Below are 110,231 nucleotides of genomic sequence, written 5' to 3'. Positions count from 1 at the left end.
ATAACCAAGAGGATAAAAGTTAACAACTTAATATTGGAACAGAAAAGAATAATTTGCTTTGGTTTTGGCCTAATCCCTCTAATCACATATGGCAGCTTGCCATTTCTTTCACAGGGCTTGGATATTGGCAGCACTACCTAAGTATGTAAATCTCTATACCTGTTATGGTGTAAAACCATTAGGCCAGAGGTATTAAGAGGATGTGGTCTCTGGAGAAAGAGGCTCATAAATTAAAAAGAAGAATTAGAAAAGCACACTTAAACATTCCTTCTCCCTGTGACCACTGTCAGACTAACTGTGGAAGCCATGCCATTTATTTCATATTGCGGTAAGTATAAATGTACTAAAAATATATAATTTGAAGAATCTTCAAAATTACAGAAATTCCAAGTTATTGATACTAACATCAGCATATTTTCAAATCTAGTTATATTTCCTTGCACATTGCACCATTTGTACTTGGCTGTGGTTTAATCCCAGTAGGCACACCGCTTGAATTAGTAACAGCTCGTTTGAAAGAACTTAATTCTTCTAGCTAATTCTATTCATCAAGAATTACAGAACAAAGAATATCTTCTCAGCATAATGGACTTGAAATATAATAATGAAGGTGACTCAGTCCTGTAGATCTCTGAAGGTAGAGCACTGTCAGTTGTGTAACAATTACTCTCATCTCCATTTAGACAGCAGAAGTGTGAGGCTCACAGAACTCAAGCTCCCATTGCCACTTTCTCACTCTTCATGTCAACATTGGCATTAAACTCAGATAGGCTCCAGACTGAGGGACTGTTTTTTACATCTTATTTGAAAATAGATTTAAGCAATATATTAAAAGCTTTAGAGGGATCAGAAGCAAACCAATTACTTGGTGGGAAGCATCTCCTGACCCTACATATCTGATACATTTCTGTATGTAATGGCTAGCTATTTCTGAATGTTTTCCCAACATAAATACAAAACAGATTCAAATTCTAGCAAGGAAGTTATACAAGAAAAGCCAAAACATTGCCTCACCTCTCCCTTCCAAAAAAATCCCAGCAACAAGCAGCCCTGAAACTCATAATGCAACTTAAGTGATTAATTTCTTAAGAAGGTTTTGTTAAGAAGCCATGACCTTCCTTTCATTTTACAGGAAAGAAGTGCTTACCCTTTTCTTCTGGAGACTTGCCATCTTAAACGTGGATTCAGCATGGAAGATAACAATGAGAATAGGACAACAGGACCTCTATCCCTTCTCACAAACTTTTATTGCAGAATGGAAAACACACCTGATATTTCTCCCACTTGTACTGTCCCACAGAGGACATTCATCTATAAGCAGGAGCTGCCAAACCCCTTTCCTTTTCTTCCATTGCCCTATTCTTCCAAAAAAATATATGTATTCTAGTTTGGGATTTAGTATTACCCAAATTAGGCTAATGAACACTGCACTGATGCAAGCCAAATAAAAACATCTCTTATGTACTAGGAATTCCTAGGGAAAAAAAAGTTATCGAAAAAGCTAAAGTAGAGGCCTTGACAAGTTTACATACTGAAGACTTTAGGGGAACTATCTGACTTCTACCCTCCTTCCTTGCTCTCCAGCAAGCATTGACTACATTTTAGCAAGAATTCTGTTTTATTGTAGGGATTATACTATTAGAGAATGGAAGTGTGCAAAACAGTGTGACTAATTAACAGGTATTTCCTATCATGGCTTCCCCATGGCTACTGGGAAGTGACACACTTCCTACACTTTGTTAAGATATTCTTTCTTATGTGAAAACAAACTGAGCTGCAGTTTACAGTCACTGGGTAGTTCTGACTCTTTCCTAGAGAAGACAATATAATGAAAGGGCTTATTAAGTGGCTAGCAGCACTGATGAGAAGAACTCTATGTTACAAAAAGCAGACAAGGATTTGCATTCAAATACTTAGAGTAATGCTAAACTGAGCTGACAGTTAAGACAGTTTGTAGAGCAGTTCCAGTCCTAAACATCAACTGGAAGACTGGAGCATACAGTTTCTGAAGAAATCTTTTTATTTCAAAGTCCATGGACATGACTTCTCAGATGATTTTTATCTCATTATGGAAATCCTTTAGTGAGTATCTGCTGCATCCCTGTGACTTCAAGAGTCCCGCTCTTACTCCTCATCTGAGTTGAGGTGATGAGCTAGCTGAGCAAGGGCAGCTACCATCACTGGCAGACTGATTTTGCTCCACTACTTTTGTAAAACTTGGAACCCGTTGGTTAACAGGTTGCTCCTTCCATGTGCCACTTGGATCTTCTCTAAAGCACTGTCAACAGCCAGCTGCTCAGGTCAGTGTAAGTAGCACATTGCCTCTGCAGGAGGGTGCACAATACAGTTTGTAGTATATATTAAGCAAAAATTGCCTAGTCCAGACAGCAATATTTTACATCATCTTTGCTTTCCCTGACAGAGGCCACTGATCTCAGCTTCCTCAGAGCACCTTTGCCTGCAGCCCAACAGAAATTTGGGATTGCACAGAACATTGCAAAAGGCACTCTCCATCATTCTCAGACAATTAATTGCATAAGTAAGTACCTGTGGGAATCAAAATAATCTGTAACTCACCTGAACCACTTAATTTGTCACTGCAACCTCCAGCTTTTCAGCTACCAGCCTTGTTCTTGTAACTACAGCTCTATTTAATTGATTACTACTGTGGATAAAGAGCCAGCAAGCAGAATAAGCCCTTTGTCTGTCCTTTCTCACAGGTTGACTGACTAACCACTCACCTTAGACACTCACTTGTGCAAGTTTTGAAGGTTAAAATTACCTACCTAATAAATTACATAATCTCAAGAATACTAAAAAAGTTTGTGTCAATTAATCAGGTCCTTGCTGCTGTAACTAAAGCATACACCTACTTGAAAACAGGGCCTCACACAATTGCCAGCACAAATCAGGTGCTAGAGGAAAGAAAATATCCTTTAGGAGTCCTGCAGTCACAGAAGCAGTAAGTAAGCCAAAGAATGAGCTGAAAGAAATGCACTACATCAAAGGTCCCAGGAAAGTTAAAAATCAAAATGGTTAAAAAAAGTAGCATTCAAAATGGTCAAAAAACGTAGCATGCAGTCTGCACATAGACCAGTCAGGTCCCTTCTGAGTCACAAAATTAACTTAAACTTTGCAATGAAGTTTTTATTTCATGGTTATTTGGTTTTTTGTTTACTTGTTTTGTTGTTATCTTTTTTTTTTTTAATAGATACATTTTAAAAAACTCACGATAGCTCCCTATTTAGAGGAAAATAACTTGTCCTCCCAAGCATGATGTTTTAACAGATAGCCCTGTAACATGAAAATTTTGTATACTATTGGGGTCATTCTGGCTAAGTTGAAACCACCAGCAATGTTAGTCCTCCTTAATACTGATACTGAATTTCAATAATAACAGGAAGCCTATCAGCCATGAAAACTTCACTCATGAGATTGTTTGCACTGCTGGGCTGGGCTGTGTCACACAAAATTGTCCTCTGCCTGACTGGTACCAGTTTCCCTGAACACTTATGGCCAGATGCAAGCAGAGAACTCTGACACTGAAAAATGAGGTGTGCTATGGTGAAAGGAAGATAAAAGGCCATGACAAGAGCTAAACCAAACTGCTACTCATGAGAAGCATGAAGCAGGGAACAGTTTCTGGTGTAGCCTTCAGTTGCACTGGATGAGGTGAGGTGTCAATTTGCATTGTGTGAAAAGGATTTGCCCTACAAATGCTGCTGAATAGTACAGGAATAGGAAAGAAGGAGCAAAAGACTGTGACAGGAATTGTTTCTCATACACAGGCAGCTAAATCAGGAGTTCAGAGTCTGTGAAGCTGGGCTTTGGAGTATCAGGCCTGTCCCTGAACAGGTATTTAGTCTTGCAGGAGTGGCTCATTCTTTATGAACATAGCTATGCAAGGTGTTAGCTCACTTGCCCAATAGCTGCAGCTACATACCCAGGAAGCAGCCAAATCCAGAGCCCCCATGACCACCTAACCCAAGAAGATTCAAATGCACATCCCCTTGTTCACCAAAATACATGATAATCTCTGAAGGGTTTGCTTGGCTCTCTCTTGACCTCTCCTAGGCCTGAACTACCAAGGATTAAACCCACAAAATCATTATTAAAGTGATACCACTACCTTGCAGGGAGAAACAGGAAGCCAGGTACACTCTTAGTCAGGCCACTATAAAAAAAATCCTGATCTCTCCTAACTTCTCTCCTCATCCAGACAGACCTGCATTCCTGGCTCTAGAGCAGTCCAGTTCTAATAGAGCAGAGGGAACAGGAGAGTTACCTGAGGGTATTAATTTTTAATCCAAGTCTCTCAACCTCCAGAGAAGTAATCACTATGAAGCAAGGTAAAATTAATGACATTTACACTAACATAAGCCATCCTAGGATTAAAAAACAAGTTATGTGGGCAGGACCAGAATAGAAGGTTAAGGGCTTGCTACTTCTGCTTGTTTGACAGATTTCTGCCTAGGACTCAGATACATACCTTCTGCTTACAGTGCTTCAAGTGCAATTACAGAGGGTTTTTGGACCTCACCCTTAATTTTTCATAACAGACTCTCTATTTTTAAATGCTATTTTTAAATCACATTAGCCATTTAAATTCATTAGAGAAGAAAAGCACGGTGGCAGATCTTACAATCTACAAGCTAATGGCATAGAAACCATTTCTAACCCGGGAGTTCTCAAACACACTGATCTAGTTCTGGAGCTCTAGCGACATGGCTGAGATCACATAGTCTGACTGTAGTTCATCCAGCCTGTACACAGCAAAATCTCTGTCAGTTTATCAGTCAGCCAGAATCAGACACTGGGCAGGAAATTTTATACAGAATTTACCAATATTGTTTGATGCTTTTGTAGAACAAAAACATTTTGCAGTGAATCTAGGATATTGATCTGCTAATTACTCCACAGATAAGCATCCCCTTTCTTCTTACTTACACTCAAACACATTTAGAGAGAGATGAAATGCAAAATTTCCTTGACTGGGACAGAGAAATAGAAAAAAATTATTTTTAAAAGATTTATACTGCAGAGAAAAAGGAACATACCAAGATGTAAGGGAAAAATGGGATCATAGCATGGTTTGGGTTGGAAGAGACCTTAAAGACCACCTAGATCCAACCCCCCCTGCCATGGACAGGGACACTTTCCACTAGTCCAGGTTACTCAGAGCCACATCCAGCCTAGCCCAGAACACTTTCAGGGATGGGAGTCCCCAGCCTCTCTGGGCACTCCCAGAGATTAACAATTAACAAATTGTTAAATTGCTCATTAATTTGATGTATAGTCACAGAACATTGAGTGGGTTTCAGGTCCAAAATAGTCTGGCATTATCATCAGAAAAGGAGCTATAAAATAAACAAGGGGAAGAAGTAATCTTTTCCTTCTCCTCACACGTACATTACATCTCTTCCCTTTGCCCTCTTGATGCAATAAGCAGAGTCAAATTACATATAGCAGGGAAACCTTATAACATGAAGTAAGAATGTAGCACAGCCAGTTGCTGTACCCTAATGAATTGGAATGACTCCCTGCCACAAGAATGAATCATAAATAAGTCTGCTGAAATCAGCTGTCACTCTCAAGTTGTGCCCTTTTAAATAAGTTAAAAAATTAGAGACTGCTGATACAGCAAATGCAACATCACTGGTTGTACACATTTTGGCATAAGTGTTTTGGAATTGGAAGATCAAACTATGGATCCTCCTTAAATTGACTTCTGATCAACCTAAATAAGCTGCCTTTAAATGCAACAGGTGATGGACTTCAAGTACCAGAAAGGTACCTACTACTTTTAGCAGTCATCCATTAGTCATCCCAGGTGAAAAGCACTTTCTGTGCAGAGGAAAGAATTCTTTACTATGGTTCAAAACAAGTCACTCTTGAATAAAGAGTGAATTCCAAAGGATAGGAGCATCACTTTTAATTAAAGAAAAAGAAAATTAAACACTTTTTCCTACTGAGAGACTACAAATGATCTTTATATTTCTTTGTAAATAATGTTTTCTTATAAGATTTTTGATTTAAGTCTGTTTCATCCCTTTCTGTCATGAGCACAGGAAACAATACAGAGTAGAAAAGAAGTAATTTCTTCAACTTCATCTATTGATGAAACTATCAAAGATTTTCTCCGTATACTAAACTGAAGCAGTATTTTCACTTGGGAATCTGGCAAGCATCTCCTACACAATAACAGGGGTTTACTCCAGAGAATACCTGCACATGGTCTCCAGAGCACTCCTGGAGTGCCATCCAGTCTTCTAAAGCACTGGCTCTTAATGGAAATTACAAATTCACTTTTCTGTCATCCATTTTTGGGGGCAAGGGAATCTTGTTTATTCTGGCCTTTGTCAGAATTGGAAAACAAGAACATGAAGAACTATTTCACTGAATTTTAAAAGTCTGACAGTGAAACTGATAATACACTATTTTGGGATGCAAGAAATGCTGGAATTAAATTTGTTTAACAAAAGACAGGCACAATGACAGCTTCAAGAAATTCAAAAACATGCCTTACAACCAAAGCAGAGAATGGCTGCACATGTAAGGTAGAAGCAGACTAAGGTGTTTATTATTTCCTTGCCTTAGACCTAGACATAAACACACTAAGGTGTGTAATTGGTAGCAGTGTATAAGCATTTTGTAAGATGCCAACAGTTTTAGTAGTATTTTATAACTAACTATACATGAATAACACACAACTGCAAATGAACAGAGACTTGCAGTATACTTGCCTGAACAGGGCACAGGAAAGCATAGGCAAATAGTAAAATCTGCAAGATAAGAACAGAGAATGTAGAGTGGTCAGGAAAGATGTCAGATGAAACTAAAATAAGATTGCAGAACAAAGAGGAGATGCATCTGATGGAACCAGAATAATCCTGCAAAACAAATAAGATGCTGAACAACACTACGGTAAGTTTGTTCCCTCAAATAATATGGACTACCTCATCTGAGATCACCCCCTTTTCTTTCAGGGAGGAAGCAAGGTGAACAATACATTAACAATTAGAAAAGAAGGATGATAATTTATGAAAATCACAAGAAACCTCACTTTGATTCCAGCTTATCTTGTCAAGGAGCTCTCAAGCACTTTACTGTGACTCCTGCAACTGAAACAAACCATCAAGAAGAGTACTCATCGGTGCTAAATACAGGGCGCCAGCTCCAGGACATTGTATACTCCAGGTTTAATACCACTTATATATGCAATTGTTAAGAACCGTTTGGGAAAGAGATAATAACGACTAATGGTAATTAAGAACTAATGACCAGAAAGCTGCTTTGTTGCTGTATATGAATTTGATAAAGTGCTTTGATTCATTAGTCTTTTAAACAATCCATCACTGAGAGCTTCAATCTGTGAGGAAACACGCAAATGTTTTGGTGCAACACTTTGATCAGTTCTTTCAGCTAACAAGATCAAGTTTCTTCTCACAACATCCTGTTAAGCACATGTCGTGAATGAGCGTGGGGGGACACATCACCACAACATGTTTTAAGTCCTTTCCCCTACACTTTCTCAAAAAGTTCAAAAATACTTGTCACTGTCAAAATATCTGTCCCCAGATTTAAGTGACCTTCATCCTAGCAATCTTCTAAGCAGAGTCTTCTACTCACACAGAAAAGACACAACTGGCTGCATTAGACTTTAGGGCCAGGTCCAATCTTGCAAGTCATTTCAGAGACAGTGTGGATGATGCAACTAATTTACTGTTTTGAGATTAAAAGTGTTTACTATTTACGAAAGAGTCATTGACATCTCTCAGCTGAGATCTCAGCACCTTATTTCACTGAATCTTCTCCCATCCCAGCAGAGTCAAGAGCTCTGTGCAGCCAAGTTCGGACAGACACCCGGCGCTCACCCGGACAGACGCAGCAGCAGCGGGGATGTCCCGGCGCTCGGCTCCGCGGGCACGGGGCTCTCCAGAGCGGTTCTGAGAAAGGCGCTGACAAGCGCTGCTTCCCTGCGGCCTCAACAACCGGGGCCAGCCCGGCGAGACACCTGTGAGCGCTGCGCCGTGCTCAGGTGAGCGGGCCCTGCCAGCCCAGCCCACCCTGCGGGGCAGCCCGGCTGGCGAAGGCCGGCAGCCCGGGCTCCTCAGCGGCCAGCGGGCTCGCTCGCACGCTGTCCCCGCACTGCGAGCGCGGGTGGCTTCTACAACCCCTTTTAACTCCGAGTCACTCCATTAACAAGTCCTCCCGCTCCCCAACCCCAGAGCCCTTTCTAGGTCAGCCTCACCTCTCCTTCCGACCCCTCCGCGGCTCCCCTTTCCTTCCCTCCGGCCAGAGACAGCGCCGGCTCCCCGGTCCCGCCGGGCAGCCGCTGTCCCGCGCCTCCGCCCTGCTTGTCTGAGGGCAGGCAGACGGCGGAGCGGGGCGAGGCCGAGCCCGTCCCGCCGCCCTGGGCCAATGCCGGCGCCCGCCCCTCCGAGCAGGGCGGCTCTCCCGCCCGGGCCCGCCCTGCCGCCCGTGTCACCTGTGGCACCCCCGGGTGTGCCCGGCGGGGCCCTGACCGCGGGGGTGGTGACACTGCCCGCAGGCCCGGCCAGCTTCGGGTCGGCTGTCAGCGGGCACTGCTCTGAGGCAGCAGCTCCACAGCGGACAGTGGCTGCTTCACACAAGCCCACGCAGGGAGTGTCGGCTTGACTTGACTTGAGCTGCCTTGAGGGACAATGATCAGTATTTCACTTTACCTGGCGATAGGCAGCCCGAGAGGTGTGAACATACGCCCCTGTTTGAGTGGATACGGGCCGCGATAACAGAGGTTTCAGTCATCTATTTGTTCAGGAAGGCGCTCTAAGTGGTTTTCTGTTTAATTAGTGGCACAAAATACACATGCCGCCATTTCATGGGGTGTTCCAGCAGGACATTCCCCTCAGCAGCCAGGCACCGCGGCGATTTCTGAAGCCGGAGTGCCTCTCCGAGCAGGGTAAAAGCACCGATCGCGGCATGGGGAGAGCTGGCGTGCCGGTATTTTCCCCTTACACACGTTTTTCTCACAGTGCTTGACCTATCTGGTTCAATTCTAGTTTGGGGCAGCTGAAGGATTTCAGTCTCTGGCGTGTCCGGGAGTGGGACCGCTGTGCCCTGAGGGGCAGCCCTGTTGTCACCTGCCCACGTCTGCCGCCCGGAGCGCTGGCTCGGCTCTCCCTCGCAGCAGCTCTGGTTTAAATTGCACCCCTACTGTGCTCCCAGCCCGAGTCCATTTACACCCCAAATCCTACACCACCAGCCCAGGCTTCCTGCTAACAATAAATTATGTTTCATTTCCTTCTCAAACTTAGATATGGTGAAAAAATTTTTAGAGAAAATTTAGTGTTCCCAGCATTGGTGTAAAGTCTTGGTCAATTACATGTCTTTTCAATTTCATGCATTTGATATGTGGCTGTTCCTTTTTGGGGAAGGGACTAGAGCATGCTTTTCATGCACTATGCAGTAAAATTCTGGCTTAATAAGCCTTTAATAAGGCTTACATTCAGTTCACAAGGATCAGAGTGAATTGGAGACCTTGTGAAAGACTAAAAGTCGCTTGCTCCCCTCAATAACCTTCATTCAATCACCTCTCATCTACATATCCAGCTTATTCACCCCAATGCAGCATACTAAGCTGCATCTATTAAAACCCACATTAAAGTGCTGTTCAGTGCAGATCGAGAAACATCACTTAATTAGAAATGATGCGAAGCCCTTTTGACACTCTTCGTAGATGGAACATCCTTTTCTCGAGTGTAAAATACCTCTTTACCCCCTCTCGCAGCAGTCCCGAAGAAAAAGGAAGGTATGCGTGGAACAGCGGTTCAGGACCAGACAGGCTGTATCAGCTGGCAGCTGTGAGTGCTCTTGACCCCTGCTGGATGGACTTGGAACTGACGGGTCTGGTGTACCCACTGCCCAAAACAATTCCCCCATTCCCCCTCTAACCAAGGACTTTGGACCCAAGCTTAGGAAAAAGCAGCTCCTTGGTGCTAAAATTGTAGAGGTCTCAGCACTCTGAGAAGTGACTGCTGAGAAACTGTGTATGTGGTGTGTGCTGTGTCTGTTAAAATACCTAGGTGAGCTCTCCTGCTCAAATTTAATTTAGTGATGTGTTCTTAAAATGGATTCAGATGAAATCTGTGGGATTATGTGTCTAAGGACTGTCTCAGCTCAGACCAGTTGCCAGCTGATATCTTCATAAAGAAGAAACTGAAGATATGGACAGAACATGGAATACCTGAAGGACCCTCAGACTCATTCCTCAGTAACTGCAGATGGAAAAAGTCTGCACCCACTATCCAGCCTGTCCCCACAGCTACTCTGCAGCTGTTCAGCAGATTTGAAGAATCCACTCATTTTACGTAAGCGCAGACCAGCTGTTTTTCAAGTGAATTGCGCCTGAACACTCTCAAGGTGGCAGCAAGAGAACAAAAATTAGTCACAGAAGGGTATACTCTACCCACCCTCGTCTTTGTGTTCCCCAGACACAGTCACAGAGTTTTAAGTTCTCAGCAGAATCAAAAGATTCAAGCATGGTTTTGATTGCAGAGCAACAAAGAGTGTTACGGCATCTTCAGGAAAAAGACCCAAACCAAAGAAGTCTGCAGGTATCTTTGTACAGTAGTATTGCTATCAGATTCAGAAAGTGGGTCACCTTTCTTCCTTCACCCCCCCCATTCAGCATGTCTAACTCTCTAGTGATTTCCCAAAGTAAAAAGGAAGTCATGCCATCTTTTTCCAATAATGAAAAAATTAGTGAGTGCCTTGGTGTGGTTACAAAATGACAGGTATTAGTTGAAGAGACAGTAGCTTCCACTGAAGCAAATTGAGCTGATAATGCTTTCCTTCCTCCAGTTTCCTCCTGTCACACAACTGCCTTTGACACTGAGCTGCTCTCTGATGAACTAAAGCAAATCACAGCTAACTCCAATGTTGTTCATTTAATGGCTGTAATGACATTTCCCAGGTGGCTTTGACCACATCATTCCTTGTTTTTCATCCTTCAGTTGGTTCCTGGGCATCAAGGTAACTTTTTTTCTTCTTTTAAAATCTTCCACGCTCTTAGCTTATGCCGTTAAAAGTTCTCTACATGCACAAAGGAAGGCAGAGCAATAATGGTGAGTGCAATAGCTTGAAAAATACCCTGCCTGGCGGCCCCCAAATCCACCACAGGAGCTCTCAGCCCATCAAAGGTCCCTCTCTTCACACATGAAGGAAAGCAGATTCTTTAAAAAGTAAGCCTTCAAAAATATTTTAGAATTATTTAGAATTTATTTTAAAACATTACAAGAAAATGTATACCAGAAGTGCAAACTGTAAAAGGAAAAGTGTGGAGCCCTAATCCTTTTCAATTTAATTTATATTACTCTATACAGTGCTCTCTATGGTAAGAAAAAGACTGCCTTGATTATAATGATCATGAAAGGAATGGCTTCAAAGATCAAATGTGCATGACTAGGGCCTGATCATTTTCCTTCTCTTTCTCACAAGCAAAACAAATTTAATCCTGCTGCCAGTGACCAGGGCATCTTTAAATTTACTGTCTTATGCAGCATGGCTACAGATCTCTGCCTATAGGACTAAAAGCATTTTGTCCTCACTTTAATGAACATGTCTTAATTACAGAGACTGCTCTACTATGTCAAATAGGACTTGTCAAAGGAAAACACAAATTCCCACAGGGATGGCCAAGAATTATGAACAAAGTAAGTAAATGTGAATGTTTATCATGGAGAAAAAGCAGCTATGGAGAGACCTCACTGCAGCCTTCCAGTCCCTAGAGGGGCCTTATCAAAAAGAGGAGAGTGACTTTTTTTATACAGGCAGATAGTTATGGGACAAGGGTGAATGGTTTTTAACTAAGAGAGGAGAGCCCAGAGAGGTTCTCCTCCCTAAAAGTTTTCAAGGCCAGGATGGATGAGGCCCTGAGCAAACTGAACTAGTGATGATGTCTCTGCCCATGGCAGAGGGTGAAATAATTTTTAAGGTCCCTTCCAGCAAGCCTTTCTGTGATTCTATGTTGCCCAAGAATGCAGGCAGCAGCACTTTAGTGACTGATAATTTATTTCTGTGGTTGAGTATGGCTCCCAGGATTATGTGGCTCAGTCACTGATATTCTATATCAGGAAAGGAAAGGAAATGACCAGAGCCTATCCAAAATCTATTGCAGACCACAGGCCAGGAGGAGAGAAGAAGAAGTAGTTCAGGATGAGACTCCAACCTTCCTTTCCACCTTCTTGAGCCCTGCCCCACGCTGGCCATGGCCTTTTGCTCTGATGTGGAGCAAAGGGGACACAGTCCACAGAGTTCGGCTGTTGTTACGGCCGTACAGGAGCCACCAAGGCTCCATCGCAGCGCCTTGGACAGAGGGAGCTGGTTCCTGAGACAGCAGCTCTGCGGTGATGGGTGACCCTGCTCACATTCCGTGCGAGCAGGACTGTCCCACTACGGAGCTGGGACACAGTCTCTTTCTTGACGAGAAGCTACAACTTCAGGATTTCAGCCTGGCACCGCGTTTCGGCGAAACCCAGCCCGTCCCACAGCCTTTTTTCCCGTACTTCTCGTTTCTCGGGGCAGAGGGCGCCGGCGGCCCGCACGGCGCTCGGCCCCGTCGCGATGGCGACCGGCGGGCGGGGCGCGCGGCAGGGCCGGGCCGTGCCCTGGGGCCGCGGCAGGGCCGGGGCAGAGACAGCGCGCGGTGCGGGCCGGGTGCCGGGGCGCGGGCACGTGAGGGGGACGCGGGAAGGGGTGCGGGCAGGGCCGGGGAGTGCCTCGGGGAGCTCTCCGGCCGTGGCGGGAAGGGGTGGCGGGGGGCTGAGGCACAGGGTGACAGTGCCAGCGGGATTTGGTGCCTGCGGGCAGCGAGGCGCTGAGGGGTGGCCCAGCTTTGTCCACTGAGGTGTCTGGTGGTGAAGGGGGCTGGGGGGAATAGTGTCAGGGACATGGGGGAAGTGTTAGCCAGGGACGGATTGGGGGCAGGGGGAATTGTTAGGCTGCTTTGGAGATTGGGAAGGGGTTACAGTGTGACTGCACCATGTTGTAGCGTTGTACCTCTATTGCTGAGGTAATAGATTTTCCGTATGCTGCACCGGGGACGGTGCAACCCCCAGGTGTACGGACAGAATGGGGAGTGAGAGGATGGACAGCAGCCAGTGGAAAGGGACCTAGGGGTCTTGGTCGATGGCAAGCTGAACATGTGTCAGCAGCGCCCTGGCAGCCAGGAGAGCCAAATGGGCTCGGGTACATCAGGCACAGCATCGCCAGTCAGGCAGGGATTGTCCCTTTCTGCTCTGCACTAGGGTGGCCTCACCTTGGATATTCTGTGCAGTTTTGTGCATCAGAGGAAAGGCATTAAGCCACTGGAGAGCCTCCTAAGGAGGGCCACAACGATGGTGAAGGGTCCTAAGGGGAAGCCGTATGATGAGTGGCTGAGGTCATTAGTCTGTTCAGCCTGGAGAAAAGGAGACTTGAGGGGAGACCTCATCAAAGTCTGCAACTTCCTCATGGTGGGGCCTGGTACCAGTCTCCTCCCTAGTAAACAGTGAGAGGATCCAAGGGGATTGATGGCCTAAAGCTGAGTTCAGGGCATGTTTGGACAATGCTGTCAGGTGCGTGGTGTGATTCTTGGAATGTCCTGCATAGGGCCAGAAGTTGAACTCAATGATTCTGATAGGTCCCTTCCAACTCAGTGTATTCTGTGAGTCTATAAATGTTGGGAACTGAGGGAGTGGAGGCTTCTGGTAGTGCAGCTGCTCGATATACAGGGATTATTATGTGAGTGAAAGTGCTAGTTTGGATGGTGTTAATGATAATGATTGGGCTCATGAGAGTGGTGAGCTGCTGTACTGGTGATCTCTGTAAAGAGTGTCTGGAAAGTCACTGTAATTGGGTTGCAGTGTCAAGAAACTGCCTGCTCCTTCTAAGGGTGCAATGGTAGTGAAGTTATTGCTTGAGACAGTGCTGATGCTTATAAAGGGGGTCAGTCAAGAGCCTCACAATTTTATTTGTTTGGGAGAAGAAATAGACCTTTACTTTTGTAAATGTTCTCCTGTGCATTTCAAATGTGCAGTCAATCCTCAGTCCCCTTAAATATGTTCCTCTCTGTCTCATGTGTGAGTATTTTCTATGGCTTGCAAAATCCTTTATTGTAGCATGTGTTTTTTCACCTTTTACAACTTGGAGGCTTTCTTGTTCCTCTGTACTTGGGAACAATTTCATAAATACGTCACTGGAGCTCATCTGGGTCTGTCATCAAAAAGAAGCCAAAACCACCCATAGCCTTTGCAAAATACTTCTACTCAAAATTTTCTGGTTTGGATCCAGTTTTAAGCAGGGAATTTGATTTTCCATTTAGTGAAAGAGACAGAAACAATTTAAAGAAACCCTTAGGGAGTGCTCTAGTGATCTTCAGTTTCTGAGGAAAATCAGTAAAATAAATGCTCAAGTGGAAATTGCATCAATAGCAGTCCAGTTAATTCTGTGCTGAAGAAGTGTGATGGATTCTTTTTTACACTTCACAAGTGTATCCTGCACTTGTGCACTTGGTTTGGAAACATCAAAGGGGTCTAGGAGGAGCAAAGTACCTAACTTCCTGCCTCACTGAGGTTTTTTTCTTAATTCACGTGTTTGTTTGAGTTTCTTTTTAATCTCAGGTCTTACAATAGCCATGTCTTTAGGATTTCTGGAAATTTCATGAAAAAAATATTGTACTGAATTGGAAACTGCAAAGGTTGTATATGAAATAGGATAGAAAATTGTTTTGTTTACAGAAAGCTTACATGGCCTTGCTTCAGGGTATGGGGAGTGTGGTGAGAAGGCACAGGACAGTGTTTGGATTGCATCTGTCAACAGTGCATCTATTAATAGTTTCACTTCATTCTGTTGATTTTACAGTCTTGCTTATGTGGCTTTTTACTGATATTTTTTCCTGTTTACTTGTGCTCATTTTAATAGGAAAAAGTATCCAGCCTGCTGTATTTAGTCAGAGAACAAGTTTTAATCAATTTCACCTACTATTATAAAATTCAAAATTTAAATTCAGAGAAGCAGTTTAATGCAAAACCAGGTTATATACAATGTTTCTACTCATTCAGTAATAAAACATTCTATATTATATAAACTATTTTGGTTTATAAAATTTGATTATGTGACTGCTAAAAGCGAGGAATCTTTTTAAGTGCTCTTTTTTGTGACATTTTTTATTTTGTATAATATATGCTACCAGTTCCATTGCAGAGCTATTCATTGTCAGTTGAATTCTGAGGTTAGTGGTTGTGACAGCATGCCTGGGGAATACTGCTGACATGCATATCCCTTCAGAAAGTGCTTTTGTTCCAGCTCTGACAATGAAAACTGGTATCAGAGTTGTGGTGAAAGGGAGATATTCATAGTGCTAGGAGAACAGAAGGAGAGGGAAAGAGAGGCATGTGAACAAGTGGACTTGATAAAACAAGCATGATAAAGAAACAAAGGACTGGAAAAGGAGCATCTTCTGGTTTGATTTGCAAGATTGTAAAAGACAACCTGTAGCAAGGGATGCAGTAAGTAATGTTGCAATAAGTAATGGTGATAGAGACCACTGTATCTACCCAGGTATACATTACATATATATATGTATATATATATATACACACACATTTATGTATGTATATATATAGAGATATGAGCTTGAGTGCTACCCCTGGGCAGGATTGTTGCTGCCAAAAACCCAGTTTGTGTTTTTTTATTTCAGAGCTGTTACAAGCTTGTCACAAGTGACAAACGCCAGTGAACACACAATGTTTTGTAAATTATTCATCTCTATACTTTTTTTTTCCTTCACTTCTAGCACAAGTATTAAAAAAACAAAAAAAAAAAACCAAAAAAAATGGAAGAGAGTAAGAAAAAGAAGAAACCAGAAGAGCAAGTTCAAGAGCCTGAATCTGATTTACCAGAAGCCTTACTAGAATATCAGTAGGTTTAATATATTTTAACTTTTCACTCATATAGAATATGTGAATAAAGAAAGCAGATAAAAAAGACAACTTACACAATTTAGAGCCTGAGCTGATTGATTTGAGGTTTTGAGGCTATTTCAGAAACGTTCACTTTTTAAACTGTAGCTGTAAGAAAGCAATTCCATGGGTCAGAAATTTTATGCCATTAGGCTATAACTTGGGAAAAAATATTAAAACCAAAAACCCTGACATTTTTTCTGTTAGTAGCAAGATTTTGATCAGCATATGCTGAAGTTGCTGTATTTTTTAGGATTCATTGGTGTTCGTGGAGGTTTGTTGTCACTAGCCAGAACCTCAAGACCTTCAGTTTGCTGTCTTCCTTGGTGCAGCTGAGAGCAGAGCACAAAGTGTTTTATTTTGAAAGTAAGAGATGGATAAATGAAAGGTCTCTTAAAATCAAGCAGAGGAAAATAAGAGCCAAGGGAGAAATATCTGAAGCAGTTACAAACCTGTTCAACTTACTTACTTGATTTCTAGTCTCTTGAGTAAATGATTAAAAGGAGAAAAAATAAGCTTCACTACTTTTATGTGAGACAGAAATTGAAATGGAAATACCTCAGGAACACCCAATATCCAACAATTATCAGCATTTAGGGAGCAGGGAGTAGTGCCTCAGTGTGGAAATGACAAGTGGAGTAAGCAAACTAAAAAGTATGCTCCTATAGTTGTGACAGCTGTATGAGTTCACAGGGTTTATGTGGGATTTTCCTGTTTCATTTTACAGAGCACAGAGTACAATTTTCCATAGTGAAACAGCCTAGATTTAGCTGAATCATATCACAAACAAATACCTTCTGAAAAGTGTAAAAGTAACTAACCTATTTTGTGAAGGAATAAAGAAACTGTATTACTGGGCTGAGAAAAACACTGTACCACTTTCTGATAAAATTATTGTTATGCATATGCTAATATCCAAGCAAATGACTCATTTGTCTGGAGTCTTCCACTGAAATAGGTGCTTCATTGAAATTGAATATGTAGTTTCTACAGCAACAGAAGGGGGAAGAGGGAAGAAAAGTATTCTTCTTGCTGTTTTTATCTTTCTCCCACTCTCTTTTCTGTCCCTCTTATTCTTCCTTTCTTTCTCTTCACCTCTGTAATCTGGAACTTCTCTGTACTGCTTGACTGATCAAAGGTGGATAATCATACAAGTGAATAGCTGTCACATTCCACTTTAGGATTTATCAACTGTGTAGTATTTATTTAACTTTGATTCCTGTTTTTTATTTCCTTGCACTGAAGAATGGTCACTGTTCCTAGGGAGTTTGTTATTTTGCATTTCCATTAAAGTTCTCCATTTCAGCATTTCTTTGGAACAACAATCTTATGATGTGCTTTTGCTGTGGCCATGACCACTGTACCCTGGTCTAGTCTCTCTCTAACTAAGATCCTTCTACTTAATAGAAAACCTGAAGAATACCTTGGAGCTGACACCAATACACAATACACTGACACCAGAGGATGCAAATTTAAGTAACCTGCAATTTGCATGATTCAGTGATCCAAACTTAGCAAATTAACTAGGAAATGAATTATCTTCTTTTGAAACAGCTGAAATCAATAGAGAAGGGAAAAAACTCCCAAAACCACAAAAAAGCACTCCAAACCCTCAAACTAAAAACTGAAGGAAGAAGAACTGTTAAAAGAATAGAAGATTTTATGATAATTGCAATACTATTGCACCAAATGATGAATGAATGCTGGGAACAGAGGTACTGAGTGCTAGAGTAATATTTTTTGGAGCATGAATTACCTTGTCCTGAAAGTGACCTGTGTAAGAGGTCAGCTAAACCTCATGCAGAATGAACAAACCAGCTCCAGCCTCTCAGGAGGCTACACAGGAACAATATAACCAGGGAGTCTGCTGCTCTGTAGGGGTATGAAATCCAAACTAACATGCAAGCCCAGATCTATGTGGGAAATAATTTCTTTATGTGTAGTAAGCAGACAGTGGTATTTGCCCAAATGAGTCTAGCAATATGATATGAAAATAAACATTTTGGTAGTATTTACATCTAATCTAGCTTAAATAGCTTCCCTTTCTCTAATTTTTTTGTAAGAATGTGTCTTTCTTTACTCTCTCTTCATAGCATTGCGGCAAAAGAAGCAGCAATTGCATGGGTTTTGTTTCATCTGAAAGGATTGGAAGAAAAGATCAAAGAAGATATTAAAAAGGTAAGTGACTATGCAACAAATTTTATTTGTGGTATTCTTACTCATAGATTCAGTTTTATTCTTTCCATTTGAATACTACATACTTTAAAGTTAGTTATTGCAGTGATTTGTTACAGTCAATGAAACTAGAGTTAGTGAGTCACTTTATGTGCTGAAAGTTAAAGTGTTATCTGAATTAAATGTGACACGTAGCATACATGTCCTAAATATAACATGCTAAAAAGAAGCTGCAGGAGTAGAACATTACAGAATAGGACAGGGCATTAAGGTAAGTGAGTTCAGCGCAGGTGCTTTCCAATGCACAAGAGATCCTTATAACCACCTACATGTCTAATGGAATCACAGAATTGTTAAGGATGGGACAGACTTCTCAGTTAATCAAGCCCAACTGCCTAACCCAGCACCATTGTGTTCATCACTAAAGCAGGTCAACAAGTGCCACATCCACGTGTCTTTTGAACACTTCCAGGGATAGTGATTCCACCACTTTCCTGGGCAACCTGTTCCAATACCTCACCACCCTTTCAGTGAAGAAATTTTCCCTAATAACCTATCTAAACTTGGCACAATTTTCTTTTTCTCTTGTCCTGTTACTTGTTACATGGGAGGAGAGACCAACCTCCACCTAGCTACAAAGTCATTCCAGGTGGTTGTAGAGAGAGATAAGGTGCCACCCGAGCCTCCTTTTCTCCAGACTAAACATCCTCAGCTGCTCCACATCAGACATGTGCTTTACACCTTTTATCAACTTTGTTTCCCTTCTTTGGCATTTTTCTCTGCAGCAAGCACAGGACAGCAAGCCACCTTTCAGTAGGTACCTTTCTTGCAGTACATTCAGATATGCCTTTTAACTAGTCCTACAAATATTCTTCAATATTTAAATGCATGAAGAATAAATGGTATAAATTTAATTTTTGTTAGTAGTATTAGCAGACCTAACCAAGCACTGAGAATTGCTGAGCTTCTTTGAATCCTTCTGAAGTAATGGAATTGCACAGGTTTCTGTGAGAATCTAGTTATTGCTGCAAACGTAGTTAAAATAAAAATTGAATAAAGGAGAAAGACCATTATGCTATTTGCTAGCTGTGATTTCTAGCACTGATTGATGAAGACACACTTTCTCATGGATTAAGAATTGTTTTGGGTAATTTTTAGAACAAGGTTGTGTAACTACTGATCTTACCTGAGTGACACTTTAAAGAACTGTGCATATGAGCTGTATATAAACAGCTATAATATGGCATCTGATAACTGTGAGCAGTGAACTTTGAAAATAGATATTATAGAGTCACCTATTGAAATTAATTGAAAATGCTCAAAAAATCCTTATTCTGCATCATGTTGCAGCCTGCACTTCATAGCAGTGAAACATTGAAACAACACCTCTCTGTCTTTCCCGTGCTGATGCTTGCCCTGCTTTTATAAGCATCCATCTGTTTAACTTTCTATGGTACTTCTTGCAGTCTTGAAGCCTGGATGGTGTTTCATTTGTGCCTTGACTATCACTGGAAGTGGCAATTGCTATTCTTTCTGCAGGCATCTGAAGGCTTTTATGATTATTGTTGGGTCTTATGTCTCTTGTGGTTATACTGCTGGATTGGAGGGTGGTTCAACTGCCTTGTTCAGAGACACAGAGCAACAGCATAAGGGAGACCCCTCAGTTGGTATCCCCACTTTGTGACCCCTCAGTGGGTCTCCCCAGTTTGTTTGAATGTGTTACTGACAGCCAGTGCCCGTGAAGGGCTCACACTGACAGTTTATGGAATAATGCTCTTTATTAACATAAAGTTAGATTAAGTTTTGAGGATTTTCAGTGATAGTATCTCTCTGCAAAAGCATATCAAAGCAACACACAGACAAGCTCTAATCCAAAGTATTCAGTGCCCACAGAGCATGGCTCTAACCCAATAGGTGTCTCCCTCTACAGGGGAGAAGACAGGTTCAGCCTCACGACTGATCCCAGCAGTTACGATGGGCTTCCCAAACTTCTCCCCATTCCTAACTTTCTTTTATATTATCTTTATGTTTAGGTGGAGCTTGAGTGACTCTAGTTATTCTTCTTCTTCTCTCTCCCCTGGCTGACAGGTGTTGTGCTGTTTGTCAGCTACAGAGTGCCATTGAGTTCCCCTCCCTGCCAAGATTTCTATGCAGCCTGGCCACGGTGTCTCCACTCTGTTCCACCCTCTGTTCCATCCCCTTAGCAGGAGCTGTGGTTGCAGGTTGTAGGGCATCATCATGGAGTAGGTTTTGAGCATGCCAGCTGCATTCCATTCAGGTAGTAGCAGCTGCATTTTACTCTATGATTTCCCTACCATCCAACTTCTGTTAGGATGTGAATACAACTTCCCAGTTTCCTCTAATTTTACTCCCAGCTATCTTTCTACAGTTATTCCCCCAATTTGCTGCTAGTTCGTGGTCTTTCAAGGACTCCATATTTTAGATTGAGCAGGGTACTTTAAGGCATGGGTGAAGTGCTATTGTTTTAATTTAATCATGTTTTGACAGTGCTTTGAGCTCCATTCTTTATTTCCTGCTTAATGTTTGTGAGTGGTTTAGAGTTAATCCTAGAAGTGAGGAATGCTTGAGACTCTTTCCACTGCCTTCTCACTTGTTTGCTCCTGTGTAGTATCCTTTGGGAGCAAACATACACAATCTGTATTTCAAACAATCAGAGTGTCACTAGAGAGGGTCATGGCCAGGGGTTATGATCACAGTAATGGAATCAGGATGTATTACTAATTTCAGCTCTGACAAGACTCTTTGCTGTGGTTATATGCAAGTGACCTGATTGTCTCATGATTTTTCTATATGAAGACGGTACATTCTCATGAGGAATGTCGACACCAAGCAAATAGCTCCTACATAGAAACATTGTTATTAAATTGTCTGCAAGAACCTTTCTTTCCAGGCAATGGAGGATTATTGGTGGGCTATACCAAGTACAGCTGTCATTTGTCTCTCATTTCCTTCCAGTGGTCTGAAGTTACTGAGGAAATATCTGAGCCTTGCAAATTCTCCCTTCTGCTCTGACCTTTCAGAATATGAAGCACAGGTGTTTAGCTGGGGATTCTTGTATTTCATCTGGCACTAGGCCAGATTTTCCTTTTTTTTTTTTTTTAATTTGTCACTCTGAAAACATTTTAGTATCAGCTGTGTCTTCTTCCTTAGAATGTTGTTCTGAAAGAAGAACAGAAGGTGCTTATCAGGCGCTTAGTAAGGCAAATAGAAGAAAAGGAGAAAAAACGAGATGAGAAGGAGGTTGTAACCAGGGATGATGTGGAAGAGTCACTGAAAGCAGTTTTCCAGTTTGTGAAGGACAAAGAACAACTTCTGCAAGGTATGTTGTGTGCTGGGGAAGTGTGGTTTGCAGTTTACACACTTGGGATTAAGTACGTGTTGATGTTGTTTTGCAATTTAAGTAGAGATTCAACTTCTTTGTTATATAAAAAGTATAAAACTATTCCTCTCGCAAAATTGGGCTCTCTCAGTTTAGTATGAAATTGTGGAGGGCTTATAAATCAATCTGTCCCTTCCATGTGATGTATAGTATTGTGCAAGTACAGAGGCTTCCTCTTTTTTGAAACTCATGAAAGTCCTAAGCACTGGATCTACTGAGGATTAAAAATAAAAAATTATTGATGGAAGGAAAAAAGACCAGTTTGAGTGTTGAAAATTCCAGCTGCCATCCCTGCGATTCTCTGTGCGAGACGCGTGACCTTAGTTACAACGTTTTGGTGAGAACAGTTGACTCTCTTTGGAAGAATAAGATCAAGCTGTTTTCAGCAATGCTAGTGGCCCTTGAAACTATGTAAGGCCATCAGGTTGCAATGTACTATAGTGTGGAAGAATCCCCCTTCCTTTTCCATTCCCTATGAAAACACCTTTCTTCAAGAAGTTGACATTGTAAGAATTATCAGTTCAATAAATCAGTAATGAACTTGTCTTTTGACATTGTTATTTTAATAGATCTGCGCTCCCAAATTGAAGAAACGAAGAAAAAAATTGCAGAAAAGCAGCGTGAGAGAGATTATTGGTTGGAGTACAAAAATGTTGGAAGCAAAATACATGCTGAGAGGATTAGCAGTCTGGAAAAAGACATTGCAGATGTCAAATATGAACTTGAAAGAACTGAAGGTCAGTTTACAGCTGGTGTAATGCAAGTCTTACAGGGGCTTTGCATATTGCCTGCAGGAATGAAATGATAAAATTAATTTTAGATCAAGTTCTAGTAACTTCTATCAACTTTTCTAGTAATTTGCATGAACTTTTCTAAGTGCATCTAAGATGGGCTGCATAATCCTGAAAAATAGAAGGACTCCCTTTCTCTATTTCTCTCTCTGTAAAAGTTCCTTTATTAAAGAAATTGATAAAGTTTACAGAAATGATGACACTTCAAGAAACTGATAAGCTGGTCCTTTGATGGTTTTCTTGTAAAATACAGGCAACCCATTAAAAAAAAAAAGTTACTGAGAAGGATAGCAGTTTTTTGTAAAAATAAGTCTACACATATTTAGGTCACCTACACAGAGGGCTCCCTTAGCAGTCATACTTGAAAATGTTGACTCTGCTGCTGTTAGTTCTCGTCATCTACAAGCACTTCACATTTGAAAGCTCCTTTGACAGGAGAGTAGTATGAGCTCATTCTTGGAACGGTCTTTTCTGTGGAGCGCACTGGTTTCCACTCAGGACTAGAGGGAGCTCTTTAGCCAGTGGTCTGGGCCTTTCCTCCTATTACACAGTGTGAGGCCCTGCAAAATCACCTACAGGCACACAGACACATACTGAGAACTGTTTCAGCCCTGTCACAGCAGTGCAATTCATTTGGGAGCTTATATATTGTGGTGCTGAGTGCTTTACAAAGATTTCTTTATTACTGCATTATTTTAAAATAATTTAAATATTTTGCTGTTACATAAGCCATGCTTCCAACAGGAGAAGGATGTCCTGGTTTTCTTTCTTTATGTCCCTCTCAGTATGCGTAACTGCAGCCAAGCAGCTGGTAGTAACAGGCAGTGACACTGCTCTAAGGGTCTCTGTATATTCTGTGCCAGCCATTACCAGGCATCAGCTACTGTGAATAAGCTATTTTTTTTTGTCTCTCAAAACATATTTTACCACCATTAAGATCTGCTCTGTGATTTCTACATTTCCAGATAGCTTGTCAGATATCCACATCTGTATTCAGGAGAGGTTGGGGTTTTTTCATTTTCCGTGTTCTTAATTGATTTAAAACTTCTCTATACTGCTGCTGAAATATGAAATGAAAAAGAGAATGGGCTGTTATATAGAATGCCAGTAGGGATAGGCAGTCTGATCCCTTGCATGCCACAGGGTACAGAATGTTGCAGTTTAACAAAAATTCATGGTCCAACAGAAAAGTATTTATTGAAAGTTGTGTTATAGTGGTACATATGGAAATGCCCTACATAACATACTGGAAAATGATGCTGACAGCACTTTAGTTTAGTTTACCATACTATTTTGCTGAACTCCCTAAAACTGAACCTAGAAAGTGTGTGGGGAGTACAGCCTTCCAGCAGAAATCTATCTTTCAATCTATCAAGCAAGGCAGCAACAAATTTGGCTTGCTCACACCTTGAATGTGTAACAAGCTTAGAGAATAAGCATAGGTAAACAAGTTTCTGTCTCTATGTGTACCACTGAAGGGCTTGGAACTAGCACAGTTCATGTTTTCTGGTGGTGACATTTTAAGCAAAACAGCTGGAGAGGAGAGCAAGCAAAAGAGAGCCACACATTTAGGTGATGTGTGGGGAAAACAGTGTTGCAGTGAGGGGATTAGAGAAGATAGCCTCTTTAGGAACTGTTCAGACACACACTTTCTCCTTTTTCATTCTCCAAGTACAACTCAGGTTATTTAGCTATTTGAAATAATGGAAGAGTGAATTCATTATAGTGTGGAAGTCCTTCCTTTTCATTCTGCCAAGTCTAGATGGTGGAGTCCAGCTTCCACTGTGTTAAATTAATAATTAATGCTCTACTAATACACCTTTCATATTTGACTGCCTTTGACTCCACAGTGCATCCATTAGCAGATATTTGTTTGCAGCTAGATCAGAAATAGGCTGTCTGCAACACAAGTGCAGTGAAAGACTGAATTTCAACCCTTTGAAATAAGTGTGCTATGCCTTCCTTCACAGAAAATTACTATAGTCTCATTCATTCTTTCAGAAGGAGGAAATATCAAGCAGAAGTGAGCTATTTAGAAGAGCAAAAACAAAAGAACTAAATGGAAGGATGAAATAATTAAATAGCAAGTGACTAGAACATGAAGCCAAACCTATTCAGTTCAGTGTAAGACATATTTTCTAAATAATGACCACAAGTAATGATAGAAGAAAATCATTGTGGCAATTGCCACATTCTCCATTTTGTCCTGCTGTCAAATTAGAACCTCAGAGTCTTAAATATGTCAGAAAATTTATTAGGCACGTTATAATAACTATCTGAAAAAATGTCATGTGGAGAAGGAGATCCAGTATGCTTCTATGTAAAATAAAATTAAATTTTCTAAGCAAATCTCTCATATGGCTCCAGGAGCTCTGCAATTGATAGAGACAAAATTTAATGTTAAGATGCCAATATTTTAGCAGAGAATTGCTTAGATCACTGCTCAGTTAGCAATGAATTGCTCAGCTGTTGCAGTTGTGAACAGAAATGTGTAATTTCTGTTTCACTTCCAATTTCTAGTTTTGTAGTTAACACTACTGTTCTTTGGGTTTGGAAGGAGAATTTCTTTGGAAAAGGATATTTGAATCCTTCTCTGTGGACTATCTGCGCAGGCGACACTCATTGATAAGTTGCAGTTTAGTAATGACATGTCAGTTATCTATCTGTTATCAGGAAAAATTGATGGCAAATAATGATTTCTGACTTCTCTGGTTTTTTGTTTTGAAGAATATTACAGTGAAGCTTTGAAAGTTGTGAGAGAGGAAAATCAGAAAATGTTTGACAGGCACATGAAATTACTCAGTGAAGAAGCTCTTAAGGTATTCTTTTTGCTTTTTTAAAAAACTGCTAACTGTGTTACAGTTGGGATACATGTACTCTGCATTATTAATTATTTTAACTCATATTAAGACTTCAAACTTTTTTAATAAATTGAGAGTAAAATAACCTGCAAATCCTGGTACATCTGGATTTGGTTACTGCTATACATACATGTACCTTTTTTTCTTTCCACCAGAATAACAATGGGTAGATGTGAGGACATTTTACAAATAATGCACGGAAAACTGGGGCACCATGCACTGACAAGGCTTGTTTGAGAACATGTTGCTTTTGCCATGGCCTTGATTTTAACATTTACACAGATTTCCAAAAGCAGTAATATACAAAAAGATTGCGTGAAAATGTACATCAATTTGAAAAAAAAAGGGTTTCACTGTACTTGTAAAGTACAACATTTTTAAATGTCACAACAGTGCAGTCTCAGGAAAATATAGGTTTATTGATTCACTATGATTTGGTCATCTCTGCCAGCTCTGATTTGAAAACATGGTTTACAAATAGTTCTAGTGACAACTTCTTACTTTCACAAAATGCAAAGTGAAAGTAAGGCCCATTAGGTTTTTAAATTCCCTGACTTCAGTGCTGGAATTTCCAGTCATGTGAGAACATAATCCAGAAGACTGTGTTTATGGTGATCTATTGGGGCATCTTCCCCCTCACTTCTTCCTTTCCATTTTACTGACATCAGTAATTAAATTGTAGCCTGGGGTCATTAGCACGGACCTCTACATGCTTAGGTCACTTGTTGTAGAGCAGTACACTTGTTGTAGAGCAGTACTGCCTCATTTGGGATTTTACTTGGGATTCTTAATAGCTGAAGGTTTGATTTTCTGAAAGCAGTAAGACTAGAGCAGTAGTGGTACACAGAAGAATTTATTAGGCAACAAGGGAAATGTCCTATTTTAATATGGGAAATAAAAAAATATTGGCAAATTGCTTGACATATAATCTGCTCTAGGCAGAATGATAGTGGACAAACATCTGGCCTTGTGAAGTAAATCCCCTTGTAATCCCTCAGAGGATGCTACAGTCTGTTGTGTAGATGTGTCTTAATTATTTCCTGCTAAAGAGCAGACAGTTTTTTTTTATAGTGTGCAGGACTGTCAAAGTGTTGCTCTCCGATGAGATTATTTTAAATTGTGTTTTCTCAGAATGCTGTGGGATACTTAGACAAGAACTGCCGCAGAGAGATTGAAGAGAACGAGTGGCTAAAAGAAGAGGTAAGAGGATCGCTTGCCTGCAGTTTATCATGGCAGTTCATGTTTGAAATACTGTGGCCTATGGTCAGAACTGTTTCCAGTCATGGGCCTGGGAGACTTCTGTTGGCAAAGGAGAGCAGTTTTCCAGTAATTAATCTGTAATCCTCAGCAGAAAGCAGTGCAATGTGGTAAATAAAGGTAAGAGGTAAACATCTGCTTTCACAAATGGAGAATCCCCTTTCCTGCCCAAGCTGTTACATGAAGGACTACAATATTCCATACAATTAAGGATCTTTATCTGTGGAGACTGGGATGCTATAAAGGATCAACCAGGTAAGTAGCTGAAGAGGGGAGGTTTGAATTGCATTAAAGTTCCAGTGCTGCTGTATTGAAAGAAAATGGATATGGATGTTGGAAATATGTTCTGAGAAATGGCTTGAGACGACATGAAATGGAAGGTCATAAAGAAACCATGGGGACTCTACACTGAAGAAAGGAAAATCAAAATCATATATGGTTGTAATTAATTGCTTGATAGTTTTTATACCGACCTTTAATGACAATTTAGAGCTATATATTAGATAGCTGTAATTTTCTTGATGAGAAAATATTTTTGTGTGCCAGATTTAGGAAAATAATTTTTTCCATAGTGAAAGTTTGATTTTATTTATTCCAGTCAATATAGGTTCTTTGTTTCAATCAAATCTAAGCATGAGATTGGTGGGTGAAATGCCTTTCCTCACTTTTTACAGCCTCACAGTTGAGAACTGAGCAAAACTTTTTGGAAAGTTAATAAATGTACTTCTTACTTTTCCATGCCACATCAACAAACCTGGCAGAGGTTCTTCATTTTAGTTACTAATTTAAGGTACTTGCCAGTATGCAGGGACACAGCTTTCCTTCTTCCCCTTAATGAGCTCTGAGCATGAATCTTTAACTTTCCAGGGAGGGTGTCCAAACCACAACTTCTGAAGCAATGAGGGTAAGGAAAAGAAATGTGAAAGAATTAATGTTTTATTCTGTATAAACAAACAGGAGCTCAAATCTACACATCCCCTCACTGCATGAGTATGAATTCTTTTCCCTTCTCCCTGTCTCACTGAACACTTACAGGTTTTACACACAGTAGCAGTGCCAATAAGAGAGCACTTTGGAGTACTCTTATGTCCTGACAGGCCTTCACCTCAGAGCTGAGGGATTTGGATTTCTTTCCTCTCAAGCAGAAGTTTCCTATGTTATGAGTTACTTTCCTATGTTGCTACTTTCCTATGTTATGAATTACTGCTTTGAATTTTGGGGGAAAACAAAACTATTATCACTAACTTCTCCGGTCCTCTGAATTCACTCATTCATTTTCTCTGCTTTTCTTACATGGATGAAATATTTTCTCTCAGACTAATGTTTATGTGTAGCTGACAGACTGTTTCAGTATTTCCTTTGGGGGTGATAAACCAAAAATTTTAGTTTTGTCTCAGTTCTTTTTTTTTATTTAAGTTTGGCCACTGAACTAAAAAATGACTTACCAAAATAGCTCTAGATTAGTTACCTCCAAAATTAAAACAGATTTGGAGACTTCAGTCACATTTTTCCGTGGCTACTCTGTCACACCAAGATGGTGCAAAGCTGCATCACCTCACTGTGCCAAGCCACATCCTGTTACTAGTTAATTTCCAGTCATTTTCACCTTTTTAATCCTTGGGAGAAGTTGGAACTAGTTTTAACTGCAAATTTGGATGATTATAGCTGGGTTAATTCGGTTTTGATGAGAATGGACGCTTTCAGATCGCTTGGTACTTCTCTTGAACACGTGCATATGGCTAAGCTTTCTGGGAAGATCTTTCCCATAGTATATTCCCCACCCCAGTAAGGGGGTAAGCACTTGCTGGTACTTATGCAAAAGTGGGAGGCATTGTGGGAACTGAATAACCAGCATCCTTTGGTCAGTATATTTCCACAGTGATAAGGGGCAATTGCCAGTCTGAAAGCAAATAGTACCTGGGGCTTAGCCAATGTCACAGAGCCATAGAACATCCTGAGCTGGAAGGGGCCCACAAGGATCATTGAGTCCAACTCCTGCTCCTGAAAAGCCCCACTGAGAGCATTGTCCAAATGCTTCTTGAGCTCTGTCAGCCTTGGGGCTGTGACCCAGGAGAGCCTGTTCCAGAGCCCCACCACCACCCTCTGAAGGAAGAAATATTGCGGTAACTTGGACTGAAAACTTCACTAATTTTGGGTAAGAAGGTTTCAGGTATAGGAAGGAATTAGAAAAACAACACTTGCTGAGTAAGACCCTGACTTTACCTCTGCAAAGAAGCTTTTCCTCTCTCAAAGCTCTGATGTGAAAGCAAAAAAAGAAAAATCCAAAGCTCCTGTCTAGCAGATGTGTTTGACTGTACAAGAAGATTTTGCTGTCAGGGTTGCATAGCCCAAATGTGTGGCTGTGATTGACACACATGTGCTGTGACAGTAACAGGGTTCTAATAAATGTGTGAAAGAACTAGCGAGTCCTTCCTTTTGTCTGAAGATGTGTCACTATGTTTCCCCACCAAATATGCAATCTTGCTGATACAGCTGCATTTTTCCTAGGTATGTGCTGGTAAGGTTGTTGCTATCAAAGCTTTACAAAATTCTAAGACTTTCTTTTATTCTTTTTTTAATTGTCAAAAGGTTAAGATCTACCGAAAGGAAGAAAAGGATTTGAAAGCTTCTGTCCAGCTCCTGGAAGAAGAAAATACCAGTTTGGTGGCAAAACTGATTGATATCAAACTTCAGCATCTAAGAGTATCAGGGTAAAATAATGCTTTAATGGACTCAAAAGTGATTTTTTTTTTTTTTTAATAATGCTCCTGTCTGCCTCTAGAGCTATTTGGGCTCTCCCACATCAAAGCCAAGGTAGTTTCCTAGTTGAGGAAAGACAGGATTTGACTGAGTATACATGGGAGCAATATCTCTGAAGGATGACAATAAGATTGTGATTCCTCAAGTACTGAATTTCAGGGAAGAAACTGGCTCCTTAATTAATCTACTAAGATCTAACACTACTCACTTTATATCACTTAGGCTTGGAAATAATTTCTTTGTGTTGAAATTAATGGTCTCAGCCCCAGCTTTTCAGACTAAGTGCTGAATAATAGATTTTGTCTTTACTGTTTGCAAAATGTTTAAGGATGTGAAGATTAATTTGCAGATATATAGGAGGTTTGCAATCTTGAGTGAAACAAATGACCTGACACTGAGAGAGGAAGAGACCTTGGGAAATGTCTGTCTGCAGAGGTGTCTGTAGTATTAGCTTCTTTTGTGTTGAAATGATTCAACTTTTTCCCTGGAGAAAGATTAATTTAGCTACAAAATGTCAACACTAATGGTATCAAAAGCACAATGCAACAATGTGAGAGATCCATCTTCAGTTTCCAGTCCCAGCTCAGTGATTTTAGCCATATTGCACAAAATGTTCAAGTCTTAAGAAGTGACCATTTTTCTCTCCTTTCCAAACTTTGGATTTCTTTGAAGAGAGAGCTGCCAGCTGTGGTCTGAATCTTGGACTGACTGGAGACTATAACATTTGTTTTCTTTTAGTCTCATGGACATAGTTGAACTAAGGCACTAAGAATAAAAAAGAGCAGCTTATTAGCCACTAAGCTACCTGGCTGCCTCCATTGCATTTTTGAACCATTGCGCTATTCTGCCTCTGTGGTTAAGCAGCAGTGGCTCTCAGAAAGGGTTGCCTCCCCCTCACCCCAAATCATTGCACAGGACACATTAGAGAGAAAATTCAGACCCCTATTATGGGTTTCACCCCTATTATGGGTTTCACTTTATATTTTTTACTCCATAGGCATTTGTTTCATACAAAGGGAGCTGGCTTGCAAGAACTTCCTAAAGATGAAATGAAAAGGGAAACCAGAAAATATGCAGGTAATGCAAATGACAGCAGCTTATAAGAAATACTTAGTTACTGAACATGTACAGACTTTTTATTTCTGAAACTTTTTATTCAAACTACCTGTTTGACATGGAGAACACCTTATTTCCCTCTTGATTGCAGCCACCATAGCCATGATAGATTGTAATTTGCATTAGGAGACAAATCTATTTGTCACAATCTATTTGTAATACATTTTTAAATTTAAATTTGTTTTAGATTGTGGAATATTATTACTCATCCAGAGCTACCCTGGAATGCAGTTTACAGGATTGGCCATCTTTTATGAAGATATGAATCATATCCTAATCAGTTCTTTACTGGTCCATATCATAACTTCATTGCAGCTTGTCCCTGAGAGGACACTCTTAAACTCCATTTAGGCTTTCACTTTAAGTGTGCATGCACTTTGCAGTCATTCATCCAATACACCAGAGTTCAATTATAACTAAATCCCTAGCAAGAGGAGATGAAGCTACATGGAGCTTAACCTGAACTGAAAATTTTGGTAAGCAGTACTGAATTTTGGGCTGAATCTCCATCCCTTCTGGTAGGTGTGGCCAGGGAAAGGATATACCGTTAAGCAAGAAGGAGCGTGAGCCTGTGCTTATCTGTTTAGGACAGTCTCTGTGGATTCCTAAGTATCACAAATTTTATTTTACATTTTTGTGTGAGTAGAAGAAAGAGGATGGAAAAAAGTAGAAGATGATTCTAACATATCTCTTTAATTAAAATTAAAGAGATATGTTAGAAAAATGGAAATCATACAGTTATGGATACATGAAGAAGTTTGTTGAATTTCTGATCAGTCCCAGCCATAGGTGGGCCTTTTGAAATACCAGGCACCCGCAAACATGTTGACCAAGACTTCTGTATTAAACACATGTTTACTTTGAACACATTTGCTAGACTTTTGCAATAGTTACCTGTAGGATAAGTCTTTGTTCCAAGAAGCTGGGTCACAGTCACAGGCAAACCTGTAACTTGGCAGTCCATGTCCAGAATCCTCTATATCATCTTGAGAATGAGTTAACTGCAGATGTGATCTCTTTAGGGGAGTTATAAGTAGACTGTTTCAGGAACTTGTAGTTATGTACCTATAGATACACAAACATGGGTATAGAAGAAATTTATACTTGGTTTTGCTGCCTTTCTTATTCTTTTTAACTATTCAGGGGTCTACAGGATTTAAGCTGAACTGACAAAAGCTCAGTTTTTCCCTGCCTCCTCCTACAGATCCATTAGTTCTAACTTCCAATCAGTTTCAGTCTCTGGGTCTTGATCAGAAATTGTGAACAAAAAACACATAAAAAACCCCAATGTAAATGAGCATTTGGCTTGAATTGCCAATTAAAAATGCTACCAAGCTGTTCTTTGCATTGCAGGGGCTAAGCCATATTAAAGATTGCAGGCAATGCTCATATCAAGTACTCATTCTGACTTCCATAAGGCTTAACTATTACATACACTTCCTTTTTCTTCTCTTTAAAAAGCAAAGACAGATGGAAAGAGCCTCAGAAGTGCCTTTCCAAAGATTCGGTCTAAAACAGATTATAAGAAGCCTCCAGACAGTGATGAAAAACTGAGGAAAAAATTCTTCACTCCAGCCCTGGACAGCTTGTTGTATGAAGAAGAAGAGTTCCAGGTATGAGTCAGAGTTATCAGGTCTCCCACTACACAAACACACTTTAACACTTTCAGTGTGGAGCATGAGCTACTGTCAGGACCCTTCTATTTCCAGTGGTTATGGCATCCAATGTCCTTTACCTGCTGGGCAGTTCAGATGGACTGTAGTCTTCTGGTGATATTTGGGACAGTTAGGTCCATGCCCTTCAGATGCTGGGCCAAAAGAGCACGGGTTCTGTGTCCTAAGGACCAGTCTCACATGGAAGTTTTGGATGCCTTCAGGCATTTCTGGTACCATGAGGCATGTGTTATGCCCATTGAATGATGTCCTAAGAATCATCCCATGGAGTGTCAGGATGAAATTCCCCTAGAAAGAATTCTGAATGTCACCTAATGAGAGATTACTAGGCTTGGATGGCAATCAACAGGTTCTTTAGAATCTGTGTTGCACAGCAGCATTAAAGGATCAACATTCCTTCAACAGAAAGCCAGGATGAAGGTGTTCCTGGGTGCAAACTGCAGGGTTGAGGAAACAGTGCACATTGGTCTTTGCTGCAGGTGATGGACTCTAGCCCAGCAGAAAAGCTTTCCTTTCTTTCTCCCCCTGAATTAGTTTCTGTTGGGTTGGTCAACCGAGTAGACTCAGAGGTTTGGAGAAGACCAGAGCCAGTGCAGATGTGGCTGAAGCACATGGCTGGGCTTGGACCTCTCTCTTTTTGGAAGGAGCGAGCTGTTGCATTGGTTTAATTCTTCTCACAGAACTGAATTTGAGATTAGAATTTGCTTTATACAGAAGATGATACTGGTGAAAACACAGAGAAGAGGGCAGCAGGGCTGTAGCCTCCTAAAATGAGTTGGCTTGCAAAAGAAGCTCATTATCACTGACATTATCAAACACAACCCTAGAGCAGCACCTCTACAGTTGTTTTAAAAATAAAAGTTTTTGTTGTTTTAGTTTTTTTGTTTTGGTTTGGTTTGGTTTTTTTTTTTAATTTTTTTAAGAATTGTTGCTTTTCTATGAAATTACAAAGGAACCATATTCTTTCTTCTTAAGGCATACTCAAAACTGGGACCTCTGAAGAGAAAGCTGCTTGTGGTTGGAAAAGCTGTGCTTACTTGTAAGGAAACAGAAGAAATGCCAAGAGGGAGCCACAGAGAAGGGGGTACTGTTGGTAAATCAGATGGGCGTATCACAGCTAAGATGATCAAGGCCTTATTTAAGGAAAATGATGAAAACTAGACAAGCTCTGCTGTTTACACAGAAATGTAACATTCTCAGTTCATTAAATATTTGATCTCTTCTGTGTGGCATGGGGCTTTGAGGAAACTATTTTAGAGTGCCTGAATCATGATTATAAGTTTCATGAGAGGTATGCCTGTGTGCAGAGGCTAATTGAAAGGTTCCTTTCCTTACCACTAAGAGAGGTCTTGTGCACTCTCTGGGGTATTCAGTCCACATAACACATATATCTACTAAAAGGTCTGAGCTAATATTTAGTTTGTGTGGTCTCCACCTGCAGAATTCCTTCTTGGAATTCTGGAATTCCTTCTTGATCAGACATTGAATGGGTAAATGCAGGCTGCCATAAAACACATAATTGTTACAAAATACATCATGCTCTGCTAAAGCAGAATTAATTATTGCAAGCATAATTCAACTATTGCTATAAATGGAGTGTCTGAATGCTTTTTTATCTGTCTCTACAAGACCCCTACTTAAATACACTGAAATAAACAAAAATTAATTTAAAACCAATTTAAAACCAGCATAAAAATCCTCTAAGGTCTGAAATATTTTCTTTGTTTAGAATTGGCCAAATATATTGTGCAAGCCCTTATCCTTGGTTTGTGGCTGGTCCTTTTGAACATTTATCTCAGTGCATTGTTGCAGTGGAGGGGCTCCCTCTGGACACCCTCTCAGCAGCTCACAACAGGTCCTTCCCACATGTAGGCTCTGACCCATGCATTTCCTTATTAGAAACTTGTGACAGCATTGAATAATCAATTTAAACCCTTGAGAGGATAATCAGCTGTTTGGAATAAAGCTTTTTAAAAAACTTACTTTTTAAACAACCTGTATCTCTGTGCAGTATCTCAGTGTATCTGTACTTCAGTGCAAAGACTTTTGGTTTTCCAAGCACGCTCAGCTGTTCCTGGCCAGCAGGTGTCTCCTTGGGCTGCAGGTGAGTCCCACTGGTCTCTGGGCTCCACTGACCAAGCTCCTCTGAGGCAGGGATCACAAGCAGACAGGTAAGGGTGGCAGACTCCAGCTCACACTGACTGTCACTTCTCTGCCACGTGGTGAACAGTAAAGCGAGTTTGGACGTGCCCCTGCTGTAACCCAGTGGAGTGACTGTGAAGGCTGAGGTGATTCCTATCCCTTGAGTGTCCATGGAATGGGGATCTGCACTTGGGCTGTGTCTGCAGCCCAACAGACACCTCCCCTCGGCTCCCCTGCCTTGCTTTGAGTGCAGCACAAGCCCCATGAAATGGCTGACTTGAAAGAGAGATTAGTTCTGCTCAGTGATTAGTTTAGCTTCTCCTTTAGATGCAGAATTACAATGTGCCTTATGCTGAATGGCTTTTCTGTTAAAGAAAGGCCTCCCCTCCTTCCCACCACTCCCCAGAGGGGATTTACATTTTCTAGTGGTGTAAATGTAGGGCCCATCTCTAGACTTCTCTTGGCTTATGCCCATAATGCATAGCGCCATGTGCAGGACATATGGCAAGACAACATCAACCTGCACCTTGGAAAAAAGACCCCTTGCCTCCTCCAGTCAGTTTAGCCTTTTCCCATAACAGCCTGTGTGGGTGAGAGGGAGTTAAAAAGAAATCCCAAACATGCTAATTAGGGTTCAAGCCACAGGCAGCCTGCACAAGCCAGAAGCAACAGCCTTCAGCAAAACATATTTAGTGAAGTGTCCCAAATCCCCTTGATTTCTACAGGATTAGCATTAAGGCCACTGCAGGGTTTTCATATGGAGAAAGCTGGGTCTTCAGCCCAAGGCATCTGGATTTGATAAATTCGTTACTAGCAAAATCTCTGAGAAATAATCAGCATGTTGTAAAATGGGGCTGATCAGTCACTTTCTGGCAGCACAGCCAGTGCTTCCAAGCCCCACTTGGAGTTCACTACTCCAGTTAGGACCAAACTTAAGGGAGTCACCCTTGTATTCCCAGCATTATGAAATACCTTTTCTTTACTGTGTTACTGTTGCACAAGACAGCTCTAGGACGCAAGCAGGGGTCCCGATCTCCCCAATTATAATCCAATCTAAGCTTCAGCTGACCTGGAGTTGTGTGTTTGACTAGAACAAAGCTCAAGCAAAGTTGCAGTTTCACCAGGAAGAAAAAACCCAACAAGTATTCCTTGGAATTCAAAATTAAAGAAATATAAGCATCACTCAATTTGCATGGAAATAAAAACTACTTTAATAGAACTGAGGTCCATGAGCTGGAAGTGAGAAACATCAATCCATGGAATGTCTAAGAAGCACAATGGGGAGAGGTGTGCTGAGAGCCTGTATCCACTCCAGTGATGAAAGGAGCTGCTTACCTCAGCACTCTACTGGCTTGAACCCTCTCTGAGTGACTGGCTTGTAGTGCTTTATAGTCTGGCTGTGCTGGTATGATCTCCCCCAGCCTGAGCTGCAGGGAATGTGGGTGATTTCACTTCTGGTCTGGTTTTTACGAGGTTTGCAGCCTCCACTGCAGCGAGGTTATATAACAAGGCACTCTTTTCCACAGGTTCAGACCTGCACGTTTTGGAAAAGGAGGGTTTAAGAGACTCGTTCTGCAGCATTTGTTCTTGTTTGGCTGCTTTCTGAGAGAGAAGTTATTAAACACTCTGCTTCTGTGGGCTAAAAGGAGTTTGCCAGAATAAGGTCAAGGCAGAAGGTAATGGACTGAAAAGCTACACTATAGTGACAAGCACAAAACAGAGAATCTATTAGTGTTAGCAGCTTTAGCCACTGATGTTTTGCAGCTGGATGTTCCTCCAAAAAAAAAGGCTTTTCCTTGGATTTTGAAAGTAAGGATGTTTTTTGCAATACTACATTTCAGGGCTCATGTTCTGCAGTCTCCCACAAACACCATATTGTTTTAGGACATGACATGGCAACAAGATGCCAACAACTGTTCCCATATGTTGACAGCTGAACAGTGAGCTATGCTGAAAACTAGGATTTAACTTGGTGCTGCATCTTTGCTCACGTAGTGATTAAAGTAAAACAAGAAGCTAAAATTGTATCAAATACTGCATTTCTAAAAAACTCCAGTACTTGGGCAATTGCTGTAGCTGGCAGAGGGAAGTTCAGCAGTTACTGCCAAGAACAAAGCAGAGATCCATCCTATGAAAATAAACCCAAGACCCCTGTGCTCCTTGTGTACTGCAGCTGCCGGATATCCAAAGCACTATGCTTGCATCCAACATATTCTCTTTACCCATTATCACCTCACATAGAAATTTAAGCAAGTTGGCTCTTTGTTCCAAGGGCTTTTTGATCTTTGCTTCAGGAAATTTCATCATCAGAGAAGGACGAAAATAATTAAATGTGTTTTACTCGCTCCTAGACTGATCTGTTATCTTGGGAAGGCCATCTCACTGTATTACTCAACCTTCTGGTACAAAGAGGTGCTGAGTAGGTGGCAGCAATGTTACACCTTCAGGGAACCTGCCCAGGGTTTTCTTCTCCCCACTCATTCTCCTGATCCAGCCAGGATGCAGCTGAACAATCAGCTAAGTCCCTTTGCTCTCCAGATTGAACTTGGCAAACAGTAGCAGCTCACAGATTTTTCTTGTTGGGCAAACTCAGTGGAAGATGTCAAGCCTGTTTCTGCTCTCTCCACTGTTGTGTGAGAGCTCCAAAGGTCAAGTCAAGAGATTGACAACAGGCCAAGGAGCAAGCTCTTGTTCGGTTTACATATGCTGCCATTAGCACTGCTCTTTTGTCTGTATTCAGCACATTTTTTCACTGCCCCTCACATTATCTTGTCAATCTTCTGCTCCCATCAGCATTTACTATCCTTCCCAGAGTTTTTAGCACTTAATTCTCATTTCTCTGCCACAATCTTTATCTCAATTATGTCATGGCCTTTAAGTTACAATTCATTTATGTTGCTACAAAGTTTGTGTCAGGCTCTGCAAATGGGCACTTTTTGTCTAATGAAAGATGCAGGGTTTCACCCTGTCCCTTTTTCTTGCTGAAGGGCTGTTTGGCAGCTGGGAACGTCTGTGACTTATTCTGGCAGTTGGCTGAATGGAACATCTGATGTCAAAAAGTCATGCAAAGACAGACTTTAAACATGTCCTGAGGTACCATCTCAGTTTAGTTTGTGACTTTGAAACAAAGAAGAGAAGCAGCAAAGGAATTTAGATCTGTCTTCATATGAACACTCAACATTTGTGATGTTGGAGAACTCAGGAGCTGTTCAAGTTCTTGTTCTGGCAAAAGTAATTGTCTCAAGAGGTAAATCCAGTTGTTTTCATTATATAATTCCCTGATCTAAAAACAAACAAAAAAATATGTGGTTATTCTGACACAGCAGTTCCCTACACAAATTTTCAAGAGGAACCACATCCCACCAACAAAGCACTCCATCGTACTCTGCTCTGAAGGGCAGGCAGCTTCTCTACACAGTTCGCTCCTGTAGATTAAACAGCCTTTCAACTCAATTCTGAAGAGAACCAGGTTTTCACTACCCCCTATTATTGAAAAGTGCCAGTAATTAGAAAACAAAATACATCTGTGTGCTGTGCTTTTTAAATTAAGCTGAGTGTGCTATTTCAGTGATACTGAAAGCAAACACTTACTGGGAACAAAGCAAATGAGAACCTACTACTCAGGAAAATTCTCAAGCCAGTTTGTCTCTGAAGAGTAAACCAAAGAGCAAGGGTTTTTAGCAAAGCCTTCAGCAAGAAGGCTTGCACAGCATGCACAGCAGCTGTTTCAAGGAACACAGAGCAACAATGAGCGAGTGGTAAAGGGTAACAGGAGTTCAGCATCCCTGCAGAAGACATGGGTTTGGGTGTTCACAATTCTTTGGTACTTTCATGATTTGCAGCCTCAAGGCCACAGCCACACAAAGAGTCTAAGGGATCAAAGAGATCTAGGAACACATCTATCCTCAGCCAAAAGCCTCAAGTTAAGACTCTGCAGAGAGCAACGGAGACCTAAGAAGAAAATTAGTGTCTGTTTTATCATAACCCAGCTCATCAGGCTCTGGAGGAGGATGAAGATCTACCTTCTTCCTTCACACAAGGTCTGAACAATCTGTACCTTGGTATTTACTGAGGTAGGTAACAGGTCACAGATGTGCACCTTTTTTCCAGCTGGCCCCCAACTAAAACAATTCACCTTTTTTATATTCTGACCACAAGCAAACTGACCCACACTGAAAGCCCCAGCGGTAGGAAGGCAAAATTTTAGTAAATATGTATGAAACTCTCCAGATCTGGGTGTGTGTATTACATACTCTGTAATAGGTTCAGGGTTTTTTAAATTCATGCTTTGAGAAAGAAATTTTAAATCTACTGACCTGTACTGCTCAGTTTATGATACCTTGGCCTCCAGGACAAGCCTCAGGTCGTTGTGAGGAGGAAAGTTCCACTTCTATTAACTCTTCCTGTGTCTAATTAGAGAAGGTGGTCTCAGCAAACTGTTCATAGCTTTTCCAGCACTACCTTCTGCTGTAAGATTAGGGAAGATAATAACAATTTTTGGGGACATAGTTATGCTTCTTGGTCACTTATGAACAGTACAAGTTTATTGCCATGAATAGTTTGAAAAACTAGAAGGTGGTGAAATATCACGTTAGGTCAAGAAGGAGGAGACACCTTGTCGCTGAGGTGTCCACTGAGGCTGTCCATGACACCAGCCCAGGGAAGAGGCTGCAGGGATCACATCAGCCACAGGTTCAGAGTGCTGCACTTCCTGCAATACAATATGCACGTATGAAATACATTTGGTATTTTATTAAGTAAACAACGCAATTATCAGTGCACATTTTAAGCAGCAAAAAGAAAAGAAGCACCTCAGACTTTCATACCGTAACAAAAGTTCTGTGGAAGCTGCATTTTATTTGAAAATCCACCCATTTTTGCTAACATACATTTTAATATTTTAAACAAAAATAGAATCTGCAGAGACAATGCAGCAAGTATGCTTAATTCATGTACAGAATTGCTTTCGTATCATTGACTATCCTTCTGAAGGCCCCACTCCACCCAAAAGTTATGGTGTATTTACACAAAGCACCGATCAACAGCGCTACTTGAATTCCTCGTGAACTAAATACCCACTAGACATATGTAAGGAAGCTACTTCCCCTTTTTCACTTTTAAAAGGTACATGATCATGAATGAGCCCAATGAAAAGGCTTTCCCCCCCAACACACAACACCTCAATTTATTTTTTTTTTACAGAAAAGAAGGAAAGTCTTAAAAATGAAAGCAATTCCTCACATTCATCTTGGAAAGGCCTTATAATGTCAAATGTAAAAATAATGACATGCCAAGCACAAAGCAATAAAGTTCCTTCCCAATGCACTAATGCTGAATTAAAAATGTAGTGCTTCTTCTAGTCAGTTAACTGTTCCCTTGCAAAATCCTAGGCACAGAATTGACTATAAGGATTAATGCGTTTTACAGCTCTTCCCTAATTCCCATATATACTGAGAATTCATTAGATTCAGACCTTTAAAATATTTAGTGCTCTGTATGTCAGCTGAAAAGCATTCTGAATCAGATTCATTCTTTGTGGATAAAAATCAGACATACTGTATACATCCATACTCATTTTCATAAGGAGTTTTTTTTTGATACAATATTAATGTTAAATTGATAATCATAAATAAATACAAACAATAATACATAAGGAATGTCTACTGCAAACTGAATATATAATTTTTAAAAAAAGTTAATTTCCATTACTGCTGTGCCTACATTTGTGAGGATTGAAAAGGTAACTGCAGAATTAAGAGTTAGGATTCGACCCTCCCCTGCCCAGAGTCTTGTTTTGAGTTACGGTAAAGGACACATCTCCAATCCAGACAGCATTTCCAAACACCAATATCAATTTCCAGAATAAAGGCTTCTCTGCGTACGTTACCAATTAAGGATATTATTAGAAGCTGAGAGTATTGACGTGTTAGTCACCAGGACACAAATAAGTCCTGGTCTTAATTCATGGCAATTCTTGGCTTTGTGTTGTGTACTGATGTCTTCTTATGGAGGTGTCCCAGCTTCCTTCATTGGTCTTCATATTTCACTGCATCACTTAATGGAAGAGGAGAGTTTGAGGGACTGAAGTTCATTTTTTTCCTGGAAGTGGGAGTTTACTGCTGAGCACATCTTTTTGGAAACGTTCCTTTCTCTTCCATCTAACACAGTTACATAAACTGAATCTGGAAAGATGAAAAACCCTGGGGTTAACATGAAACAGAAGTAGGACTTCACTCTAAACCTTTTTTCTTCAAAAATTTCCATTCTTCTGATGCCCAAGCTACCCCATGATCTGAAGTTTTGAACAGAAATAAAATATTTTTAAAAAATCAGGGCCAGGAAACAACCAAAAGACATCAGGATGTTCTTCCAACGACACCAGCCTTTGGAATATCTCTGCATTAAAAATAAAACCCACCTAGTTATCCATCCAATATTGTCAACAGCGGCAGCATAACACAGACCAACACCACTATGAAGAGAACTCAGGGTCATTTTTCATGTTGAACCAGAGAAGTGCACAAAGAAAAGCAGCTGCTGTGTGCAATAAGCCTACTCTCTCTTTATACTACAAATTCTCAAATTTCTTTTTCATGTTTTCACTCATTTTACTATTTAATTCCCACCTGCCCCTGACTGGTCAAAACCAACAACTCCTCCACTGCACCTCTGTACCAAAATGGATCCCTGGCACATGTGAAACAAGCACCTCCTCCTGCATGAAGGGAACTCTGGCCAAGCCACGGGGAAGCGCACGAGCACCCTGCCAGCAGCACTCGGGGCTCTGCTGCTAACGGGGAACTCTGAACATTTTCCTGATGAGATGATAAATACCAGGTAGCACCAGTTCCTTCTCCCTAACTGCAGCAAGTACCACATGAGCTGGTTCTATTTCCAATGGACTGAGGCAAAACCACTCAATCAGCCTGTAAACTGCTGAAGTTAAACACAAAGAGTTTCCAAGTCACTTCCACAGTGCTTCCAACTCAACAAGATTTGGTTTTATTTCCTTCAGAAACAGTTCTAGCCATGTTAATAAAACTTGAATTAGAACTTTTTTGTTTCATATCACAAACACCAGCATCTCCCCAGAATAATGGACAATACCTAAGTTGTTCTACAAGAAATCCTGGAGAGAGAGCTCTGCAAAGGGATCCTTTCCTGAGGCTCTGTGAGGACTCTGACTGGAAGGGCTGGATGCTGCAGACAGCTAGTAAGAAAGACGACAGAGAAAGGGAAAGAAAAAGAAAACAAGGTCTCAGAATGACAGAATATGAAAGCTAAACGTGTAATGAAAGGACAAGGGGAGGTTAAGAGGCACACTTGGCAGAAGTCAACTATTAAAATAAGCTGTTTGGTCATATGGAAAACAAAGCCTCTTCAATGGTTGGTGTAATGTAGAAACAAGCTGGACATGACCCTCCAGAAAGGAAACACCAGTGGCATATGCCAAACGAGCAGATACACACTTTCACAGCAGTTTTCTTCAAAGGAAGATACAAAACATTCAGCCTGACTTCTGTGAAACAAGTTAGTCCTCTCCCTGCTTTACTGGGAAAACTACAGCCTGGCAGGGAGAGATGATGCTGGGGTCTGGCCAGAGCATGGCAACTTTCCAGATGGTTTCTCCAGAAGGAATAGCTCTCAGCATCTTTTCTTGTCAAAATAGGATGCATATAAAAAGAGGCTGGATAGCAGAGAATAGTTAATTCTCAATTTGGGACCTAGAAGGAGAACAAGAGATATATTCTGTGAATAGGAGAAAAAAGAAAAAAAAAAGAAAAAAAGATGAGAGTTTCAACTGCTACTGTGGCCGTTTTAGGTGAGAAGTGAAGACTGTGACTGATAGTCTGTACACTCATAAAAATTGCATCCTACAGTCACGTACCTAAAGCAGCACACCACAAACTCAGTCATATAAAGCACATAACTTAAAGGTGGGTAATATTGGCATTCCAACTGCTGCTGCTGGGAAAGACCAATAATCTGCAGACTGTACTTGCAGGAGTATCTACTATTTGTCGATTTATTTTTCCTTCTGTGTTGGCATTTTTCCTAACAAAAAAGAAAATGGTGTTTTATTAAATCCTATTTGCCTTCCCCCTGGGTAGAACATGCATGTTTCTGCACTTATAAATGAAAGTCAGCATCCTCCAATTTGGGTTCCTCACTGGAACAGTTTGTTCAGAACTGAGTCACTTGCACTCCATGCCCATGACAAAAAACATTGCATGAAGACCTTTTCCTTTGGAAATGCCAGGCACCTGCCAACCTACACATGACAGGAAATCTGCTTATGGGAATTGCTTGCACAAGTGCTCAAAGTGTAAATATTGCCATTGCACATTTAAATTTTTCACATGAACGTCTATTTTGGAAACCATATGAGAAGGAGGACTTCCTTCAGGATCAGTACATACTTAATCTGCATTGGAATCTTCATCTCCTCCTGAAACCCCACTCCCAATGGGGCATTCAGATCCAATAAAAAAATTTATTTATTCACCATAAATAAATTATGCAAAAGTCATGAGACAGAATGGGAAATGCTTGAGAAGCAATTTCAGGATGTCAGAATTTCCCCTCTTAAACTTGGTTCTTTCCTTTGGGAAGCCATAGACAGACTAGTGATATGGTCCAACAGAGTCCTAACTTCAGCAAGGAATGCCTGCTGCCACTTGATTTCAGGAAACATTCTTCCTCTTCATGGTCAAATGCCTTGAAGTCACAGAGATTTCTATCAAACTGAGCTGGCAAATCTCCAGCCCATATCAAGTCCAAAGTAACATCCCAGTTTGAAAGCAGTGTGGAAGACTGGTAGGTTTGGGCCAGTTGTGCAACATCAGCACATAACCAAACACAGGGGAAATTTCAGGAAGCCTGTTCAAGTTAAAATCTGAGGAAAAAACCTGATAATGCTATTACCTAGATGCCATAATTAAATTCAGCCAGGACTTGCAGTAAATATGCATTTTAACAAAATTCCTCTAATTATTAAAAAGGAGACCTAAAAAAAATGCATGGGAAGTATAGTTAGACAGTTTCCTACATTGCACCTCTCCAGATTACTCCAGTTTATAAATAGATCTGAAAGCAAGGACCACTCCTAACAGGTTCTAAGGAGAAGCATTTAAAACAACACTGCTGGCCATCAGTTTCTCTGGAGCTGACCTAACTGGAGCTGTGGATGTAGTGCCCCTGCTGCCCAGAGCTGGTGTGATGTGAAATGCACTGCACCACACTGCTCAGACAGCTTGGTCTCACCTCCAGCACCAGCGGCCTCCAACAAAGACAAACCTCCCTGGAGTCACACCTAAGAACCCATCCATAAGCGAGCATTGGGCTGACTGCCACCATTAGCTACATTCTGGTTACCCATGAAACGAGTCTGTCACGCTGTTTTACCATATATTTTAGGGGTAATGTGCCAAAGCAAGCATCTTTAAGGTCTACTTTCTGGCATAAGTCTGTCCTGAACTTTCTACCCTGTTCTTACAGTTTCAAACACCCCTCAAACCCCCCTCCCCTACACCCAGCCAAAAACCAACCACAAAACAGATCCACCAAACCAACTTACTCATTCACACACTTACCTATTCTCCATCACCCAGGTGATCACTCCTGCTACTTGCCATGTACAATTGGCTGTGTTACAATTTACATAGATGTTGGCAGTGGGTGGAGTGATTTCTTTATTCTTATTTAAATCTTAAATTTTGCACTACCCATCTGCTTCCCCCTCCTAAGGTTATGTCCCTCTGGGGGACATCACACCAGAACATGTGACATGTGAAGGCACACCGATTTGTCCTAATTGTACCATTTTATGGTACAACATAAAATGTGTGGCCAACACACAACACTGTTGTTGGTTTAACAGCCACTGGGATACTCAGGCCTTGTGATGGGCAGACACTCCAGCCCCTGTACATCAGTCAAATCTGGCTTGTCTGGGACATTTGGCATTTGCTGTACTGTATCACATCTGCCATCCCTCTGCTTGAAGCACTGATTGAGCCTGCCCCCTCCTCAGACACACACACACCCTTCCCCCCTCACCAGCTACAATGTCATCAAACAACTCCAACCATTCTCACTGCTCTGGGTAGCACAATGTAAGAAGTTGCAGTGGGTAATGCCCACTATTTTATCATGATGAAAACTTATTTTCTTTCTCAGGTGGGAAATACTGCAAGATAAATATTTTCAAAGAAAAATTACACACCTTTCAAAACTATAAATGCCTTCTGTGCTCAGATTTCCAAAGAAGCTACTGTTCTAGTTTCATTCTCAATTATTTCAAATTATTTTGTCTTTAAAAACCAAACTACCTTTGCTTTTGACTGCAACAATTAGGAAAAAAGTTGCGAGCATATAAAGAGAACACTTGGAAGAGAAGAAAAAGAGGTTTGTCTAGGGATAGAAAAAATTTATTAAGACTAATCCCTGAGAATATCAAGTTATGAACCACAGTTTCATTTATATGGAAACTGCATAACATTAACATGCCTATTTTCCCAGTGTGTTTTCAACTCACTACAACTTGGCAATAAAATTTTTGGCAACAACTTCATCTGTCATCATGCTTTTAAATACCTTTAGCTTTCTTTATTGTAGACAACAGCCAAGATCTATCAGAAGACCAGAGGTGATATAATCTGGTGCTTCAAATTAAATATGAAAAACAGTTTCGTTTTGGCAAGTGATGACGCCATGGACAAAACCAGTATTAGAATAATGGTGTTTACAGTGATCCATGTGGGCAGTTTCAGCTGTGTGCCTTTCAGATAACCACTATTTATTCTTTAAGATTTGTTTACTGACCCCAAGAACACATGTTTCTGTTTCTTTTACTTTCCTTTTTCTATTTCTGGCACAATGAAAGCATTAACTAAACTTAAAGTGCAAAATATGCTCTCAGACGAGCCTCAAGACTCAGCACACAGTAAATTCAGTGTGATAAAAGTGCAATTCCCCTCCGTGGCTATACATTAATAAACTCTGCTGTGTATGGGGAAGCTCTCACATGCAGCCCTTGTTTCATTTAATATGCTTAACTGACATCAGGCTTCTGAAAACTTGACACCTTCCAGCAACAAAGACTGTGTGTCTCAGGGAAAACCTTCTTGGTCACAGCAAATGCTGACTCAAAGGGTGTGTATTCAATTAAATTAATTCTCACAGGAGCCAAACATTGTCAGGTAAGAGAATAAATATAGCTCCACACACCTCACTTGTGACTAATTCCTCTTTCTCCTGTTCTGACAGCCAGCTGGGATTCAACCTAGGCCACACCCTGCAATGTCAAATGAAGCAGAAAGGGTCACTGAGCTATTCAGACCCATCTACCTGTTCATAACTGAATCAGGTGGGTAGGCAGGTTTGTTTTTTTTTTTAAGGATCATTTCAATTTTCTTTTAATGTAGAGAAAACTCCTATCCTTGAGGATCCTTTTACTTGGTCAATATTTAAAAACTGTCATAAACACTATTTGTCCTCCTGAAATGGTATAAAATCCATGTGAAAAATACCAAATCACTTATGTGACAGTGAAGGTGCAAAGCCGGTCTCAGAAGTCTAAGACAAAGCCAGTTGAGAACTGCTAAAGATTTATTTCTAGCTAAAGCAATCTAACAGCATCTCTTCCAGATAAGGCATTTAAAAGAGATATTTAGAAAAAAAAACCCTATTCATAAGGCTGTATTTTGAAGAAGACAATGGGCATACAGCCCACTGGGAGCACACAGCAGAACCCTTCTCATAAAAGGAGCAGACTGAGGCATTGGAAAATGCTTGAGGCTCTTTTTAGTTCCAGCTTGCTGCTGAATTCTCTTCCCTCCACAGTCTAGTCCCAAACACTGCAGTTACACCAACCTATACCTATGTGAAGTCATACATGAATGCTTTTAAACATTCACCTATAGAAACAGAGCTCTTTATATTAAGATCAAAATACAGGCACAATATATTTCATTTTTCTAATAGAAGGTCTGATGTGCAGAGTGAACTTTGAAAAAGAGACATGTGATAGGTGAGTAAAACTACACTCAATCCTGGAGCTTCGGTCTGCCAGTTAAACTTGGCTCTGCCTCTAACTGCAGTTCACAAATACAAAGTCTTAAAGATATCAGAATTTTCCAAAAATAGTATGAAGGTGGTCAGGGTTATCCATCCCCTCTTCCTCCTACTTTTTAAAATGTTTTTCTTACCATAAAAAAAACCCTCTCTTAAGATGCCTATTGGGTTATACAAGTGAGTTCAGACAGAAATTTCCCAGTGACAGATATTTGTAAAACAGTAAAACAAATCAATAACAGGTATGCATTTAAGTCCAGTTAGTTCAGAGTGGCCCTTTGGCACACTCATTCCAGCAGGTTAGGTAATCAATCTGGACACAACACATCCTGAGAAACAGGTAACCAGGGGATTTAAGGAACACTCCACCTAAGGTAGCACTTAATAGGGAAAGGCCAGGTAGATCAGTATTGCTATTGCGCATCTTCACTGTGCTGCAAATGCCGTTTCCTGCAAAACCATGGAGGAACACAAAGCCCACTGGAGACTACCATGGTTAAAACCAGATGGACGTGCCATGTGCCTCCCACTGAGGTGGTCAGGACCAACAATGGGGTGGTGGGTTGAGTTTTCACCAAGTTTGATGCCACAATTCTTTCAAACCCACCTAATCCAGTCATGGGCATAAAAGGCTACACACACTCTGTCTGGCCCCTACAAAATGCTGTAATACAAGCACACACCTTGCACCTTGGGTACTTTATAATCTAATACTTTCAAATGTAACAGGGAAAAGAACAGTGACACATATACTCAGGAAAAAGCTGTAATAGCCAATCTCACATAAACACACTCAGAGTAAAGCAGCACGGAATATGACTTTGGGGAAAAAGCTCATCTTCAGCAAAGGGCACAGACATCAGCTTTTGCTATTCTTTGTCATTGTCACATTCCCAGAAAAACAATGCCTGAAAAATACCTATCCTCTTTGGTTCAGTAACACAAACTTGCTGCTGTCAACATGGATACAAGCGGATAGGAAGCAAGCCTTCCATGAACTTTCCATGAACTTGTGCAGTAATTTGCCCAAGACAAATAAGAGATATTAATTAAATCTATGTATAAAATTAACATATTTAATATATTTCTAAAGAAACTGTGTAATTCATTCCCAGCACCAACAATTTGAATATACACACCTGTGCTCCTGGTACAGGGCCAAAGGGGTTTGGTGGTCTCATGACTGGCTGACTGTATATCAAAGTTGGCTGGGTCATTACTGGTATGCCTCCCATCTGTGATGGCTGAAAAAAACCAGACAGCATCAAATCACACACAGCATTAATACATTTCAAGTCTCTAAGGAGATAAAGGAAAATGGCAAATGGGTGAAAAGTCTTGGTCATATTTGAGATATGCAACCATGTGAGATCCTTCTACAATATTCTGCAAATAAAGGTTACTGGAAAGGAACATTAGAACCTTTCCAAGCAATTTTTCTCAGTAACAACTGAGCCTATTCAATCTCTTGCTGCAAAGATCTGAAGCACTAAAACACTTGTTAGACAAGTGTTTGTGCTGCTCCTTCTGCTCCCCAATGTGAGGTCTGACAGCACCTCCCTGACTGCCTCTGACAGCACAAGCACAGTTTTGGAGACAGCAGTGCAGTGCTGACAGAGCTCTGGACAAAACTGAAAACTGAGAGCTGTACATGCAATTAATGTCAAGTAATTATGCAATCAGAGTCAAAGTGTAACCAACACTCCAGCTGAGCCAAATTAGAAGTTTAATGGATATTAATGGTCTTACAAGTCAGGTTATATTTAACACAGATGCCCATCTCTGGCACTGCTTTTGGCATTCCCCTCAGGCTTGGGTTGACAGCCAGCAGCAGTCCTACTGAAGCAATCCCCACACCAAGCAGCTTTTCCCTGACTAATCCTGGTGGTGGTGGTACTCTTCCTATCATGCCTACCAGCTGTTTGGGCAATCACAGGGTGAACCCATTCAATAAACTGACCCTAATGAAAATGCCCTATAAAAAATATAGGAACAACTGAACAACTGCTGGCCCAAGATGGAGGAAACAGCAGCCAGGGAATGCCCAGGCACAGTGCTACAGCACTAAACAACCTGCCTGTCCCAGCAAGCTCGCAACAAATGGGAACATAAGGGAAAAGCCTGCACTTAGACAGGACCATCCTCAGAACTCTGGTCCTCACTATTGCTTTTATGAAAAACTAAAATGTTTAACAGCAAGGGCTGTATATTGAGTCAACATTTCAGAGATTCCTGATGGTAAATGTCCTGAGTACAGTCTGAATGAGCCAGGGCAATTTCAGGATGTGCTATGGAGCCCACTGGTCATTCTGTAATGGCCCACCTCACCCACCTGCTCGGATACTGGATATGTTTGAACAAGCAGCAGCAACTCAGGGTAATAGAGTTCTGTCTCCTTAACTCCAGTTTCTATTTCACATTGGCATTTAAACCCCACAATTAAACATAACACAACAACGTAACATAACAAGCAAGATTACTTCTCGTACATGTTGCCTTCCCCTGCTGCTGACTCAAAATAACCATGAAAATGCTGCTGGTACCATAGGAGCAAAGTTGTGTAGATCAAGTTTGAATCCATACTGATGTTAGTTTAAGCATAACAGCTTTGACCAAGAACATGGGAGTTCATGGATAGGTAATAGGGAATATGATGATATATGATACTCTCCCAAGAGGCCCTCAAAAATACAGTTGGACACTTCTGCAGTTCACTTACTGAGTGTATATAAGTTATAAATCATTAAACTAATTTGGTTATATGATGAAAGTTTTAAATTTTTTGTTTCCTTTAATCTGTGAGCATTTAATAGAATAACTGCTTGAAGGAAGTTTTCTTGCCTTTTTTCACCCAGGAAATCTGTGCTGAATCAAAATCATACTAAAAAGAGCTAAGGCATATAACTTCAGAAATATTTTAAAATTTAAGGTAAGAACAAAAATTTGCAAAGTAAAAAGCAGGAAGGTCAGGTTGATGTCAAAAGCCTTGAGGCGCTGGTGTGTCACCAAGAGATCCAACTCTCAACTGAAACCACACCATATTGCAGTGTCACAAACTTGCACTTCTGTAGCATTAATCATCACAGATTTTTGCTCCCAAACCTCAGCAGAAGGTATTTAAGGAAGGCTTCACTTCACCAAGAAAACATTTCTGTTCTGAAAGCAGATTCTTATATTGATGCAATAAACTTACTTCTATGCTAAACTTATTTCCATGCCAATAAGGACCACCAAGAACAGACACTGTGTAATTTTCATAGAATCACAGACTGGTTTGAGTTGGAAGGGACCTTAAACATGTTCTAGTTCCATTTTAAGAAGTTTATGAATAAAACAAGTGAAGTAAGGAAGGGTAGACTGAAGTTCAGACAAACAGCATGTAAGTGGTTCACAAAACCAGAAGTTAATAACTTGGTGAGGAATAAATGAATGGGAGTTGAAATTCAGTCTTCAGTAGAGTAGTTCAGGAAAACAAGAACTACCAAACTATAAGCAATCAAACAACATACAGCATGTGCCTGGTTGGAGCTGTAGGAATTCCACTCACCATCACATAGCCCATCATTCCTGTTGGCGTTGTGGCAGGATAGGCCATTACAGGGGGCGCCTGGTGTGAGAAACAGTGGTGAACTGAGAGGAGAAGGGATCAGCTGCATACTCTAACACACTGCTTTCTAAGGATCACCTGCAGCACTCAGCTTATTATGAACATAGCAAAGAATAAGTAGGATTTGCAGTCTGGTGTTAAAAGTGCATCCTAATTATTTCAGATGGAGTACAATACCTAAACTAAAGTTTATGGGCCATCTTGGCAAATCTCTAATAATGTATTTGCTTTTATCATGTTAGGATTCTGGCTGTTGAACTAAACTGCAAGTACCGCTCTCTCAACATCCTGTTTAGAGAACACAGTACAAGACTCAGAGAAGTTTGAGAGAAAATATTTATGAAACAGAAGCACATTTTTAATCCTATGTAGGATATACTTATATTTCAGTATCAACAGTAATGGTACACAAGAAGTCTTAAGAGAGAATCTGAAAAACCAAAAGACCAAATTACCATTGCTTCTGCTGACACTTAGAGGGAATTCTCTTTAGCCAGTCCCTTATGAGGATTCTCCAAGCAGGCTTTGATATAAATTAGACTCTCACAGGAATAGCCAGTTTGCATTCCCTCTCCCTCACTCACTCCATTCACTGCATTTGAACTTGCTAAAAGTCCTCTTAGTACTTGGCAGATACATTTATTACCCTGATGTGCTTACTGTAGTTTTATGAAGGTACAGCACCACTGCTGTCAAAACTGGGGTGAACTTTTGTTTTGTAAACAGCTTGGCAATATTTAGGTAGAAAACCAGCTGATAACTCTTAGAAATTTAAATAAAGATAGTTAATCTCTTAGCCATATTCTTTATTCTACAGTTTACTATCTGCTTTCTAAATTAGTATTAACTATTTTAAGGACAAAAAAGTTGGATTTTTTTTCAGACTAAACTGGTGCTTACAGGTATTTAGATAAGTTGCTGTCTATCCACTCCAGCTCCTGTTAGTCTACCCTCTTAGAATAAAAATTTTCATATTTTTGCTGTGGGGATTTCTATTCAAGACAAACACCATAAGCATCTCTTGGTACACAGACATTACTGCTACAGAAAAGAGGCAAATCATAAACCATTAATGATACTGGATTAATTAAAGCAGATAAATTGTTTCATCAGGAATAGGGCATCAGGAAAGCTGCTTCTGAATTCAGTTCTAAGGTATCAGCTGCTTTTTTTAATATAGTAGAGCCAGTGCAACTGGAATTTCAATTGTCATGAGAACAGATAGAAAATCATCTGGACAGCATATTTGCAATATATTTCACACAGCAGGCAAAGCTATCCTGAAAATTACAGGTTTTTGGTTTTTTTTTTGTTTTGCTTGTGTACACACACCTACACAAACATGCTGAATAAATTTACTGTTGAGTGCTAAAATATGGACCTACCACCCTTTAGTTACAGTTACCCTGGAATTAAAACAAAGTACAGGGAAAGACCAATATTACTGTTGACATAAAGAAAAAAGTCCTTTGAAATGAAAGCCTGCCTTCTTCAGACAGCAAGCACAGGTTAATTCTTGCCCTCTGTAAACTATCTGCATTAATTTTCTTTCTTCAGATGAGTATTCATGACATATTGGTCTCTCCCCACTTAAAAAAAAATTAAAAATCAAAATCTACCATAAATGTGGATCAAGTGCCATGTATAACAGAAGCCTGTGAGGTTTCATGCAGTTATTCAAACACAATATTTTTATCTTCATTCAGAATCCACCAAATGCATTAAAGGCAGCACAGACACACACCCCAGCTCTCTGGCAGCAGATGGTACAGTTTAAAGCAAGGAAAAATAATCTTGGTATTTCCCATGCCATCATTCGATTCAAGAGCCTGCACACCACCTATGAAGTTTGTGTATGCTAGGAAAAGCTCAATTTTTGGCACACCAAAGATTTTCAAATGAGAAATGTGTAAATAGCAAGGAGGTTATGAGATTCTGCAACAGCAGTGGTTAATATCAGCATGCCAGTCGATTGCAAAAAGGCTGTGGGTTGTTTCACTTACGTATTGTGGAAAATGCATGCCATTCTGTATTTCCCAGGGAGAACAATTACATAATGCAATAACACTGGATTAGAAGCAAATACTTACACAACAGAATATACACAGATAGCATTTTAGTTCACAAATACATTAAATGTTTACTCCAACACATTCTTGTAATTCAAGTCATTCACTGAGACAACACACCTGTGATACTGTCTTTGGTATTAGGTTTGGCATTGGTTTGCATAGTCCATTTATTTGGTATATGCCTTTTTCATCAAAGACTTTCAAAAGCATATTTATTTAGCAAGCTGCAGCAACTCCACAATAAATGGACCAGCAGAGGAAAATAAAGCTTTTTTTTTCCCCTCACATTATTTCTTTTTCAAGTTTTTTATGTTTATAGAACAGTTTCACAAGAAGTGTCTCAACAGTATCTTTCAGTAATAAAAGCTGTTAATTGTAATGACTTATCATCACAAGATGTAGATATAAGACATGAGTTATTAAACAGATTCAAGCACACAGGTAAACTCAAACCACCAGTCATTAACGCAGGTAAGTAGTTACAATTTCTTCAATATCTACACATCCTCCAGTAAGATCCACAAACATATTTCTCCCCTAAATAAATGTAGTGAGTTGATAGGGGATGCCTGGTAGGGAAGAGACAGCAGATCCAGGGAGACAAGTTCTGTCTTTCCAAATCCACAATGCTGCATTACTGCACTGTAGATTCAACCTCCCCCAGTCAGAATCAGATGCAATAAATCTGATGGGGCTGTTTGTTACCTGCTCTGTCCATGTACAGCTCTCCAGGTCATTGGTGAAAGGGTGAGTACGATTCACATGCAAAAATGTTCTGTGAATGTTGTGAAAACTACTTCTGTAAAGCCTTAACATGTAATTAAAAGCCCTCCCCCTACAGTGATACCCCAAAATCCTTGCCAATACTACCTGTTAAAATAGACATGAACTTGCTCATCAAAACTGACATGGATTAAAAGCAAGTGCACACACCAGGCCAGGAAAGCAGTAGTTATGTACATTAATAAAGCTGTAGCCACAGACACCTCTGCAAGTATCATGGGGCCAGTTCCCACCCCCAGAGCAGGCCAAGTTACAATGTAATGATGTAAGTGCATCTGTAAGTGCACCCAAAGGACACTTTCACACTTAACTTTTCTAGACTGCCAAATGCCTCCTCACTCCTTGGGATTCCAAGTTTTATGTCATAAACTCATAGAATGCTTTGCGTTGGAAAGTACTTTGATGGTGACCTAGTTTGAACCCCTCTGCTATGGACCCGGACACCTTCCACTAAACCAGGCTGCTCAAAGCCCCAGCCAGCCTGGCCTTGAACACTTCCAGGGACTGGGGCTTTCACAGCTTCTCTGGGAAACCTCTGCCAGTGCCTCAACACCTTCACAGTAAAGAATTTCTTCCTCGTATCTAATCTAAACCTGACCTCTGTCAGTTCACAGCCACTGCGCCTTGTCCTGTCTCAATAGGCACTTGAAAAGTCCATTGAGTGAAACCCAGAAAGCCCTACCTCCCAAGAGAGAGGCTGCTCAAACCCTACTGAAGTTGGTGCTAAACCTGCACATCATATCACAAACTGTTTACTAGAATCACACAGCCAGGAAAAACAAATCCCAGTAGCACACAGCTCCAGCTGACCACTTCTTCAATTTTCTATTACCCTTTTACTGCAACTATAGACCAGTTTCAAATTCATCCATTATAAATCACCCTGCAGACCTAAATTGCAGGGAACTCACTATTTTAAAATGAGCATTTGCTTACCAACGTTGGAGCGTTCCACGCAGTTGTAGGTGCAATCTTGGGTTGCCAGTTGGAACCACCTGTTAGTTTCTTTTCACCTGGCTGAGTCCAGTTTACATCACTTCAAATAAATTTTTTTAAAAATTGTTAGAAAACATTGGACTTCCTTAAAAAACAGGTAAACACCATTTCCACTTGGGAATGAGGCTTCTTTATTAATGAAGCTCATTTAGAAAAGGGGTTGATAAAAAATTTCGTGACAACATGTTTTAGCTCGGAAAAGAAAAGATGTTCAGCATGAGGCCCCTCAGCATCTCAATAAACTTGCTCAGAATAGGAAAGTTAGTATCTGACTCAGAGCAAGACATTTGAGTAAGATTTCAAGACAGCATATTAGTTTTCTGCATGATTTCAGAGTTGGCACAGATGGTCCCAATAAACTTGAAATTTGCCAATTCAATTTCATGGCTTTCCTGCTAGAGTCAATGTTCACTACCCTCAAATACACACACCCTTCTTCAGAATTCACTGGTCTAAAGGTCAGCCTCAAGACCGAGGTTGCAGTTTCATCATCTTGAAAACCGCTCTGCTCACCCTGAGGTTATACCAAGTATTTAAGGAGTGCTATGACTACCAGCAACAACTACAAAGAAACATTTTGATCGACTACTTTTTTTAATATACCTGAAGTCTGAAAGGAATCAGACAGGACACCTTGCCTGCTGCTAGCATTGTCACTGCCACTTAGTCTACAGTCACATTCCAATAGCTCTCAACAATTCATTACACCTTGTACAATCCCACGTGTGCTCTGAAGGCTAACATTATGTGTTGGTACGCACAGGTTTCAACATGCACATCCATGAAAATTTACTATAATGAAAATCCAAATGCTCAACTTCTGTTAAACATACTCACTTTTTAGTAGTTCCATTTCCAATGCCCAAATCTGTCACAAGGGAGAAAAAGAGACTACTGAAATTCTGTTTGTTTAAAAGAAATCACTAAGTATTTACATGTTAGTGGTTCCATACTTACTGCCTACAAGATTGGCTAAAGATGAATCCAGATCATCTGACACTAATTTATTAGGCGGTACTTTGGCAACTGGAAGACTCTGGTTTTGAGAGGCCACTGTTGGTTTTAGGAGACCACCTAGTTCATCAAAGCCTTGGAATGAGAAACATAAGTGATTTGAATCACAAGCCTCCCACAAATGTCACGACATTGAATTAGACAGCAAAGTCAGGACAATGGCTAAAATCCAAATTAACCTGATGATGCTACCCTATACAGGAAGGATAAAACTTATTATGCCTCTTGATAAAAAAGATATTTACTATGGAAATAAGATTTCAGTTCAGTGCTTTAACCTATGGGACAATTTTACATGGAATGGATTCATAGGGATTGTAAAGCAGTCAAAATGTAAAACAAAAAAACATAGAAAGTGTTTCAATCTTACAAAAACATCTACTTGCTTTTAGCAAATTAATGGCTTAGGAAAAAAAATATCTGATGTCAAGAATCTAATGCAAAAGATCAGAAAATACCTACTTTCCAGATACTCAAAAGAACAGAAAGAGCACTATGACTTCAATCCAAATTAACTGTATTGACTGATCATTTTCCAAAGCAATATTAATGTCAAAAGAGGAGGCAAAGCAGTGCCATAAACCATGTTGCAGATATATAAAATGAAGATGAAATTTTACCTCCTCCAACCACACTCTACAAATACAGACTTAATTTCAGCTCACAGCATATAAAAATGAAGGCTGTTCACTGTGTTAAGTTTTAATGCATAAAATATTTAAGTGAGGGAAATCAGTGTAAACATTTCAGCAGAGTGTAGAAATAACCTGTAAAGAAAAATTATTTGATTAATGCTGTTATTGACCTTTTAAAATCAGCTTTCTTTTCTTCATCTGAAACTCTGTTCCAGTAGTGTAAGTAAATACATATTAAGAGATTTATACCTCAAGACTAAAATAAATTAAGGGAAAGGAGATACGTTATTTATTTTAGCAAGTGTCTTACCACCAGAATCTGGGACAAGATTAGAAGATTTGTTTCCAAACACAGACTCAAAGTCAACATTAAGGCCAGCTGATGGCTGTGGTTGAGCAACAGGAGATGGAGTGAACCCTGTGGGAAAAAAAAGAAAGAAATTGTATGTTTTTATACAGCATTTCCCATAAATCCACCTTTATGCAAGACAAGTCAAATAAATATCTCAGCACTGCAGAAATACAAGAAATACCTCAAAAGTCCAGATTACACCCTGACACTGAGCAGTTTGTTTGGTCTTTATTCAAAGTTACTTGTCCAAAGAAAGATTTTGTTTAAAAAACTGAACAGACAGGCCATAAAAGACAGTCCTCTTGCAATTACTTCATCTCTGGACACCTTCCTTATTTTTTTACCATACAATATACCATTTACAATATAATTACTGAGGAAAAAGTCCCCATGCTTCTGCAGGAAAAGAAGCTGGCTAGTGTGGAATCTGTTTCAAGATTATTTGATTGAAGATTATTCCTCCGTGGTTTATATTAATCCAGCAAATTCTTTCAGATACAACTGGAGTAAGATCCAAACCATCCCAAGGTGCCTGAACTAGTAATGCCCTTGATTAGACACACCTAATACAAATAATTTTCATAGCTCTTAGTTACTTGTGGACACACATTTTGCAGTTGACCATGTTTTTCAGTCAAATTTCTAGAAATTATGGCAAGATATGGGGAAATACAGTCACATTTCAGCTCCTAGTGCTGTCTAAACTTACTTCCTTTGTCTTCCATGTGTCTATAGTGTTCCACATATACGCAATTATTTTTCAACACTGAAAATTTACTGCAGCATGAAGCATTGCATATCATGTCCAGCAGCATAAGTCAATAATTCAGTAATAAAGAAGGTAATGACCATTTGTTTGTAGTATTTTTTTAATGTTATATATGATCACACACAAGCCCGTGCATGTGCAACACCTTGGTATTCAGGCAATAATAGAAGTAATCATTGCTTTATATAAAAAGCACCAAAAAAAAAAAAAAAAAAAGCAATGCCACCTTGAAAATTAGCTCTTTTGGTTTCTAACAAAAAGTATGATGACATGGAGAAATGAAAGGATCACAACTACTTCAGCAGTAAAACATTGCAGTGGGTAAAAATAACTGACAAAGAAAACTTCTTGGATTCTTGGATTTCATTTTGCTTGCTGGGACAGCACGTCATTTCAATCTTATTGTTTTTCTGAAATAAGTCACATTTTGCCTACAAAAGTTAGTAACTACAGGATGTTATTCTTGAACGTAAGCTTCAGAGAAAAAAAAGCAAATTTGGATTATCCGTTTCTTTTTGTCTTAAAGGAACATAAGACTCTTAACTTCATCACTAAAATTTAGTCAATGTAATTTTCATTAAAAATAAATCAAAGTAAACTGCATACAGCAAAACATGGGAAGCAGTAATGTGGGAAAAGAGAGAGTAAATCAACAAACAAAATGAGTATCTTTATGACATGTATACCATCAAGTTGTAACAAGCCATTTCAGAGACTCTGAACTTCAGATGGGAATTCCTTTGTTGGGATGTCCTGCAACTCTTAAAACCGTGCCTGTACCAATAGAAAACTTGACTTATAATAGCTCGTATTTTGCTTTAGCAATCAGCCTCAACCAAAACAAGCTGAGTTTCCTTCTCTCACATTTTAGAAGTTTCAAGTTTTATGAAACTGAGACCATCTCCAAGACAAAACAATACACAGGACTCCTTTGAATCAGCCCCAGAGAAAAATCAAATCCTACTCTTGATATCAACCACCAACTCAGGGCAGTTTGTTTAACAAGGATATTTTGAAAGGTGCAAAGGTCAGTATTTTAATGGAGCTTCTTTGAGCATCAAGACTTGACAGAAACTAATAATCCTGCTTTTTAATAAGGAACAAAGGAAACACAGTAATTTGTGGCATTTAACTTCTGCTAAATGACACTCACTAATTTTATGCAAAGATACTAAACCAAAATGTGACTTTATGGGGCTTTTAAGAACTAAGCCTTCCACAAACCATTTACTGAAAGTATGCCTAAGCCTTGCACTGCAGCAATGTTTACACACCCTGCTCAACCTGGTTTGGACAGATTATAACCTGTCACAGCCCAGCTCTCTCTCTAGCAATTATCAGGATGGCGTTCCAGAATCAGCACCAGTATGGGGTTACTACACAGACATGACACAGCTGCACAAATGATTAGCCAGTACTTCAGTGCAGCAGAGACCTCTTTCTTCTGTTCTGTTGCAAAGTTTAAGACTAGTTTAGTGCACTGTTTAAGAGTAATATATCAACAAAATTGCCATAAGCAGCACAAACATCCCAATCCCTTTATCTTAAAAACAATGAGGTAGAGCAAGATGAGAAGCTACTTATAAACATGCATGTCTTTTGTGTGGTATGCAGCAACAAGTAAACTACGAGAGATCCTGAAATGGGGAGATACTCATTTCATGTTTAGGCTAAATAAGCCTTAGTTTGGCAGAAACTGAAATAATTCATACCATTCATGACCACACACCTAGCACAAGCACATGAATTCTAGTTGGAGCCACTACAACAAGGCACTTCTGTAGTCAGCAACATGCCTACTAGTTCTAGGCAAACAACACCTTCAAACTTCTGTGTGTGTGGTAAGGCTGTATCCCATTACCTACCTCCAAATAGACCAGCTACAGAAGAAGGCTCATTGCGGAAATGAGAAGCGTTAGGATAAGCTTGAGGACCACAAAAAGAATCTGATAAGGAGTATCACACAAGAGAGAAAGCCAGGAAAGGAGAAGAGGAAGAGTTACAGAAAGAGAACCAAGATACACTGCTATTCAAAACTTGAATTTCACATCAGTCTATAAATCCACATATAGTCTAATAACATAGAACCAATGGAATGAAATCAATACACATCAGACAGACGGTAAGAAACGAGTTTACACAATCTCTAACACAAAAGGGGAAAGCACAGTTTCCAAGGAACAGCTATATTAGGATCTTTTTTTTTTCCAATCAAATGCCATGTTTTACACCCTTGGAGGAAATGAGTGTAAAAGCTTCAAGGCATTTTTCTTATACCTGAAGTATATTCATATTTGCTTGCCACAAAGGGATTTAGTTGAGTAAATGGATTGTAATGATCTAAAGAACCAGAAAGAGTTATTTTAAATCCACATTCACATTATTGTAGCACCTTGATCATGCTACAGCTAAAACTGCATCTACATGTCCCACATGAATCTGTCAGGAGGCCACCCTCTGGTTCTAGATATATCCTGAGAGCAGAGACACTGGAAGGGAATATAATATCAACACCATCCATTTCCAGTGACTTCAGAGCAGTGATGTGATAAATACTGCAAGGACCAGCAAGCACCACCCACAAAAGCCCACCAGGGTCCTTGTTCACAGCTCCACATTGCTGCAACTTTTCAACTTTTCATGTGACTGCAGAGCAAGTTAGAGAAAACTAACCTGCCTAAATAACTATCCTATTAAAAAAAAACCAGCTGTATTTCAAATAATCATTCTATATTTACATGAACCATAACAATTTCATTGAAGCATGGAAAAGACAGATTATCACATAGCAGTACCAACTAAAGGTATTTTATATATATTTAAAGATATATTTATCTTTCCCGTTTTGTCTTTCCAATAAAGACAAACAGGCTAGGAAACTAGTTAGTTAAGTTGACAAAGTATAGGTAGTATGAATATCTTTAAAGAGATAATCCTTTTGTTTTACCTCTGTTAACAAGTAGCAGTGGTATTAAAAACCCCTCTTTGTTCTAATAGTCTGTATTTGTCTTTGACCAATTCTAGTGAGGTTCAACCAGCATAAATACAGCTTGTGACGTACAACTGTCTTTAAACTTGCTTTTTTTAACAGAACTGACATGTAATGAAGTGATTTTTTCATCTATGAAAACAAACTAAATCTTCATATTGAAAAGTAATTAAATTATTACTCTAGAGCTGCACCAAGACAAATGTTGGAAGGATTTCTAGTGAGACAGCCATGCTGAACCATCTCCAGTAAAATATGAACAGCTTTTAACAGGTGAGTTATTACTTTATTGCCCCATAGGTATTGCCCCATAGTCTGAGTAGATTATGCATCAATATGCATGACTTTAACAGCTTTGTAAATGACTACATGACTGGGGCAAAAACATCAACTATTAAAAAATCAGATTAGACTCCTTTGTTTAAAAAGAGCATTTCAACCTGAGGAAGAAAGTAACAGCATTTTCTTTTCCTTCTCAGGCATATGCAGCATTTTACCTTAAAATTCCCAAGTACAAGAGACTGTAGAACTGCACTCAAGCAACTGCTCTGTTTCTTTACATCAGGTTAGAATTCCATCTAGGCAGCCAAGAAAGGATTTTAACACCATTTTTACTATAGAGCTACTAAATCTAATTCTAACATAGCATAAAACCAGCCCCAAATGACCAGCTTTTATTTTCTGAAAGGCTGCAAAAATATATTTTAGAAACTAAAATAATGTTAAAATTTTTAGGAAATAGGAAATTAGTTTAAAATGGTACTTTACCAACAAATATTTCATGTGTGGGTGTCCTACTGGTGAAAGTAGATACATCAGAAGACACAGACAGATGAGCAGCATCGTTAGTTTTTGTAAGGAAAGGATTTAGGTTTGGAATGGCATCATCAACACTATCAACAGTAGCAGAAAAAGGATCTGTTCAATTCCAGAGAGCAAGAGAAAGAAGAAAAGGGAGACGGATTTAGTTTTCTCCTGACATCTCTAAGCTTGGGATGACCCAGCTATTGATCTCACTTTCAAGTTGTCAAGGACTGCAGATACTAGCTAATAATTTCCTCTTTTTTTAATTTTTAAATTAATAACACCACCTTATAAACTGTGTTTCTTCCTGAGTGTGTTTTAGACTGAAACTAACTATGTTATTTCTCTTTAAACACCATCACTTTTTGTTTCTCTCAGTCTTGCCCTGACATTTGCAACAAAGTCTCTGGAGCAGAGGACACCTGTCAGCACTACAGAACCCAAGGTGCTATGAGAGGATTCAATGCAATAACATCCCCAAGACAACTTAAAAAACCTGAACAAAACCAACTGAGATGAGCTTCTCTTTCTCCGAATTGTGTTCAGGGGTTTTCCTGTTACTGAGCATCACAAAATTTTCAAGAGCTATGATTATACCAAGGTAACATACAGGACATAAGCACTTTCCTTGGTAACTGGGGTATCAGGAACAGCAGCTTGTTGTGGGTATGCTGTTACCTGCAAGCAAGCAAAGGACTGCTCTGCTTTTACAGACAACAGACCCTAAGCCAGAATAAGGAAAATGTTCCTTACTAAAAAATTGTCAGACTTTATTGGAATGATGGAAACATGGATCTATATATGTGGCTTCCCAAAGCACATAGTTTCAAGGTTTCCTGAGAATGGATGCAGTTGCCAAGCTCAAGTATTCCTATAATTCAGAATCTGACATATAAACAGGATACAGAAGGCAGCTATAACACTTGTTGACTGAAGGAGCTGTGGTTTAGCTGTCTGGTTTCAGAGCCCATGAACCCTTGATAGAAAACTCAAGAACTCACTAGGTGAGATCAGCAAAGGTTGTATCTAGCCCTACTACTTATCACTGTGCCTGAAGTGCAGCTTGATCTTCTAGACAAAGCCACTAGAGAGAAATTTCTGAATAATAATTACAGTAAAGATGTGCTAAATACTTCAGTTCCTGGCCTATTTTTTTTTAACCTGGCCAGTTTATACATATATCCATAACTCTTGTAAATACTATCGTGATGCGCGAAGCAGTTTTGAAATGGAAGTTATTTTCTCTCCCTGAATCTCACTTCTTGATTCTTAGCTGTAAGTCCCACACAGCTTCATAATGTGCTCATAATGTGTAGAAAAGTCCTAATGGAAACAAAATAACTACACATTATTCTTTGCAGGCTTAAAGCATGCTTTGATTTGCTGCAAGTTCAAGGTATGTTATTAGGTAAGACCTGACTTTTCCCCAAATTGCTTGGCTATGTTGCAAGAAAAGTCAAATACCTTAAAAGACCTTTTCCTAAATCATTCAGTCAGCAAAATGACAGTGTCCAACACTGAATAAAAGATAAGTTGAAAAAACTGATATAATATTTGTAATATATAACACAAATACAAAATTACATATTGTCTCATGGAGGTTTCATATACAGGATATGCCACTCAGCCAGTTGCCTGAAGCTGAGTCCTTGTTTCAGCTACTCCTTAAAACTGCTTTCTGCTTTGAATGTCATTTTAAAAGATGTAGAACAAACATATCTGTCAATAAAAATGGGGCAGATTATCTGTTCATCAGTTCTTCCTTGCTCTTTCTGTTGCTATTTCACATTCTGCTTATTTTATTGGTTCTCTTTATATATATTATATAAGTGGAAAAAAATCAAACAGATGGGTCAAAATGTTCATTTCCACACTGATAGATCTGTTTTGCTTTTGAAGTTTAGGTACAAATTGACAGCTGGAAAATGTACCAGAAACAGCTGGAATGATCTCCAAAGAATCCCAATAAATAGTGCAGATAAAACAATATGGAAGAAATTAATAAGCACAAGTTTTTAACTGTATTTGTCTGAATCTACCATCCACTAAAATTATTTTACACATGCATTCATCCAGAAAAGAATAAAAACTACTTTCTGTTCTCAATTCCCAAGGTTGTATATGGAACTTCCTGCATTTTGACTAGTTAAGACAATACAATCCAACTTTGGATTATCAAGATTTTCTCAGAAATTTAACCCTTTCTCAGATTCTCTGCTTGTCTACCCCATTCTAACTCTAGCCAGCATGTCCAATCTTGTCCAAGTCTCAGAACTTGCAAATGCTAGTAACAAAAGTAACCAAAAATTAATTGGGTTTTATATCCTAATTTATATCCTTCTATATTCAAGCTTTAAAAATTGCTGTCAGTTCTGACAGCAACACCTCAATGTTTCTAAAGCCAATTTCATCCTTGAATACAAACGGCATTTTTTTATGTCAATGGAATCACTCTGCACCAGCATGCCATCATCAGGCATTAATGATTTAAGTGCATTTAAAAGAGTAGTTTTGAAATTTGCAAATTTCTACCTTTAAGTTATCCAATTAGACGTATTTTGTCCAAAAAAGCAGTGACAAATGATTTTCAATGGCATCTTTTACAGTCTGAAATAGGTAAACTGAAAACAATCACAGAACCCATTCCCCAGGAGTTTAGCCTTGTTAGTTTTTACATTTTTGGAAGCACAAAACTAAAGGCAGCGACCCAAAAAGAACACTTCTGTAACAATTTATTGTTTTATTACACACCTAAGAGCTTCTGCATAAAATTTTTAACAGTAACTGATTTTGGCTGATCTGATACTCTTCTCAAAGACACCATATACATCAAATACAAAGATCATCATGTCAGAAAATTACCTAAGGGAGGGATGCTGTGCAGTGGTTAGAGCACAGGACTGGAACTAGTTCAGGTTTCATTCTTGGCTCTGCCACTGACTTGCCGTATGACTTCAGACAAGTCAGTTAACTGCTCAGATTTCCCCATCTGTAAAATGTGGAAAGCACTTCTTATCTACCTCAGCTGTGTGAAGTGAGTGTTTATGTCTGTAAAGCTGAAGAGCTGGGGATTTTTTGATGAAAGGTAACACAAAAAATGGTGATCCCAGAATTTTAGCCTAAAACTTTAGCAGACAATCCAAAATCTTCACAGTTAATTAAGTCTTATAAGTATTTGGAAATGTGTCAATAGTAAGCAGAAATATCAACGACTAGTACTGAAGACTCATACCACAAGCAACACAACATTGAACAAACAGACTTTCAGGCTCAACTTTCAGGTTCATGAAGAAATGCTGAATTGTGATGTGACCTTTGAGAGGCAAATAGTTCACCCCTTTTATTTCTCACACATGAAACAAACAGGATAAGCTGAAACAGAAGGTATTGGGCAGAAAGCAATCAAGATGAGCCAAACCATTTTTCTCCATTTCTAAATTCTAAGCCTATCATAGCATTGAAATTTGTATACCTAACTCCATACACTCCTCACTACATCCTTCTCCAAAGATGCTTTGCTCAGCAGAACTAAAGAACAAGTAAACTACTGATTTATTTTAGAAGCTGCCACATATATTAGTAGTGCCTTCCTCACTCAAAATTGTGTTATTTCCCTACAAACAAATGTGAGAAGGTATAGAAAACAAAGTACACAGCAAAAAGTAAATAGGAAAGCAGAATACATACACAGTTTATTATGAAGATACATTAGATAGCTGGAAAGACGTTAAGAAGAGCTATAGCTCATAAAACTAAACAGGGAAGTAAAAATTTAGAACATTGTTGTTCTGATGCCTATGAAATCTCCTGAAGCAGCAATTCCCAATTTTTCGCATCATAAAATAAAACATTTTTACAAGCATCTAGTTTAGAAAAAAATAATCTGGAAATAGCCTCATAGTTCAGGAGTTTACTATTTTATTAAGCGTCATTTATATAGAAAAATAAACCAACACTACCTTCCTCTCCCTCTGTCATAAAGCTCTTTAATCCTCCACCAGTATAACCAACAGTTATATTGGCAATATAATACTGTATCTGAATTATTCTGGAACACTGCAAAGCAGCCAAGAACTTTGAGTAAACATCAAAATGCTCCAGCACTCAAACCAATCTTGAAGGAAAATTCATGACTTTCTAGAACTCTCTTTCTTGACCCCTTGGTTTGAGGACTTGACTGTACCGATAAGATCATTTCAACTTATTCAGTCCATCCTAGAAACTGGGCAGAATGAAAATTTGGATGTTCCGGAACACATTTCAGAGGGAAGAATATAAATTTTGTCTCTTCACTTAAGAGATCCAACCACAGCTTTTTGCTGATTTGCTGTTGCAGTTAAATGAAATATAGCAGAGAATTTAATAAGGCAGAGAAACCCTATTATTATTTTGATAACTAACTCTTGCCTTTCTTTCTATGCACAGTTGTCACAAGTGCCTCCTTTCAGGCTTCATCCAAGTTCTGCATTATCATCGCCAGCAAATTTGATTTAATATTAGACAAAATTTAGAATATGTATTAAAACAATTTTGCATTCAGGTTTCTATGTTTGCAGCACAGTCTACCGCTTAGACATCTTTACTGAACTGACTTCTAAACAGCTACGTTTCTGCAGCTGGCTATGTGAATCTTGAAGAGAGCAGTTATGAGGCTGGCAGATCTCATCAACAATTAAAGTAACTTTGCTAATTAGAAAACATATGAAAAAATTTAGAATCACCACACACTGCTACATTATTTTAATGTATACACATATTTTACTTTTTATCATCCCTTTATTCACTTGTAATGTCTTAAGATCTCTCTCTTTAAGGAAGAAATAGCCCCCAGACTAGGGGCAACATGTACAGGAACATGGCCATAGCAATCAGAATGTTAATCCAAGTCAGAATTCTTACCTCCCCAGGTACTTCCTACTTGTGGAGCAGCTGATATAGGATGTACAGATGGATGAAAACTTGGCTGCAAATCAAGCAGATCATTTGGCAGCTTTGAAGTGCTACAAAGATAAATTAATACAACTGTTTGAACTACATCACAGTTTTCAATATAAGCAAATACTAGCCACTGTCAACAGTAATGAAAGCTTTGTTACAAAATGTTTTATTACAAAATGGATAAAATTGAGCCAAAATCAGAAGGGCTGGTGAGCTCCATGTTTTCAATTCTGTAAAAAAGTGTTAATTTAGCAAGGTAAGTTGTATGTTATGCCAAGGGGCTTTTGTCAAATCAAAGCTGTCCAAGAAAACGACAGGTGTCCTCACAGTCCAATGCCAGGCTAGGAGATGTTATATTCAGAACTCTTCATCAACTTTTAAAGTTCACCTCATGAAAACTCTATAATACAACAATGACAAAAAACAAACAAACAAACAAAAAAAACCCCCCCAAAAAAAAAAAAAAACAAGACAAAATGAACTCTAATAGGCTGCACCACCAAACTATTACTCTAAATTCCACAACTCTGATCTTTCCCCTACAATCACTGCTGAGAAACTACATCACAACCATGAGCTATTAAAGACCTTTGGGGAAAGCAAAATCTAAGAGGCCTTGAAACACTTGATCACATATCAGGCATGTGAATGAAAACATATTTAAATGCACATTTTAGACCATTCAAAATCAAATTGAGAACTTGTAACATCACACGGAAATTAAGAGTGAAGGCTTATATACAACTTCTGCATAAATTTAAAGAGTCAGACAAGAACAGCAAAATTCATCCTCTCGCAGAGAGCTCATTTCACACTTTAAATAAGTCTTGGGAAAAAAGAAAAGAAATAAAAAAGGAAAAAAAAAGAGTACTGGTCTTCTCCCAGAAACTTTTAGGACATGAAATGAACACAAATCTGCACATATGTCTTCTACTACGCACAGAAGCTGAATCACTGTGACACCCAAACATCTCTCTAAATGAGACCAGCACAAGAGTTTAATGGCCAGTAGTGACATCCTAGATCTCTGTATATTTTCTTGCTCACCCAATCACTTGTATAATTCACAGGTTTTGGTATTGCATGATTCATTTCAGCAGTGATTGAAATCACATTTTTCCACTACTGCTCCTATTAAAAAGCAGCATGGTCTGGCACTGCCCTGTAATGTGAGCAGCTGAACAAAGATAATTTTCAAGGTAAAGCTTGTTCAAGATAATGACAGGGATTAACCAGACACATTGCATTTAACAGCAAGCCACTGAACTTCTGACCCAGCATATCTCCCTTGATGGCAACTCCTTCTTCAAAATCTGTTCTTTGCTCATAGCATTCATTCTGCCAGCAAGGAAATTTGAACAAGAAAAACTAGCATTTGGGGTTTTTTTACAAGAAAACACTCTTGTCCTCACCATGCAGCATTTCTGTCTGTTTAAAGATTTATCAGATGTTTCTATGTTTCAGACCTCTTAAGAAGCAAGATCAGATACTCAAGTTCAAAGCACACACCCATTTCAAGTTTTCTGGTCTCTAAAAAGCAATTAAAAAAAAACCTTTTTACCAGGAAGTCTTTCAGTTACTAACACTGATAGATTCTGTAGCTTCTTATACGTGACTCAGCTATTTACCACATATTTGGTGTCAAGTAACTTACTACAATAGCTTTTTAATGGGAAAGAAAGCTGTTGAAAGAGCAATAGATTCTTATGTGAGCTCTAACAGAACAACTATGCAATCCCTTCAGGTTTAGGATCAGGCTCAAAGCAAAAAATATGACTTCAGAGCGTGGATTCCTTCTATACTGATAAAAGTACTGTACCTTCCACTGCTGCTTAGTTTGACAGGTATTTTATAGAATGAACATCACACACTTGCTCATACCAACAGCTCCTGTTAGTCAAAGATCAGGATTAGCATGCAGTGAGTACTCTTGCACTTTCTTTGCAGGTCCTTGCAGAAATGTTCCAGATACAACACAAGACTGCAAAACCTGCCTCTCGTTTCAAACCCTGTTTCAGGCTTTTCTTTTTCTGAAAAACGAGACAGAATATTTGCCACTCTACCTTTAAAGATCTAGAAATGCATTTTCTTTATGACTTCTCAAACAGAATTTTTATTTGACTTTTCTCAAATTTACTTGTAATGCTCCTTGGGGATAAAGTATGTGTGTTTTACAGTTCCAGCTGTCTGGCTTATGGACTAATAACAGCTACCAGGGCTGTCAGCAGGCAGTTTATACCAGAAACTTCTGCAAACAGATGAGAACATAGTTTTATGTTATTTATTACAAAAGGCTATTTTTCATCAGCATCGCTATGACTTCTTATCACATTGCTAATGTACTCTACACCCAACCAATCTTGTGCAATATACACTCTGTGGCAGAAGTTTAGAGGAAACCCTTGCTGCAGCACATCTCCAGTGGAGGATTCAGCATACCTGTTAGAGGAGCTAGGGGTAGAAAAAATATCAATGGCTGGTGTAGTCATTATGCTTCCTGCTGCAGTTGACACAGGAGAAGCTGCTGTGGTTAAAGAGGTATGAGGCTTCTTTGCAAGCTCTTTTAGACGTTGCTCCTGTTGGGAAAATGAACTGGTATAAGAAATCTGAACATTTGTGTCTATGACATTGGAGGTAAATAAAGCAGAACTAAAGAATTATTTATTCCACACACTAGTGTTAGCCACTTGTAATTACAAGAGTCAGTGATGCCACAAATGCTTCAGAAAACTATTTTAACAAACCCTCCACAAGCTGTACCATCTAAGTACACACAATTCTACTTCCAGCACTTTGCCAACAGTACATGTTAAGTATTAATAACTCCGTTTTCCCCTTTGCTTTTTTTTGAGAATCCTAATAAGCTATCAAAAAGAACATAGGAAAAGTATTTTCAATTAAAAATTCTGTATGCTTACTTTTAAAGCTTTTAAGAGAGCCTGTTCTTCCTCTAACGCAGCTTGTTTTTCCCTTTCATCCACTTTTGTGAGGGACAGGCCAGTGCTTGCAAGGGAAGAGACTGCATTGGAAAGGGTGGTAGCCCTAAAGTAATTGGACAGAAGAAAAGCTGGCTGTTAAAACACAACACGTGACAGCGGCGTCTGAAGAACACTTCACTCGTACCCACCCAGTCTGCTTCTGAGCTCGCTGTAACATTGGCCAGATCTTACACTGCACAAGTGAAAAATTTACATAAGACACATCATATGAAATGCAAAATTAAAAATGCCCAGAAATCTTGCAGTCTACTCTACTGGCTTTTGGATTTTCCACCTTAAATGCTTCCCCTCCAAATTGCATCACAAAGTTCACATCTGAAGCCTTTTCTCTTCTTCTGTTTGCCTAAAATGACATTATTTGTAGGCACACAGCAATCTCCAATCATCTGGGCTCCATTTCAAATTGTTGTTAATTTAACAGGCTTAGTGAAAAAACTATCAATGCTTTTAATATATCCCAAAAGAAATTTTTAATTTATCATCATATTTGACAGTACACAAAAAGATATAAAACAAATACTTAACTTTTAGCAGAGTAATCTTAAAAAAGAAAGCAAATATTCTAAAAATTAGTGCCCTAACAAAATAGTGCCCTAGTCACTGCCATAATGAACTCATAAAATATTACTGCCTCAGTTTTTGAACATGCAATAAAGAAATGCTATTTAATTTTACAAGTCTTACCTCCAAGATTATGCTTTGTTAAATTTGAACAATGAAAATTGTCATGCAGAGGGGACTTCTCTATATTGCCTGTTATATTTTGGAAAGCACTCGCAATAATTTAATGCCTTATACCATATGCATTATGGCTTTCACTTCCATTTACTTTCAAAATTCATTCTTAATGTAAGGACTTCCTGGAAGCATTTCCTTGCTTTTGATAAAACAGGGATTAAAGCTGAGATGCAGAAGTCTAAGGACATGTATTTATTCACATTGCATACCTTGCAGAAGTCTAATTATTAACATAAAATGACCATTTGCAGGTAGTACATGAAAGAAACTTAGATTCTCTTCAGAAGTTCAGGATCCAATGCTAGAAGTGTAAGTAGGGATGCTAGAGGAGGCCCTTACAGGTCCTTAGATTCTAGTTCTGCTGACCTGGAAGAAGCTGTTTTAAGATATGACAACTTGCTAATCCATCATTGCTCATACGATGCCTTTAAGGGAGCCTCCTCATATCTTAATTTACAATGAAATTGAAAAAAAACTTATTTAACACTCGATTTGACAATTGTCCAAAAGGACAAGTGTATAAGCACCTGCTTGCAGCTGTGGAATCTTTGATTTTCTTCCCCTCTAGAGAAGCTAAATGTTGTTCCAAAGCATCAAGAAGGCTACTTGGTGCCTGCAAAGAGAGACATTGGGGAATACATTTGAAGAAACCAATAGTTTAAATATTTTCAGAGAATGCAACTGCAGGGCAATTGGTACAACAACTCTGAATACTTTTACCCCCTCTTGGCATTCTGTACGTATTTAATGACTTCAAGTATAAGGTGCTGTATTCTATTCACTACATTATTCCATCACAATCATTTATCAGCAAGGACTGAAATAAGTCAAGAAATGTTAAAATTAACAGCTAGGAAACAGGAGGCAGATAATCAGAAGCAGTCAGTGTTTTAAGAGACACTAAGAAGGAAATTGTACCTAAAGTAATTTCTTTGTGCATGTTCTGCAAGCCTTCACATTAACTTCACATTAACTTCAATAGGCATATAGCCAAAAGCAAGGCTGCTGAAAACTACAGCTTCGTAATATCATGTAAGACTTTCATTATGTGACCTCACAGATATAAACTGTGTCTTCAAGCATGATGGAAATAAGGTTATCTTAAAATTCAATTAGAGAATGACAGAAATGTTATAAATTTTTTACAACAGGATCACTGAATATAAAAGCCAGGCTCTGACAGAGCTTGGATTTAATCACAAACTTAGAGATAACTTGGTGACAATGTATACAGTAATGCCTAAGTGAGTACCATAATGGCATTTCTGATCATGCAACCCTAAAAATAATACACATACATGCACTGGCAAACACATAATAGGTTTATCTACCTGTGAGAGATCTGGTATGTCTCCTCTGTCAATTCCAACTTGCTGTAATAAAACAAACAAGCTTTAGAACCTGTTTTCTTTTTTTTAAGGCAGAGATACTCAGAAAGTAAACAACATTAACATGAAGTAATGCAAAAAGCACAAACTTGTTCAATATAAATTTTAAATCTCCAGAGTCTGTACTCTGTAATGGTTGGTTGTAATAAATTCTTGTTAAATGTATACACATTGAAGTAGGTGTGTTACAGAGATATTTCAACAGATAGAACCTTAGAAACAAGAGAGCAAGAAGCCACTGTTTTAGAACCTGAAGAAGTTTGCCTATCTCACAATTTACATGGCAAACTCTCAGACCTACTGACACACAGAATATATTTGATGAAACAAAGCATCAATGAAGTTTTGTAAAGAAACATTTTTCTAAAATGCAGATGAAATTTAGGATGTTTGCAGCAGGACATATACTGTTGCAACAGAAAGATCAATACTCTCAACTTCAATTGATGGTCTTATCAGCTGAAGACAGTATCTCTGGCAGAGACACTGTCAGGACAGACAGCAAGCCAAGCTGGAACGCTTATTTTGTTAAGAGAGATATGAATACCAAGGAAATAAAAACAAGAGGAGGAGCACACCTCAACTGAGGAATTCCACAATATTAGGACAATTTAGCAGTGCTCTAGGAACAAGAAGGCAACAGACTAAGCATTTCTTAAAAAACCCACAAACTAAACATTTTGCAAAGTAATTGCTTTTCCCTCTATGAGCACACCTACAGCAAAAAATCTTGAAGAAATCCCATGTCCTTCTGTTTGTCTCAGTTGCCTATTTCTGAAGCTGTTATTTTATCTAAAACTTCTGGTAGAATTGTGGGTTTTAAACTAGAATACAGCTAGAATCATAGAAAGCAGATCACCATGAAGTTCCTTTGTTAAAAGCAAGTCTGTTTTTCAAAGAAAGCTCACAAGTATTCCATAACCAAGGAATTTTTAAAATGCATGTTAATACACTCTCCTCAGCAAAAGATAAACCAATAAGCAATCCACAGTCAGGTTTTCCAATACAGTCCTCAAATGAACTAATCACCAGGGTAGAGATGAACAAGATGACCCTTGAGAGAACAGCAACTAAGCAAGGAGGAAGAAGCATCTATTTTATGATAAAATAAGCACTTTACAAGCCTGCTTCAAATAAACAGCTAAGTTGATCAGCTTAAGTTTACCTCTGCAACTTTAAGGAACTCTGAGATCCGTGTCATTCTAGTGAGGAACTTCTTATATATATCAAGGCCTTCTTTGCATTGGTTCTTTTTCATATCAAAGTATTTTTCTAGAAACAGTAAGAATATTTGCATTAAATAAGAAATCAAGATTTGCAAAGGACATGCAAAGTAAAAGCATATAAACCAAGACAAACAGAAAATACCTGCTGATCTGTTGTTATGATAACTGCAGAAGTCACTATGCCTAACTTGCACCAAATGACAAAAGCTCTGTCAAATGTGAGCCACTGGTTCCATGCATGAAATTACACCTTACCTTGCAGGTACTAGACACCACGAAAGCATAACCACCTTGAAGAGGACAATCAAGTTAAAGAATAGGTCACTCAAGGAAATGTAAATTCATCTTCTTGGGAAGAAGAACAAACAAACAAAAAAAGGGCAGTTTTACAATCTGGCAGTCAAATACCTACTCTATTCCAGTGGCCAGATATCAGGCAAGATTTTGATCTCTGACAAATTGATGACTCTTACTATGGTCTGGGGCAGTGAAGTACAACTGATTAGAAAACACCTTTGCTGAAAGCAAGAGGGTCCCACTCCTCTTTCGAAAAGCCCTTTCAAGGCCTGTTTCTTCTTTTTTACTAAGCTTCACTCAAAGCATAAGTAGAAAGCAAGTGCATATTACTTCTTACCAAGGGAAAGGAAGCTGACAGGGGCGTCATACTGGAAGACTGACTGACTTCAGATTGTCCCTTACTGACTTATTCTGGATTTTACTTTTCATTTTGCAAGCACTGGGTAATGACAGCAATCAGGAGCTTCATTTAATCACAGCATATAACAAAATCAAGTAAGTCAACTGATTACTTTCAACTTAATTCTTTCCTAAATTTAGGAAAATTCATCTCCAGAATGTGCAAGTGAAAGGGCCTTAACTCTGAATTTTTAATTCTCCTTAATATATAATATATGCTCTAGGAACATAAGATAACCAATCATGGAAACAAAGCATCATTGACGTTTCAATAGCCAAGCAATCACTGATGTTGTGACTGCAGATTTGCAACTGACCATAACTGATTCCTTTACTAGGAAAACAAACTGTTTCTTAAGAAAATCCCCAACCAACATCAATATTATAATTCAGGTTTGTCATGCAGTTCAATAAGACAAAATTTAAAAAAAAAAAAAACAAACCCAAAACCAATGCACACAAAAATCCCCAACAAAGCAGTGCAAGAAAAAAAATTAGGTGAATAAAATCTTGGATGGACTTTGCTTTCAGAGTTTACCTATCCCTGGGTACAAAGCAATGTCAAATGCAATTGCACAGACAAACACTGGAAATAACAGCAAAATTTTGATGTTTTACAGTAAGACTGTTTCAGTTTCTCAAGAGAGCAGCTCTTGTGAATCATTCACTGAGTTCCCCCCCAGAGCTGAGCATTGCAGAGAGCAGTTATACTTACCCAAGAGGTTAATAATCCCTTCGTTATATGCTGCGAACAGTCTAATGGCATCTTTGAAGAGGAGCATGAAGGCAGCATTAATTACACCATTTGTAAGTTCATTGCTATTAACCTAGGAAGATCAGAGAAAAAGTTAATTGAACTGGATTGATCTCTTACTGGAAAATTTCTAGTTAAACTTCAGTACATTATCTCAAGAGAGGCTTTCCAGTCATCTCACTGGCTGTTAGCAGAAAGTAACACCATACATGATGTGACTTAATTCTGTGATGAGAGAAACTTTGTTTCTCTCATCACAGAATTAAGTCTCTCCAGTGAGCATTGTTATATATTTTTTCTGATTTCTTGGGAGTATACCAATGAACAAAATGATTTGTGTTCTTTAAGCTGCGTAGATAACATGGAACCAAGTGCAAGACATTTAATCTTAACCTATTTTACGAGTTTGTACAACAAGTTGATGGTATGTTAGAAATATACATGCTGCTAAACTTACATTAAAGTCAAGAAGTGCATCCATTTGATTTTGTATAATAGGTACGGTTTTTAAGAGTTTTTCTGTGCTCATTGTTCTCATCACTCCATCAGCCCTGTTGTGAGAAAAAAAAATACAAAGAAAATTCTTCACCTGAATTTTGAAAGCCATTGTTAGTAAGAAACAACAGAATATATAGCAGGTCATCAGAGAAACCATTTAAGTCTTTGCCACACGAAGCCATCCTTGTGGTGTTTAAGAGTGGTGTCTAGCCAATGTAACCGTAATATCTGCAGCACAGAAAAACAATTACTTATTTGGTCAAAATGTGACTTCAAGATGAATTTTTGCTCAGAGAAAATTAAACTAATAGTGTTTAGAAATACAGGAGAGCTACGATGCATCAGGTAACAAGAAAAAACGCTCCAAAGATTATTTTTGAAGCAATTTTTAATGTATTCTTTTTCCAATCACTAAATTATTATTTTGTGTCAGTTTGGATTCTTTTCAACTTAAAGAGGTAAGAAAGAATAAAAAAATGCAGCAGTATGTTTTTCAAGATTTTCAGAAAGATTCTACAGGCTACATGAAATTTCCTTTTAATGGCTGACCACCAATATTTGGTTGTTTATTAATTGCTCAGATTGAATAGACTAAGATTGGCTGCACATTTGAAAAACCCATCAAATGAATACCAAAAATATCCAAGAAAAGCAACAGCTGAGGAAGCGACTAAATCCCCTCAGTGACATGAAACAACTGCTTTCTGTAAGACAAATCAGACAGCCTTGCAGCTCATCAGCATGCACAGAGCAAACCAAATGCTTCTGCAAGTGCAAATCTCATAGTGCATCTTCACAGAACAGTTTGTGGCTGTTCTCCAGGTTGGAAAGCAGTGGGGAGCATGCTGCTTCCAGCTCTCTACTTGTGCTGTATATTTACTCCTAACAGCAAACAGCAAATGCAAGAAACTGAATGGGGCAGAGCATGGGTGTGAGGGCCCTGAGAAAAATGGAGTAGGAAAGGCAGATTGCTGCCATCAGAACAGTTATTCCTATTGGCTCACAGAAGGACCTCCAGGCACATGGTGCAGGCTAAATAATTCATCTCATTAGACCTAAAATACCTGATAAAACAATTGTGTACCTCTTCAGAGCAGCTGCAGCCACCTTACCACATACAAATCTTAGCTGTGGAAAATACTGTTTTGTGTTGTTGGCAATCCAAGCAACTCCAAAGGCAGAATGAGCAAAAGGAGCCCAGGCATCCTCCTTTTACTCTACCATCACACTTCAAACCAAAATGGATTCTACAGTCTTAGCAAGGAGGCAGAAGGGATTTGGACAGTGTTCTGAGGCCCACTACAAATGCCTTTACAACCTTAATGCAAAATATCATTAGACAGCCCATTACTACAATTAATTCATTCAATAGTATTAAATTCAGATTTCTGTGGATTTAACATTAAGTTTTTTGTTTCAATATAAATTCACCTATATGGATGATATATGATTTAGATTTGGGTGTCTTATATATACAAAAACATATATATATATACACACATGCAAACATATACATACATATATATATATATATAAGACATCCAAATCTAAAACTAGTATTATGCTTTTAAACCTTAAAAAGCACCATATAAAAAGATAATGGACAAAGATGGAAAGACTTAACTGTGATTGGTACCTTTTCTCCAGCCTTCCCAAAGAAGAGCTCCAGATTAATTCCATCATTCACTATAACATGTAATTTACCAAACCACTGGTGCTCTGCACTGTGTTTTTTTACATGTAAACAGGTACTTAATCTCAAAATAACTCCTCTTAAATGAGCACATTTTCCAGGGAAAATTTGAATTCCTGTCAACCAACTCAGGATAGCATCTGCCGAAAGGTACTATTAAAAGTACTAATTTACACTACCTTCAAAAGGTAGTAAACTTCACACAGATATTTTGTGACAGAGCAGAGAAACACCAGGAAGGACTGCAAGGTTGTTTCACCTGTCATTTAAGCCTTCCATAGCTACAAGCACAAATAAATTGCATGGTCCACTTTTTATTACATAAAAGGCAAAGTATATATCCATTGTGAAAGATTTGTTAAAACTTCTACTTTTTTATATAGACTTCCATCTTTCATTCCTTTATATTAAACTGTTGATGTTTAAAGATAAAAAATTACAACAACTGAAGTAAAAAATTTTTGCTATATACACTTTCAGCTGGGCCTTGGTGTGTCATGGGAAATATTCAAAAGAGAAAAGGAGTCATTATTGTCTGTATTAAGCCTGAGCTAACGACGATATTTTTCACTAGAATTACAGGACATACGATAACACCTCAACATCAGTAGAACAAAATGCAGTCCTTACCCTCTTTTTACTTTTGTGAAGTCAAAAGCCACTTGTCTATAGGAAACTGCCTTTTCATTCAAATACCTGCTATACCGCCTGATAAACGTTGACATGTCATAACCTAAAAAATAAGTTTCAGGGGTTTATTACTTACCTAATCAAAGAACAAGAATGTTATTCAAAATAACGTGCAAAATATTAGCACAAGACAGCTCCACTGACTAGGCAAAATTGTGCAAAAATATAATCTGAAAATAACTGCGTACGTCATTGTATTCACCATGTAAATCAAACAGACAATACCACAAATATCTAGACAACCTCAAGTATGTTAAAGTTTACACTTCACTTCCTAAGGAAATCACTTCCACAAGCAAAATGAAGTAATTTTTATGCAAGTTCTTTTATACTACAATAGAAATTACTATGAAAAAAATTAAATGATGCATTCACAAAGGCATTCACATCAGCTCGGCAACACATTATCTCATTTGCAGCTGAACAGAAAAAAAAGGCTTTGATGGAAACACCACAATATGACAGAAACTCTTCTCTGTTAAGATAGCAGTGATGGGAAATATTTTGATTAACTGTCAATCTAGGGGTATAGTCTAAGAAGAAGATCTGTTCATAGTCTATGCTGAGACCATAGAAGTTAAAACTCAAATGACTATTTGGTAGAGCTTTGGTTATAACTGAGCAGGTTTCTGTCCTCAGGCAACCACTTTGGCTGCCTGTTCTAGTACACTTGTGGCAAAGATCAGAAGTATATAAGAAGCAGTAGACAAAGTAAGGAACCATCTTAGGAGAAAAAACAATGCCAGCTACAGGTATGGTCAGAACTGCACTGAACTGCAGCGTAACAGTTTGGAAGACTGTTTCAGTTGAAAAATCTGAACCAGAGAAACAGTTATTTGCCTACTGAATTAGTCTCAAAGATAAATGGAATAGTCTTTGATCAATTTCCCAAAAAAGTAATTTTAATTTTTTTTTAGATACGGTTCTTGTCTCACTGATATGATGTATGTACATATGATGCATTTTTTTACATTAATAATCAAAACTGCCTCATTTGGAGATGTCTATGTCTATAGAAATAAAAGGGATACTGAGATCCATATGTTTAAGGAAGTCAGAAGCCTTTAAGAATGCCTGTAAGAAAAGATTCAACATGGGCCTCCAGCAGACAGCTCCTGCCACACCATTACAGCATTTTATTTAAGAAATGCAGCCTGGGGTAAAATGGGCAGAAAAATTACTTCCTAAATGACAGGGTTCGTTAGAGTAAACAAGTTGTCTTTGCTGTTCCTCAGCACATTACTAACTTTTAATGAATAAAAGACACCTTACCTTGCAATCCACTTTTGTCTAGGAAATTGCTCAAATTAAACAATGTGTTTCTGGATGCCAAATACTGGATAAAACGCTAGATGAAAGAGAAAAAATTGAATACTTTTTTACTGTGTTACCAAGGAGAAGGAATTGCAATAACAACACTAGAAACTTTTTATCCAGGTTACAAAATTCCCCTTTTATGCCTTAAGACTGACTTCAAATCTGGAAAGTATTACAAAACCAGCTAAGCTATCGAAGTAAGCCAGTTATTTTTTATGCATAAATCTCTGAAAAAATCCAAGTAGCATTTTGTATGAAGGCCTCATTTAGTTGGAGTTTATTTTAAGCTAGAATATGGAACCCTGAACTTCTGAAAAAATCTCTTCAAATACATTCTCATTTTACATGCTTATAGCTGTTTCACTGACTTCAATTTTATAACAACTGATTTAATAATGCTAATTAGCCAAGTCATCTTTGCTCAGCATAAAATTGTAATGGTACTTAGCTTAAATATGAATATAGGTGATGGAAATGTTAGTTTGCTTATAAATCAAATATCAAACATAACAATTCATATAAAGCATTAGCATTGTATCACAATACTTCTAACTATACTTAATTACAAATTATGTTTCACAAGGTGAATGATGCTATTTTCATTTTGTAAAGATATATTTAAGATTGTTGACACAATAGGAAAAAAAACTTGTACAGAGCTGCTACAAAAATAAGCCAATCATTCTGTTGCAAGAAACATTTTGACAAAAGACAAAACCAGTGTTGATTAGTGTAACATGTACTACTTCATTACTTTCATTAGCATACATAGGTTACATAGAAAAAAGACTGGAGAAGAGTAAAGGCACTCAGTACCTAGTTTTAAAGGAATTAAGCCAAAGTTGGAGGCACCATCTCTGAAGGTATTCAAAAGACACACAGATGTGGCATTGGGGGATATGGGTTAGTAGTGGGCTTGCAGTGCTGGGTTAGCAGGTGGACTTGATTTTAAAGGTCCTTTGCAATTTAAATGGTGCTATAATCTGTTTGCACTCTCATTGTCCAAGTACTACTTCCAAGTGTGAAAAATTTCATTTTGAGCAGCAATCTTACCCTCAATACTTCTCTAATATATTTGGCGAGGAAAATTTGTTTGTAAACTCTATTCTTAATGGAAAGTATTTCAGACAGTGGTCCCATGAAATACTTTTAATTAGTATGAACTATTTTGGTATCAGTTTAAGATTCATAGGACTCAAAGTGCAAGGTGTATAGATTGTGTTTTGAAAAGTGTCAATTAACCCAATGAAAAAGTTTAAGCTTCAAGCCAACAACAGAAGTTTGCCCTCTTGTGGCTTAGCTTCACAGAATAGATTTTCACCCAGACTAGCAATGACCTGCAAGTGAAACCAGTATATGTATAAAAACTTAGGCTCCCCCTCCAACCCACACAAGTCAGTCAGAGGAAGCAGTTCCTCTGAATGCAAACTCAAATGAAAAATTCGCTAAAACTATTTCAATTCCAAAGTTCATATAGCTTACCTTATCCTGCAGTAAAAAGGAATGCTTACAAACTTATTTCTAAGAAAGCCTTAGAAATATATTTTTTTGGTTTTTTTAAAGGCAAAACATACAAGCTGCTGCTATGCTTGACTTAGTATTCCAAACAATAAAGCCCCATAGCAATTAAAATTGTGAGACAAAACAGGTTTATTCCTTTTTGTGTAACTTGGGGCTATGTTTGTTAAACGGTTCAACTGTTTACAGTTTGGTGTTATTTCACCCTGTCCTAGGGTGACCCTCAAAGCCAATTCGTAGGCACACATTTGTTTTCATTGTAAAAAATTAGGGTGTGATGGTAGAATGAAGGTATCGAGGAGAAAAGACCAGAGGGTTAGCTAGAGTGTGAAGGCGAAAATGCTTCTATTTTCAGCTTGTAGAATCCCACGTGAGCTAGTTTTTCTTGGGTTTTTTTTCTCTTTCATCAATAGAATATGAACATAGGAAAAAAGTACCCTCAGCATTTGGGACATTTACTTTTTACACTAGAATTGCACACTTTGAAGTAGAAACAACGGAAACAAACAGAAAATGAGACCTGTGTTCATTCAGAGTAGGATCCAAAAAGGCAAACCTGAAGATTGTCTTACAAAAAGAATTACTGGAAGCATTTAGGTGACATTTCCAGGAATGACGGACTGCAACTGTTCTCAGAATAATACATCATTTTTGTATTACCTCATTTCCATACACCATTAGATGATGGGTTGTGATAAGAGATTTGAAGACCACTACCCAGCTACTGTTGGTAGTTCTTTCAAATAAACTATCTGCCAGCTGTGGGATGTTCACATTCATCTCATTTGTGCACTGGATTAAATCTGCAATACAAAAATTTCTGTTATTATCAGTTCTGTAAAGGAAGATCAATAATGCTCCCAAAAAAAATCAGTACATTCATTTTTTGTAATAATCATCTTTACAAAAACTGAGGGGTTTTCCAGCAAAATAAATATCGAAAAGCAGCATGGCTCTGGTCTATCAGAACTTAATAATACAAAGCTCACTCTGCTCACTGCCAAGATTCAACTGCTTTTGCAGCTGCCTTAGAAGGCTCTGGAACAGAAGTACCATAATAACTTACACTACCTCTGACTAACAACTCTCAGCTTTCAAACACCTAAAGCATTAAATAGCAAAATAATTATTACATGGTACCATTTAATTAAGTTTTACTGGAAGATTATGACTAGAATTAACTGTAATCTCAGATTTCTGGCCTCTTAATGGATCAGTAAATACTTTCCAGCACTGGTTCAAAGTGAGTAATAAAAGATTCAAATACTACTTAGTCTTGATAAAATGCAATCAACACCTTCAACAGGGCAGAGGAAATGTTGAGTGGGAAAAGGAGCCCCTAGCAACAATGCCAGAAGCTGACAGATTAATTTAGTTCAAACAAAGTTGGATCATTAACCAAAAAGATGGTTAGGAGCACAAGACCTGAGGTTGGCTAACTAAAACAAAGCTTTCCAATCTCTGTTCAGCCTGGACTACTGTCCCACCTGTGTAAACATGGGGAGCTATAGTTTCAGTACAACCAACAGAACAAGGTCTCATCATCCAGTAACTTATTTTCAAAGGCCAGTGAAGGAAGGGATGGCTTAAGATCACGACACTGTCTTGACAAATACAGGAGAAACAACTATATGATAATACAGCTTGCTAATATTTAATTATGAAGCTTAACTTAATGCAACATAGCAGTGATGAAATTTTTCTACCATTACCACTCCAAAAATAAACCAGCAAATTTCACTCAAACTGACAGCCCTGTCAAAGGCTGTAGCTCAATAAAAATCAAGACTTCAGAATGTTCTATGCCTTCCTGACTAAGGACTACCAAGGCATTGGTAGTCTGGAAACAACCATTTAATCTGAAGGCAAACATTTCACTTTTGAAGACAGTTTTATATCTTCCTATGAACAATCATCCACCTTGAAGGACTCTTGAAAGACAGAACCTTCAGCCAGAGCAGCAGGTAAGGCACAGCTACCACACACTCTGAACTAGTATCGTCAGAACTGAAATATCTGCAATTTACATGTTTAAGTATTAAAGAAAGCGAGCAGGAAATGATTTCCACATTCATAAATGTAATGAGATGGAGAGATAAACATTCTTTTATCTACAAGTAAAATTGTGATGACTACAGGCATTCATGACCTCATTTCTAAGTCATGGTTATCTATTACTGGATGATGATTTGGGGCTGTTAAGACAATGCCAGGATATTACTCAGCAAGAGATGTGCTCTGAACTGGATCATCAAAACCAAGCCCTGCAGCTTCTTCACCTTCAGGTCTTCCCTCCTAAATAATAACACAAGCAGTTTTGTGCAAGGCTATCTGGCAGGAACATACATTAAATACAAAGGTACATGCATCACTGTCAAGTCATACATTTTGGCATAAGAGGTGCAAGTGCATATTAGAAAGTGACAATCTCTATACTTAAATGCAACATCTGCCAGCAAATCAACAGTAATAAAAAATACAAAAGAAGAGGTGGCACTTGAAAATTCACTGTCTAAAAACATTAAAAACCCCCACCTGAAGTAAATATCCAGTGTAGACGATATTTTGTGCTGGGAGAAATGATTTCTGAAAAGCCACTGAACTTTGAAATCATTATCTGTTGCAGTGTATAAAAGAAAACAGGCTCTGTAACCCTCAGAAAATCATCCCTCACGGGACTGATGAGTGTTTCTGTGAAAAGCATATGAATGAACCTGGGGGGCGGGGGGGGGCACAGGGAGAGAGTGCCAGCACATTATGAGGAACCAGTGACCAACTGGGAGAGAACACAGGCAAGAAGCAAAGTACAGAAGCAACTCCAGCCTCCAGTGGAAGTAAATTTGCAAATGCAAACATGGGAGTCACTACAATACTACAGTTACTACAAACTAAATTTAGTAAAACATGAAATTTCTCTCTCTCCAAAACACAGACTGAACAGATGCACAACAATCTGGTATGTATTAATACCTCAAAGTACCTAAACTATACACATCTCAGAAAAGTTACATCACTCTGAAATTTATTTTCAAAGTATTTTCATAAGAAATGCTAAATAGGTAAAGAAATATTTGCACAGTTACACCCAAATTAGAACAGCAATTTTTGTGCTAACTATACTATAAGCAGCATAGTACAGACAGCAGAAGATGGTATCCTTCATCCCACACTCCTGCACTACATCCCACACTACATATAGAGTGTTCTTATTTATCCTATTCCCACAAACACCCTTCATTAAAGGAGAGGAACAAATATATAGTTATTTTCACATCCTACGTTTAACACAACTTGCCTCACACCCACCTATGAAAACACTAGCTATGTGTTTGGAAACCTAAGGGCCCCAAAGCAACAAATCTCTAGAGTGCTACTTACTGGAAATGCTATGAGCATTACCACAGGCAGGTGTATAACCAAAGGGTACAGCACTAAGGGCAACAGCTTTCATCTTAGAGCACAAACAGAAACAAACAAAATCATCAAGAAAACAAAGGATAACCCTTGGTGAAAGAGTGATGCCTGTTTCACTGATCATCTTGCCACGGGAGTCAGGGAGAAAGATTTAATAGTTACTCCCATCAATACTACATAAAGGAAAATCACTTTATGTGTCAACCTTCTACATTAAGGCCCAGAATACCTCACAGCAGAAAAAGAAATACTCTCCTGGGAAATAAGCCACCTAAAATCATAGAATTCTGCAATTCTAAAATCTGTTAAAACTTTCACAGTAAGAGACACACAGCATACAGGTGTTAGATAACAAAAGTCATTCCTTATTTCATAGAAGGCAGCAATTAGCAACAAGAATCTTAAGCTTGCAGCTGGCTGGGAGACTTATAGGAGGGAAGCTTAGACAGCATCAAATGCACAGGCATATCCATGGATGTGGCTGGGGACAGCCAAGGGAAAAGCTATCAGGTTGCCCAGGGTGTAAAGCACTTCTTGCAATGCACAACAAGTGGTTGAAGGAGGTGGGTTTATTCCACCAGCAAAACAGAAGGCTGGAGGAAGAGAGGGGGAATATAAAGACTACCTTCAATCAGGTATTTCTTGGAGGTTCACAGAAAAAGGATGAAAAGCAAGAAAATGGTCAGGCACCAGAGCCTGTAAACAGCCAGACCTATTAATGTTCAGCATGGCTTAAAAGCTGGGGTTCATTACAAAACCTGAGATCCTTTCCAATCTAAAGCAATTTACAAATCTATGCAACATCTACAGAATGAGAAAATAAAGGCAGGCAAAAACAGAGAAGTGGCTTACAAAGTTGAAGTTGGAAAGAGTAGTCCAAGAGGTATTCCTAAGATCAAAAACCTTAGACTCATGTGACTGACAAAACATGTTTTGAGAACACCACTCACCTACCTACAGTATCAAATTTTGGCAGAGGTTCCAGAGGCAAAACTAGATTTTCCAAGAAAACACTTGTAGCTTGTTTTTAAATAGTGTTCAGATTTTATTTTTGTTGTAACAGTTAAAGCTTTCACCACCAAGTGACTTTCACATAATTCAGTTCTGTTTGGGTCTCTTTCCACCAAAGCAAGGGTTTTGCAAGGAATCATAACAAAGGTCTGGCCAACAGACATTTCAGCAACAGATTGAAATTGAAGATTTGCAATTGCACCTGTACCAAAGCAAGCATATTGCCTAACCCTGTTCAAGTTAACTACTGCAAAACATGCAGTACCATACTGTACAATACTCAAGCTTAGAAAAAATAATATACGTGCAACTCCCAACCAAGAGTTCTACACCCTTTCAACCGTTCAGCCTTCATTACAGGAAAGAGCCAAGTGATTCATTGCCTTATGCTATTCATAGTTATCAGGTGAAAGAAGTATAAAGGTGCAAAGTAGAATAAAAGCAGAGCAAGATTGAAGATTCCTACACAAGAAAGAGGAAGCAATCACCTACACAAAGCAGTGACTACAAGGCTATGATGATAAAGTATGCTGTCTACTCCACATTAGGCATGTAGATGTGGATGAGCCAACCCATGGCAAGAGATCATGAGTCTTGACCCATGGCAAACATGAGGAAGTCAGGCTGGATAATAAAGCATCAAAGGCATCTGTCCCAAATTACCCCAGAGAATGCATGTGCTTTCAGCATGTGCCTGTGACCTAACTCCTTGTGCAGCACCTCGTTCTGCACCAGGCAGCCTGCTAAGACAAAATTATAAAAAACTGGTTTCCTTCCACACAAAAAAAGAACCACAGGCTATCCTGAATGATTTCTTTTCCCAGAATCTTACTCATATGAATTCACAGTAAGATTATAAAGAACCTGGTTGAGAATAGCTTTCATTAACGGTTTTAGTTTCAGATCCAGTTTCAGTTTACTGTGACATTTGTGGTAACCTGACAAGCAGACTGAACGTAAGCAAGATTTACATACTCCATGTACATGCAGTACCTGATTATTTCCAATGGTTTACCTTAATCTCTCATTTTGAACAATATTTTTATTTGTAAAGTATCAGTCTGAAAATATTTACAAGAGTAAGATCTTCCAGGCCAGAAAGTGTGCCCCACACCCCAGTTACTTCAAAATAGGTCAAGCAACTGTGGCAGATATCCATCTTGTTAGCTATTGCTTTTTCATCTTTTACACCACAGACATTACCTAGAATAAGCAAGTAATTGGTTATATCCTGCAAGTTCTTAACAGTTGTGCCATTTAAAAATATATATATAATGGGAGAGACAGTATCCTTTCAGTAAGCAATTGAACTATTGATCATCCAACATGAGTAGGCAGATAGTGCCAAGAGCTAAACATATTACATTCTTCAGTTAAAAAATGCAAGAATAATAAAAGAATATTTAAACGCATATTGGTGGATCCAAAACACGAGCCAATACACATCAGATTATGTTTACATAACTGGTAAATTTAAAATTGAAGTCAACACAGAAAACTTGTTTCTTTTTTTAAATACAAAAGGAAATATAAAACATTTATTGCATGAATTAATATTCACACAACTTATGCCCACACAGAGGAGTTCAAAAGAACACAATTAATTTAGTATCTTTCAAACTGAAGAGAGAACATGCTAGTGACTGACACTCCACTCACGAGGGAACACTTGTGACCAGTCACAATGTTGGAATACAGGACAATTATCCTTGAGATGATTTTACTTAAGAGTGTGCATCTGCTTGTGATCAATTCCTCTTTCACCCAAGGCCATACAAAACAATTTTTAGATTTGAGTAAAAGATTTAATCATTATTGATACAGAGCTATTTTGCTCTCCTCTTAAGGGACCATTTTCTCAATGAGACAAAACCTTCAAAGTTGACACACTCTCATTTTATCATACCTTTGGAAATGAGTGGGAAAAACATTGGTGTCTCAACCCAAAATGCTGAAACAAAAATAAAATAATAATGGAAAAGACATAGTTATCTACACTGTCAATACTCAAGTTAAATTCCTTTCCTGGCTGCCTAGATTTCAATTCCTATAATGATTTTCAAATTGTACCAGTTTCCTCTACGTCAGGGTCTCATTTTCTTCTTGTTCTACACAAATATTTGATCACTGGAACAGAGCTGCTCCCTCATTTGGTCAGCAATCTTAATCAAAATGCAAATGGTCTGAATCTAAAAGTCTATTAAACAGCTAAAACATTTCCAAAGGATAGGTGAGAAAGCAGCAATGTGACCATTTCCCAATGGTCACACAATGACACACCGTGTAGCACCAGTTAACACTGACCAATTCAGGAATTTGGTGAAAATTTCAAAGATCAGAAGTCAGCAAGTTCACATCAAATTGGTTAATGATATGAAAAATGTCTGGTTTTATGCCATTGAGGAGTCAGCCACTAAACAAAAAGTTCCTTCATTTGATTTTTTGCTAGAAATACAGTTACAGCAAGCTTTTACTACTTCTAAAGAAATTTTATAGGTTAAGACCAACATTCCCCTGCCTACCCCTAAAGAGCTCATGATCTATATGGCCACATAGATTTTAAATAGTCCTGTTACAGGTTCTGGGAAAGCACACATGCCTGCCACATCTTTCCTTTCCAGAAGGACATTGAGAAAGTTTCATAAGAGGGGGGAAAATATGGGTTATTGAGAAGGAGAGGGGGGGAAAAAATAAAAGAAATAAGCATGTTCCAATTACAGTAATGCAACATTTTTCAGCAGATCTTAAATGAAGGAGAAACTGAATTTAGCATCAAAGAAGTTTTTCACGGTCTGTTTTTATTTTGTAATTTACTGAACTGGAAGTGTCTTTTTAACCAGAGTGGTTTGCATGAAATGTAGCATAAAATAATAGAAATATCTAACCTCTGTATATTAGATATTCTTCCCAGATGTATTTTTTTTCTTCATATTTCTATAAGATCATCTTCCTTCCTTGAATAATTGGCAAATCAAGGTAGTTCCTTATTTTCAAAACTTCAATAAAAAGTATCAAGTAGAGTTTTTCAACTGGCTACAGATGAAAACAGGTATTTTGGATTATGGAGGTTATTTTTTCTATTCACCTTGACACGATGACTATGAAGAGTGTGCTCTAATTTTATCCAATTACAAAATTAACAAAAATTAAATGACTTCACAAATACATAACAGTTTTATTCTAGCAAAGTGCTTTGAAAACATTTCTAGAACATATAGAGACAGTTTTCTTTAATATTTAAATACTTGGAGGACTTAATTGTGCCATGAAAGAACACTTATAAAAACTTCAAGAAATCAGAATACCAAAATAAGAACAAAAGAAAAGGTTTTCTGTAAAATCTATAATTAAAATCTACTTCTACAGATTAACAGTTCTGATAACTACAAACCCTGACACATTCAGACCTGATTCTACACATTCCAACTGACATTTTAAAAGTAGATAACTTAATGCAAGCATATGGTAATTTTCTAAATGATTCCCCACTTCTTCCACAGGTGATGTCCTTATTTAAATATGGGAAATAGGATTTGAATGTTCCTGGAAGTAAAGAAGTACTTTCATTAGAGAACCAAGAAATTTCCCTGAAAATAATACTCAGAATAATTCTGAACATTAATGCAAAGTGGTAAAATTGTGATTTTTAAACAATACATTTGAAACCAAAAATTAAGCTTGTGCAAAAACAAGGATACCCCAAATGACATACTGGAGTGATCAAATGAAACACAGTGATGGTAAATTTCATTCTGAGCCACTCACTAAAGGACATTTAATCTGTTGAATTTAATCTAAAGAATATTATATAGCAAGTATATATTTGAAAACTGAGTGAATACTTCGGTATTTTCCTAAAATATTTAGAAAATATTTTAGGAAAATACCAAAAATTTAGAAAATTTAGAAAATACCTAAGTTTGCAGTTTAAAACAAAATATGCCGTAAACACTATTGGTTTTAAATTTAGGTTTATCTTCTGAATAAGCCCATTTGTACCAAACCACTTTACTAGAAGTAGTTTACTACATCAGATTGCCCCATGGCTTCACCAAAGTCCCCTTGAGAAAGCAGACGAGGAAATTTGGACCATACATTTTTAAATTAACAATAAAAATTCTCACTGAGAATTTTTTCTCTGCATATAAACAGCATCTTAACAGCTACATGCACTGACTCAGGAAACAATTTCCGGAAGAGTTAAAGAAAACTGAGAAGACTCATTTTATTCTGAGCTTTCCATGTTTAAAAAGAACTATGATTTAATCTAATTTATATTAGATAAGCAAGATAAAAAATGCAGAAAGAAGATTTATTATAATGTTGAATAACTTGCTCTATAACCACAGGTTTATATTTTCATTTCATCAAGCTACATCTTGCCTTTTTCTTCCAACTCAAATGAGACTATCATGTTTTCTCTCCTACTTAAAACCACTGTTTCTAATTGGAATTCTTACAAATTACTTTAAATCTCTATCAGTAACCCTGTGAACTCAGCATTACTGCCTCAGGTATCTTTAAATAAATTTTTCTCATATGGCAACACTTCGAGCAACTTATTACTTCTGTTTGAGAACTGCAAAAACTAATATACTTTCTGCAAAAAAGAGAGTAAAAATTTGTTCAGTTGAACAACTGGTTTCAATGAAGAATTATCTGAAAAACATTAGTAGTGTCTACCAAAACTCCTCAACAAACAAAGAAAAAGAAGTTAAAAATAAGGGAAGAACAATAAAAACCATTATGTACACAATTTTCCTTTTTCTTTTCTTTATCTCAGTTCCTAAACACTGGAAGGTGCCTATTAACACTTCATTTAATATTCATAATGACTATTCAAACTTCTCCAGTTACAAATATTGTGGAAAAGACAAGCGTGGCTATGTTACCTTTGGAGAATTGATTTCTCAAGACAGACTTTAGCATCACTTTCATCTAAACTTGCCAAATACCCCCATCACATTTTAAAGACTAACATGAAAATACTGCGAAATATTGCCTCAACAGCTCCAGCCACAGATTATAAATATAACATTCTCATTTCAAATACATTCAAGCTGAACACAGACCATAGCTTAACTCACCTAGATCTTCATCCAAGTTTAACATATGGCAGAAGTTCATTATTTTAAACCAACACAAATGCATAAGATACATAACTCACAGGATATGTTTTCATGATAACTCATGACAAATCTGGGGGGTCCCATTCCTGTCTCTACCTGCAAACATTGACACACTTCCACTGATGACATGCTTATGCCATGTCAGCCCTAGTGCACGTCTCTGAACCATACTAACTTCTCAGAATAAAAAAAAAAAACCACACAAAAGCCCCTGACCTCAGTGGTGTTGGATGGGATAATGGGGATGACACGTGAGGTGACACAACACAGCACAGTTTTTTCATTATCCTACCAGCTAAAAAACAGCTCACAAAAGACCAAAACAGGTGAAAGCTACAACAAGAAAAGGAGATGATGACATGCAAAGGTAAGAAGAAAGAGGAAAAAGGGAAGTAGACAAGTCCTTCCACTTTTGGCACCAGTGAGTGACTGCTACCCAACCACCCCACTACAGTCATCCTCTGTTCTTCCAAGATGTCTGCCTTGGCCTTCAGTGGTGTCTACAGTTCCAAGTTTTCTTACATTAATATTCCAAAGTCTGATGTTCTGGTGCAGATTAAAAAAGAAACTCCTTTTGTGCTTCTCACTGAAGACTGAGTATCCATACTCCCCATAAAAAACTTCAACACAATTAAAAAACTACTATTTTCTTTCTTAATAACTAACTTCCTTTCAATGTTTCCTAACTTTTCAGTCTTAATTCATCTGACCACCTCAATTTTCTGCAGTTTTGCTGATTTATACATATAAATACACACACACATACATATACATGAATGTATATATTTCTTTATATATATAGTTAAATATAGTGTCCCAGCTGGATAATGGAAATAACTTCCTTCTACAGACATATGGAAGGATGCCCATCTTTCCTACATTCTCATGTTGGTGGTTTATAATGAAAATCAAGTGAGCCAAACCTTCTTGCACGGTTTCTGCATGTTCAGATAATCCCTCTAGACTGAAGTTTTACACCTTCCTTATACGTTTAGATCTCTGCAAGCATTCATAGAGCACTACACCAATTTATCAGTATAACTTCATCTTCTAATCTTGGCCTGAAGAGCCGCTGCACACATTCACAGGACAGTGTAATTCTCTGTTGATACACAATGTGTACCAACATACAGTTACTAACAAAAAACATCATTAGAACTACATATGGACATATTCTCCACTTTAAGTATTCTCCAGTTGTGGACAAAGTGATGTAAGCACTCTGCACTAAAGCAGCACTCTCTGGGTCCACTAAGTTTGAAAATCAATGAAAAAACACACTAAAACCCATGGCTGTTACCTGTACCTACCAATTGTTATAACAGGAGAGAACTATCTTTGTTAAAATCTTAAAATACTAAGCAATACAAAAGTATCTAAAATTTATTAGTTACCTTTCTAAGGATTAATTTCCCAGCTGCCACCCACTCTTAAGACTAAATTATTCCTCAAAACAGAACAAATTAACAATTGTTTCAGCTCCCTAATACTAAGAAATATGTAAGACATACCAAAGCTACTGAATACTTTTGCTCTATGTTCAGTTCCTACATACCCTTTAAAAGCATTTTATCATGAAATCTAGTTCAAAATAATTATAATCTCCCACACGTACACTAACACATTATTCCCACTGAAAAGTATCTGTAAACTTAGAGCCTTGATCCTATCTTTACAAACATGCTTAATAACAAGCCTGTGAATCATATTCTAAAGATGATTCTTGATTAAAAGATGAAAAATGTCTGTATCTATCAGCCAACTAACATGACGATTCTTGCATAAGCTGTATATTCAATTTGAATATTTAACCCACTGGCCTAATTAAACCAGGGAAAAAATCAATATTCTTTTTCACTAATCACATGCTAATTTCAATGCATTCATGAATAAAATTATGAGTAGTTCTTTGTTCAAGATTGTCAGTATTTCCAGAGTGCATGGCTGCAAACACTTGAGGATGCACCCCATTTCAGGTTCTGATAAGCAAGAAAGCAGGTACTTACCCTAAGTGTTCTATATGAGTACTGCTGTTTAAGAATACATTAGGACAGGTGGTTGGACAGGCTTTGATTTTGAATGACAGCCATTGGTTTGATATTGAAATCAAACCAATAATATCTACTATATTAGTGTCTAATATTAAATTACTATATTAAATATGAGAATAATTTATAATAATACTTCAGCATCCAATATAATATTTATAGTGTGAATGGTCACACATAGTGGGTGAATGGAAGCACAATTAACTACATTAGGTGGAACATTTTAACTTTGATGAAGACGAATTACTTTGAAAATTGCATAGCTTTAACAATGCTTTTATATCCTACTAAAAACATGTAGGTATTTCAAGCAGCCCGCATATATCTGAGTTTATCCTATGATTTCACCTTAAGATGCATAGAGAAGGCACATAACATGGTTTATAGAGAGCTGAGAGATCAGTATGTGATGCCAGAGATACTATCCCTCAGGTCTCTTCATCACCATGTACACACTGAATGTTACCACACTGGTCTCTGTCCTGGACAAGAATAGTGCCCAAGCCATCTGCCTTTGCATACCTTAAATTTTTGGTTATAGTATGCACTTATAGCCCTCTCTTTCTGCTCCAAAGAACCTGTAAATGTTCTATAGCTATTGCACCTCCATACAATAAAAAACAAGTTGTGCTAACAGACATGTTTTTAAAACAAGGCCTATGAAACACAGGTACAAGCTGCTGTTGTACTGCCAATAGCACGTAACCAATCCTTGCAGATTGCTCTGGATACCTCCTGGATGCAGGCAGAGCACCAACAAATGCCTTACCTGGCAGCTTGCAAGCAGTGGTACAGTGACATTACCGTAGCCCAGCCCACTGGAACAGGGAAACCATTTTGTTAATAGCAGACATCAGTGAACAAAAAATCCTCAATGAGCACAACTCTACAGTAGTTCTGCAGCAAGGCAACTTCCATCTTTTCAAGAAGGTAAGCCTTTGACCTAACTAGGGTTCACTTCAGCATCTGACTCTCCTCAATCCTGCAAGAAACTCCTAATCTCAACTTTAGCTCACCTGGTTATATGGCATTCTGATGATATCTGTGAAAAAATATACTCAAAGACTGTCCAAGTACCTATCACAGAACCACAGAATGATTTATGTTAGAAAGGACCTTAAATATCATCTAGTCCCAACACCCCCACACCACAGCAAGGATGTCACTCATGATCAGGCTGCTGAAAGATCCATTGAATCTGGCCTTGAACACTTCAAGGGATGGGGCATCTAGAACTTCTCTGGACAATGTGTTCCAGTGCTCCACCAGCCTCTGAGTAAGAATTTCTCCCTCTGTCAGTTTAAAGCCATTTCCCCTTGTCCTGTCATTATCAACCCATATGAAAAGTCCCCCTCCCTCATTTTTACAAGCTCCCTCCAGCTACTGGAAGGCTGCAGAGAGGTCTCCCCAAAGCCTTCTTGTATCTATACTGAACAACTCCAGCTCTCTCAGCCCGTGCCAACCTCCATCATCTGTGACTTCCTTAATCCTGCGTTACCGACTAGCAAACAGAAAAAGCCAGACTTCTTGCACAGCACATTTTGGCAGTAAACACTTCTAGCACACTTTCTGAATCTAAATATGTGTATCTTCTAAATATGGAGTATCCACACAAGTGCAACTTCGGTGTTTCTTAGATGTTTACCTTCCACACCCCTTTATTCTAAAAGACGCTCCAGAAAGCAATGTTGTAGTTGTGATGTGCCCTCACAGTAGAGCACAGTGAAACTGAAACCAGTGAGCGTTAACACCAACCTGACCTCCTGCCACCACATCCCACTGAACAGATCTTCAAGCCAAAGAAATCCAAAGACCTTTGTTACTTTGGAATTAATCACACACATGTAATTCACATTCTTTGCTCTCTGAACAGCAGTGCACCATCTTTAATTAGACAGTTTAATAGACAAAACCAACGATAAAACTGAAGCCATCTGACATGAGGTTTTCCTATTTCAATACTTGCCTCATTTCAATAGCTCAAAGGTCTTACTCTAGCAAAGTTATTCTCTCCCATTTTAAATCCAGATTTTGGAAATTAGATTTCCTTCTGGACAAAATCTACCTCTGAGCACGAACAGCACATTTTTCCCTGAATGCCTTTGGGAGCTGTCAGGAAGCATGTATTTAAGTTAAAGGAGTTATGCCTCTGTATTTGCCTTCTTCCATCAGTGCTGAAACTGCCAGTGAAGATGTGTGTATCTGATGCATGGTAGGACACATTTCTTGGTAGATACCACCCTCTACAGCTTCTGGTTAACTAGTGGAAAAAACTGGGCTGCCTGGTTAACCACTGGAAAAAACCCAACCAAAACCTAAACTTGTAATTGTGTGGAAATAGGTTTCCTTTTGTCAAGAATCCATGCTAAAATGTTGTACAAAACAGTTGTACTGTCGAGGGAGTCTAAAGGCATGTCAGCACCTACTACAGGTTCTTTTGCCCCTGTAGTATACTGGTTAAAAAACAACATTCCACATTTTATTGCTTCTCATGTTTTACACAGATTTTTAAAATTAGTCTGATAAAAGAAAAAAAAAAGAAAAAAAACCTGGGAAATTCTTGCATCCAAGACCAAAAAGGTTTAAGCCATAATCTAAAATGGTTTGATTATTACATTGTGTTCTTCCAACATCATAAAGATGCAAAAACTACTCATTTGGATTCGTTTTAATATAGTAGGCATCAAAAGCCCAATATAAAAATTACTGCATATGGTGCTTTTCTAGCATAAAATAAATAGAAGAAGTCCAAATTACTTAGATTTTTTAAATTAGTAATATTTATTACAAAACAGTACAAATGCTTTTCCCTATAAATAGCACAATGCCCAGCTACTGGAGAAAACCTCCTCAGATGACAGCTTTAAAACAGATTTTTACTATGAATAAACTTCACACACATCATACCACAATCCAACTATGCAGCATTTCCTATTTTGTATGGATAATGTATGTATCTTACTTTTGTGCGTCTCTCAGGAAATACATACAGCAGCAGATAATCACTTACTCTTTTAGCTGACTAAACAGAGCTTAACAGGTCTCAATGTAGCTCTGATTTAAAGGCTTATAAACAATGACCTAAGCATACCAACAAAAGTGGAAAAACCTGAAAAGAGGGGAAAATAAGGCAAAGACAATTGAATCATGGGGCTAATAAGTGACAAACAAAACACAGATTTCATGAAGGAGGTTTGCTGAGGAATACTTTTTTATTGAAGTTTCTATAGAAGTAGCTGGTCAAGCTCAAAATAGTAACCCTTAAGATTATAAACATTTGCCTTAAGTGCACTTTTTTTGCACTTGCTGCAAAAATGTCCTTACCAAATTTCAGTTAACAGACCAAGGAGGAAATCAGTTTAGACTATTTGCCTATTATATAATTAATTTTCCTAGAGGAAAAGAAAAATAAACTCCTGACAAAGTATCTGAATTTTTTGAATGATGAAAGCAGCAAATTCTTAAACTTCAAATACTTATCATTCAGTGAAAATCAAGCATCATCCTTCTCCTACAAAGTGACTGGCAGAAAACCACACAGGCCAGCACAGGTTTACACAGTTGGGTACTTGAGCTGGTATCTCAGAGATCAAATAGGCTAAACGTTGTACTCCCCGGTGTTATAAGAAAACAGTTTTGCACAATGTGGCTGAGTTTTATCTTTCTCTATACTAAAAAAAAAAACAACTCTGCACATCAGACATTTTCAAACGACTTCTGTCTAATTCCTAAGTGAGACTAATCTTAATTTTTCCCATTAGGATAGGAGAAAGAAGCATGACAAAAACCAAGAAACTACTCCTCTATGTCAACGTATTTGGCGACGTGCAAAATTCCGGTCATTTTGGTTAAAAAAGTGTCACTACTTTAAAAACTACCATTTTTCAAGTAACAAGGAAAGTTCATGATACATGGATTTAGAGCATTTCTGCAGTCACTTTAACACAAGCTCCATCAATTCCATACAATCTACTTCACGTTTTGCACTCAAAAGTAGGTGAAGTCATTAAAGGAGATCTGTTACTGGCAGCCACCTTCATACCTTTTCTTTTGACCAAAACCAGATCACATTTTGACATGAACTGTTAGAAAACTGGATGAAGCAGAGCACAAGAGCTAAAAAAAAAAAAAAAAACAACAAAACTAACTACCAAAACCAACTTCTCTACCTATAAAAACAGAGGTATCACCACAAAATTGTTTCAACTGACACTCCTCTACTGTGACTGTGAAACTCTTCCATGAAGGGAGGCAGCCAAGCAAAAGTACAGCTAAATTCTTCCATCCTATTAATAGAAATGTTGGAAATGCCTGCCTAATTTAGCTTTTACTTCCTTTTTCAATTTAGACTAACATCTCCCATGAGATATTTGAAGCTCTGTGACCAAACAAGACTCACCCTGGCTCGTCCCAAGCACATCTTCAACGCACATTTAATAGCGCTCTTTTACAAGGGCACAACAAAACCATCCCTTACAGAGCATGTCCAAGCTGCTCAGAGTAAAAATTTTAGAACATTCTGTGATAAGAGGCTAGGATGGTGCAGGAACAAACTTCACTTAACATGCAGAGCAAAAAGGAAGCTGAGTTTTTCCAAGACCATACACTAAGCTTTACCAATTCTCAGTAGATAAAGCAGAAGATATTACCAAGGGGAACACATCCTCTTTACAGCAACACTGTTATGTCTGAGTTTCATAAATCCAAATCAGTTCTTTCCCTCATGCCTCACTTTTAGAGACTCTTCCTGAGCCCTTCATTAGTGACCATGGGGTCATGAAATTTCACAAAGATTCAGAGCCAATACGGAGTTTCAAACTTTTAGTCTGAAACTGGATGGGTAAGGGAAATTGTATACAGAAAGAGCTCCTCAGTATCCACAGCTTTCAGCTGGGAATTTCTCTGTTTACCATGAACAAAGACATGTCCCTATCACAAACAGCCTCTAAGATAAACTAAAGCCAAGAGAAGTAGTAAATAACATCTGTCTTTTGGTTTTCAGTAAAAGGAAAGAAACCTTCAGCCAGATTCTATCCTTAAAATTAAACTGTTTCATAAGAAAAGCTCAAAAAAGAAAAGAATTAGTTATTCCATTTACTTCAAAGTAATGTTGTTCATTGGTTAAACCCTCAGAGAGCTAAACCGAATATGGAACTCTGGTAAAACTATGTTTTAAGACATCTTGTGTCAGCCCTAGTATATACCAAGAGACTGACCATTCCTGTCTACAAAAACTCCTTATTAACAGTTTAAAATAAGGACAAAAGCATCTCCTCCAACTCACTGTATTTTACTCACAGATCATTAAATATGAAGAAAGTCTCCTCATAAACTGTGTGTAAACAAAAAGCAGAAAACCCCAGCAAAACAAGAGAGAAAATCAGACCCTAGAAATGCATGAATGCTTCAAACACATAACAATGAAATCCCAAGCATATTCAATTCAAATTCATAACAATGAAATCCCAAATTTCAGAAGTTATACAAACTGTGCTGCTCCCTAGTATTTGAGAACTAACACAAACTTCTTTGGATTTCCATCCACTTACACACCAAGTTCAGCACTGAAGCAAGCTTCACATATTCCACACTTTTAATGCAAAGCAACCTGCTTGGAAATTGACTTATGTTACATTTGATAGGCTTAAATGATGGTACATAGTGGCAAGGCACTTCAACTGAACAGGTCAGGAAAAAAGCTTGGGCTAGCTCCTTATTAACTATCAAGAACCTAAAAATAAGTCTGTATCCAGACAACCATTTTTCCTCAAAGCCCAACAAATTGTATACTAGTCCCTGTGTATCAAACAGCTTATAGCTAAGAGTTGTGCACCCTGAGCTTTTCCATTCATCTGCTAATCAAATGTGACAACTTACTAAGCATGAAATACCCTTATTAGAAATAACTACAGTCCACAAATGCTGAGGTGTTCATATATGGGTTCATTTTTTTCTTTTTTCCTATGATTAAAATCCACCTCACATGTATTTTTGATACTCTAAATCTTATTCTGCAGTGCTGCACTGTAACACTCCTGACTGAAATGCAAACACACTAGGGAGAAATAATCCCTAATAAATTTATTTAAATAATCCCTAATAAATAAAGACTTTAGGTTACTAATATATAACAGAAAAACTGATTTAAAGGATAATAAATCCAAATTCAGTCATTTGAATAAAAACCAGCTGATCCAATCATGGCTATATCAATGAAAGCTAAGGGACATGGACATTCAGAGAATTAATTCAAAACTGAAATCTACCTAAGGATTCCAGTATAATTCTAAACAGTAAAGAAACTTCACTTCTCAAGAGAATAAAAGAATACAAGGATATTGTTCAAAAACACATTTTTCTTTTTTTTATCTGCAACTAGGATTTGAACTAGTTATGGTTCATGATAAATAATAAATAATAAAGTATAAATAAAGTATAAGAATAAAAATTAATTGCAAGTAAAATACCTGAAGTTCAGTCCTAAAACTTACAAACTGACTTAACTGCTTACATAAATCTTAAATTCAAGTGCCCTTGTGAGACAGAAGAATGAAGGCATTTTATGAGTAAGCAAGACTCGATGAAACCAGCCTTACATCAACCCAGAAATGAAGATTTGCTTTGGGAACTACAACTCCATGAGGCTGCAATACATAATCAAGTAAATACTCCCAACAAACTGATTTTTAAATGAAAGTTATTTTTAATCTCTCCATAACAGTATACATCCCGAATTACGGACACCAATGGCTTCTGGCAAATAGAAAAGGGGACAGAATTAAACATGATCAAATAACGCCACCATTCCCCTGTGTGGAGACTTAACCATCACAACAGTTTGAACAAGGTTTCAAACTTCACATAAAAAATGTCAGATCCAGAATACAGAGTTGCTGATCAGAAAAATTCATAATGTATGAAATAGGCTGCAATGATGGCTGAAACTATGATAATACTGGGCAGAAAGAGAAGGAAAGAGGATAAAGCAAATTCAAGCGTGACCCCATTTCCAATTAAATATTGACCCATTCATCAGCAAGAGTTGAGGTACCAGCTAAATAAACCAAGAGCAACTGCAGGCAAATGCATGTGAAATGGCGATACAACTTCTGAACATATGGGAAGAAATGGAGAAGAAAGGGACATGCTACATAACACAACTAAACCCAAGACAAAAAGCGCACACTTGAGAGGCACAGAAACACTTCAGGTCACTTTACAGATCAGCATCCACCCCAGAAAAGCCCAAAGACCACCAACAGCAAAGCAAGTTACAAGCAGCCCTTAAGGACACCAAGGAGCATGAAGACACCAATGTCTACCTTTGGACAGCCAAGGCATTCAACCTCTCGCCTGGCAGAGTAACAAATCACAAACAACCAGAGCTGCCCTGAGTGGATTTACTGCCAGGTGAAGGTAAATACTTTTTTTTTTTTAAATTAAAAAAATATTTAAAACATGTTTAATTCTGCCTATAGCTTTGTAGCCTGAGTTTAATTTAAAACTTTGCATGTTGCACACTTGGAGTTGGAAATCAAGTTGACTATGGCAACTTTAGAAACTTATGCTGTGCAGATGAATACAAGTGGGTTGGTTTGGTTTTGTTGGGTTTATTTTTCTTTTTTTTTGGAGCAAAAGTAATTAAGGAATTATATGAACGTCATTATCACCTTTTTGTAAATGGATAAAATAATGTACTTTTTTACAAGTTGTTAACATGGACAATTTGTTTATATACTAATTGTTTAACTAGGACACAGTGTTCTTAAGGATTCACAATTTATGTTTTAAATTTTATTAAATTAACTATTCAAAAAATCAAGAAAGGTTACAAACAATACAGGCACTTTGTTGATGTCTTAACACACAGCCAGCAACTGGAATAGCTGAGCTACTGCAAGCACCATATTTAGAGTAAATATGTGAAATGCCAGAGCAGTTTCAACCCATGCAAACTTCTCACTTCCCACAACAGCAAAAGAATCACTCCTGCTAGAATGGCACTGCTGCTGGAGCATATGAATGTTGTGACTGAAGGCCTGCTTGTTTAGGAGGAAGCAATAAAGGACAGCAAGTAAAGATTTCAAAAGGGTCTTTTCAGGAGAAAAAGCAAAAAGGAGTTGATGAGGAGAACTCAGTAAATTAACATCGGTATGAATGAAAGTACATAGGAAATCTCAGAATGAGTATAATCCCCACTTTTGGAGGTTTTTAAATTTATTTTAGGTTTAGACTACTTATGACTACTTTTGTCATGACCTGCATAAAAGTCTCAAGATTTCCCTTTACGCCACCACTGTTCACTCCAGTAATGCTGTATGCTTCAGTATGCTTCATTCTGTGAATTAACATGCTCAAGTCAAATTTTGATGTAGATCTTGATCATTTTCACCCTCTCTTCTGAGGTAAAACTTATAAAAGCCTAATTTACCCTTGTATACTATTGCAAATGATCCAGATAAGCATTACTTTAATAAAGCTCCTTTAGCAAAATAGCACAGGAGATTTTTAGTCACAATCAGAAAATCCAGCATATTTGCTAAATCTGTATGAAATGCTTAACTGCATTAAGTTATTCTCACACAGTTAAATACAGCTTGGTTCCCTAATTTCTAAATTCCCAATACCCAATTTGTGACATATTACTCATAACTTGGATTTATCGTCAGTAGATTTGAGACAACCACACCTTAGCACTGAATTTACTAACATTATTTTTAAGTTTAGAAGCTACCAGTCAATTGATAAAGCTCTGATATAAACTAGGGGTAAAATACAAAGTAGAGCAATATTTCTCCTTCAAGTCTTGAAGGATACAGTTACTTTGAATTTACTAAGAATTCGTAATCTACCCACTCATGATCATGCTTCACAATGGAGAAAATGGCCAGAAGAGCAAGGAAAACAGTAAGCCAAATAATTTTACAGCAACACAACCTTCTTTCCACTTGATTGCATTCTTTTTTGTTAGTTACTTGTTGGTTTTTAATCAGTTGCAGATACAATCAGTAATAAAATCTCTCTCATACCCAAGTCTTTGCAAGATAACATTAAGCTCCAAATTGCAACTACTCCCAGAGTTAAGACTTTGACCCGCAGGAAATCTAAATGGCTAAATTCACATACTCATGAATAAAAAGCAAAGTTTGCAGCAGAAGAGTTTGCTAAAATACTCAAAAGGACATATACTTGAGATTATTGCTTAAAACTTGTATTGCAAACTACTTGAAAATATTAAATAACTGCTTAATAATTGTAAATGACATGTGTATAAAGTCTTGAAGTAGAGGGCTTCAAGACTTTATACACAAGTCATTTACAATTCTTACCTGATTTCTACTATCATGGTTGAGAAAGAGTTACTTCAGTTTACAGAGAAGTGGACATATCCTACCAGCAGTAAAGCTACTACGTGCTATTTTAAAGCATTAATTGATGTATGAGATGTTTTGAGTGAAAATGTTTTAACAGCAGTGAGAAATTTCAATTTAAGAAAGCTGTTTAATAAATTAAGCTTTCAAATACAAAAGGTGTCTTGGCTTCAGAAAAAATGTTGCATTTTCCAGAGGGAATGAGACACCAGTAATGTTTTTTAAGTGAACTTTCCCAGAATTCTACCATCATCAACAAATCATATACTTTACATAAGGCAACAAATGCAAAAGTCAGGAAGCTTTAAATTCCACATTGGATAAGTCATCTCTTGTATTATTATGCAAACTATCATTACTTTGTGAGACAAGCCATTAGGGACAACTTAAAATTTTCACATCTACAAATCAAAAACTGATTTGAGGATTAGGAACTGAAGACTGAAATAGATCATTAGGTCACAGGCTGAACGGCAAAGAATGTTTCTCCCAAGTGTCCCTTTTAGAAAATGCAAGACATGACAGCACCATTAAAAAAATAATTAAGAAAAATCTCAGCTAGGGCTATAGCCCAAAGTTACATGAGACCTGAATAATCACTGCTACTGGGAAACAATGGTGGTGGTATGAAGAGTCACAGGAAGCTGATTGCAGGTGTCCTACAGCTTCTCCTCCTTAGCTCCTGCCTCTTACTTCATCTGAAGCAGAATACTGCTTCAGGCTAAGTAAAATAAAACAACAGCTGCACAACTACACAGCTATTCTTTCTGCAAATGAGCAGCTGTAGTAGAAAATTGTCCCTCTGGCAGCCAGGAGGAGTATGATAGTTCTCATACTCTACTAAAAGGCCCGAACAAATATTCCAAAGGAATTCCAGTAAAAAGTAAGAAAGTTGGCTAAAGAAAGAAACTATGAAGGAATCAGAGAAAAAACTCAGAAAGAAAACTGAATACTTCAAAAGAAAGTTGTAATAATGCAATTATCTGTATTTGGAATAATTACAGTTACAAAGAACATTTCTAAGCAAAAATAAAAATGGATCGCCTCCAGAAATTTAAGTCAATTACAAAAAGGAAGCAAAGCTGCAAGAAACCTCAGGTGATTCTGCCAAAACCAGAGACAAAATATGAGTTAGTTGCAGCACTAAAATACCATAAAAGGAATGTGGATAATCTGTGTCTACTGAAGAACACAGAAGTACCCACAGAACTAGGAGTTAATTCACCTCATCACCCAGGTACACTTTAGCGTATAAAGGCAAGTGAACCCTTATAACGCCGGTTTTCCCAGCTTCTCTACAAATCTCTTGGGTGATCCAGCAAAAAGCAATGATCCTTGTTCCTCAGTTCTCCAAGTTACCCTTTTTATACCATCTCAGTTTGAAATAGAAGCTGTCCCCAGCACAGACATGAAGCAGGAGTTTTTCACTGGGCTTTTCTCTGTCCCAGTAGTAGCCTCTAGACAAAACCCTGACACCAGTGACTTAGGAATTAAGCTCCCAACAAGTTCCTTCGAGTTTCCTTTGCCTTCCACAGCTTCTCATACACATCTACTCAACACAGGGCAGAGTTCTGGTTTACTGCCTTCCTTAAAAATACATGTTTTCTTTCACAATAAGAAATCAAGGAAATTACACTCTGGCTTAATTATAGAGATATTTCCTGTTAAGAATGGGTAATTACAGCATCACAACTTCCTTCCAAGTCATCCTTCCACATTCTCATTTAAAGAGGGCTACTCCATTAGCTACAAGCAGATAGGGTTACTATGCCACACTCATTCAAGAGGCCAACCCTAAACGAGTATCACAACAAAGCTGTTTTAAGTACACTCCACAACACACACATGTACACAAACATTTTTATGCTACTGAGCTATCACTGTTACAGCAGCTTCACTGAACCAACCCAGCGAAATTTACTAGACGTTAGCTTCAGATATTCCTAATATTAATTATCCACCACACATACAAACACAAGCACACCTCCCTCTGAGAATCACATAAAAAAGGAGGGAAATCTGGTAACAAGTTTCCCAGCACCATTTATATTCTAACAACCCAAAGCACTTGTTCTTAGCATCACTCTCCAACACTCAACGTGGGGACAAAAAAGCTACCTAGAAAGAAAGGGTTGTACCAATCTGCGTGTGCAAGTTAAACCCACAAACCAGTTTAGAGCTCCCTCTAATAGGTGTAAAAACGGGGACAAAGTCCTAGTGAAACTAGGTTTTCCATAAAAGAAATTCATGAACTATGTTTTGAGGGTTCCAAGGCTATTAAACCTGATTTCTGTAAAACAAGTAATCCATCGCAACAAGCACAGCATTCAGAACAGCAAACAGAATCCTTAACCCAGCTCCAAGGCTGGACCTTCAAAACAGAAGAATAAAACAGTATCACGGATTCAAGTATACAGCCTCAAGATGATGTTGCTACCTATCACAAGCCATGTCCACTTGTAAATTAGAAATCTTTCTCCCCCAAACCAAACAACTAAGCTTTGTAATGGGAGAGAAAGCATTCTTTGAAATATATTACATTTTAACCACCATGAGCTAAGGAAAAAATTCCTTTTTAACTTCCTTGATAAAGATAACCATCACTCAGGGAAATAGAGGCAACCTAGGATGGAGAGCACTTCAGTTTTTAAACTCCACACACTGTCAGAAGCAAGATAAATAAGAATAGGAACAATTAAGTTAATGAGTATCTATGTTGGACTTCCCTCCATTTTTATGAGTTAACATGAGGCTGAGCTAGTTAAAACTATTTGTGACAGCTCAAGCTTAATGAAGAAAGCATTTCAGTAACAGGACAGTCAGAAATCTTGAGATGTGTACAGGAAATACAGAAACAAGAATGTATGTCATGGCCACAGAACATGCTACCAGACAAAGACTTCATTACTGGACAGTACAGGAAAACTCAACTCATCCGCCCACCAGGACACAACCTATAGTAAGTTTTACCTGTATTATCATAATAAGCAATAATCAGAAAAATATTAAGGCAGCATGCTGCCTATGAAGACAGGCATATTAATTGTCATTTACAATGAGATGTCAGTTCATAGACCTTACCATGTTAAAATGGTTGTTGTAAAAGGAAGATATGTACAAATTGTTCAGAAGTGGGGCTTGAGTCACAGCTTGTGTAAAAAATATTTATTTTAAAGTATACAACCATAAAGGGTATGAACAAAGAAAAAGTTCAAAATACAAGACCATGTGTCATTTCCTGATGCCAGGAACAGAGACTTCTAATAAATATATCAGGGTACAAAGCATCTAGCCACAATCTATTTTAACCACTAAAAAGAGGGACTAATTAACAACCAAGTTTTCTTTGCTTTGATAAAAATTCTCAGAGAGGCAGAAGCCAGAACTCCTGACAGTCTAGAACAGAAAAAGGAAACACAGAATTGGTCTTCTCATCCAGCAACTACCAGACAGCTTTCTAAGGAAGTCCAGGCAACCTTCTGAAGCAGCACCCTGGAGGTCTCCATTAGGCTGTTGCCTAGCAGCCCTATCCAGAACATCACCCTTTTACACACACACACCCCCACCTGAAGAGCAGGTCTCTGGCCAGCTTCATATTCTTTTCAACAAAGCTTATACCACAAAATAATTCAGCTCCTAAATGCCTCATTACTGAAACCATACTTTTAGCACAATTACAGGCTAAGCCTGACAAAGTTTGTTTTCCAGAAAGCCTCACTTCTGCTGTGTGAAATCCAGTAACATCACGATTTCATACATATGCCATATGACAAGGGGTTTTCTCTACCTGCCAATAAGTTAGTCAAAGCTCAAATATTTCCGCAGTGTTCTGACACCCTTAGCTAACCAAATATAACAAGACCACTCAGTTACTATCATCTTCAGCCAAAAGATTAAATGAATGAGGGCATACCAAAAAGAGTCAGAGGCAGCTGTTCTGGGACTACCCTAAAAAATTAATCACATTGCTCTCAGGTACTTGCAGAACAAGAATTTCTTAAACCTTTAACATGCACATGTTTTGGTGGAAAGAAGAAAGAACTACAGTACAATTAATCCTACTACTATCATCTGGTGTTCTCATTTGGATACAGAGCAATTCAGAAGGCACAAACTCAAGAGTCATGAAGAGTCAACCTTCTCCTGCAGACGTGGGTGGGAGGAATGGAGAAAGCACACATATAGAAGGCACAGACACACAAATCTCTCCAGTATCTTTTATTATATATATTTGGGAAAGTGAAAGGGGTGGGGGGGAAGCTGTCCTTAAAAGGCCCAGAATAAACAGATGCAAGGCAATCAGATATTCAGACCAAGAACTTCCTCAGTCCTGTGACCTTACAGCTTAGTGGAGAAACGCTATTGTGAACTTTGGTGTTCATCATTCTCTTCATAATCACCTAGGCGGATCACAGCTGATAGAAAACCTTTTAAGCCTTTCCACCTTCGATCTGCTCTTAACAGAAGCTGAAAAATGGCCAGACCCTGCATGGCATGTTAAGACCAGGTACCGAAGTTCTAAAGAAGTCCTCTTAGATACATCTTTCCAAGTGAATGAGACAGAGTAGAAAGAAGGAACATCCTCACTGAGAGAGATTTGCCCCTCAAACAGTCGTTTCATATGTTTTCCTATATGGAAGATTTACATGATCGTTAAACAAGGATTTTTTTTTTTTCCCGGGTAGATTACCTGGAAAATAATTAAGATAACTGATGAGCTATTCCTTCCTGAAACTCCTGCACCTCCTCTAGAGAATGGGGGAGTGCTGCCCTAGCACGACGCAAATGAGATCAATTAGTAAGGAAATTGCAGCCCACTCCTCTGCCTGGCCTCCGTGGTTCTCTCTCTCCCTAAGAACGGGGTACGGAGCAGGTCCTGTCCTTCAGGAGCTCACACTGTCCGGGGCCCTGTGCATAAGGAAGAATGGCAAGGCCCTTTTTGGAGAGCAGATATACTGCACAGCCTCTCCCAGGCTCTCCATCGCCACGTCCCCGACCCTACGCCCCCGCCCTCGGGCTATGCCCTACGCTGAAGCCCCGAGCTCCCCCGCCTGAGAAGGCTTCCCGTCCCCACGAGGCCGGTGGGATGGGCGGCAGCCCCGCAGCGGGACCCCGGCACAGGCCGGGCAATCCCGCTCCTCGGCGGGACGCTCGGGAGATCCTCGGGCCGCCGTTCCCTGCCGGTACTCACAGTCCAGGTGCTTCTTCTTGGGGCCCATGACCTCGTGGGTCGTGGCCTTGCACACGGTTTTCGAGACGGCCGAGCCGGTCACGCTGTGCTGCGCCGCCGTGATGCGGTCGGTGAGGCTTTGGCCGGACATGGCGGGTTCGCTGGCGGCGCTGGAACCGAGCGCGGCTCCGCTCCCTCCTCAGGGGCCGGGACGGGAGGAGTCGCCGGGGGGATGGAGCTGCGCGGGCTCCTCACCCCGCCGTGCCGCAGGCGGCCCCCGCTCCGCCCTCAGGGACGGACCTGTCACCCGAGCAGGGACCCCTCCTCCTCCTCCTCCTCCTCCTCCTCCCGCCCCCCTCCCCCGGCCGCCGTCCCCTCCCCCTGCGCGCCCGCCCGGCCGGGGACAGGGACACGCACTGGGCGCCGCAGGAAAATGGCGGCGGCCGAGCTCCTCCTCGGGCCTTGCCGGGCCTCTCCCGTGTCACGTGACAGCCCGGCGCCCCGCCCGCGTGACACGCACCGCCCCCCTCAGCGCGGCGGGCGGGGGCAGGGGCGGGCGCCGCTCCTCGGGCCGGGATCGCTTCTCCCGGGATCCCTGAGTGTGGGGCACCCTCGCCTGCCCCTGGCGGCCCTTCCCTTTGGGGAACCTGCCGTTCGTCTGGTCAGGCTCCCCTCGGGAGATTCGGTGAGCCCCTGTTCGGGTTCAGCGCCGGGTAAAGTCTCCGTGGAGCGAGTGGGGGGTGTCTCCGCCCCTGAAGGAAATAGTTTTGTGTTTCTCAGCCTGCAAAGTTTTTGTGGAAGCACCTTAGGCTAGGGAAAGCTGAAAGGGAGCTTTCTGTTCTTAGGCAGCGAAGGGTTCGGAGCCGGCTGATTGCTGCGATCGGGCTTCTCTTCGGAGTTACTTTTACTTGAAAGCTGGCCAAAAATTTCTCGAATGTACATCACGGCTAGCATAAAAACACTGGTGGTTTCTAGGTCTTTCGTGTTTAGCCTCCCACCGTTCTGCTAGTCAGCTAATGCTTCTTGGACCTGTGCGGTAGCTCTGTCCTTGTCAGCCTGGGGTTTTGTATGAAGTTACTCGGTATCTTCATAAAAATCAGAAAAAAGTTCCTTAAGGTGCCTTCTCCCAGCCTGGTACCTACAGCTGCAAACCTGGCTAGCGACAGACAGTGACAAACAGTGGGGAGCGGCTCCTTGTCGTCCTCAGCTCCCACCGCCCCTTGCCCGAGCGCCGCCCCAGGCTCCCGGCTCCCTGCAGCTTCCATTACTCCTTGCAACACCGCTCCTCTCCTCCTCCCCAAACACACAGCAGTGAATAACACGGCAAAACCGCAGGATTCCAGCAGACAAAGTTCTTCCTCTCCCAGAAGTGCCTCCTGAGGAGCTGTTTTGTAAGTGTCCCCCATCCATGAAGCCACTGAAATATTTATTGGGCAACTTAAAGAGAAGCAGTATACAAATGATACTCAGCTCTGTATGCTTGACAGGAGGTGTAAGTAGGATTATCTGTTTATAATGCGTAAGGAAAACTGGTGTCAGAGGAAGAACATCTGGTGAAAGCTGAACCCAAATAATGCCTTTTGTGTGTGCGTGTAAGGAAGGCTAGCAACATGTAGAACTTGCTTTCTTCATAATGCCAAGCTCTTTGAGGATACTGCTGTATTTGTATTTCTTAGCTCCTTCTGAACTGCTTTAGGACTCCCAAATATCCAGGCTGGGGAAATAAATCACTGATGTACACAGCAGCAGACTCTGGCATAAGACAGCTTTAGCATAAAGCTTCACACTATGGAAGCACAGGGGCTGCTATAGGCTACTGATACAGCAACACACATTGGTATTTTTTATGCTAACTTCAACTAGGACCTGGATTTCAACACCCCATTTCAAGCTGCTCTTTGGAGAAATTCCATGGAACTGGCCTGAGTAAATTAGGCTCCATCAGTTCTTCTTAGATGATGCCTGTCACTTTCTCCAGGAGCAGTGAAACTATCCAAACAGAGGAAGCTTGTGACTCTAGGAGTTACTGAGACCAGATTTGGACAAAATATCTCATTCCTAAGGGAACAAAAAGTGACCTCAATCTTAGAAGTCCAAAACTAAAAATAAATTTTGCCTTTTTTACAGCTCTTCTTGTTCACAGAAAGCTCACAGTTTTACTCCACAGTTAAAAATTCTGCTTGTAATACTTGTTCATAAGCAGAAATGGATGAGAGAACTGATGGCAAAATGTATTTTGATAATTATTTGTTGCTTTTTAATTGCTTAGGAGGCACTTGATGCCATTACAGCAAGAAGCTTGAAGCGCTATGATAGATAATATCTGAGCACCTCCCAAAGATTTGGAAATTGAAATCAAAATATTATCTCTTTTCCTTTCCTACCTGGAGAAAACAAGTTTGATTAGCTTGTAACTCATTTGTTTTTGTTTGTGTGCCTGGGTGTGCTTGAGAATGAAAGGAGGAAAGAGTACATATCTAAAGAGAAACTACTCCAGAGATAGGAGTCCTATATTTAGTGAAGCAGCAAACCTAAACAACATTCTTTTCTCTTGTGAAAAGTTCTTCCAGAATCTGGATCTAGCTCTTGTGAAAGTGCTGTATCATGCATTCACAAGCTCCCCAAAATTGACAGTATTTAGCTGGTATTCAGCTATCCTGGAAGGACAAACAAGCTAACAGATCTTTTTCTTCCCATGTGTATTGTATAGTACTGAAAACCTAGCCTCAGCATGACCTCTGCAATTTATTATGTATATCATTTTCTTGCAACAATGTCATTTCCAGTCAGTGAGGTGCCTGTCACACTGAAATGCCTGCAGTCCACCAGGGTGATTTGGTGTTCCCAGTGCTGCTGGCATCCATGCTCTTCGTCCTTCCTTCGTGGAATCACTATTAGGAGAGCCATGGGTTGGGGGCACTATTAATTAGCTTCAGATCTCAGCCAGGTGTTTTGGCTGAATTTCAGGTCTATTAGAAATCAGCCCATCTGTGCCACAAAACTAGAGAGGAACAAAGCTGAGCATATGCTGATAAACCTTGCAGGCTCATTACCAAGGATTTGAGGCCATATCCGCTAACTGCAACACAAAAATCGTATCAACCATAATTTGGGAAGCTAAGGGGCCTAGTGAAGAGAAGTTGAAAAGAGAGAATGAGTTTGAAATAGGGCTGGGTACTGGAACAACTGAAGGGAAATGGTAAGAGTGATGGGGCAAGGAAGGAAAAACAAGGGCAGCAAAGCCACCTGTGTAAGGTTGGGAAATGCCCTATCAGTGTTGTATAAATGATTTGGAAATAAGTTACAATCCAGATGTTTCCCATGACCCATTTAAAGGATCACTGCAGTTTCATTTGCTCTTAAGGGTTATCGTATTTTCCCCAGCTTTTCAGGGAAGGTGGTTTTGATGTTAGCTCCAGGAATTCAGCATCTGTTTGAGTAGACATAAGATGTAGAATAGACTGCAGGAAATAGAAAACACCAGCTTCCCAAATGTAGCTCTCTATGGCATTTGTCCATGTCTGTGGCCACTATATGGTCCCATTTCTTGTGCACCTCTGGCAACAAAGAACTACAGAGTGGCTGCACAGCTAGAACCAGGCCACTCACTGGCCATATGCAGAAATCTACAGTTAGTGATGCATTTTTGAGTAGACTAATATTATCCAGCCTAGTAGAACTGTGCCAGTTTAACTCCAGTGCATTAATTTCAAAACCATGTTCAAAGAGTTTGGCAAAGATTCACCCCATGTTGTTTTTCTGTGACTATAGCAAGAATTCAATATAATTTGCATCACCATAGCAACTTAACAAATAATTTTATGGACAATGATAAACTTTTTCCAGCAATGCTTCTAAGAAGATGAAGCAAATTAAACTGGAACAAAGAAAAATTATGGTTAAAATAATGCTTGTTAGTGGCACAATGAAATGAAGTAGTCCAGGAGTATGGTTCTTGTTACTCATTCATGCTGCCAACAAGAGCAGAAGCGAACAGAAGTGGTAGGTAAGGTGGCCACATTCCTTGGCTAGGAGGGAAGGAGGCAACAAGATCATTTATCACTGCAATCTGGAATATTTCAAAATAGTCATGAAACACAGTGGAGTTAGAATACTTTTTTAAGTGATATACCTCTTCACTACTCCAAATGTCCACAGGTTTTCCTTTTGCTTCACTTGTATCCAGTTTCTGATCCTTCATACTTTTAGTACTCAGCTCCTTCCTTTCATAATGATCATTCTTTCATGTTAATCCCTGTTTCAAATACATCACCCTTATCCACCCAAATACCCACCCTGAGTCTATCCAGAATTTTCCTGCTGAAAGTGACATTCAGCTTTTGCTCTGCACTCCTCTTATATCACCTGTGTTTCTTCAAGCTCCGCACTGTCCTCACATCTATTCCAAATCAATCAATCCTCAAATCTATTCCAACTCACTCCTTGCAAAGACAACTTCCTCAAGTCCATAGTGAATCAGAGATCTCTTTCCCAATTCTCTTCCCTCTTTCTGGAAATAGTGACAGCTTTCTTGTTTCTTTTGTTCCTTTTACATTTCCTCTTTGGTGCTGCTCTCTGTAAGGCAAATATCCAACTTCCTTCCTCATACACAGCATTCTAAGCTCTGCAGCTTGTGGCATCTTCTCATGCAGCTCCAGTTATCTAGTAGTCAATGTCCCTTGCAGTGCTGTTCCCTGAAAAGAAGCTGACTTTGTCAATAAAGAAAGCAGCTGTCCAAAAGCTAATGTGATTTTGACATGATAAAAGCACATAGGAAGGGACAAAAGTGAGTCAGTACCATTGCATAGGAGGGGAGCAATCAGAACTAATTTTTTTCACTTAGGAGCAGGAAATCTGTGTAGGAGCTCCCAGGCCTCATGAGAGTATCTAAGTAGAGGCCAACAACAAATATGATGCTTCTGAATCCTCTTGTGTGTTCTAACACCTTTCTCTTCTTGTCCTGACATGAAACTTGCACACTGCAAGATTGATCATGTCAATAATGCTGTGAGCAGGATTCCGACCTGGCTGACAAACGCGCATAGTAAATGTCTTTGAGTGTGAGAGAGAAAGGAAACAAGCTCCCTTACATTTTGTTCACACTTCCCAGTGGATGTGTCAAACACTGACACCTCTGAAGAGCAAGAGGCTTTCTGTCCTCTGCACCTGCCATGCATTGCCCATCAGCAAACATTCCTAATGGACTCCTGCTGCTCTCTTTCCTACTGTGGTTTTTTACACATCATTTCTTGGCAGTGGGCACTCTCACAGTAACTCATATACTGAACAAGGAAAAGCAAACCTTACAACACAGCCTCACCAGCATGGTAAGTGCACCTATACACTTCCCCAAAATTTCTGTAGACCATCATCATACAGGGG

General features: G+C 39.0%; 2 protein-coding genes across 6 annotated transcripts; one reads left to right on the top strand and one right to left on the bottom strand.

The window, feature by feature from the left end:
• Positions 1–12,610: 12,610 nt before the first annotated feature.
• CCDC83 (coiled-coil domain containing 83) lies at positions 12,611–33,995 on the top strand. The gene is made up of 11 exons (XM_066570264.1): positions 12,611–12,685; positions 15,815–15,939; positions 18,074–18,158; positions 21,327–21,495; positions 22,125–22,292; positions 25,074–25,165; positions 26,339–26,407; positions 29,054–29,175; positions 30,222–30,301; positions 31,802–31,953; positions 32,989–33,995. The coding sequence occupies exons 2-11, from the start codon at positions 15,854–15,856 to the stop codon at positions 33,172–33,174; spliced, it is 1,209 nt and encodes a 402-aa protein (XP_066426361.1). The 5' UTR covers positions 12,611–12,685; positions 15,815–15,853; the 3' UTR covers positions 33,175–33,995.
• Positions 33,996–38,887: 4,892 nt separating this feature from the next.
• PICALM (phosphatidylinositol binding clathrin assembly protein) lies at positions 38,888–105,156 on the bottom strand. Of its 5 annotated transcripts, XM_066572321.1 has the most exons (23): positions 104,871–105,156; positions 79,367–79,509; positions 77,144–77,219; positions 75,812–75,914; positions 73,448–73,541; positions 72,952–73,063; positions 71,480–71,586; positions 70,258–70,299; positions 69,454–69,539; positions 68,108–68,231; positions 67,629–67,765; positions 65,151–65,251; positions 60,216–60,365; positions 58,324–58,404; positions 55,648–55,755; positions 54,646–54,777; positions 54,526–54,556; positions 53,629–53,728; positions 51,841–51,864; positions 49,778–49,837; positions 47,370–47,474; positions 41,263–41,365; positions 38,888–40,337 (listed from the first exon to the last, which is right to left on the bottom strand). In XM_066572321.1, the coding sequence occupies exons 1-22, from the start codon at positions 104,998–105,000 to the stop codon at positions 41,273–41,275; spliced, it is 2,139 nt and encodes a 712-aa protein (XP_066428418.1). In that variant the 5' UTR covers positions 105,001–105,156; the 3' UTR covers positions 38,888–40,337; positions 41,263–41,272. The 5 variants fall into 5 exon arrangements, with proteins under 5 accessions (XP_066428418.1, XP_066428420.1, XP_066428419.1 ...); XM_066572323.1 differs by lacking the exon at positions 41,263–41,365; XM_066572322.1 differs by lacking the exon at positions 51,841–51,864.
• Between the last annotated feature and the right edge of the window lie 5,075 nt (positions 105,157–110,231).

Source organism: Molothrus aeneus, chromosome 2, assembly GCF_037042795.1.
Source record: "Molothrus aeneus isolate 106 chromosome 2, BPBGC_Maene_1.0, whole genome shotgun sequence".
Lineage (NCBI taxonomy): Eukaryota > Metazoa > Chordata > Aves > Passeriformes > Icteridae > Molothrus > Molothrus aeneus.
Note: the sequence above shows the minus strand (reverse complement) of the source record. Positions and strands in the feature narration are given on the sequence as shown.

What these genes read in the sequence shown, in the direction of transcription:
- CCDC83 (XM_066570264.1), top strand. Translation starts at nt 15,854, where the DNA reads ATGGAAGAGAGTAAGAAAAAGAAGAAACCAGAAGAGCAAGTTCAAGAG. An exon ending in TCAGTGAAGAAGCTCTTAAG is followed by an intron (nt 25,166 to 26,338) that starts GTATTCTTTTTG and finishes GTGTTTTCTCAG; the next exon opens with AATGCTGTGGGATACTTAGA. An exon ending in ACGAGTGGCTAAAAGAAGAG is followed by an intron (nt 26,408 to 29,053) that starts GTAAGAGGATCG and finishes AATTGTCAAAAG; the next exon opens with GTTAAGATCTACCGAAAGGA.
- PICALM (XM_066572321.1), bottom strand. Translation starts at nt 105,000, where the DNA reads ATGTCCGGCCAAAGCCTCACCGACCGCATCACGGCGGCGCAGCACAGC. An exon ending in TAATGGTGTATGGAAATGAG is followed by an intron (nt 77,220 to 79,366) that starts GTAATACAAAAA and finishes TCTTTCATCTAG; the next exon opens with CGTTTTATCCAGTATTTGGC. An exon ending in CACACATGAAATATTTGTTG is followed by an intron (nt 58,405 to 60,215) that starts GTAAAGTACCAT and finishes ACTCCTTATCAG; the next exon opens with ATTCTTTTTGTGGTCCTCAA.